The sequence below is a fragment of the Homalodisca vitripennis genome, chromosome 3 (genome assembly GCF_021130785.1).
Source record: "Homalodisca vitripennis isolate AUS2020 chromosome 3, UT_GWSS_2.1, whole genome shotgun sequence".
Classification (NCBI taxonomy): Eukaryota; Metazoa; Arthropoda; class Insecta; order Hemiptera; family Cicadellidae; genus Homalodisca; species Homalodisca vitripennis.
The window spans coordinates 71,934,854-72,056,625 of record NC_060209.1 but is presented as its reverse complement, the minus strand read 5'-3'; the positions used below and the strand labels follow the sequence as shown (position 1 = coordinate 72,056,625).

At 33.5% G+C, this 121,772-nt stretch overlaps 2 protein-coding genes across 3 annotated transcripts in view; both read right to left on the bottom strand.

Annotated features, from left to right (window-relative positions):
* Positions 1-5,373: 5,373 nt before the first annotated feature.
* LOC124357058 (PR domain zinc finger protein 15-like) lies at positions 5,374-90,019 on the bottom strand. 2 transcript variants are annotated; one of them, XM_046808459.1, is made up of 20 exons: positions 89,680-90,019; positions 83,203-83,459; positions 80,946-81,065; positions 80,521-80,688; positions 71,108-71,204; positions 69,733-69,944; positions 67,380-68,456; positions 64,815-64,928; positions 63,091-63,256; positions 61,518-61,679; positions 60,256-60,357; positions 54,587-54,681; positions 49,163-49,267; positions 43,213-43,392; positions 39,900-40,080; positions 38,386-38,496; positions 18,700-18,867; positions 17,932-18,087; positions 17,526-17,693; positions 5,374-5,921 (listed from the first exon to the last, which is right to left on the bottom strand). In XM_046808459.1, the coding sequence occupies exons 1-20, from the start codon at positions 89,735-89,737 to the stop codon at positions 5,812-5,814; spliced, it is 3,807 nt and encodes a 1,268-aa protein (XP_046664415.1). In that variant the 5' UTR covers positions 89,738-90,019; the 3' UTR covers positions 5,374-5,811. The 2 variants fall into 2 exon arrangements, with proteins under 2 accessions (XP_046664415.1, XP_046664416.1); XM_046808460.1 differs by lacking the exon at positions 83,203-83,459 and having other exon boundaries at positions 5,375-5,921.
* Positions 90,020-105,508: 15,489 nt separating this feature from the next.
* Positions 105,509-121,772, bottom strand: part of LOC124357057 (alpha-crystallin A chain-like) — a 17,444-nt gene continuing 1,180 nt past the window's right edge. Inside the window, exons 2-3 of the mRNA XM_046808458.1 lie at positions 108,031-108,195; positions 105,509-106,583 (exon numbers count right to left, since the gene is read on the bottom strand). Coding sequence (XP_046664414.1) covers positions 106,251-106,583; positions 108,031-108,192 — 495 coding nt within the window. The 5' untranslated portion in view covers positions 108,193-108,195 and the 3' untranslated portion in view covers positions 105,509-106,250. The remainder of the gene's footprint in view (positions 106,584-108,030; positions 108,196-121,772) is intronic.

Genomic DNA, 121,772 nt, shown 5'->3' with positions numbered 1-121,772 from the left:
TTATCTGTTAACTGTATAACCATACATACACTTTTCTAATTATCTTTATCATTAAATTGTTTTAGTGTATACAAATTTTCTACTCATATGCATGCAACAAAATTGAGTTGATCATTAAATACTGTAAATGATAAGTGACAACAAAAATTAGTCTTCAAATTTGTCTTAAATTTGCCTTTAGTTATGTAACAGTATATAAGAAGACAGGCAGGTAACGAAACAGGCATGTCCTTTTTAAATAGCATGATAAACAGTCTTGGAAATAAATTATGCTCACTGGAGATATTCAAATCTTCTAACTTATTTCAGAATATATGCACTTTAAGTTTAAAGAGCAATGTTTTGGCTAGATTTTGAGCCCCTAAAATTGGAGAGTGATACAGTTTTTATGAGTACCAATGAAATCTCCGACAACTTCAGTAATGAACTATTTTAGGTTAGAGTGGAGGAATAATAATTCCATAGTAATTTTAGTGGAAGCACTTCGGATCTAATACAATAGAGTCCTATGATAAATTTGTTTTGGAAGTACATGTTTATAAGGTAACCTACATATTATTTCAGAATTATTTTTAAGAGATTAAAAATATCATCCTGGTCACTCATTCTCATTTCAGGTTTAGAACGTGAAGACGCTCTTCTTGTTAAAATACAAATTATATTCCACACGCCATAGTAGAGTTTGCCTTGTTGTCACAATCAAAAAGTATATACATACTCAGTTTGAAAAGCCTGCTTTAGTCAAAAAGTGTCTACTTTATGCTTTCTATCTTCTTCAGTATAAGGTACAGGGTTTGTCCGGAAGTAATAGGACTGATTTTCTTTCGCCGCAACTGTACTTTGAAGCATACGCGCACCAACTGGATTCAGTAGAGGGCGTTCCTAGCTAACGAACAAGCGTCTCCGAGCACCTGGAGAGTCAGGACAGGCATTTTCGTGTGACGTGATTCTGTGAGTGGTGCAAGCCGAAAATGCAGTGTTCGTTAGAGCAGAGGTACGTGATTAAATTCACTGTGAAACTCAGTAAATCTGTGACAGAGACATCTGATATGATCTAGCAGGCTTACCCAGATGTTGCTTTAGAGAGGAGTGGTGTGTTTCGGTGGCACCACGCCTTTTGGAGGGCCGGGAAGAGGTCGCTGATGAAGACCGTGCTGGAAGACCTTCGACAAACACTGACAATGTGACTCATATGCGCAAAGTTCTGAACTCAGACCGTCGTCATTGTTTGACAATTATTCGTTTAATTGCCCAGATGTTAAATTTACCAAAATCTGTGGTTCATGACATTGTGACGGAGCATTTAAACATGCCCAAGGTGTGCACAAAGATGGTCCCAAAAGTGCTCACTGATGACCAGAAATTGTGGCGAGTGGAAGTGTGACAAGAAAATTTGAACATGTGTGAAAGTGACCCCCAATTTTTAAATAACGTAATCACATGTGACGAGTCGTGGATTTTTTAGTATGATCCCGAGACAAAGAGGCTATCTTCTGAGTGGCACACGCCGGCGTCTCCTAGTCCAAAAAAGGGAAGAATCGAGCAAATCCAAAGTGAAAACGATGCTCATTGTCTTTTTTGACATCAAAGGCATCGTTCACCATGAATTTGTTCATCCTGGACAAACCATCAACGCCAAGTTTTACGTGGAAGTGCTCAAGAGACTCAAAAGAAGGGTTAATCCGGTCCGACAAGACATCACAGCCGACTGGAAGTTGCACTACGACAACACCCCAGCTCACACCGCCTTTCTAGTGAACAGCTACCTGACCAAGGCCGACATCCCAACGCTTCTGCAGCCGCCCTACAGCCCAGATGTGCCCCCCCGGACTTTTTTTTGTTTCCTCGCCTGAAAAGGCCAATAAAAGGCAAGCATTTTGAGACGACAGAGGGGATCCAAGCAGCATGCACTGTGGCTCTCAAAGCTATTCCGGAAAATGCCTTCTGTGACGACGCCTTCAATGCTTGGAAATCGCGCTGGCAGCGCTGCATCGACGCAAAAGGAGCCTATTTTTAATGTTTTTGAAGAATTGTAACGATTGGCTCAATACATATTTTGAAATCGACTCAGTCCTATTACTTTCCAGACAAACCCAGTGTCCTACCGGGCTTAGCATTATTGTTCCCAAAAAAATTGTGTATACTTTGCTTTGAAGAGTGGAAAAATATTTTCCTTTTTTGTTGAGAATATGAGGCATATGTGTTTTTAATTTCATTGTTGAAAATTAAAAAAGAAAAATATAGTTCTTCTAGGGTTGCAGCTACACCTCAACGCATACAAGTGGTTTAACTTCAAGAAATTGCTTTAGTTTTTCTATTTAAGTCAAGAAGCATACGTGTGCCAAATTTCAACTTACTGAGATACGGGAAGTTGGAGAATTAGAGATAACTGAGTGAGTGAAGGTTTTGTCTTTTATATATGGAGATATGGCATCCAATACTAAAATTTGTTGCTACTTTGTAACCTTCAGGTTTCATGCTGCCTAGCAGCAAACAACAGAAACAATAATTATAAATATGTTACTGAAAAATATTAAATGTTGTATTGAGTGAACTCTGACAGTAACAAAACTGTCCAACATTCCAATTTTATTCACAAAATTAAATTGAGCTCATTATCAGAAAATATAAATGGATTACATATATAAGCAAGTTTTAGTACATTAGTGCTATCTACAAACAGCCGCATAAAACTATCTTTACTCTGCAGAGTTTCTACCAAACAACCCTCATATGATCACTAGGTCTATTCTTTTGTAAAGTCAAAGGTCTTACAAAAACTTTGAACCTGAGGGAGGATTTTGTGAAATAAAGTGATGGAGAATCAGCGACATATCAAAGCTTCAATCAAGAGAGAAATTCAATTTATGATATCCCTAATTGAAACTTAAAACCCACACACACAAGGTCTACAATGTTTATAAATGATCAATAGACTGAAATTAGATTTCGTTCACACTCAGTAATTTTCAATTATAATATATTTTTTATATGACCTAACCAATGTCTCTCTATTGTTTTACTCATTTATTTAGGATAAACCTTTTTACTACAAATATTTTTATCACAAACCCAAATTAGAATTATATATATATATATATATATATATATATATATATATATATATATATATATATATATATATATATATTTCAAAACATTATGGTTAAAAATACTCAAATGCTTTGTTAAAGTTTTTATTATAAAGAATGTTACCAAAAAAATATAAACTACGAGATTCTAAATCAGCACACACACTAAAACAAGGAACTCTTAATTTTTTTAAATTATATGCTATATATATGAAAACAAAATTAAATTTCAAATATATAATAACATAAAGATAAAATACATTTTATATTAAACCAGTACTAAAAGATAACTGGATTAACAAAAACAATTTGGTAATTTTTTCCTTAGTAAAATAATAGTATCTTTATAAAATACAATCATAATAATTACTCATAAAATCTAAGATATTTAATACATTTTAAATTTAGATTAGTATGAGTAAAAAAACTACTCTAAACATTAGTCCAATGAGATATCACAGATAGTTAAAAATGTACATGCTCAAGTAAACATAACAAATCAGAGTGCTGAATAACACATATTCATTTGTAAAATGTGAATTATACCTAACTTATTTACAGCATTGTAACACATTAACAAGTTCAATTCTGCAAATCAATTGTAAATTAGCATTCTTATTGCATTTTTTCTGTGAGAAGTTATTCACAACATCACACACATTGTTATCAACAACTTTAGAACAAATATTAACATGGTTCACATGATCGGTTTTGTTGAGGATATGGAACATTAGGGCTATGTATTGTTTCCAATTCGTGCATTTCTGGACATATTAAAATTATTAATAAAAATAGACAAGATATGCAGTTATTGATGTTACGTATTAATAATAAAGAAAAGAGAACAGAATTTTTTTAAAGAATTTATCTAAGTTTGTAAAATATAAGTAGTTGCTTATCAATCATACCATCAATTATTACTCTTTGAATAAAACTTACATTGTACATACAGTTGAAATATTGTAACATACCTTTACTGACAAAATAATTAAAAATTTTGAATACTTTTTAAATAAAGATAAATATTTTAACTAATTAAACACACAAGATACAATGTATACACAATTTCATGAAAATTAATAATAAAATTTGTTTATATTTTTAAAGTCAGATTAATAGAATATTAAAGGTGTTAGGAAAAATTAAGTTCATAATTGAAAATTAAATCGCACTTACCATGGAATAATGCAGTGAACATGTTAATATGAAATATACATACACAAGACTTTACAATGAATGTAATCTATATATTCAGTAAATAAAATTATACAATACACAAATATTTATTCTGTGATAGAAAACACCCCAGTATATAAGCAATAAGTACCCTTGGTATCAAAATCCTGTTAGTAGGACAGCTTAAAACATAACTTAGAGAATTAGGCAACTATAAACCTCGTCTAAACCAACATTTTAAAGTATATGATAAATACAAGATCAATTAAAAAAATACAAAGCGTATTTATAAAAAATATTGTTATTTAAAAAATCCACTAATAACAATCTATGATTGCACAAACTGTTTTAACAATTAGTACAATAAAGATTCAAGGAACACCAAAGTTATTATTTTAACAAACTTTTTTAATTTGTGTAAAAACATTGTTTTTTTCATGTTTTTCAGAAATATTGACATTATACTTAGCATATATAACACTTTGAAGGAAATACACCTTTAAAATGAAGTGTTCTCCGTTGTATAAGAGCATGTATATTTATAATAGATATTCATAAATATTTGTTTTCTTTGCCAGGGCATCTGATATTTATGAACAGTATATTTTAATATTTATGTAATGTGATAGCATATTATTAAAATTTACCAGCGTCTAGCAAGATCTAGCATATTTTCTTAAAAAACACAACTAACACTTTTTGTCCTATTAATTAATTACTTTTTTTTTATTAATTAAATTACTTATTATAGAAAAGTTTTAATGAATTTTTACAACCATGTATTTTATATTATATACATAAAATATAAAACATGTTATATATATAAAACATGTTATATATTTTAAAACAAAATATAAATAATGATTTTTTATTTTCAAAACAGTGTAGCAAACATAGCTATTCTGCACTAAGAAAGCAGTAAATATAACTGTAATTATGAAATATATACCAAATATATTTTTTTAAAGCTCAAAAATGTTACATAATTTTGTTAGATTTTTCACAATTTATTACAACTAAATACAAAAATAAATAAAGAAATTCCCTATAAAAAATATTTTCAGTTTTATTTTGTATAAAAAAGAAATTACATATCTTTTTTACATAAAACCATTTTTTCAGTTTTAATGTTTCCAGCCATGCCACTTACTTTTAATCAATATATATGTTTTATGAACCAATTAATATAATATAGATGCCTCTTTGTATAACAAAATACAATTTTCCCTAAGAATGTTCAAAATGACCATTGTTAGCTATAGCAATAAAATTAATGGTGTTTAAGCAGCTTTTATACCTTATTGTCAAAATATTAAAAAGAGTCTGCCATACACCTCAAACAACTTTAATATAAGTTATTGAAGTTATATAAAGAAATATTCCATTTCCTCAATGATATCAATTTTTATACACCATATTACCTATAAAATTCACTTACAACAAATTTCTTTAAAACAGAATATTAATAAATAGATATAATTATGACAGAAACGCCATATACAGAAAACAGATGAGTTGAAGTAAATTATTAACAAATGAAATGTTATAACAAATTAGATTCCGTTTCTCCAATGATGTAGAAAAGCACATTATTTTCTGTGGGCAGATTAGGCTGCACAATAGAACCATCAGTCAAGACAAAGGCACTTGTACCTGAAAAAATAATATTACCATAACATTCTGTCTAAATACATTTTACCTCAGTGCACACATTTTCTTGTTATAGATCAAGTAAAAAATTAATATTACCATAACATTCTGCCTGAATATTAACTGTGTTCTGTAAAATTATACACTGATTAACAGCCATTACCTCAGTGCACAAATTGTCTTGTGATAGATCAAGTAGAAAAATAATATTACCATAACATTCTGTCTAAATACGAGGGTTGTCCATAAAGTAACCGCCGTTTGGGCATGGCGCGATAAGTAGTGGGGGTAGCGCCGCCATTCTGACATCGGCGTGTGCAGCCGTTCAGTATGCTTCTAGCTGTGCAAGGGAGAGCATCGTGCGATCGCGCGTTCTCTAGTTACAACGTAAAAACATGAGCGTTGTGATAGAAAATCCCGCCAAGTGTGAAGTGCATGGTGTAATAAGATTTCTGTGGTCGAAAAGTTACACAGCAGCTGAATGAAATTCATCATGAATTGAGTGCGGTGTATGGCCCAAACATTATGAGCGAAGGTGTAGTCCGTCAATGGGTTCGTTTTTTTAAAAATGGAAGAACGAACGTTCACGATGAAGACCGGAGTGGTAGGCCATCTCTCGTCAGTGATGATTTGGTGAACAAAGTGGATGAGAAAATTCGTGAAAACCGTCGCTTCACAATCTCGGAACTTTCAGATCATCTTCCTGAAATTACTCGAAATCTTGTGCATGAGATAGTGACAGGTAAACTAGGCTATCACAAGTTTTGTGCTCATTGGATTCCAAAAGTGCCCACCGATGATCACAAAATGAAAAGAATGAGTTCTGCCATAGACTTTCTTACTCGGTATGACGTTGAAGGTGAAACATTTTTGAACAGAATCGTTACAGGAGATGAGACTTGGGTAGCCTCTGTGAATGCCAAAACAAAACAACAGTCAATGCAATGAGGTCATACCGCTTCGTCAAGCAAGCCAAAGAAAGCTCGCTCAGCGATAAAATTGATGGCTACAGTTTTATGGGATGCTAAGGGCATCTTGCTCGTTGAATTTATGGAGCATGGTACGACCATTACAGCTGCAGCTTACTGTGAAACCTTAAAACGGCTACAACGAGCGATTCAAAACAAGTGTCGTAGTCTTCTGACATCTGGTGTTGTGTTTGTCCATGACAACGCCCGCCCTCGTACAGCTCAAAGAACAACAGAACTTTTGGAAAAGTTCAAATGGGACGTTTTTGACCACCCCCCCTACTTGGCTCCCAGTATTTCCATCTTTTCCCATACATGAAACGGTGGCTTGCATCTCAGAGGTTTGCGAGTGATGAAGAGCTTCAAAACGCTGGGACAGGTTGGCTACGTTCTCAGGCGGCAGATTTTTTTAAAGACGGAATTTCAAAAACTGTGAAAAGATATGATAAGTGCTTGAATTTGTATGATGAATATGTAGAAAAGTAGAGAAAAGCTGTAGTTTATATAATAAACTTTTTGTATCTCAACTGGTTTATTTTCTATTTCAAAACGGAGGTTACTTTGTGGACGACCCTCGTATAAACAGTGTTCTATAACATGATACACTGATTAACAGCCATTACCTCAGTGCACAAACTTTCTTGTGATAGATCAAGTAAGAAAATAATATTACCATAACATTCTGTCTAAATATGAACAGTGTTCTGTAACATGATACACTGATTCACATCCATTACCTAAGTGCACAAATTTTCTTGTGATAGACCAAGTAGAAAAATAAAATTACCATAACAATCTATCTAATTTTAACAGTGTTCTATAACATGATACACTGATTAACAGCCATTACCTAGTACACACATTTTCTTGTGATAGAGCAAGTAGAAAAATAAAATTACCATAACAGTCTATCTAATTTTAACAGTGTTCTATAACATGATACACTGATTAACAGCCATTACCTAGTACACACATTTTCTTGTGATAGAGCAAGTAGAAAAATAAAATTACCATAACAGTCTATCTAATTTTAAACAGTGTTCTACAACATGATACACTGATTAACAGCCTTTACTTCAGTGCATAAATTTTCTCATAGAAAAATTAAATCAACTTAGATTCTTTATGCATTGTCCAATAAGCTGGAAAGTGCACATAAACAAATTAAAATATTAATTGTTGCATGCTATGACAAAAATGTATTTTCTTAAACTCATACATGTATTGAAGATGGAGTTCAGCAAGATATGCAATTTGATGTACACTCTGTTTTCCTGTGATAGATTTGAATATTTTTATAATGAATATGCTGGTACTGAACTTAGCAAACACCTAGTTCACATGATGGTTCCATGGCAGATTTGAGTCAATGAGGACACACAGGTACTTGGCTTTTACAGTTCTGTTAGGTCCAGGTATTTCAGTAATTTTAGGTTCCTTCTGTACAAAGAAAAGATGTGCACTTTTTCGTATGTTTATAGACAGATTATTAAAATGACAGTATTCAAGTGCCATGTTAAACATTATGTGTGCATTTATTTCCAGTTCTTCAGGAATATTTGTGCTTCTTATGAGGACTACATAGTCTGCATACCTAAGTTCTGAGGAGTGATTGCATTGGCTTTTTAAAATGTAATTATTTCCCTTATTTCTCAACTGATTTTCTAAAACTTGGTATCTTTGGATTTGTAATTAAATTATCTAACTAGAATACCATAACACCAACTTTTTTATTATATGTCATTTATAAGGTATTTTACATTTAAATATTAAGAAGGCACCATTTTGAAAATAAAGCCTTTAAAAATCACTATTTTTACTGTAATTAAGCTTTCAGGTTAAAATTATGTGTAACATATTAATTTATTACAGCAAGCCATTTGCAAATTAAAAATAGATAAGTGAAACTTACAAAATGGTGAATGATTGGGTAATTTATTGAGTTTTCAAAATTTTGAATATGATATTTTGGTTCGTCTATAATCCAAGAATAATACCTGAAAAGGTTGTAGAGTTCCGAGACAACTTGTATAATATATTATTTCATAAAGTATTGTAATATTAAATATTTACACTCACTAGCACTCTCAAGTAAATAACAATTGAATTCGGATGATAGTAAACTTTTCTTTATAACAGCAAATAATAGTATACACATTCAAAACCATAAAATGCAACACTAGTTGCTTTTGTAAAAACAGATGAGAAAAGAACAGATCAGTAGCGCTACATAATAGAGAGTGCATTCAGCTGATTCTTCATCTTCTACACACAACCACAATCTATAGCATATTTGCAAAAAAATTATTTGACAAAACTAAAGAAAGACCTTTCAAAATATTCAGTAAACTAGTAATGATGCTCACGCTGTCTACAAGACATTAGATTATCAAGACTAATCAGCAAGACTATTAGGGTGACTACTCAAAACTTCTTTTCAAATTCCCGGTTTTCCCGTTTGAAAATTTCCGATTTTCTAGTCTATTTTCAATCCAAATTAACAACTGTAGTACTGTACTTAACCTTTACACAGAGTGGAGAGGTGAAGATTTATCATCACCAGCTGTATTTACAGGAAATGCCATGAAGCTGCTGTGGTTAGCAAAGTAGCAATAAGCAAGACATTCTGTGACAATTCATCGCTATCACCTATTATAAACTCATTAGTTTTATCTTTGTGTCGACATAACAATGTGCATGCCTAATAACTTTCCTTCCTGACCTTTTTGTAATTAATGATACACTTAAGAATGAAATAATGACAATTTACGACTAATTTAACATAGAAGAGTCAGGAAGAAAGTTCTAAAATGCCTTCAAAATATACCTGTGGCATATGTGAAATCGGTGTAAAATTCTCTGGCATAAAATGCACTGGACCTTGCCAAACATGGTATCATAGCGGATGCGAGAAAATAAAGGAAAAAGATCTTAAAAAGTGGGCTCCACATGTAATTGAAAAATGGCAATGCACAAAGTGCAGTGAAGTTATCAATCCCTGCCTATTAGCTCAAAAAACCGACGCTATTCCCCTAACTAGCCCAGTCACCTTGAACAACTCAATTACAGAACTCGAAAGCAGCCTTATCGAAAATAATTTTCTAGAAGATTCTAATAAAGAAGAACATAAACTATTAATGGCTGCTAAAATAGGGACAGCTTTGCTAGAAGAAAATAAAATTCTAAAAGGAGAAAAATTCAAGCTTGAAACTAAATTAGCAATAGTGGAAGGGAAATTAGAGGAAATAGAAATCAATGAAGGAAAATACATTGGGAGAATCGAAATCCTGCTGCAGCAGTTTGCAGAATCACAAGAACAGCTTGGCAAGGAGAAAACACTTCGTCAAGAAGCACAGGCTATTTTTGAAGACCACGATCTTAAATTAGGACAACTCATTGACAATCATTTAAAAAAGATAGACCAACAAGAAAAGACCATTCTTATGTTGCAAAAGAAACTTGAAAGTCAAGAAGTTACATATAAAACTCACAAGGATTCTTATACACAAACTGACTCTTAGGCAACTGAAACTTCTAAACAGTCACAAAGCTCACCCCTATAGTGATTGAATTAACTGAGATAGAAACTAAACTTGACCAGGTGGAGTTAGTGATAAAATCCTTCGCAATCGAACCAAGAACAGATTCTACACTTCCCCCTCAAGTGGCACAGAATAGGTCAAGGCAGCACAGCTTACCTCTTAGGAGAAAAACAAGTACTGGGACAAAAAATAATGTTTTCAGTGTCTCACTCAATACAAAAACAGACCATCCCCAGACAAGAATGCACAGTGCTGGCTAGAGAGAGTCAAAGGCAGCTACGGGCATCTAAAACTTGCCAAGATAGGGAATACCAGAGAGAAACCGTGACCACAGTTACTTTCAATAGGCAACCTCCTTGTACAGCCCACAAACTAGAAGATGGTGAAACATTGGAAGAATTTTTTACAAAAAACATTGCCAACTGTGAAAAAATTTCAGAAACACACAAAAGAACATCCCAAAACATTCCCGCAGAGATAGGACAAATCAGTACAGAGACATTAGAAATAGATTCAAGCTCAAATAACCAACAAACCACGAACGAACCCACAAGTCCCTCCACTGCTTTCTTCCCTCATAGTTTTTTCGAGCAGACTCAGTACAAGAAACAGCGGTACAGAACCAAAATATTCCTACGCACAAGATCAAATCTCTAAAAAACTTAATAAAAATCCTTCATCAAAATGTTCGGGAAATACAGAACAAAACGGACAAGATAATTCATTTCCTTGAAACCACACAGCCGGATATAGTTATTTTTACTGAACATGGACTGAAGGATGACTTGCTAAAGAACACAATAATTCCTGGATTCGCCCTTAAGACTGATTTTAGTCGAGTACTACACAGGAAAGGGGGAGTGGCCATTTACGTAGCGGAGCAATGTGAAGGAAGTGCTATACCAGTGTATATTACACACTACTGCGCAGAATTGACTTGTGAAATAGCTATGGTAAAAATCTCTCAAGGAAAGGAACATCTCTTTGTTGTAGGTATCTACAGGCCACCCAATGGAAAACTTGAGGAAGCTCTTGATGTAATTTCCAACGTTTTAGAAGAAACAAGGGCAGAGAACTATTCCTTGATCATGATGGGTGATATAAATGTAGACAGCTTAAAGCCACACAGCCGGGACAACTTTATTTTGAATGAGAGACTAAACAGACACAATCTGTCTAGACTTTTGCTTCCTACCACAAGAGCCACAAGAATAACTCCTCAATCTTCGACCTCTACAGACTGTGTATGCACAAACCTCAAACATGACAAATTGAAAACAGCAGTTATTGAAGCGGGTATATCTGACCATACAGCCCAGGTAACCACGGCACAGTTTAAAAGATGCACCACATCGTCCAACAGTATTATACAGATACATTTCAAAGAAGAAAACTCAGTACATTAAGACCTCTGCTGGAAAATGAAGACTGGAATGGAGTGTACAATGCCTCAAATACTGATGATGCATACAACAGCTTCTCAGCAACACTTACAATGGCTTTGGATGCTACTTGTCCGCTGGTAAGAATTAAGCTCAAGAAAACCTCAAAACACAAATTTTCAGATAAAGAAGCCATTAATCTCAAGACAGAATACCTTAATTGTCTCAGTAAACATAAGCTCACAGGTAATGACCAAGATAAGACAGCAGCAGCTAAAGCTAAGAAAAATTATGACCTCCGACTGAAAATGCTAAGGCAACAAGCATCTGCAGAGTATGTAAATAAATCAGAAAACAAATCTAAAGCTATATGGCAGATAATAAATTTCCAAAGAAGTGATGATAATCAGAAGAAACCGGAACTGAAACTAGAAATTAATGGTAAAGAAAGAAGCAACCCAAACATAATTGCAGAACATTTAAATAAATTCTTTATCAACATAGCAGACAATACACTTGACATTAATAGATAGCATGGCAATAATAAAAATACATTTCAAGCATCTCCTGTAAACTGCCACCTCACACACCTGCTGGACACAAATACAGAAGAAATTCAAAGCATAATCAAGAGCTTCAAACCCAAAACATCAGCAGGAGTAGATGGCATATCATCCAAGCTAAGAAAATCAATGCAGTAATATACTTACACCACCTATGGCTTTTATAACCAATATGTCCTTAACATCAGGGGTATTCCCATCAGCCTTAAAATTAGCTAAGGTGTACCCTAAGTTAAAAAATGGAAGTCCAACGCAAGCAAGTAACTTCAGGCCTATCTCGCTACTTTCAACTTTTTCAAAGTGATTGAACGGGTTGTGCTAAAAAGACTGATGGAGTACTGTGAACAACATAAGCTACTAACAGCAAGTCAACATGGTTTCTTAAAAGGGCGATCTACTATTACTGCAATCATTGAGCTAGCAGAGTTTATAATTGACCATCTGGAGACAGGAAAGCTAGTTACAGGCATTATGCTCGACTTCAGTAAGGCGTTTGATTGCTTTGGCCACTCTCTCATTTTAAACAAACTTGAAAATCTGGGCATTAGAGGTACTGCCCTTAACTGACTCAAGAGCTACCTGGAACAACGCAGCCAACTGGTCGAAGTTAGACACACGGAAAGAGGACAGATCCATAATGTAAGATCAAAACCACTCCCTATAAGTAGAGGTGTACCACAAGGATCTGTCCTTGGCCCTGTATTGTTTATCCTTTTTACAAACAACATGTTTAAATATTTGGACAGTCTCTGTCATACGCTCATGTATGCAGATGATACAACCCTTCTCTCTTCAGAAAACTCTACTGAACAGCTAGCGGTATGCTCATACACCTCATTGAACATGGCATACCAGTACTGCCACTACAACAACTTGGTAGTTAATATGTCTAAGACTAACCAGCTAGCATTTGGTAGAAAGCGAAACCAGGTACCAGCCCTACCAGATGTTGATGTAAAGCCACACACCAAATTTCTGGGAGTAATTATCAATGAAAAAATGTCATGGACACAACATATTGACAAGCTATGTAAGAAATTAAATACCAGTCTTTATATCTTGAAGCGAATAAAAACAATCAGTAACACCCCAACAGCAAAGACTACTTACTTTGCAATATTTTTAACTCATATTCGATACTGGATAGCCGCCTGGGGAGGAACAACTCAAGAAGAGAACCTTCAACAACTACTGCGACTTCAGAAAAAAGCGATAAGGATTCTTAACTGCCTGGGCCCCAGAGACATCTGTAAAGAAGCCTTTAAGAACCTAAAAATCATGACAGTGATTGCCCTCTATATTCGGGAGGTTATACTGTATGTTGATGGGAAGAACCTACCTCGAGCTGCTGACCACCACGACTACTACACCCGACATCCTGCAAACTACTCACTACCAGCCCACCATCTTACACTGTATGAAAGAAAACCGTCATATGCTGGCAAGAAGCTGTACAACATATTACCACAAGAACTAAAAGCTCTTAAAGGAATGAAGCTGAAGGCATCGCTGAATGACTGGCTGACATCAAGACCCTTCTACACCCTAGATGAATATGTGCACTGGAAAGACATTCAAGAGTGACATTATTTTTGTATACAATTTGAATTGTATGTATCCACTGTAAACTGACGCTATACATTTCTCTAAGAAATTTTATAATAAAGAGTTTCTGATTTCTGATTTCTCTGATGTTTTGAACATGTATTCAATCTGGAAAAATAAAGAGAACAGACAATTACCAACAGAGTTCTACCGTAGGGCAGCCTGCACTTCAGAATTGCGGGTCATTACAGAGGTCTGCGGTGCACGAACTTTCGGTATGAGACAACAATTACCAACAGAGTGCTACCGTGGGGCAGCCTGCACTTCAGCATTGCGGGTCATTACAGAGGTCTGCGGTGCACGAACTTTCGGTATGAGACAACAATTACCAACAGAGTGCTACCGTGAGGCAGCCTGCACTTCAGCATTGCGGGTCATTACAGAGGTCTGCGGTGCACGAACTTTCGGTATGAGACAACAATTACCAACAGAGTGCTACCGTGGGGCAGCCTGCACTTCAGCATTGCGGGTCATTACAGAGGTCTGCGGTGCACGAACTTTCGGTATGAGACAACAATTACCAACAGAGTGCTACCGTGGGGCAGCCTGCACTTCAGCATTGCGGGTCATTACAGAGGTCTGCGGTACACGAACTTTCGGTATGAGACAACAATTACCAACAGAGTGCTACCGTGGGGCAGCCTGCACTTCAGCATTGTGGGTCATTACAGAGGTCTGCGGTGCACGAACTTTCGGTATGAGACAACAATTTTGCCGGTACACAAGGTCTGTTCAGTACAACACATAAATAAAACAAATACTCTCATCCGAAATATACTTTTAATTTTGATTTTTGGGATAAACAAGCCACGCTACTTGATAGGAATTTACAGAGATTTATGGAAATTAATATACTTTTAAAACTAAAATTCATATCCTATACCTTCTCCTTTTAAACCATAAAAATGGTAGCTTGTAAAACGAGCTTCCAGAATACATATATATTTATTTATTTATTTAAAGAGAAACTATTTATGTACAACTACAAAAAGTACAATGCATAAATAAAAATAAAATTTGCGATTGCCTGTCTACCGCGAGGAACTAGAACCAACAGACATGCTGGTGTTCTCAAATGCAGACAGAAAATACGGACTTCAAATTAAAATATTACTTACACATTGCATTATTTTGTTACTGTATGTTTCAAAATATTTTTTTTATACACAAAGAACTACAAATGCACGTTTTGGCAATCGGTAATTTGCATACTGTCATCAATCATCATATTGATCAGCTATCATCTGTAAATAGACTGATTTTAATTCAAGATTTAGCTTCTACATTTTGGGTTTCGTATCAGTATTTAAATAATAAAAGTTCAGACAACCAAGTTAATATAAAATGATATGTGTGTTGGGGTGTTAGGCTAAATGTTTTATGTTACATGTTTGTATCTATTATTAGTGTATTAAGTTTGTTTACAAATTTATTTATTCTGATATTTTTTCGCTGCCATCATGGTTACCCATAACACCAATGTAAAAATATTCACTAACGCTCAGCCAAATCTCATGGAATGACATCCACCATCATCAAACTCAGTGTTCCTCATATAGACACGAAGCTTCATGCACAATATTAAGTCTATAGGTCAGTTATTTTCGAGGTATAGTGCGGAAAGACAGACATACAGACAGAAATGGAATTATTCCACCCAGTGCGATAGGCTTCACTAACGCTCAGCCAAATCTCATGGAATGACATCCACCATCATCAAACTCAGTGTTCCTCATATAGACACGAAGCTTCATGCACAATATTAAGTCTATAGGTCAGTTATTTTCGAGGTATAGTGCGGAAAGACAGACATACAGACAGAAATGGAATTATTCCACCTAGTGCGATAGGCTTCACTAAAGCTCAGCCAATTAACCCTTCGCGCGCTGTTGACGAATATAACCGCCAATTTTTACTTTGCTACAAACGCTGTTGACAAATATACTCGCTTTTAAACATTGAGTTTATTTTTGTAAGTAAGTAGTTCCCATTTTTGCCTTTGGAATGCAGCAGCTGCTGGAGCATATATCCCTCAATAGAAAAACACAGTAATAGTGATGTCCCCGCCTCCCGGTTATTCTCCAAGCTGCAAAATGGTGGCGCACTACCAATGCCACTGCCTGTTTTGCCAAACGCTAGCGCTACTGACGAACTAACTCGCCGGTTCAGTTCGTTCGCTGACTGCGAGTGAAACTGTTGTGCGTACGTTGTCAAATTGGTTTTTTATTATTATATTATATTTTTATGAATGTGCGTTTCGTTTTTATAGTATTAGTGTATTGTTTTGGGTTAGATTTATTTGATATTTTTATCAGTGTACTTCTCTGTAAAATGGAAAACCCAGACGACCCAGATTTTCAAGACTTTGTACTCCATGCTCTAAATACTTCATTTAGCAGTAATATGAATGATGAAGCTTTTGATAGTGACTTGGACAGGGACGACATATTGATAAATAATATTGGAGAGGATAGTGATGATGAGACTGGAATGGAGGTTGATACAACAGACGTTTCACCATTCAGTGAAGATCCTCAGCCTAGTACATCAACTGCACCGACGGCGATGCGTAATCCAGTCACCGTGCCACGCCCTGACTCTGGCGCCACACCACAATGTGACCTTGACACTGCGCCGCTCCCTGCACCTGGTACACCACCACCCCCCACACCAGTCGCGCCCCGGCACACAGCAGCTGCCGCCCAGCCACTACCTATTCGATGAAGACCTGCTCGCGGCTGAGGACGCACACAACATATTCATCCAGACCAAGCTCAAAACACAGCAGGCCCTTGGGCTAATGTCTCGGTCAATGACCCAGGGCCTAGTAAGGCATTTCCAATATACAATGTAAACAAAGGGCCCGTTCTACCATCAACATTTGACTCCGAGTCTGAGCCAATTGATTATTTCAGCCTATTTTTCAACGCAGAAATAATTGATCTTATTTGCAGAGAAACAAATTTATTTGCAAATAATAAATTATCTAGTGATCATTCTCCTAATGCTCGTACCGGATACGTGTTTCAAGACGTATCACACGTTGGCGTTACCTTGATCACCGTGATGGCTAATTTTAGATCTTTTTATATCCATTAATATTTTATTTTAACTATAATATACATATAATATAATATTATACATGATAGTAAAATTTCGTTCAACATTTCGTTAAATGTTTTGTATTTATATTGTTTTATAAGTTACACGAATTAAAAAAATATACTTTTTCGTCCCCAAAAGTCTTTTTGTATGGTAACAAACCCAAAAACAACATTAGCGTTGACTTTATAGAAAAAAAGTTTTTGAGGTATACGTAGCGTTTGTGTATGGTGCGTCCCAAATTGCCGTAGCGCGGGAAGGGTTAAAACATCCAAGCCTCCTATAAATTATTGTATAAATGTTTTAAAACTTGTATTTTGAGAGAAAAACTGTGATAGTTTCAATTAAGACATAAGCTTTGTTTTTCTTTCTTTATCTTGATGACATGCTCTTATCAATGTAAGAACTGAAATATTTTGATCAATTGATTAAAATATATGCTTACTGTCAATTCCCTGAAGATCATTAACACTGATGAGGGTTGAATTCTCCTCTGGAACACCTTCATATTTCTCAGTCAAACTGTCACTCAGTGCCAATTGGAATCCCTCTGGTAATGTGAATGGAAAGTTCACTAAAGCACCATCAAGATTTGATCCCAGACCAGCACTTTCTGCAGACACCAAACTCATTATCATAAGTCGGTGAACATTATTTAGAATGGCATTTTATCTTATCCACCTTATATGTCACATTAGAGAACAATACGACTTTCAGATACTTTATGGAGGCTATCTGCTACCCCATTATTGGAGCAATGAACACATATGAGTTAATCTTTCAATGCATCTATTATTTTTAAACAACTCAATACGAATATAATAAATTGAGACATTAAATAGAGGTGATACCTGGAATCTGTTGAAGATCCAGGTTGTCAGCCATCCCAATAGGAGAAACAGGTTGGCTTGTGGTGCTCTGAGATACAATCTGTAGATCATTGATAACAGCTAATGGTAAGTTGATAAGGCCTTCAGGCACATCACTTGGTAGCAATTCTGTCCCATCTGCAAACAGTTTACAGTATTATTTGTAACCAATTTTAAACACAATGAATATTGGTAATTAATTGTAAAGTATACATTTACAGCTACCTCCTCCAATAATATTAAATTTACAATCTCTGCAGTTGGATAAGTTGTAAAATGCCATAATTTAAAATCATAATTTCATTTCCTAGTTGTTGACTTCTAAAAAAAGGTTATCTATATGATATTACTCTTTATGAATATACAGGTAAATGTGTCCACAATTACAACTATTGTTTGTACAAAGTTTAAGATGACGGATAATTTTGACTACGGTGGCAAATTATTTATCATTCACTGACATTAAACAGAGAAAATTAAAAATATTGCAGCTGCAAACACAATGTTTTACTCTTCATACTTTTGTTTTCAGTGTACATGAGAACACAGAAAAATTTTATTAATCTATTATCAAAATAACTGATTAAAGCTATACTTGTATAGGTTAAATCCATGGCCAACTGTAACAAAGTTATTATTTTATCTTATAATCACTCTTAAAACGTTGTTTTATTACTTAATTAATAAAAAAATTATCTTAATAAAGAAACATGGATTTCAAACATGTTTATATTTTTTATAGTTGATTACCACTAGTTCCTGTAACTGGACCAATATTCAGAGTCACCAACTGAAGGGAAGAAAGATTTTGATCAGGATTTTCAGTACTTGATGTTATTGTACTTTGAGTTGAACTTTGTCTAATTATGTTTGGTAATTTCCTATGTTTCTTCTTGTTTTCTACACCATCTCCATCATCTGAAAATGTGAAAATATTGTTTAAAACTTTGTATTTATCTCTTACCATGTTGGCACAAACACAAGGTGTACTGCAGCACAAAAATCAGAGATGCATAACTGTAACCCACAGACATGCAAAAAAACTTCATTGTATCAATCTAAATAAAGCTGAAAGTTTGATAATGTTAGAACTACTACTGAACAGTATGATCTTTTTTTAAATTTATTTTTAAGTTTGATACTAGATCATTGTATCTGCAATATTGTTGGGCCATATTAAATGAGATGTAGAAGTTTGTTTCCAGCTGTTCAACATCCTTTTGGGCAGATAGCAGAACAGAATCGTCTGCATACATAATAGAATTTGTGTAGTTTTCCAAGAAAGTTGGCAAGTCATTTATGAATAAAATATATAGGATTGGCCCTAGGACGGAGCCTTGGGGAACACCTCGAGTCACTGGTAGCCTTCCAGACCTAACAGTGCAGGTGTCTCCATTTCTTCTCTGTTTGACCTCCACAATTTGGTATCTTTCACTCAAGTAACTCTCAAACCATTTCAGAGCTGACTGTTGAATGCCAAGAGATTGAAGTTTGGCTAGGATTAGGTTATGGCCAAGACAGTCGAAGGCTTTACTCAGGTCTAGAAAGATACTGGTGGTGGTGTTGCCTTCTTCTAGGTTGTCTATAATAAATTCAACAAGGTCAATTATTGCAGTTAATGTAGTATTCCTTTTCTGAAACCATGCTGTTTATTGGACAGGAGATTATTAGCTTGCAGGTGAGTGAGGAGTCTAGATAGAGTTATTTTTTCTATTACTTTAGATACAGTCTATAGTTGTAGTGAGATGGGACGGTAGTTTGTGGCTTCGTCTTTATTTCCTTGTTTATATTTAGGATATATTTTGGCCAGTTTTAGGTTTTTCGGGAATCTGCCTTGCATAAAGGATGGGTTAGTGATGTGGTGTATTGGTCTTAAGAGTTTAGCCTCGCAAAATTTTATGATTTTGGAAGACATTTCGTCCAACCCAGAGGAGGTTTTACTTGGTTTTACAGTGAGTGGATTGTTTATTTAATATCCTTTGCTGTGGTAGGGGTCATCTCTGTCATTATGATTTCTATGTTGTACAGTGGATTATATACTATGTTGTTATTTGATATTTGTTGTTGTTTTAGGGTATTGTCAGCAATATTAACAAAGAAGGTGTTAAGGTGGTTAGTGATTTTATTTGGGTCTCTTTCTTGTACTTTATCAATTTTTAAATGAGTCAGGCCTGGTATTGTTTGGTTTTTAGCAGCTCTTTCTCTATTTATAATTTCCCATATTGCTTTGGTTTTATTGTTAGTTTGGTTTATAAAGTCTGCATTGGCCTCCTTCCTAAACTCTGAGTTTTAGATCATAAGCTTTCTTCTTCCGGTTTGCTTCAGTCTTATCTTCTATTCTTCCTGTGACATTGAACTTGTCCTGTGCTTTAATAAATTTCTTCCGTAAGCTCAAGGCTTCTTCATTGTGGTATGTATTCCTTTTAGAGTGATGTTGTTTCTTGGTTTTGAATGGACAGACAACATCTAAGGCCGTAGTAAAGGTGATAAGGAAATTGTCATCAGTGTCGTTTGATTGTGTCACATTTTCCCAAGTTTCTGTGGCTAAGAGATGTTTTAGGTTGTTTAGATTCTTTGAGCTTGTATCCCTATATGTTGAAAATGTTGAGTAGTCAAGTATTTTAGGAAGATCAGTTGTGCAGTATTGACCGGTATAATCTGAGAGACTAGTGTTACAGACTTCTTCATTTAGTTTACCTGGAGGGAGGTTAGTGCAGATAATGTTAAGAGAGGAGTTAGAAGTGGCTGTGACTCTCGTTGGTGGCAGAGCAAGTCTCCTAAGGTCATGTAAGTCCAACAGTTTATTTAGTGAAGCTCGTTCTCTGTTATTGGTAAGGTTATCAATATTGATATCTCCTGTGATAATGATGTAGGAGTTGTTTGTATGTACTTCTGTTATAGTGTCATCTAAACCTTGGAGTGTTGTCTCAATATTGGCATTTGGTGGTCTATAATACCCCAGTATATGTAAGTCTATTTTATTGCTTATTTTTATTGTTATTCTAGTTACTTCACATACCATTTCTACACTGTATTTTTCCAGGTTAAGAGAGGTAGTTTTGTTGGCAGGCTTATTGTGTTTATATAGCAACACCCCCTTTGATATGTTCTGTTCTACCATATGCACATACACTACTATAATTACTGAGCCTTACATGACTGATGGTTTGTTGCTTTAATCCGTGCTCAGTTAGGACCACTATGTCGGCTGGTTTTGTATGCAATAAGTTTTCTAGTCTTTCAATTTTATTGCTTACTCTGTCTATGTTTTGATGGAAGATTATAAGTCTCTGTGTTGTTTTTTTATTTGATAAGTCATGTTCCAGAATTGAATTTCTTTCCTTTTCTGTGTCGCAGGCTTAAAAAATTACATGTGTTGGTATTAGCTGTTGTTTCTGTGGCAGATGTCTCTCCATCAGTAGAGTTGTCTGTGGCATGTGCTATGTTGGGCATTAAATGTCATATCATCCGAGGATATTTGCAAATTTGATGTTTGAGTTTCCTGGTTGTTGCTCAGAGTGTAGTGTTTTGAAATATCCAAAATCGAACACGAGTTGCCTATTTCAATTAGTTGTCCCTCATAGTATTTTTTGTTTATTATTTTGTAGTGTTCTATGTGTTTGTTGAAAAACTCTTCTATGCATTCACTGGGATCTCGAAGTTTCGCAGAGATTGGCGGAGATGTGACAACTGCCGTTGTAGATGAAATTTCAGTAGTGATTTGGATTTAGTGAACCGTCCCCGTGGATTGATTGTATGACCCTTTAGTTTCTTTCTTGTCATTATGATGTGTGATTGCTTGAGCTTTTGCCACTTGCAGAGATACACTGAAACGATTTTTTCCTCGGCTTGCATTCTTTTTTGTGACTTTGGGGGAATTGTAGTAACTATAACTCAGCCTTTTTGTAGTAGCGGAGGTCACTGTCGCTGGGTTACTTTTTATATCATTCAGTTGTTCTTGAAAAGAGTTGAAAAGGTGTTCTATGTGGTCTTGGTGGACCTTCATTTTTGTCAGCTCAAGAAGAAGGGGTGTAGTCATGGGTGATAGGGTGCTTGCCTGAGGTATCGGTTTGCGTTCCTGAGTGTTTTACAGTTGTTAAGGCTTGGTTTGCATAAACTTGACCAACATAATTAGTTTTCTGTTTTTTTAGTTCATCTTGAAGGTTTTTAATTTCTTTTTCATAATTTAAAATAATTTGTTCCTTCTCCCAGTCCTGCTCATCAAAAGTTTTGACTAATTCTATTTGAAATTGTTTCCCTTTGGTGAGCTGATGTTCAATTTGGTTTCGATTTTCAGATAAGGCCAAATTTCTATTGATTAGTGTGTCTTTTTCATTTTCCAAATCTTCAATTTTCATTTCATATTTAATTTCACTATATTTTTTAGGTCTATGATCTGTTGTGATAGTTGGACATTTTTGAGTTTTAAATTATTTAGGTCTTGTTTTAGTTTTCCATTTTCGGCCAGCAAGGCATTTCCTACCTCAGCAGCTAAGAAAAGTGAAGTTTCAAGGTCATCGTTTTCTAAGGATGTGGGAAGTGCTTGATAGTTGCTTATCTGCGAGGAAGTAAGATTGATGAGTGCCTGCTTCATTGGCTGTAGTGTCAAAATTCGAGGTGTCTTGATCTAATCTTTTACAGTTACTGCATTTCCACACATTAATTTCTGTAGTAGTCCATTTTTAAGAGTTCTCTCCAGTATATTCCGACATCCAGCGGTACCACATATTGCAGGGTCGGGAGCATTTTATTCCTGAGAATTTAACTCCTACGGTTCAAGAACCACAAGGATACCTTGTTGGCATTTCAAATCTCAGTCAAGTTAAGACTGGGTTAATAAAATTATATATATTTTTATTCTTTGTAAATATATAGCACACCTTGCACAATAAAATAAAGTCAAATTATACAATTACATAAAATATCCAAACTAAAATAAAACTAGGACTACAATTAAAACTGAAATGTTAATCTTAAAAACTAGTACTTTCAAGTTCCTCTAAGCATAAAAAGATAATAATTTATGTTTGAACTCAGTAACTTCAGTTTGGAGATCAAAGGCCAAAGGTTATATTAAAATACCTTGGAAAAATTAACAAATGTTTGCTTTACTATCACTGGTAAATGAATACAAATTTTCCAATGTTAATGTTATTATTTCAAGACCTTTTGGAATCAATGATTCCATCATGAAGCACTTTACAAAATGCAAATTTTTGCTTATTTTTTTAAACCATTGGAGATATGAAAAAGTTTAAATTATGCATGTTGCTATTTAAAGATTTTTACTTATATGAATTTTTAATTTTTCAAAATTTCAGTTAGGGTATTATTTTGACACAAAAATATGGAGTCATCAGAAAAAAAACGAAGAAATTAAATATAAAACTTCTCTATATTTTGACTAATTAGACTTTTTCAAGAAAGAAACAAGGTTCTATAAATACTAACAATAATAAAAGAAAAATAATAAACAAAACAAACATCATATATTAACAAAACTAATTTTGAATATACAAAAGGTAAATAATTCTGCTTTATACAAAGAATCACTAAAATAATGTTGTATGTTGATTGTGTAATTTAATTAAATTTGAAATTTAAATTGTTAATATCATATCTATAACTACCCATATTTTAAATTTAGGCCAAAATATAAAATTGTGATTTCTTATATTTTGAAATTTATTTAAAAAACACATTATATGATAAGATATTGCACAATTATAAAAAATTCAAAAACATTCTTATCAAACACTGACTTTTAAAATAAAATAAAAAATTTATTATTGTTCCTTGACATATTCTATAAACAATGATTTATAATAAGTTATATATCTGTTGAATTTCGATAGGTATATAACAGTTTAATAAAAAGCTTCCAAATGGCTAAAAAAGTGTTTCAGTACTGAAACAGACACCGCCGCCAGTGCGAGGATTACATAATTATTATTTCTAGGCATAGTTACACTAAGTATATATTGATCTAATTTTTTAAACAGTACAGTATTTTTTCAATTATCGATTTATCATTTGTTAGTTGCTTAAATTGTAATATATAAATTAAATTATTTTTTCATTCTGCAAATATCACCTTTTTAAACATGTTTATTTTTACTTTTTCCTTGTAAAATTCTTATTTGCGCTATCATTTTTTCAGTGTCCTCACGATTTTGTTACATTTGAATCATACTCTTCCAGTTCCTTTATTTTATACTTCTATTCCAACTCTCTCTTACTTTTTGCAATTTGTAAATCATGAAGTTCTTTTTTTTAATTTCTCATTTTCCTAACCTAAGTCTTCATTTATAATTACATTACAAATTATTTTCTGTAGTTTGTCCATTTCCTATGCCACATAGAAATTGTTATACACTGACTGACATTGTGATTCAATTCAACACATTTGTAAAATTTATTATATATAGTCTATGTTTGGGATCAGTTCACACTTTGCATGATACCTCGATTGGCAAGTTCCATTACAAAATACTGCTTTAGTTTAAGCACATACTCCAGATTTTCCAGAGGAATGTTGTCATTTTGTATGTATAATATTTTACAGAAAAATAGATTATTAGCAACTTTATAAACTAAGTAATAAATATTTAATGTTAAATAATAATAAGTTCAAAAAAAAATAAATAAAAAAAAAACCATCCAAGATGGCGAACACTCATCAGTAACTGTGAAAGTGCTCCCATCAAAAGTGAAGTTTTTAGTGGTTTAAACCAACAAATAGCCTACTAACTACTCACCATTACAACATCAAGTAACTGTAAGTCTCTTCTAATTATAGACTTATAAGCTACACAACCAAAAGTAAAGAAACACTAGAAACACAATCAACACTACAAGCTAACCTACTTTCAAAGGCAGCAATATTTTACACATCACCACTACTACACAGAAGAAGAACTTGTATCTAACTCCAGAGTAAAATTTTTTATTTGGTGAAATATATGTCTTAAATGAACTTTATTATATCAAAGAGATAGACACTGACCACCTGAAAGGCAATACAAGCTGTGACGTCACACTCACTGCCAGCTCACAGCTACTCAATACATTGCTTCCAACGAAACATTCCAGCTCACAGACAGACGGCCTGATGTATGTCACAATGGTGAAGCGTTGACCTTCCATACGCTGACTGCTGACTCGCCACCCTGACCTCACACACTGGCTACTGCTTACAGTAATATTATAAAAGCTGTCAATATTCTGTTAACCTGATATCAGTACAATAGTAAAATAATTCTTTTGCCTACATTGTTATTTTTGCATTCATAGAATAATCCCCTTGAGAATATAATGTCATTAACTAAAAACCCTTGTGGTGTCTGTAGTATTGGGATCAGATACTCAGGAATTAAATGCACAGGCCTCTGCCAGCTTTGGTACCATGAGAAATGTATTAGTTTACCAAATAAACTTAATAAAATGTCTAGGTCGGATGTCAAGTCGTGGATGTGTGAAAATTGCAAACATCTAAAAATCCATCCATCAAAGAAAACTCTTTTTTATCCGAAAATAGCAATAAAATCTCAGACCTAGAGGGGATAAAGTCAAAATTACAGGTCCATGAAACTTTAGATGAATCTGACCTGGAAATCTCCTTAACTTTAGCAGTAGAAGCAGGAAATGCTCTACTACACGAGAATACTAAATTAGTTCAAGAAGTTCAAGATTTACGTACGTGTAACTCCAAACATGAAGCCAACCTAGCTAGTATGGAAGCTAAAGTAGAGGATCTTCTAGCTAATGAAGAACAGTACTTAAATAGAATCGAAGCTCTCCAAGGAAAATTGCAAGAGACACTTCTCCAATTGGAGAAAAGTAAACAGCAAGTTTATTTTTTTTTTTTTTTTTATTTAATATCTTTATTTATATTTTGCACATGAGTACAATAAATAGCGTCACTAAAAAAATAAGTTACTATAATAGTTATGAGTAAAATCATAATATTGTAATAAAATTCTTCAAATGAATAAAATGCCTTTTTGAATTAAATACTTTTTTAACATTGATTTGAACTTCTTTATGTCTCGAACACTTGATATTATTTTTGGAATTGATTTTAAAAATTTTATTCCAGCATAAGAAGTTTTTTTTTTATAATACTCCAAATTATGCTTAGGTAATACTAATTCCTTCTTCTTATTTCTAGTGTTATATGGTATGATTTTCACAGTGACTCTTGAAACTGGACTGATGAGTCTTAACATACATCACACATTCTAAAATGTATAAGGCTATGCACTGTTAAAATATTTAGTTCAGTGAAATGATTTTTAACTGATTCTTCCTTATCAATTTTTAACATTATTCGCAGCGCTTTTTTTTGCAAGATAAGAATTTTATTAAATTTTGATTTTGTGGTTCCTCCATACACACTTATTCCATATGCAATATGGGATTGAATGTGGGCATGAAAGACCATCTTTAAAGCTGATAAGCTGCATAAAATAAGACAGTCTTTTAATAGCATATATTCCAGAATTGATACGATTTATCACCTGTTCAATATGCAAATCCCAGCTAAGGTTGTTGTCTATGATTAGTCCTAGAAATTTTGTATTGCGAACTTGACCCAAACAGGAATCATTTAATAAGATATTGGGACTTGAGTGTTTTCTACTTTGTTTGGTACTGAAAGAAATAAAGTTAGTTTTCTCCGTATTTAGAACTAATTTGTTGTCAATGAAAAATGTTTGTAATTTTGAAAGTTCCAAATACACAGTTATTTCTAATTCAGCTTCTGTTTTGGCAGAAATGATTAAGTTTGAGTCATCTGCAAATAAACAGAGCTGGTTTTTGTTATTTTCAAGAATACTAAGGCACTTTGGCATTTCCCTTATGTAACAAATAAATAATAAAGGACCCAAAATAGATCCTTGAGGTACTCCATTTCTTACTATTTGGATGTTAGATTGAAAATTTTTGTAATTTGTTATTTTCTATGTGAGATATCTCAACATACTGTTTTCTATTGGAAAGATATGTTTCAAACCATCTTAGATGGATGTTATTGATTCCTAAATTTTTCAATTTCTCGAGTAAAATGTCATGAGATATGCTATCAAAGCTTTTTGACAGATCCATGAATATTCCTGTTACATTTTCGTTTTTGTCAACTGATTCTATTATAGATTCAGTGAACTCTACCAATGCTGTTATAGTAGATTTATTTTTTCGAAATCCATGTTGTGCCTTGTCTTAAAGATCATTTACCTCTAGATGTTTGACTAACTATGATACATGGTTCTTTCAAAAATTTTTGAGATTGATGGTAAAATTGAAAATTGGACGATAATTTTGAATATCTGTTGCTGAGCCTTTTTTGAAGACTGGGATAACCTTTGAAACTTTTAATTTGTCAGGAAATATGCCTGTAATGAGAGAAGAATTTATTAAATGCAATAATGGTTTACTTAAGGAATGTTTGACAAATTTTATCAATTTCACTGGAACTCCATCATATCACTAGACGATTTATTTTTGAGAGAGTCAAAAATTTGTATCAATTCTGTTTCAGTCAAGGGCGGGCATTGAAATTTTAATAAAGTGTTTACCAGGTTTGTGATTGTCACATTTTGTCATATTTTGGCTGTACTGAAGATAGATCCTTTAACAGTGCATCTGTCACATTTATAAAATAATAATCATTAAAGGAGATTGCAATAAGAGATGGATCACTAATAGATGATTCTTTAGTTTTTAGTACAAGATTGCCTTCACATTTACTTTTATTCTTTTTTTGTTTCTTTATTTATAATTTGCCATGTTGTTTTACTAATATTTTCTGTGTTTTTGATTTTGGTTATCAAAATAATTTTTCTTACATTTAGTTAGTTTTGAATTGTATTGTTTTAACTTTATTCTTAACTTCATTTTTTAAATTATCAGATTTTGTAAGCCTTGACAATTTACTAAGACAAATTATTTCATTTTTTTCATCCTTTAAATCTTGTGTAATCCAAGTGTGCTTTTTATTTTCTTTTTTTAATTTGTGTAAGTGGAAAACAAAGATTAAAATAGTATCTGAAGATACTGTCAAAACAATCATATTTTTCATTGACTGTTGAGTAAAAGACTGGGAGCCAATCTTCTTTTTCCAATAAAGATTTAAAAAAGTACCATATTATTTAATGAAAATTGTCTTCCAACAAAAGTTAATGTTTTCCCAGTTTTTATTTGGGTTTGCAGAAGTTCGAGCATTTGTGCATCATGGTCAGATAAGGCTGTTATAATTCCTGAGACTTTAACTTCATTTCTATTAATATTTGTCAAAAAATTATCTATACAGGATTTACATGTTGGTGTCACTCTAGTAGGAAAATCAATTAAGAACTCCATTCCATGGCGATTTAAAATGTTCTTAAGTTCCTTTGTCTCTTTAGATTCATTTAACATGTTAATGTTAAAATCTCCTGTAATGATTAAATATTTGTCTTTTGCTACAAGAAATTCTATAAGAGAGTCTAATCTATCTAAAAAATTCGCTATTGTTAAATTGAGGTGTTCTATAAACTCCTGCTAATATAAAACTATACTTTTCTATCTTAAATTTAGCTAAACAACATTCAAATAATTTGTCCTGACAAAGTTCAACAACAGTTGGAAAAACCAGCTGCCTCCCCTTAAACCCTCCTTTGAGAGAATTGCTACACCTCCTCCCGAAGTTGTAGTACGAGAATATTCTGATATTAAAATATAATTTTCTATGTTAAAAGCGTTCAAGTTTGATTTTTGACATATTGTGTTCTGTTAAAACACAATTATTTGAGGGTCTAATTCGGATAGTGTTATTTCTAAAGATTCAACACAAATCTGTAAATCCCTAATATTTTGGTGAAAAATTTTTATGCTTTTATTTTTATATTTTTTATTTAATTTATTTAAGTGGGGCTTTGGATTCCGAGTTATTGAGGAGTTTAAAGGCAAGGCATCCGGTCTCACATTTCTGTTTTTGCTTTAAAATTCTTACATTTTCATCAACTTTGGAGCATGAGATATTTGAAATTTTACAAGAGTTAAAGGAATAGTTACTATCTGAAACAGTTCCAGTCGTAGTTGGTAAAGGTGGAAAATTCATTCAGTGAAGTCGTCACAAGGGATATATCACATTCCTGAGGCGTCACCAGTCCAGTGTTTGCATCTGCTCCATTTCGATCTCCATTTGCAGAATGCAGGGATGTTGGTTGAACTGCTTCAGCCATCTCTAAGTTGGGATTGGCCTCCATTTGTTTTAACAGATGAGCAGAAATTGCAGTATGCAGACTTTGTTTGAAATCAATGAAAGAGAGTCCATTTCTTAATGGTCGCTTTGAGTTTTCATTAAAAATTATAATCTGCACAGAGGCTCCTGTGTGTTGCTGGAAATCAACAATATTGGCTGCAAAGTGTTCTGTTGAAATATTATCCCGGACACAACCCATGGGGGAGCAAATTAAATACTTTAAATTTTTTTATTTTAAAGTCCTCTGTGAAATGCTTAAAGGCTGTGTCGTAATCAGAAACAATTGGCTTTTTATAAAAGTCTGATTTAGTAATCAACCCGTACACATTCACTCCATCAATACTTTTTTGGTGGGGTTAAATAGTTGGTAAGGAGAGTGGTCGGTTTTACCGAACTGTTTACAGAAGACGGTTGCTAACCCAGCACTCATATGCCGTTTATGACTGAAGTCTCTTGAAATGCAGTGGGCAAATGCTAGATGCTCATTATTTTTATTTTTATTAATTATCTTTCTCATATTGGATTCAATTATTTTTATGTCACCATTCACCAGTATTTCTGTGTTATCTTTAACGTTTTGTAATTCTTGTGTGATATTGTTGTGGTCTACCGGTAGAAATGTTTCGTTTTCATATACAGAAGTTTTGCTCAGAGAGTTGATTATCATATAAGATAGTTTCTTTTTGCCTTGGTAATTTAGGTGTAGACCATGACGAGTGAAGTGATGTCTTTTAAGGTCCTCCAAGTCAATGATGCTTATCTTTTTCATTCTTAACTGCAACTTCTCTGATGTAGTTGTTAGCTAAATCTATTTCATGATGTGTTCGATCAGTGGGATTTATAATAACGATTGGGGATTGTTGTTATGTATACAGTTCTTTCTTTACTTAGACACTGCAAATTTTTTTCTAAATTTAAGTAAATTTCTTTTGTTGTCTTTTTAAGTACATTATTAGTCCCTGCAATTATCACTAGGGGACGGTGAAGAGCTCTTTCAGCCTGTCTATACACTTTCTGGGTTGTAGCCCCAGGCATAACAAGACCACTTACTCTTATCCTTCCCTTGCTAAGGGCACCGATTAATTCAGGAAGGCCCCTTCCGTGGCTGTCTGAATAGAACTCAACATCCATTATTTCTTTACCATCTTCTATCCTTCTACCTTTAATATTTTGTTTCATGTTACATTTACAATTTTGGTTATTTACATTTAGGTTGGAGTCAGCTATGTGGTTTGCAGAAGCATCGACAATGGAGCTCGCCGAAGCTGGGTACTCACTAGGAGCCAGGTTAGGGGTAGGAGTGGGTACTTGATACATCATTTCAGCAACTGTATCAGACCTGAGTGCAATAAAGTTATTATTATGCAGCAGGGAAAGCTAGTTGTGCTCGCTTAGTTATAATATCACCATGCTTTAATGTCTGGCCAGAAATCACCTTCATTATTTTTTATTTCATGGATTCTACCCTGATTTATAAGTTGGATGAGTATGTCCCCAAATATCAACATATATATACCACAGTCCACTCCATTGTTTTTGTTGCGGTACTGCTACTTTGTGTATTGGTGTGGTTTCTTCCAATCCCAGGTGCTTAGATATGTTTTTTACAAACTGTTCTGCATGTGGAAAATTTATAATCCCCAATTGAGTCAAAGTAAAAAAAGCCGTTATGTTCTCTTTCATACATCAAACAGACTCCAGTGAGAACCCCCTACTTCATCATTTACAGGTGAGTCACTAATTGGGAAGAAAATGAATGACCTATTTCTAATTTGAAGAGGCTCCACAAAAATATCAGTGTCATTTAGACATTTGACAGCTTGTGTTACTACAGGATTTTCATCAACAGTATTTCCATGTTTAACTACTTTAGATGTGAGCATATTATAGTACACCTCGATAGAGTCATCGGTAATATATTTTGATTCTATTATAGACATGCAGATTGAGAGCTTATTTGAAGTATTTGTTTCCATGTTTTGAACTGAATATAACGTTTGAGTTTTACATCTTGATATTTAGCGGTTTTATTTTTAGCTGTAAAATAAATTTACTAATTGGAGTTTCCCTGGGCGTCGGTTGTGTAAGCGGCAAAATCTAAAGTGTTTTCCCGTAGGGGAGAAAACAGTACTATTATTTAGTGAACTATTATTTAGTGAACATCTAATTATGTTGTTTTTTCTGCTTGATTTTCCAATCGGCTTCGATTTCTTTAAGTGCTAATGCATAAATTCCATTTTTCATCTTTTTTTCCTGTGAAATTTTATGTTTTTTGTTCTACATAGCTTGACAATTCGCTCAATCTACATATTCCTTTATCTTTAGAAACCATAAAACATTACACTAAAAATAAAAGAATTTCCTTTTTTTTCTACATTTTCAACCACTGCTGGCCATGCAGCATGCCCTTTTAACTTGGCTATTACAAGGTCACCCGACTGATATTTCAAATTTTCCATTTAGTTTTTTAAGTAGGATTTAAATACTCAGTGAGGGCTTTGCCTTTTATATAGATATAAAATTTGTCACTATAGAAAACATTTTTATATCAGTGTTTATTTAATATTTTACTAAGTACTTTTCCAATATAGCTGTATCAATAGATCAGTAACCACAAATTAAGACAGGTTCCATGATTGAAGGTAGTGACAAGCAATTGTAGCTGACCTTGAGCTAGTATAGTCTGCCAGTTATCACTGGAGCTACATGTAGACAGACCAGGTAAACAGCTACAGCTGACTGACAACTCAAGTTAACCTTTGCTTAATGGCAGATATTACAAACTGCCCTGTTACTACTGGTGTCATATTAGTAGTCCACTTCCTGTCAATTTTAATTCAGTTTATTAATTAATATTTTAGTTGAGCTGCAACAAATTTTCGAGGATCATGACCAAGCTCAGGGCCAACTGCTTAGGCAATATCTAAATAAAATAAGCAATTTGGAAAAAGAAATGTCTAGATTAAGCAATGAAGCTCATCATAATCTACATGACATTGCTGATGAGACAAAAAAAACAAAAATGTTTCAAGTCTACTGAGACCCAGACCTATGACGGGACTTTTTGCACTTTGACAAATACACCAATCGTCCTTGAATTAGCTTGGTTATGTAGAAGGCAAGATGAAGTGGAACTCAAGATTGACAGACTGTCAGCTCAACTCAATAATCTTAATCTTGAACCCAACAAAGACACAATAACATCATTTTTTAACCTTGCTAACTACAATCAGAAACACAAACCAAAGGGACATAACATGAACACTAGCTACAGAAAACCTAAAAATAGTGGCAATGGGGACAATGTTTTTAGTGTCTCTTTGCAAGTAGCAAAAAGTAAATCATCAATTACTTCAGGGGATTCTAGCCAGTCAACAACCCCACAGGCTTCGATATTGATGGAGGGAGTCAGTCAAACCCTGACCAAAAAACTGTCCACAATATCTTTGACAGAGGACCCCAGCCAATCGACAACCCCACAGGCTTCGGTATTGACGGAGGGAGTCAGTCAAACCCTGACCAAAAAACTGTCCACAACATCTTTGACAGAGGAACCCAGCCAGTCGACAACCCCACAGGCTTCGGTATTGACGGAGGGAGTCAGTCAAACCCTGACCAAAAAACTGTCCACAACATCTTTGACAGAGGAACCCAGCCAGTCGACAACCCCACAGGCTTCGGTATTGACGGAGGGAGTCAGTCAAACCCTGACCAAAAAACTGTCCACAACATCTTTGACAGAGTACCGCAGCCAGTTGACAACCCCACAGGCTTCGGTATTGACGGAGGGAGTCAGTCAAACCCTGACCAAAAAACTGTCCACAACATCTTTGACAGAGGAACCCAGCCAGTCGACAACCCCACAGGCTTCGGTATTGACGGAGGGAGTCAGTCAAACCCTGACCAAAAAACTGTCCACAACCTCTTTGACAGAGTACCGCAGCCAGTTGACAACCCCACAGGCTTCGGTATTGACGGAGGGAGTCAGTCAAACCCTGACCAAAAAACTGTCCACAACATCTTTGACAGAGGACCCCAGCCAGTCGACAACCCCACAGGCTACACCTACTGCATTTGCTCCAAGTAATGAGAAAGACGCCAGCATCATTGTAGGTGAGACAGATGTTCATTTTTTCAACTCTATAATTAAAACAAACAGACAAAATGATCATATTACCACATATCCTTTCAGCTGCAAACCACCCTTAAATTCAAAGAAATTTTCAGAGGGCCAAACTGTAGATGACTTTTTCGATAAAAATATAACTTTTTACAAACAACACATGGCCAAAAACTACAACATGATACCAGCCCAAAATGTTCAAAAGAGTTTTTTAGAAACAGTGCCCAGGAAAAAATCCAAATTGAAACAATTTCAAAAAACAAAAACCTTCATAAATTCTTTCCGGAAAACAAAGCAACTGGTTTAAAAAACCAACTAAGTGAACGTCCTCACAATAAGAATCCCAAGAAAAATCAAAATAGAACACATGGAGGAAAAAATTGTCAAATGACAATTCTTCACCAGAATGTAGATTCATTAGCAAGCAAGGTAAATAGATTGGGTCACATGCTTGAGAACACAAATCCTGGTCTGGTAATTCTTACTGAACACGGATTAAAAAATGAACATCTTGAAAATACCAGAATCCCAAATTATGATCTCATAGCAGGTTTTTGCAGGGACACACATAAGAAAGGAGGAGTTGCCATTTATAAGAACAATACATTTGGATATAAAATAGAACCAATCATTGCAAAACCATCAATAGAAATGGTGTGTGAAACGCAACTAGTTGCTATCTCAGAGGGACAGGAATGCACTTATGTCTTGGGAATCTACAGGCCACCTGGAGGAGATCTTGACGTAGCCCTTGACCATGTATCTGACATTTTGGACACTGTACCTGTATGGAAGTCACGTATTATAATCATGGGGGATATAAATATTGATTGTCTAAAACAAGATAGGGACAACGCAAAGCTAACTAATACTTTGGCAGCATACAATATTCACCGTTTACAACTCCCACCTACCAGAGAGACAAATACTACATCTTCATCCATAGACTGTGTATGTAGTAATATCACTCCTCAAGAAATCAATGTTTCTACATTCACTACTGGGATTTCTGATCATAAAGCACAGCTAAGCTCAATCTACAAGTGTTCAGCTCCTCTGCCCATTGTAAATTCAGAAAGAAGGCACTTAAACAAGAAAAATTTGGACCACCTAAAAGAAATTCTCCGCGATCAGGAATGGGATGAAATCATAAATACAGAAAATGTAAACACAGCGTACAAAAAACTTAGTGGCATCCTCACCTCAGCAATGAACACAGCCTGCCCTTACAAAAAATCTAGATCTAAACAAAGGCATAACTTTAGAAGCATGTCAGACCCTGTTGCTAACAGACTTCAAAAAGATTTTCTTGAGGCTCTTGAGCAAGAAAAATTAAGACCTGGGGTTGAGGCAAAAAGATTAACAGCAGAAAGGAAAAAAGCATATGATTTGAGATTGAAATTTTGTAGAAGACAAGCAACTGCCGACTTTATTAACAATGCTAATAACAAGCCTAAAGCGATCTGGGACACCATAAACAGTGAACGACAAAAAAAATGCACGGAATCAGCAATTGAACTGGAAGTTGACGGAAAGAAAACTCAGAATCCACTCCAAATAGCAGAACACCTAAATACTTATTTCACAACTGTAGCGGAGAAAACACTGAAAGAAGCCGGTCAAAATCTTGACCTCACTGACAACCAAATGGACATAATCAACAATGTTTCTGATTTTAAGTTCGAAATGACAAATCTAACCGAGGTTGAAAAAACAATTCTTTCACTGAAATCAAAACCCTCAGCTGGAATTGACGATATATCATCCACTGTATTGAAATATATAGTCGAAGAAATCAGGCTTCCATTGACAAACATAATTAACAAGTCTCTCTTACAAGGCATTTTTCCAGACGATCTTAAAGTAGCTAAGGTTATCCCGATAAATAAACAAAAGACATGCAAAGTTGCAAGCGATTATAGACCGATATCTCTTATTCCTACGATTTCTAAAATAATTGAAAAAATTGTTTTAACAAGATTGATGAGACACCTCTCTTCTAACAATCTCTTATCTGAACACCAACACGGCTTCCTACCTGGAAGATCCACCACTACAGCCATCATAAGTTTTGTTGAAGGTGTAATAGACCAGTTGGAAGAAGGAAACTTGACCACAGCTTTGTTCATAGATTTTTCTAAAGCATTTGACAGTCTGGGACATAACTTACTCATTAAAAAGCTTAAAACATTGGGAATTCATAATACAGAAGAAAGGTGGTTTTCAAGCTACTTGAAAAATAGAACTCAATTGGTTGAGATCAAATATATAGTGAACAACACAACTTACCATGCAAGATCTGATCAACTTCCTATCAGTAGAGGGGTTCCTCAAGGATCCGTCCTTGGACCAGTACTCTATATACTAATCACTAATGACTTACCCAATCATCTCAGTGAGTATGCCTCTTCTACAATGTATGCAGACGATACTGCTTTGATGTTGGCAGAAAAGCAACCTGATAATTTAGACTGTAAGGCCTTCATTGCTTTAAATGTAGCCAAACAATACTGTTATGTTAACAACTTGGCACTAAACGAAGGAAAAACAAAGCAAGTACTGTTTAGTAGAGCACAAAATGAAAATACTGGACTCCCGATGTTAGAGGTGGAGGAAGAAACTAAGTACTTGGGAATTATTGTAGACAGTGCTCTATCTTGGACACCTCATGTTGATTTGGTCTGCAACAAATTGAGTACTGCCCTGTATGTGCTCAAAAGAGTTAGAGCTGTCACAGACCTCGCAACAGCTAAAGTTGCTTATTTCTCACTATTTGAATCCCACATAAGATATGGCCTGCTTGTTTGGGGTGGATCAACTGCAGGAAATCTGAATAGAGTCCTAATAATGCAGAAAAAGGCTGTGAGAGTGCTAGCAAGCTTGGGACCAAGAGACACTTGTAGAAGTGCCTTTAAAGACCTTGGTATCCAAACTGTTACTGCCTTGTTTATCTTTCAGTCCATCAATCACATTCTTACAAGCAATGCTGAAAGATTCATTGACATCCATACCCACAACACCAGAAACGCAGTAAATTTGAACCTTCAATCTCACAGACTTGCAATGTTTGCCAAAAAAACCTTCCTATGCAGGAGCAAAATTTTTCAATCTACTGCCAAGACATCTCAAAGAAGAGAAGAGACTATTCCCATTCAGGACACGTCTCACCACCTGGCTGGCCGACAAGACATTCTACTCCGTTGAAGAATTTTCAAATTGGAGAGATTTTCAACCTAATTTATAATTACTTTTATGTATTGACACATATTCTGTACTCTATGTTCACGAATAAAGTTTGCTTTGACTTTGACTTTGAATACACATATAAAAGGACATTATACCTAGATTTATTAGTGCTTAGAGGTTAGTAAATAGAGATAAGCTACTGAAAACTACAGAGTACTAAAGAGTGGGTATCATTTTACTAAATGAACACCAATATTTTCTCTTCAATTCTATTACAACATGTCAAAGTCAAAGTCAAATCATCTTTATTTACATTAACTTTAAGTTTAGTAATTGCGTCAATAAATAAAGGTTTAGGTCTAGTTGTCTTGTTGGTCTTAGGTCCTCCTTCCGTAGAATTCGTTTGGCGAGTTAAATGGTCGATCCAGTAGTCAGTTCTTGAGGGTTTGTCTGAAGTGTTTCCGGTCCGTCATTTTCAAGTTTTCAGGAAGTTCGTCCACATCTTGGCGCCAGTATAGCTTGGACTCTTTTCAGTTGCTGTGAGCCTATGGCGAGGCAGGCAGTAATCAGATTCATGTCTTGTGTTATATTGATACATTTGTGCATAGGTCCTTGCTGCCTCTGGTGCTTTGATGTGAACATGCATCACAGCTTCTAGGATGTATAAATTTACAACAGTTAGTATTCTAAGTTGTTTGAAGGAATCCCTGCATGTTTTCCTGTATTGAAAACTTCCCAGAATTCGTATAGCTCGTTTTTGCAGCTCTAGTAACCTTTGTATGTTTCCTGCTGTGGTGCCTCCCCATACGATGATTCCATATCAGAGGTGTGTCTCCAGCAGCGCATAGTAGGCAACTTTTTCTGTAACTAAGTCACCTATGCTTTTCACTGTCCGTATTACATATAGTGCTGTACTGATTTTTTTGCACATAGAATTAATGTGTGGAGTCCATGAGACGTCATCGTCTATGGTTATAGCTAAGTATTTAGTGGAAGTGACTTCTAATTCAGTGAGCCTCCTTGTATCCTCTTTGTATTTTCCTAGTACTAACTGTTTTGCTTTTCTTTCATTGACAACCAATTCATTTTTATGGCAATATTGAATGGCCATGTTGAGTGCTATAAATGCTTTTACTTCAAGATCTTTTGGTAATTTTTTCCCCTAGTAATAAAACTGTGTCATCAGCATACATAAGTCCTTTACTGTAGTCTTGTATATAGTTAGGAAAGTCATTTTTGAAGAGGATGAATAAAACTGGACCCAATACTGATCCCTGTGGGACTCCACATGAGACAAATTTAGGTACTGATCTAATCTTTTTTATACTCCCTCTGCTTGTGTGATTTATTTCAACCACTTGGCTTCGTCCTGTCAGGTAGCTGGTGAACCATGTTTTTGAAGTACCTTGTATGCCAAGTGTTGACAGTTTCATAAAAGCAAATTTATTTCATAAAAATCATGGTAAAAAAAAACATTGATACTAAATTAGTTTAATAGTAATAATTCTAATATACTTATAACACTCCTCGCTTACTAATTTGTAAAAAAAAATGTTTAATCCTTTAAATTCCGAAATCTGTATAACCATTGAATAATTTTTCCAAAACTATTATGTTTTTCTTGGAATTATCAAGTGGCAAGTCCAACCATGCCAAACTTAAATTTGAGATTTAACACTAGGAAACTAGGCAGGCACTACCAAAAGCCATAGTAATTTGCATTTCTACAGGGATAAGGATTGATTTTCCTAAGGATTGTTTTTCTAAAACATTGAGAAACGATGCAGTATATTACCATGGACTTGATAAAAAGTAGAAGAATCAAACTTTAACAGTACAAATTAAAACTTCTCATAGCTAATCCACATAATTCAAAAGTTATTACCTGTGTCCTCATTCATGATGGAGTCTGTGACAGTCTGTAATATATCCTTTACTGAAGAGCTACCTGGATCACCACTTTCATTCCTTTCTTTGCCATGGAACAGTGATTTTTCTGTGGACATTAAACATTAAATTTAAACATTCTTTATGTATAAATGGATATATATATATATATACACACACAGGGTGTAAATTAAGTCCTGATTGCCTCGACATATTACAAATATATTAAGATATTGATGTGCTACCTTCACCATAAAATCATTTTTTTATGATAAAAAAGTTTGTCTCTCAATTTTCAAATTGCAACTCCTATCTTGTGACATATAATTTGAATGGTCTATTTAATAAATACACAATAACATGAATAAAACATCTCTACAATGTTCGTAGCAAAGGTTATGGGCAATTGACCCCTTACATCTCAGGGTGTAAATTAAGTCCTGATATGCCTGGGTGTATTCCAAACGGATTTTATATATAGTTACCTCTTCAGCTGGCTGCCAACAATCAACTAATAACAGCTGCCATTTGAAATGCTTTAATATACATGGAAATATCAGGCTTGTCAACAACAGTGCAGATTCCAAAAATTTCCTACTCTTGCATACAAATTTACCAGACTTATGTGTATGCCCTCGTGTGTGTGTGTGTGTGTGTGTGTGTGTGTGTGTGTGTGTGTGTGTGTGTGTGTGTGTGTGTGTGTGTAAATGTAAAAAATAAAATGTTATTTTTATGTGTATATACGATGTGACAGATACGGCCAAGTACAAAATAATTCAATCGTAAAAAGTAAGGGCTCTGAGGTGTTGAATATCAGGTTGATTCTTCAGCAATTATACAGATATTTATTTAATTATAAAACTCAATGCTATTTATAATTACAGCATTAAAACAGATTCATTTTAAACCTTTACCTAGCAATTGCTCTGAGTTGCTACGTGGGTAAGCCTGGTAAAAAAGAACAATTGTTTTCAATCACCAACAACTGCTTTATTATTGCGCCCTGCTTTATGTTGCCACCATATAGCTACTTTTCAAACTGCTAATGCCAATATTGACATTATGTTGTCGTCTATGAATGAATACTTTTATATCCAGGGATGCTAATTAGTAGTAATATATAAAAACATTTTACTTTTCTTACAGTAATTTAGTACTTTTTCATCACAACTCCTTCAGATTTATGCTACAATCTTACATAATTATTGAAACTGCTTGCATCTTTTTTGTAACTAATGTTTTATACTGATATGGTATTATGTTGTTTTCACAGTTATTTGTAAAAGAAATAAAAACTGTTACATTCATATGGCAATACAAACACATCTTGTATAAATGAATTTTTTAGATTTATTTTACCTCATAAGCTTCATAATTTTTCAAATACCACCATATTATACAGAATTTAATTATCTTTAAAGTGATCTATAATATATAAAAGTTTTCTTTTTCAAATATAGTTGTTAAAATTATAAAATATGCAAAACTGTTTATGTAATCTACATAACAAACCTGGTTTACGCTCCATCATGGCTTTTAAAGCCCCTGGTGAATCCCATTCTTCCGTCTTGTCCCGATGTTTAGACATCAAGTGTTTCTTGAGAGTATGGCGGTAACGGATGTTCATATTACAGTACACACACTTGTACATCTCGTTGTGTGCTCGCCTGATGTGTGTCTTCAACTGCCACACCTGACAGTGCACACATTGATCATTTACTCAGGTCATAAATAGTACAAATCATGATGATAGACATAATTAATACGTGTACTGCAAGTCGTGTGTTCAATTAAAACAATTAATACATCAGATACAACTTCTATAGTAAACCAAAAGGCACACATTAATCCTACACCCCTCAAATACAACACAACAGTACAGACCCAAGCACCAGGAGCAAAACTTAAAATCTCTTTGGAACATCAGTCACTTAGTTAGTCCTTTAAATTTCAAAACCAATATCTTAGATCTATATTAAACTAGGACAGTCAGCTGTGCAGCACAACTTTGCTTTGTATTAAATTTGTTTGCACCATTTTCACCTCTTGAAAAATTCTATTCAGGTTTCATTATTTGTCATTATGGTGCTATTTTTATTATGTTGTACATAAAAACAATATGCATTTTGTATTTGTTACAATAACTTGAAAGAGTGCTGATTTTATGGCAAATAGCAGCACTTTTACTTTGGAACTGTCTTTTCATTTGTATAGTACTACAAATTGTCCCTGGACCCAACTTAGTCCAATTTAGCTTGTCAACTGAGCCCATTTTCATTGGGCCATACTTTTTGCTAACACCTTATATCTTAAAAAAATATGATGTTATATTGTTGCTCTTTAACCCTCTAAGTGGCAAGCGCCGTCTGAGACGTATGATTCACGCCGCCGCGAAGTGGCAAGCGCCGTCACAGCCATCGCTTCACATTTAAGGCCGTTGCTCCGCAACCGTCCATTATTTTTAGGCCTAGTTTGAACTATCGTATTCTCCATGAAATTGCCTATACATATCATATAGTATAGTGTGTATTCATGTTACTAATGTTTGCTGACTTAAATGATTCCGACGGTTTTCGTATGACCTGGCGGCAGACGAGAGAACAGCTGTCTACTCGTCTCGTCACTGTTTTGTTTGGCGACTTTGCGTACTGTTATTGTCAGTATATTATTGTTTATCGCGTTGTTCGCGACCCAACCGGTAAATGTTTAGGTTATTCGTTCGTCGTGGAAAATGTTGGGGTACTTTGGGATTATACCGACTACACCAGTATGAGGAACACACAAAAATAAATTTACAGAAAAAAAAACATTATAGAACGAAAAAGCAACTCTTCAATTACAAACTTGCAATGATTATTAATTGTTAATGGGTTTCCTGTGACGCCCAGAAAGCAGCAATATCGAGGATGAGTGAGTCTAGTGGATTTCCGCCTTCAGCAGCAACTGCAGACCGCAACGCATATTTTAGAGCCCTTTTATGCATGCGTTTTTGTACGGACGATAAAAAAACGCACATTGGACCATATGAGCGACTTTATGCACTGTCGTCCGTTTTTACAGCTCTTGCGTTCGACGTCCGTTTCTAAAACATGTCGCAGTGTTTTAGAAACGGACGTCAAACGCAGGGACGGACGTTTGCTCAAAGTACACGGCAGTATATGGCCGCATTTATGCAGACGCACGTCAAACGCGCGTTCCCCACTCCAAGCCGCAGTGCAGCCAACCGCCTGCACTCATGTTGTCTGCACTGTGGTAGTTCTGCCAGGCTGTCATTTTGTCTTGTCTGACCACTTTGTCTTATGTTGCGCGTAGTTTAGTGTATAATGGAGGGAATTAATACAGAGTTATTAATTGATGAAGTTAAGAAGAGAGAAGCGATTTGGAATTCTTCTTCGGAGACTTACAAGGACCGAGTACTGAAGAAAAACCAGTGGTCACAACTATGTTCTATCTTCTGCTCTAATTTCGAAGACCAGACTCCTAAAGAAAAGGCTGCAACCTGTAAGTTCTAATATGTCAGGTGTAGACTGCAATTTTAGTGAGAATGACTTTAATTAAAATACTTGGAAGAAATTTAACTATAACTGACTTAATAGTAATATTGAATTAAATAAGAGAATAAAAATGGTAATTTTATTAATTATTGCCACCTTAAATCTCTATAAAATAATAATATTATTGTGGTAGCACTGCTACCCCCACCATCAATCTTTTGCATACGCACGACAGAAAATTCAAAACGCACGATATAAAACTGAAACGCACGTTACAAAATTTACGGTCCGTTTTTTTAACGTCCGTACGAAAACGCATGCATAAAAGGGTTCTTAGATGTAGGCAACTAGTCATGATCTTGTAAAAAACGAATGGGTAAATCCCAAATTCTCATAGTGTCATCCATCACCAATCTATTACACACACAGTAAAACACGGAAGTACAACAAAGCGACAGACACTTTGGCACGAAAAGTACAAGAATGCGGCGCACAAACTGAACGGGCGGCGAGAATCTGTAGTCACGTTATCTACTAGATCGCTCGACTTTGACCTCTGTCTAAGGATGGGGAGGGGTTTGCGATAAGACAATTCCTGTTTTATATTTACGAAATATACTGTGCTATGACAAACTAAGCCACTATTATACTATTATGGGCCCTACACTACTGGGAGGAAAAGACAAGCCCTTTCTAATGACTCGGGAGTAAAAAAAACCAGTTTATACATAGATTTAGTTTTTCCCATCTAACTTTTTTGTTCTTGTAAATAGAAAAAAATGTATAAGAAGTAATTTGTTCTGAATAAAATTGTGTATACTCTGTGAATTTGACATTATTTTGTAGCTCCAGTAGTTTCTAAGTGACGGACAGTAGAACTTAAAAATTATTTTTTCTAAAAAAATTTTTTTACACATATTACAATGATATTAATCTGAAATAATGGTAAGGCACCAAATATTATATTTATTCTTATTCTATAGTTCATAAGGAAAACAAAAATATATAATGTTGCTAGGTTATCACTCAGATAATATTTTCTAAAAATAAGTTTAACGATAACGGCAATTTACCCAAAAACGGCCTGCCACTGAGACCACAAATGACCGCCACTTATAGGGTTAATAGTGAAATGTAAAATATTTAAGGGTCATCACACTCCATCCTGAAGCTATTGTTAATAAAATATGTTCCATAACAGATTACTTGATGCAGATCAAACTTTCTAAGCATCATATCTTGACAGAAATGGAACACACAAGACTAGTTTAATGGACCTACCATAATTATATTATACTTATTGCCATTGTGGCATTAACAAGGATACTCACTGTTACAAGATTTTTATCACACAAGCTGCACTGATACAATGGTTTGTTCAAATGTGTTTTCATATGATTTTCATGGTTCTCTTTGCTTGTAAACTGTTTGTCACAGAATGTACAGGGAATCTGTGCTCTTGGTTTATGGAGCTTCACGTGCTTCAAAAGATTTCCTTTCTGGCGGAAAACCTGGAATAAGCAATTCTTACAAAGAGTCTATTCAAATGGAGTAAACCGCATATCATACAGTACACACCCTAAACATATTTAGACACTTTTTCTATTATTTTACTAAAGAAAAACTCACAATTATCCAATAATTTGTGTATTTTACCACGAGGCCTTTCGACATCATTGTTTATTCACACCTGATGATGACATCTTCGATGTCGAAAGGCCTCGTGGTAAAATACACAAATTATTGGATAATTGTGAGTTTTTCTTTAGTAAAATAATAGAAAATTTATATTCCAATAAGAAGAGCTCCTCCTACTTCATATTTAGACACATTTGAATAGGAAGTGAATTCTTCTAGAGTAGCTCATCTGAAGTTCTAGTTTACCAAAATTACACTTAAAAATAACTTCAATTATTTTTATTTAAATTATTATGTGAAATGATTATTAGGGACTTCATCTGGTTAAAATATTCTTTTTATTACTCTTTTTAACACAACTGAAATGTATTTATCTTAACAACTCTTCAGAATAAGATAAGAAATGTAACAGATGACAATGGTAGTCAACTTTGATGTAAGTGAAATGAGTATCGCGTTGTACCAATAAACATGTTTCAAATTAAAACCTCTCTCCACAGAACTTTGTTAACACTTGGCTAAGGTATGCTTGATATGATGCAATTTAAACTATGAAGACCAATACTAAACATGACCAACTTCCTGGAACTTTCTAGTAAAGTGAAAAATGTAAGGAAGTAATGTACTACTTAATGGGAGAATCTATAGATTGGCACTGATAGATTACTTTATACAGTTATACAGGATTAAAGATCTGTCATCAAAAGGTCCTACGGAGGGTTTACTATTCACATGATAAATACATTTTCAATATGGTGTAATGTTTGGGGGGACTGGTAAATGCAGTATATTTTTATAAAGTGCCCATTGTTCATACATTTTTAATATTGTCCATCATTGACAACCTTGGAGAAAAACCTTTGTATCAATTATTATGCTGAACTTCAGTAAAGCTTTTGACTGCCTGGGACATGATCTAATAATGAATAAACTAGACAAATTGGCCATAAAAGATCGAGTTGGATCTGGATTCAAGAGCTGTCTCGAGGGAAGAACACAAATTTTTGAACTGAGACAAACATAATTTGGGGCAAGGCAAGAGGTAAAGTCCAAGCCCTTCCCAACTAATCGAGGGGTATCTCAAGGCTTTGTATTGGGACTTGTTCTTATTATTTTACTGACAAATAATATTCCATAGTATCTTGAAGAAAACTATTGATGTTCGCTGTTGATTCAACCTTGCTGCTAGCCAAGAAGCAAGAAGGATTAGCAAGTTACTCATTAGTTGCACTTAACTTGGCCTATTAATTCTGCTACAAAAATGACTTAGCTGTGAATGCTATTAAAAGTAAACAACTAATATTACATTAGTTGTCTTCAAAGGCAGAAGACATGAAATTCTAAACATACTATATGTGGAGAACAAAGAAGAAACAAAATTCCTAAGAATCACAATAGATGGGACCAACATGTTGATTCTCTTTGCAGAAAACTAAACACCAATTAATATGTCTTAAAAATTTAAACATATAACCCATGAAGACACAGCTAAGGTGGCTTATTATTCACTCTTTGAATCTAATCTCCATTCTTACTTAGGAAGGGACGTCTACAGGAAATCTCTATCGAGTTCCACTGCTACAAAAGCAAACCATTCAAATCCTTTCAGGCATTAGCTTCATTAACAGCTGCAGAGATGAATTTCCAAAACTAAACATCATGATAGTACTGTAATTGTACTTTATATCCAAGAAGTGATACTGCACGTAGACCAAAACGTAATGCAATAAGGAATCGGACATACAGCTGTGACACCAGACACGCCTCCAGATGGATGCAGCTGCCTCTCCACCACAGCTCATTCTATGAGAAGAAACTCATATATAGAGCGAAAGAAACGCATCCTACTTCCAGAGAGGATCTGAAGAAAAAACGAAAAATGTCTTATAAATCATTCATTGTACTCACTGGATGAATTCTACTCTATGGAGTGAATACTTACACTTGAAGACTACAAACTTAGAACATTTTTAATTGTCGTAATATTTAAATTTGGTCACCACAAATTTTGTGCCAGGTGACTTCCGAAAATATGACACTTTCATGGCCAATGTGCATACGTTAAATAATTCGATAGATATTATTGTTATGACTGAAATATGGATTTATAAAGAGGAAGTATCACATTATAAAATTACTGGTTTTAAATCATTTTACAAAACAAACGAGCAGTATAGATCAGGAAGCGTAATTGTTTACATTAAAGATGATATTTTAGTTTGAGATAGGGGGTTAACCATTGAATCAGCTGGTATGTTTGTTTTAGAAATATTATGTTTAACTTACTTAGCTTGTACAGGTTATACAGTTTCTCTGTAAACAATGTTTTATTTGATTTAGAAAAAATCATTCCAAATTTAAGTTGTAATGTAATTTATGTAGGCGATATCAATCTAGATATTTTGGTTAATAATAACATAAGCAGCAGTTATCAGTCACTTATGAATAATAACGGATTCTTATGTTTGATTGATAAGTTTACCAGAGAAAATAATGATTCTGCTTCCTGTATTGATCACCTTTTTATACGATTCAAAAACTCCAATTTGTTTAGGGCTGCAATATTTAATGTTGACATAATGGATCATTTTTTAATAGGCCTCGTTGCAAATTTTGAGAACGAAACAAAACAATGTCCATAAGGATGTCATATTAACCAAGAAAATTCTGGATTTTGAAAGCTTAAAAAATCAACTTAGTGATTTAACGATTTGGAATAATGTATTACAAAGTACTGATGTAAATGAGGCATTGAATGAGTTTTATGAAATTCTCTATAAGCACATTGAGGACCACAGTCAGATTAAATTTTATAGACCTGGAGTGGTGAGAGCAAAAATGAGAAGTCCTTGAATAAATGAACGAATAATAAAGAAAATTCAAATAAGAAATGAACTGGCAATCATGAACAAAAGTAGGCCGTATAACACACATTTAAAAAAATATTACACATGCTTTAAAGAAAAACTAGACAATGAAATTGTGGAAATAAAAAATAATTATTATAGGCGCTTATTCGAATTGCAAGAGGGAAATATTGCTGGTCAGTGGAAGTTAATAAATAGTTTTACAGATAAGAAGGATCAACAAGTGATAGCCCAAATAACAGATGAACAGGGTAACACAGTATCTGATCCGATAACAATGGCGCAGATGTTCAATGAATACTTCGTATCTGCAACGGGCAAAGTCGAGTCAGGCCTACCTGGGGGTAATGGTCTTGATACTTCTGGTTTTTACAATTGGCACAATTCTTTATTCTTAAAGCCAGTTTTTAGCGAAGAGGTGTCAAAAATAATTAATAATTTAAAAAATGAAAAAAGTGAACTGGATGCGATTTTCTTTCTGTACAACTTATAAAAAGTGTTGGATTCGTTATAGCAGATATAGCAGGTTATAGCAGCATTAATAAATTTGAGTTTTGGCAGTGGTGTTTTCCCAAGTAAACTGAAAGAGTCAATTGTTGTGCCCATTCATAAGAAAGGCTCGAAAGACTTAATTCAACATTACAGACCAATCGCTCTTTTATCTGTAATATCCAAGATTATAGAGAAATGCATGAAAGACAGATTGATTGACTTTTTAAACAATAAACTGTTCTTTAGTCCTAATCAGTATGATCAAAGGGAAAAACACAGAAGGAGCTATATTAACATTTGTAGAACAAATTTACATTAGTTTTAATAATAACTATAAAGCAGCTGGAGTTTTTATTGATTTTTGTAAGGCATTTTATGACCTGGTTAACCATAAGATTTTATTTAAAAAATTGGAACTCTTAGGAGTAAGAGGTAACACTTTAAACTGGTTTGCAGGCTACCTTGAAAATCGAGAACAGAAAGTTAAAATATCAAATGCATTCATTGACGCAAAGATTGTTAATATAGGAGTCCCCCAAGACTCGGTTCTTGGTCCAACGTTGTTTCTAATTTTCATAAATGACTTGCTGAGATTACCATTAAATGGAAAAATCATAGGGTTTGCTGATGATATTGCGATTAGATATTCTGAAAAACAATGGGAAAACATCTGGAATCATATTAGAGAAGATTTGATAAAAGTCAGGAAGTGGTGTGAAAACAACAGAATGGTCTTGAATACCTCTAAGACTAAGTTTATAAATTTTGACTTAAAAGGATACCTATTCAATAATGTGTTAAAATTTCATAGGTTAGATTGTCAAGCCATTTCAAACAGCAATTGTGAAATTATCGATCAAGTTGAACAAATTAAATATTTAGGAATAAACATTGATGAAAAACTGAGCTGGAAACCGCATATAAACAGCATTCAAGTAGGTTTAAGAAGAAATATCAAAAGTTTTTATTTTTTAAGGAAATTTATTGATGATAAATTAATGAGAACACTTTATTTTGCACTAATTAAGTCTAAATTGAATTATGGTATAGAAAATTGGGGAGCTGCTGACAATATAACCATACAACCGTTGAATGTAACACAAAACCACTTTGTAAGAATAATTGCAAAAAGGAAAAGATATGAATCTGCATTACCTATTTATAAATATCTAAGAATATTACCACTAAAATGTTTATTTTTACTCAAAGTATTAAAAATGTTCTATGACAAAAGTGGAAACAGGAACGACAGAGTTTACCAAAGAACAAGAGGTGACATACTGGGGCTGTTCATGAGACCAAAGGTAAATAAGTCAATTTAAAAAAAAGTTTTTCTTTTTTGGGTCCAAAATTTTTTAATCTTTTGCCTTTTTAAATAAAAAATGTAAAAATAGAAACAAATTTGAGAATAAATTGAAAAGTTGGCTTTTAAATTGTATTAATATTGATAACTTTTTTCAAATTTTAGTTTAGGAATTTGTACAATTTTATATTAAAAGGTTTTAATTTGTAAATTTATAACTAAAAAATGTTATGTTTAAAATAAATGTTAACTGTGGGGTGTGCACACTGCAGATTAAGCGCACAATGTACTTGTTAAGATTCAATTGGTCATTATACAATTAAGTACAACTTTCAGTTGAGCTAGCCACGCTTACTGGATACTGTGGCTAGTAATTCCTACCAGTACTGATGTCAATTTTTGTTAATTATATTTTCTGGAATAAAATATATTCTATATTAACGGAAGTCCACAAAAAACAGAGACTTGCTGCTGTAGCACTGTCATTTTTGGAAGACTACTACAAAAATTGAAACCAAGTCATTGATTGTATCTTAACTGGCGACGAGACAAAACACATCAACTGTAAAAAAAAAGGAAGTCGATGGATGGGGCCACAGCATTCACCCAAGAAACCGACGAAGTGTCTGCAAACGCTGCCATCAAAAAAAATCATGGCTAACGTCTTTTAAAAAGCTCAAGGGGTGATTCATGTTGATTTTCTTGCACATGGCCACACTGTCAACTCAGAGAGGTATTGCCAGCTAAACACTCAGAAAATTGACGCACAATACAAGTGTCGGGGAAAAATCTGCAAGAAACTTTTGTTTCTTCATGTCCACACTCAGTACTCATGTACACTCAGCCAAATTGTACCCAAGAGCTCTTGGATGCTCTTGGAAGGGAAGTTTTAAATCATACGCTGTACATCCCAGATTTAGCCCTGAGTGACTACCACCTTACTGATGATTTTATAAATATTCAATAATCATTATTACCAACCTTGTCACAATACTGACACATGAACGTGATGTTTGAGTGCACCACTCTGAGGTGGTTCTTGTATCGCTTCTGACTGGAGAACTGCTTCTTGCATTCAGCACATTCCTTTAACAATACAACAAGTACTGTATTAACCTGACACATCAAACACAAAGAACAAGGTGATCAACTAATAGTTATGGCGATAAAATACAGGAGGTAGTGAAAGTGTATCATTGCACACGATTTATTCATCTTGCTTGAATTGTGGATTTTAAACGAGGCACATGACAATCATGTACACAATTTTTTTCTAGAACATTAAATTTTAATATGAAGGAGCATAAAAATAATTCTTTTTTAATCCCACTGATGTTCAAATAATCAACAAAAGTCTTGTAATTATTACAGTACTGTAAATTTTGTGTAAGTATTGTATGTATTATTAATCATTTTAATATTGTTGTTAGTTATTGTGTTTTATAGCAAATATAATCAACTTCACCAAATTTTCTTTAAAAAATTATCCCATCTGTAACAATTATTACAGCCACTATTGACAGTGTACTTCACATTGTTGGTACTTTCAAAGTGCTTAGCAACAAACTCAGCTTTATGTGCAGGAGTGCAGTTATCTGACAGTACCAGATATAGAATGTACAGCAGTTGATGGACCTGCACCAGACTGAAATAAATATTAATTTAACTAACAGTTTACTGACAGTCTTGTTAAGTTTCAGGATTTTAACTTTTTCCACTTATATAGAACATGTTTTACATATTTTGCCTTTTAAAACATTTTTGTTTCTTGTAAATTACCGTTTTCAACCATAATCGTTTACTAAGCTAGAAGCAAGAGTTATGTTGGTGATGATACATTTGTTGCGGCACTTCTGGCTGTCACCATATCAGCCTCCCAAGTGCTTGAGCATAGAAATACACTTCATACTTAAAAAGCGATAGAGATAGAGGGGGACGTGTCAATTTCAAAGGAACATTAACCCTCTAAGTGGCAAGCGACGTCTGAGACGTTCTATTTACGCCGCCGTGACGTGGCAAGCGACGTCTTAGAAGTCGCTTCACATTGCCGCTCATTGCTAGGCAACCGATAATTATTTTTACGCCTAGTTTGCACAGTTGCGTTCACCACTAAATTTCAAATATATTTCATATAGTATCATCAACATCACGATGAAATAATCAATGGTACTAACTGAAATAATCCGGTACTTTGGGATTATACCAACCACACCCAGACATGAATCGTTATTTGACATTTTGCTTCTACTGATTACTAGATTAGCGTAAAACAATATTTCGTCAATATAAAACAGGAATTGTCTTATCTCAAACCCCTCCCCATCCTCAGACAGAGGTCAAAGTCGAGCGGTCTAGTAGATAACGTGATTGCAGAGTCGCGTCGCTTTGTTGTACTTCCGTGTTTTACCTCTACATTTCTCCACAAAAATTCAACAAAAACAAACATTACCAAACTAAAACTAAACTCTTTATTGAAAAAACACTCAAAACTTGTTTTTATTCTTGATCACATTCCGCCACCCAAAATGGTGCTGCCCCGCGCTGATGTCAACGAAAGAAAAACATCCCTCGAGATAGTACCTATCAGTAAAATATCAAATTCTAGAGGGGCTGATCAGATATATAAATTGAATTGTAATGGAAAGGCAATTATGTACCGTGCAAATCATGTGATGCCGCACGGCCTGCCGTAATCGGGATTCTCGAGAAAGATAAGATAACAGAGACAACAATACCGATTACAATACCTGGAAATGATTGTAAGTTTTTAATTTTGTAATTAAAGAGTTGTTTTTTCGTTCTATCATGTTTGTTTCTATAAATTTATATTTTTGTGTTCTTCATACTGGTGTGGCCGGTATAATCCCAAAGTACCAATAATCCTAAGTTTTCTCCCATGGTCTGTTTTTTTACTGAGGGAAAGGGAGGAAAAGGCAAGCAACTTCTAGCGATTCTGACTAGAAAAAGTGTTTTTTCTAGATTCAGTATTTCCCATATAACTTTTACAGTGTTGTAAATAGAAAAAATGTTATTAAAGGTTTTTTGTTTAGAATTAAACTGTGAATAAAGGTTGCATTTAACATAATCTCCTAGGAATGACATTTTTAAAGTTACAGAACGTAAATATGAAAAGTTTGGTGGAGAAAAAAACGTTTTTTTGAACATTTGTGTGGATATCATAAAAAAAGGTTAAGGTATGTAAAAAAATAACTATACTATGTTATTCTGTAGTTTATTACGAAAAAATTGATATATAACAAGCATTGCTCATATTAGAATTTGCATTTTATTTTTAAATTATAAGATAGTCCTGCTTGACTCTGAAAAATAGCCCGCCATTCCAGCAACATATTACCGCCACTTAGAGGGTTAATCAACTTTTGAGTAGTGTGTTCACAAGCAATAGAATCAATAAGCATCAAAGGCATTTAGCCTCCAAGTAAAGATCAACCACTATTCTGAGTGCTATGCAATTAACAAATTGCTAATTCGTTTAAGTGAAAATCGTGAAGGAAGCCAACGCAGCTCCACATGTTGATCTCATCTATAAGTACTAATTTATTGTACACCTTACAGATCTTGTTAAATAGTTTGAATAATTCACAAACAGTAGAAAACACTAAACCTTAAAATCAATTATTTAAGTGCCATAAAATAGAGAAAATCTCAGTTTCTTTTTTTCTATTTATAACACTGACAAGAGACACATCAGTGGATAAATAATAATAAGATAGAGCAACACAATTTCTTGACTAAGCATTTCACTAGTTTTAGCATTGATTTCTATACCAGGAACTTTACTCCATTCCACTTTCATCGTTAATCACTTTTACTTGGATAACTTACTGTTCTTTGCATTCAAAAACTAGATAACAGAAATAATCTCACAGTAAGATTTTATTCATTGTTCCAAACATTGTAAGCTTACACAGTGATATTACTGTGTCAGCGAAGATTCAATGAAAAAAGGAGACTAATGCATATAAACAGAAGAGTGATATTAGTGAGTGCTACAGTTGCATCAGAAAAATGGTATTTACTTTTCAAATGCATACATTGCTGCAATTACTTATACTATCCAAACAATATACTTTAAGTTCCACAAGACTGATCTTTATGTGCTTCACTAAATGGTGTAACAGGTCAAATTACGACATTTGAATATTCGCGGGGAATTGGCAGACTGTGACGTCAGTGAATCGGCAGACTGTGACGTCAGTGAATCGGCAGACTGTGACGTCAGTGAATCACATGTTGTTGGAATTGAGATTTATTTAATTAATAACGGAGAAATATATTAAACTTTATACGGGAACAAATTTAATTAATTAAAATGAGTTAAACATAACCAAAATTCGTGTTTTACAAAAGTACTAAATAAAATTACGCAGAAAAGCCAATTGTGGGATAAAATGACTTGCATATTGATGACGTCAGAAAGCACATGTTGCTAAAAATTTAAATAAAAAGCTTTGGAAAAATAATAAAATAAAATAGAAAAACTTAAATTGATCAATTATAGTGAACGTGATAAATTTTGACAATTATAAGAAAAGAATCAAATTATATTCAATCGTGAAGACGCTGATTTGAACGGGAGAGGGGATGAACATTGTGTGAGTCGGTATGCGTGGTTTTTAGAGGGAGAATCCTTCTTCTCTTTCTAGACTTGAAGCAAGGAGGTTGTGAACTCATGTGGATCCTCCTGGTACAGTAGTGATGAAATTAATGTGAAACTGTACTATTGTGAATTGAAGTTTTAATAAGGGATGGGATGTTGTTTTGGATTCTCAAATTATCAAAGCAAAGTAGGTGGAATTGGACAGTGTAATGTGAAATAAATTGACATCAAGGTCATTTGCTTTGTCTTTTATTGAAAATCCCATCTACAGAGAAATGTGGTAAGTAAGATAACAAACTTTAAATTAAAGTATATTGCTTTTAAAAAAACTTTTTTAATTCAAAGTGATTGATAAGAACAGTGAATGTTTTGTGAATTTTGTTATGATATAGACAATCATATTGATCGGAACTTTTAATGGAGTAATATTGAGTTTTTAACCATCATTCAACCTATTTAAAAAACCTGAGACAGATATAAACCCAGTGTTGGTGATATCAACAACATTACAGACATTGAATTTTGATAGTTATTTAATATCAACTTGGAATAATATGAGTTAGCCAACACGAAACAATTTGCATAACCAATGAGGGACAGCACACTTTGAATACCGATTGTGTGAAAATTGGGACAACAAACGGGGGCCTGGAACGTAGTAAAATCGTACAGCCAACTGCAGACTGGAATGTAGCAGAAGGGCGACCAACGTAGGGATCGTAGCAAAATGACGCAGCCAACATTGGGCAGATCTTGAGCAATGGCAATGTTATATTAATGATTTACTATTATTCACAGGGTAGAAGTGCACCACACCTTCTGTCATGTAATAGTTTTAAGTGTATAGCACACTCAATTCATTCAAATAGTTAGGTTACATATCACACGTTAATATAAATATGATTGTACTCAGTTACAGAAATATATTTATTCTGTGATTTTCTTGTTGCCATCATGCTTACCCAAATGACCAATGTAAAGATTTTTGCTTCATCCAAATCCCATAGAGTGACATAAACCATTATCGAAATCGATATTGCCTACAGAGAAATGAAACTTCATAGAAAAGTTAAAGTAGGTCAGTTAGTTCCAGAGATAATGTGTGGAAAGACACAAGTAGACAGACAGAGAGAAATAACAATTTTCCAGCTTCTCGAGTGATAAGCTTTGTAAACGCTCAGCCAATTAGAAAGCAGATCAATTAACTTGGACTCACAACCAGTTGAAAGAACTTGTACAAGTTACAGATCATGTACCATCCAGCGATTCAGAAAAGCACAAGAATCGAATTTAATACCTAACTAGTAAGTAAAATAAGTATAGCAATCATATTAACTTTAAGTGAGTACCAACCATCAAGTTGATGATTTATTTCATTATGAAAATGGATGTTATGCTATAAAACGTTGTAAGTTCAAAGATCCACAATTAACAAAAACAAAGGATTATTTGATTGAACAGATTTTTTCACTAACTAAAATATTAGTCCAAAGCCAGTAAATAATCTCCCAAGCTATTGATAATAAACTGTTTGTTTAATTTTGTTTTTCACTATAGGAAAAACTATTACATATTATCTCACTAACATATCAAACCTTTTGGAAATTAATAATAATTATCAAACTATGTTTTCCTTATTTTTGTAAATTTACCATAAAAATCAATTTAAACTAATACATTTTAATAACATATTATATGATGATAAATTAATTACACAACTACAAAATATGACAAATTTGATTTTTATAACTAAAATATAAATTTTCTCTAATTGTTTGTTATACCCAGCTCTTTTGTTCATGTATAAGTTTATGCTCCAACATGATGTCACTCCTGCTGAACTTCTTGCCACAAATAGGACACTCGTGATTTTTAGTGCCTGCAAAAGATATCAATTACTTCTCTAGATAAAATAATATGAGTACAGAATAAAAGTTACTTAGTATCAGTTGCTTTAACCCTAGTGTTGACAATCGACGACTATTCGTCTGTGACCGCCCCGCGGAGGTTGGCAATCGAGGTTGTATAGTCGTCGATAGTCACAGCGTCACTATTTAACTTATTATAGTACGTAAACTTGTCATATCAACGTGATTCGGGCACCATTGCAAACATCAGAATCTATCAAGTCATCGGACAGTTTTTTCAATAGTTGTAGCAATTGAACGGATGATGCAATCAGCTGTTTATAAAGTGAAATTTATTTTCAATTCTGTTGCTACGGCCTGGCACAGTTGTCTACTGACTGTATTGGTTATTTTGTTCATTTATTACGTTTGTTAACCGTAAATATTTATTGATTATTGCATAAAACGTGTTTATTATTATCCTGTAATGTTTTTATGTGAGTAATTTTAGTAAATAATACTAACAGTGATATATTTGTTTACTAAATTTAAATGTATATCGTAGTTTTGTTTTAGCCCAAGTCAGAAATAAAACCATTACAAACAATAAACAAACCAATTACTGATTTATTTTAACATGGTAAATGTAATTTTGTTACTTTATTCTTTCTTTTAAAAAAGATTATTTTTACTATGGCTAAAAACAATTACGTTTTTGGTTACTAAATTTCAAATTGATAGTTGCTGAAAACAGTTGCTAATAAAAATTCAGTTGGTTTTAGGCAGGTTTTCAAATTTTCACACATATTTTATGTTTCTTTGTATATATTCATGACTATTGCTAATAATACTGAAGAGCTAAGTAATATATTAAATGACCCCGTTGAAGAACTTGAAAACAACACAACTTTGACTACACAGGATGTTCAGCTTTTTGAAGTCTTAAACCCAGAGATCTCTCTTATGGAGGGCATTGAAACCAAAATACAGAATAGCTGTGACGGTGATTTGGAAACATCTATAAGTCTTGCAGCAGAAGCTGGGAATGTACTCCTTGCAACAGCAGACTGAAACAAGACTTACATATGATGACTCTAAAAAATTCGCAACTGGCCAAACAAATAATGGACTCAACCCAGCTGGGAGTACTGAGTTACCAAACACAAACTGAGAAGCTGGAAAATGAAAGAGAATTATTATTACACCGAAATGCGAAACTCGTTGAAACTATAAATCAACTGGAAAATCAACTATGCAAAGAAAAGGAACTGCGGACCCAACTTCAAACAATTTTTGAAGAACAAGATCAAGAAAAGGAAAAGGCTATCTGCGAGTATGTAAAATAAATATCTCAACTTAAGCGCACTATAGCGTGTATGAATCAAAATAATAATTACCAAGAAAGCCAAGACAAAACGGTTCAAAATAGTGTGGGAACCCAAACGGATAATGCCATTTTCCAATCCGCAAACATACCCCATTCCCTCGTAACACAATTTTTGCAATTAAAACTTCGCCAAGACCAAGTAGAACAACAAATGAAAGCAATGCAAGAAAAAATGGAAAGTCAAAAACACCTGGACACATTAACTCCCACTGAGTTTGGAAATATGAATTGCTACAACCTCAGATCAGAAATTACAACACAGCCCACAGGAGAGTTAGTTAGACAACCTCATACTAAACTGCAGAACGAAGAATTATCTGGGATCATAAAAGCACTAGAAAACACAGGACCTAAAATATCACATCCTGTCAATTCCATTGTAAAGCCTAATGTAGGAAACAAGAAGAGGAAAAACACCTACAGTGTGTCCATGCAAGTAGCAAGAGGTAAAGCTCAACACACAATGAACACAACTGCAGAGCAGAAATTGTCTTCCAACCAAAATGTGGAATTAATACAAACAGGATTAAAGCTTTGTAAAACTCCCCCATCTACAGCAATACCTACAGACACAAACGAATCTGTAGAAGAATTCTTCTCAAAGCATATTGAACATTACAAAATAATAAACACAAAAATACTTACCCCTTTTGACAAGAACTTTCATGAGAACAATCCCACAGACCAAAACACCAATGAACATGTCGATGAGCAACTCTCTACAGACCACACAAAAAACTCTCCAGAAGAAAATATTTCTTTTTTAGAACAAGGCCAACTAGAAAGAAAATTGAAATAGCAAACAATAACGCCCTCAAGTTACTGCATCAGAACACGAACCCCTTGTCTAACAGAACGAAACATCTCCAGAGGCTCTCTCCAAAGAAACCCTTAGTAATCTTCCATCAGAATATAGACCGTCTAAGCAACAAGGTTGACCGTCTAAATCACTGTCTAGCCGACTTAAAACCAGATTTCCTGGTTCTTACTGAACACAGTCTTGACAAAACATCCATGGAAAATGTAAACCTCCTAAATTACATGTTGACAAGCAATTTCAGTAGGTCATCATAAAAAAGGGGGTGTTGCCATATTCGCTCAGAAAATCCATGAAAGCAAAGTGCAAATGGTCAACCTAAGAGGCACCAGCACAGAACTCACTTGCGAAATGGCAGCAGTGAAAATAAGCCTAGGATATGGAATGTGCTTATACCTTTTGGGTGTGTATCGCCCACCAAGTGCCCCATTAGGAGAAGCTCTAAATCTTCTATCAGAGGCCATGGAAGAATTTCCTTTGGGTAGTGATGCTGTCTGCATTTTGGGAGACATCAATGTGGATGGCCTATGTTGTTCAAGAGAATTCCTTGATCTCAACGAGACACTGGCCATCTTTGACATTAAAAGATTTCATTTACCAGCGACTAGAATCACTCGAAATACCTCCTCCTCAATTGATATTGTACGTCCTAATATTGAACAAGATCTAATAGAGGTTGACATACTGAATACCCATCTTTCTGATCACACAGGCCAACTGTGCACACTCGAAATACCATCAGTCATTGAACAACAAAATATTGTCTACTGCAGAAAATTCAGTAATGGAAACTTACTGAAGCTCAAACAATTAGTTGCAGAGCAAGCATGGGAGAAGGTGTACCAGGCAGTGGGTGTGGAAGAGGCCTACTCAAATTTTCTTAACATTGTGACATCAGCTCTTGACCTCACGTGTCCTCATAAGTCTTCAAGAGCCAGACCTAAAGACAAACCTGTTGTATATAATGATGAAGCCAACGAGTTAAGAGCAAAATTTATAGAGGCCAACGAACGGTCTTTCTTGTCGGGAGGGACTGAGGACAGAAAAAAAACAGCAAGAAGAAAAAAGCAGTATGATCTCCATCTAAAAGCAATTAGACGAGAAGCCAATGAAAACCTCATAGCTGAATCTTCAAACAAAAGCAAAGCAATTTGGAGGGTAGTAAACACAGAAAGGGCCTCAAAAAATAGTTCCAAAAACTCCACATGGAAACTTAACACAGCTGAAGACACGGTTGACAATATATCGATCATAGTGGAGCGATTTAACTCTTACTTTATTGATATTGCTGAGGAAACATTGCTGTCTTCAAACCCCTCTCAAAAACCACATCTGAGAAGAATACAGTATCATGTGCATACGCCACTTGCTAATCTCCCATTAACCACACAAGACGATGTGGCTAAAATCATAAGATCCACCAGACTCTCATCATCATTTGGAATTGATGAGATTCCCTCTAAAGTGCTGAAGTTCTGTGAACAAGAGCTATGTGGGCCTCTAACACATGTGGTAAATAAGTCAATGACCCAAGGAGGGTTTCCTTCTAAGATGAAAACTACCAAGGTCTACCCCTTACACAAAAAGGGCGACACTGATGACATAAAAAACTTTAGGCCAATATCATTGGTTCCAACCTTTTCTAAGGTGGTGGAAAGAGTGGTACTGAGTTCACTTATGAACCACCTGCAAATTAACAACCTACCTATCGAAGGTCAACATGGGTTCCTTCCAGGAAGATCCACCATTACAGCACTGGTGGAAATGGTGGACTTTATGATAGACGAAATTGACAGCGGAAATACTATCATAAGTACACATCTAGATCTAAGTAAGGCATTCGACAGTCTTGATCATGATCTTATCATAGCAAAGCTTGAAGACTTCGGAATTACAAGCACTGCACTTGGTTGGTTCACAAGTTACCTCAAAGATCGAACGCAAACTGTTGAAATAAAAGAAACCACCAAAGGTGTAAATAGAAGTGTGAGATCAACGTTTTAGAAAGTGAAAAGAGGCGTACCCCAGGGCTCAGTACTGGGACCAGTGCTGTTTGCTCTCTTTACGGCGGACCTTCCAGCGCAGTTGGACGGCATCAGTCATGCTGTAATGTACGCTGATGATACAGTTTTACTCACCAGCAACAAATCATCTGAGCCCTTAGAAATCTCTAGCTTCATTTCTATCAGTGTAGCCCAAGACTATTGCATAGTGAACTATCTGGTATTCAACGAGAAGACGACTCAACTCATCTTAGGAAAAAAAAAGCAGAAGTATCCGGCCCGCCCAATGTTCAGATTGTGGACTCTACCAAGCACTTGGGCATAATTCTCGACACCTGTCTCTCATGGAATCTGCATATAGACTCACTGTGCCTTAAAATTGGTTCTGCCATTTTTGCACTTAAAAGAGTGAACTCCGTCTGTACAGAGAAAGCAGTGAAAATGTCATACCACGCTTTATTTGAATCCCATCTTAGATACGGAATCATACTTTGGGGTGAATCATCATGCCAAAACATGCAACGTGTTTTTCTAATGCAAAAGCGGGCAATAAGAGTTATGACAGGACTCCCACCTAGAGAAGGCTGCAAGGAAAGATTTCGAGATCTACAGATATTCACTGTTTTCTCCCTGTACATATATGAGGTTATGCTTTATGCCTCTCAACAGAACCTGACCAGAAATATGGATATCCACAATCACCAAACAAGATTTGCCAGGAACTTCAATATCCCTGCCCACCGCACTGTACTTTACACTAAGAAACCATCCTACGCCGGCGCCAAGCTTCTCAATCTTCTTCCGGCAAGTACCACGGATGTTCCAGCAAGAACCTTTAAGAAATGGCTGCGGAATTGGTTGATGGAAGATCCAGTCTACAGTATGGAGCAATTCTTTGAACGAGCTCGCGTTCTTAGAGAAGAATGAAATTGACTTTATTGTAAAATAACAAAACATATTTTTTTGACACCATTCTATTCTTAATGATCACGAATAAAAGCGTTCTGTATTCTGTATTCCTAAAAACTTATACTGTATTTTCAAAAACTACATAATATTTGACAACTTTTGGCTATCTTGAAGTTTCAAAATTCTAAGAATAAAAATATTTACAAACCATGGTCCCACGCAATTAATGTAAAACAATTTAAACATTTGGGCAAATTATATATATAATATTATATAAGTGTTGGAATAAATAAAACTAATAATAAAAGCATTTTTTACATTATATGTTGTCACAGTAAAGGAGTGAATAATATTATTTACAATATGAATTTAGTTAGTTGAATTATCTTTAATTAATATCAAATAGGTTATGAAACACTAACAATAGCTAACTATGAGTTAAACAAATTCCTAACTATCTATCAAAAACTTCAAAGATCCAAGTACTAACCATGTGCATTTATCCTGTGTAGCCGAACTCCAGTACGTGATTTGAAGACTGCACCACAAATTTCACATATGGTAGAAAAATCTTTATGTTTGCTCTTTTTCTCTGGGAAAATAAAGATACAAGATAAGAAATTTAACTGTGATGATGGCCTTGGAAAAGTCGCAAAAAACCCCACAAGTTTATTGTGGCCAATCCTGGGCTAATCACAAACAAGGTTACACCCAATCCTGTCTTCTTATTCTTACAAAAATCAATCTGATCACTACAAATTATATGCTTGACCTTTAGAAACTTGGACACTCGTGATTTTTAGTGCCTGCAAAAGATATCAATTACTTCTCTAGATAAAGTAATATGAGTACAGATAAAAGTTACTTAGTATCAGTTGCTTTAACCCTAGTGTTGGCAATCAATGCAAATGCCATGTTCTAACATATTGGATACATTATTCAGTAATGAAGTATGTCTATATATTTAGTTATTTCTTTTACTTCTTTCTGAGCCTTTTATAAAGCAGATTTAATATTTAAGGTAGATCAACTATTTTAGGGTTTTATACATACCCTTATTTGTTATACACAAACAATATTGTCAGGTCTATTATTTTTGGACCTTAATCATCCAGTTCCATCAGATATACTTTGCTTGAACTACAAATAAATTAACTTAAATTCAATACAAACTGGGCTTGGCAAAAGAAGTTCAATCAATAAAATTTTTAACGTCTCTACGTTTTGTCAACTTTTCTACTATAAAATTTGAAATTAGCTTGGCTTACCAATAGACTTTTCACCATGTAAACAAAAAGATGCCACCACGATCTAATCTCTTCCATCAATATTCATAATAGCAGCTACTAAAATCACTTGATTTTATATGAGTCACAATTTACATTAATACTTGAATATTAAAAGAAAAAAACTAATACAATTAAGATAAAAATCTCTCATCTGCCCAAAATGTTTGGTTTATTATTCTCTTTTTAATAATATATCACAAAAGTAGAGTTACCATTTGAAAGTTTTAAATTGGTCCCATCTCTCATTATAACTTCTAATGCAGCAAAAAGTAAGTTCCATCAAATTAAAACATATTCCAAATGTTTTCTTTTTCTACATACTACAATTAAAAATACATTGGTGGGGAAGGGACTAAACCTTGTTATCACACTGTATATACACTACAACATTTTCAAATAATTGTAAATTCTAAAATTAATTAGAAGTTTAAAACAAACTCCACAACATAAGTTTATAACTTACTCATAACTATTCGGTTCTTGTGATTAACAAATTCTTCAGTTGACGAGTATGTTCTACAGCACGCTACACATTTTACGGACACAGAGCTGCGAGTACACCCATGATTCTCAATCAATGAGGGATCATCTGACACCTTTTTACATTCACACTTCCATGTTTCACCTGCAAAATACCAAAGATAGAATTGCTAAATGTAAAAGACACACAATTAATCCTACTTATATTCAACTACCCTTCTTTGTTATATGTATTAAATGTACAACACTATGTTTATCTAAAATCTGATCCTCTCCCCAGGTGAATAACTAACCTAACACATAACTACAATCTAACCAGAACTACTTGGAGTCCAGTCCAGGCATTGTCAATGCACAGGATGCAAGTCACGAACAAGAGAAGTCAAGCTCACAATCACACGTCACAACAGCATAGGCAAAAGTGGAATATTAAGAAGAAAATCATTGTTGGCGCTTTCTTCAGCATCGCGACATGTCATCTCAAACAATAAGACAGGAAGGCAATGGTCAAGAGGGAGCCGCTTCCGACCCTATGTTTTGGTCTTAGACATTAGTGTCGTCAAGGTGTGTCGTACATTGCAGATCTCGAAACATTTCTACATTGTTTTGTAACATATAACAACGGCAAATTTCCTATATCCTATTACTCTTTCAATTACCCTTGTTTGGCAGTACTGGTTACAATACAATGAAAAGCATCATCACTAAGTGAGTAGAAAGATATATATGACCATTAAAAATAAGATAATGACAGTTAATATTTCTACTTTAATAATACTCATTGTTAATTGTTTGCTCCTATGTCTACTTTTCAATTACATGGAATAAATATTTGTAGGGATGATCAGGTTCCTATACATTATTATTAACATTACAATTTTAATTGTATACTAAAATTAGTTGTGCAGTCTCAATTGTGAATTTTATTCAAATCAATCTTTTAAGTAATTTTCTTACCCTGATGAACTATAAATGGTTTTAAAAATTAATCAATCATCATTATAACAATTGTTATTAAATATTTGTTTTTGTGTTTAAAATGACAAATTAATTAATATCTTTCAATTTAGTATTTGTTCTGAGCAATTCTTTATTTTCTTTATTTAAAATTATTTTCTAACTAGCCTATTGCTTTAGTACACAATGTTTTACTGAAACATACAAATTTGCATAACAGCAAATATGGAGAAATGAACCTAAAACTCTAAAAATATGAATATGCAGAAAATTATTGCCAAGAATAAGTCTTAATTTCATACTGACATGCTTTTAATTAAAGTTCTATTCACTATAAAATGTTTCAAAGACTGCCATGGTCTATTAAATATTTACTATCCAAGAATAAATGCGAAATAAAAATATCCTTGTACATCTTGGTTATTCATGGATAAATTTTCATGAAATGTAATAGAGTTTTATAAATGTTTACACTGATTACAATTTAGCCTTTTTATTTATTTTTCTTTATCTTCAATTTTAGTAACTGTCCAATGGTAGAGGCGAGAATGCTAGATGACATTGAACCAACAATACAATATGAAGACTTTAAGTCCTACCTTGACAATAATGTGCCTCCATGTGAGCCCGTAGAGCTGCCAAAGAGTGGTAGTCTTGTCTGCAGATCTTACAATGCACCCTCGTTCGAGTCATGGCCTCTTGCGTGGGTGCCTCAGAGGAACACGAAAGTTTGTGGGTTTGTAGTGTCTCTTTACGTGCAAACACCTAATTTAATATAGGGAATGAATAAACTTTAATTATTTCTAACAGGATCTATATATAAACTTCAAGGGAAAGTTTAAGGACTACAGTCTAGGATCTTGGAAGAAAAGCAGTTGTAGGATCAACAAGCTTATCAACTTGTTAAAAAAAATTGGATAGTTACCATAAAAAAATTAATTCTATTTTTTATACTTATTAAAACAGTTAGTAATTTAACAGAATTGCCATTTTTTAACTTTCTCTATCCAATTATACAAACACAAAGAAATAAAAAGGTATTGAAATACAGTTATAAAACAGGTGGATATCAATGACAACTATGCTCCTCTATTACCTAATCTCATACCTTTATCCAATGGTAAAACACTAGTACAATAACAGTACTTTCACATTTTTTAAGTACTTTTACCTCTATTTTTAAAGTTATCACAATTGACTTTTGGCATTACTAGACAAAATAAACCATTCTCAAACAGGAGAATACATTTATTTTTCCATCTTTCTAATCTTAACAATTCCATCCAAAAAAAAAACTGTTTCATGAAATATATTGTTGTAAAACTTACTAAGGTGTGTAAGATATGGTGGCAGTAATGAAATTTAATAGCCCTCCAAAGTTAAAAAAATATATATAAATTTGCATTTTCATATAACATTGGAATTTCATATTTATTGAATTCATGTCATGCTAACCTTAATTTATAACATCAATAAAATTAAACTTAATTTATGACTTACGTTAACTCTTATTGAGAAATTTGTACTTTTTTCTCATGCTACTAGAAAAAAACAGTTAGTTTTAAAGAAAGGAATGTACAGATCAAATATCACATTGCAGTCAATTGTTCCATAAACAAAGGTTAATACAAATTTTAGAAAATGACAAAGGGGAAATTACTATTTGCATATAATTTTGATATGATATAATTTGAGCCAATCGCTGGACACTCTATACAGAAATTGTGACTAATGATACATTTGTATTTATTACAAACCTGTCTAGCCACTTCTGCCAATGTTAATAGCTTAAGTGATACTCAAAGCTTTGCCTATATAATTTTGTAGCAATAGCTTTAAACAAAATCAAGCAGTAGAATTCAGGAACTTTTTATTAATTTTTTACTATAATCATGTTTGTCCTAGAGAAAAATCAAATAAATAATATAGTTTTAAATAGTAAAAAGTTTTAAAAACTTTGCTGTGGAAAATATTAAACTTTAAAGTTGTGGAAAACAGCTTTTGAATATAACACTAGTTATAAGATATATTAGAGAGAATAACTTACAAATGCATCAGTTCTCAGCAAATGCTTTGTTTAGATATTATAGTGACATTTACGTCTAGTAAAAAAGGCCTAATTAGTACCACAATTATTTAAGTTCATTTAATATTTAACCCTTAATATACTAATGTGTTAAGTTGTAGCTTTGTACAATATTGGGAAATATGGTATTGGGAAGAGCAATCAGTAAGGGATTTTCCTTCTTCTTATTAATAAATTTTTGAATAATCACTGATTATGTAGGTGACTCATGCATGAGAAAAGTAATTCATTACTCACCATAAAACAAGCATTACATCTGAACTCTCCTGTATGTTTCCGTAGGTGTCTAAACAAATAAGTTTGCTTTCCAAAACATTTAGCGCAGATGTCACACTTAAAATGACCTTCATTCTGTAAAATTAACACGCAGTTATAAAATTTGTGTGAAATAAAATTTGTTTGCTAAGTACAAATGTATAAAATAACACACTGCAAAAAATATTCAATGGTTCTGGCCTGAAAATGTTTGTAGTAAAAATATTGCACTGATAAATAAATATTAGTGATTTTTTTATTATACTTAGTGAAGTACAGAAAAAGCACAAGTATTAATATATTTCATAACAACTGTTAATCCCATACTCTGAAATCCCTATTTTATATAATTTAAAAGGATGTGGTTTATTTCATTTTTCCTATAAGTATGGTTTACCTAACCAATTCAATGTATTTTTCAATTTTATTGATTCAATTTTTACTCAAATGAACATGAAAAAATGAATCAAAATAATCTGAACTGCATGGCCATTCTATATATGACAAAGAGAACATATACATAGTGTAAAGATTGTCCCATTTCATTTTAAATATGCACATTACTTTGTAAACATTTAATTTTACTTGTGTATAAGCCTGTATGCCAATTCCTCCTGTAACAAGCTGAGTAAAAACGTTTCAAAGAATAAAGCATTAAAAATACAAAACACATAATAAGTTTTTTTTGTAGTCCATACGGGAAATATACAATACAGAGTGCCAATAGATGGTCCTAAAAATGATGACAATTCATATTACAGGAATACAATACATTATTACAATCCTATACCTAGTTGACACAGAGTATTGAGTATTGATATTTCATTTTTATCCTGTTTATATTAATTTTTGCAGTAATAATGTAAGTATGTGTTGATGTTATACTATATTACTGAAGGTTGTTTATTACAGGATATATCATTAACATTTTTAATCTTCAAGATGACATACAATTTGTGTTTCTTTGAAAGGATAATAGAATTTAGGACATTTGCCATTGTTAGTGTGAAATACTCAAGTGGTACGGAATGATTTTCCTTTATCATTCAGCACCACAGTGTTTTTATAAAAGCTCTTGATTCTCATAGCTTTAATTTTTACTTGAGTAAAAATTGTTTTTATGAAAATATTTTTATGAACAATTCTCTAACCCTTTATGGAGTATGGACATCATACAACGTCTTCTTTCGATAGGCTAAAATAAGTAATGGATGAAGAAATCCAAAAAATTACCAAAAGGAGTAAAAAATTAAAAACCTTAAATTCTCTTAAAATGTTTCTATTTATATTTTAAACCCTAATAAAAAAGGACTACAAGTTCTACAAGTTAATATTTCAGTACTTTTTCAAAATCAAATGTCTTATTTCCTAACTACGAAGGACTCGATCAATATTGACAGCTATTTGGACAACAGTAACAAACTAGATGGTTGCTCAATAGAAGTTTTTTTAATTTAAAAATTAGGATAGTTTAACCAAATAAATTATGTATTTATTGATTATTTATTATTTATGTATTATGTAAATGACTGTACTATATAATAAATTATTAAATAGTAGGTTGTGTACCTATGTTTATTTTAGATTTTCACCTTTTTGAAACAAGTTTATCATTTAATTAAAAATATAGGAATCAAAATTGGTTATACACATAGTTTTAAGCAACAAAGTGTGATGCAATTCTGTATACATACTTGTATGAATAAAGAATATTTGAATCTTGAATCTTGAATCAACAAATATAAGTCATTCTCACAAGATAAATATGGCCACAGTACACAGTATATAAGGAATGACTAGTATAATGTGGCGGTATATTCTGACAGCAAAGCAATGCTTGCGCAACACAACCTTCATTCAGTGGCTTCTACCAGGTGGCTATTGCGATCTGGTGGTAAAATCTGATTACAAGTGAATGCGAGCACAAACATGGAAGTTAAGTATGTTGCCGATAGATGGAACCACTTTACAGACTAATCTAACTAAAGGCAATCAGTAATAGCAATGCATTTACGATAATACAACAATACAGAGGCAAAACGTCATATGACGTCCGTACTCTTTTGGGCCACTACAAGAATATATGTCGTATGACGTCCTTACTCATTATGTAGCGTTTACACGCACTCCTTAACGGGTTAAATAGTTTTAAATATATTTCCTTAAAGTTCTATTACTTATGAAGAATTCCCCATCTTTACTTAAATCATAGTATTTTTTATATAAAAACCTAAGTATGTAAGTACAATATTAAAAAATATTCAAACTTATTTAGATGTTCATTTTGCAAATTTGGTCAAAAAGCAATTCCTTTGTTTGGTCATGATACTTAAACACACACACACACACACACACACACACACAAACATAACACGTACAATTTCCAAACTTTTTTCGAGGAGGTCAAATGTGTATTTCTAATGAAAAACCAAAATTCAAGTTTTTACCATCAATTAAATTTTCTTGTAGTGTTGGTTCTTACATGTAAAACTAATAATAGTTCACATATTTATATTATTATTAAAAGAAATTATATGATAATCTTACCTTAGACTTCCCCTTGGACAATTCATCAACTGTTTGTTCCATTTCAGTTCTGTTTTCGTTGTTACATGCAGAGTCACTGACACAACCATCAGTCATTTCATAATCAAGATACTTTTCATCTGTTTCACTGAGCAAATTCTCAACAATTCTATTCCTCTCTTCATCAGTAACATCATCACATGAAGTGAAACTGGACTGCAAGAACCCACTCTTGCCCAGAGAGTAATATGGTGTAGAGTCAAGAATAGAAGGTTGTGCCATGGGAGTCTCTGGCATCAACAAACTTGGTCCTGGCATACTGCAGAAAAGCTCTGAACTTTTACTTTTAGGAAATGACAGGGGCTTATCCAGATTGCAATCCTCATTAATCATTTCTACAAAAGATTTTGAAATATTGAAGTCAAGATCATCGCTGAGATCTAGTATCAGTGACTTGGTCAATAGGTTTTCTTCCAATGATTCCAGGCCAATGTTTCTCTCAGATTCAAAAGATTTACTTTCTTTGGTCCAGTTATTCTTTTCCCCGACATTCAAACTTTCAAGGAGTTTTAAGTTCTCTAAGCTCTCGACTTTGTTTTCTAAACAAACAGAATTCCATTCACACTTATCAGTTTTGTTTTCATTTGGAAGATTTTGTGAATCTTTGTTGCCAAAAGCAGCAGGCAGTTCTTCCAATTGTGTGCTTGTCAAAGATCTTGGGTCATGCACATTTGAGTCTTTAGTTTTCTTGCTATCAAAATTAGATTGAGTAATCAGAGTATCTTGTGGATTATCTTTTATTCTAACATCCAATACATTACAAAGGGAAGGAGTGACACAGGTCAAAGCCAAACTATTACTATCTGTATGCTGTTCACTCAAGATAGCACTTGAAATATTTTCTAAACTAAGCAAACCTTCTTCTAAATTGTCTTTAGATGTTTTTGTTACATCTTTTTCTGTCTCTCTTCCAGCTAATATTTCTAAATGTAAAGATTTTTCATTACTTTTTCCACTCTCGTTTGGAGTTGTTGAACATTGTTCTAATTCTTTTTGTGTCTGCTTTTCTTTACAAATTTCAATGTGGATTCTTCGACTCTGTGAAATAAACAATTCAAGTAATGAATTATAATCTATAAAATATCATTACCACTTGATAAAGTATAAACTATTAAATAAAAATAAATTATATGAAAAATTTATGTTGTTATTAATACACAAAAATTATTATTATTATTAATGCAATGTCTGTATCTCTTCACCACCAAAGGAGAGATAACCTAGTCAACATCACCTTCTACTTTATTGGCAACGAACAGATAGGCCTAGCCAACTCGTTCACCTTTCCTGGTAAAGGAGAGATAGACCTAGCCAACTCATTCTCCTTTCCTGGTTGAGGAGAAATCGGCCTAGCTAATTTCTCTTCCTACCCTGAGAAAACACACTGGCTTAAACTTTTACTTTCACTAAAATCACTGCCTATAGAATCTTCTATAAGAAATTCTCTCATCACTCCTAACTTTTTCTCTAGGAACCATAATTTGGTTGTTTTATCCATGGTACAATAGTTTTAAGAGATACAATTGCTTTGTAAAATTTCACAAAACACAATATAAAGTCACTTAAGAGTTCTTTCTTATTAGTAATACTGTTTTTCTAAAATATCAGAAAAACACCAAAATTTGGTTTTTGGTTGTTTTGTTTGTATCAGTGGCTTTATTCCATTTGCTTACAAAAACACACAAATAGAACATAATCCACACAATTACAAAGCAGTGCAGGATATTGATATATTCTGTACTGCATATATAATCTATAATAAAAGACAAAACAACATGTTATTCTCACAATTTCATATTGGATGCAAATGACACTTCCACAAAGAGAAATGCACAGGCTAAATGAATATTTCACCTTTTTATCTTTCAAACCATAACAAAGACTTTGAAAATTGTAACAAACGACTAACTAAATAAATTGCTGAAATCTCAATCGATTCATAATGAGTCAGTGGACAATGTGGGGATATTCTCAGGCAAAAACCTCTATGGCACCATCCATTTAATGATGGTGTATGTGTTGAACTTAATTAATTAATAAGGGAATAATTACATTTCCATTTTGTTTAACTAAACAAACAACAACTAATAACATTCTTTGAAATATGAATCCTTATTGTTGACAGTCAGTTCAATGGGTTAAATTATTTACTGCTACTTTAATTTCACTTCAAGGTAAAAAGTATGATTAGTAATTAGAAATTACTGCTTAGATCCTACTCCTTCTCTTAGATTAGATATAGTAGGTGGACACTAAGAGGGTTAATGACATGCAAGTAATATTCATAAATAAATTATAGTATTAAAACACTTACATATCCATCTTTTCTGAACCGCTTAGGACAAAGGGGACAAGAGAGTGTTTTCACAGTAGAATTCCGGTAATGCTCCATGAGGTGGCGAGCGTAGGCAGCCACATTAGTCTCAACCTGCCCACACTCCTTGCAGTGCCATTCACCCTTGCGCTCAACAGCCCCCAGCAGTTCTCCAGGTAATACATCGTTCGGTGGGATCGCTCGGTAGTAGTCTACACAACATTCAATACGTAAAAGTTACACTCCATAAACACATTGAAGTCCAGACTGATATAGAGCTGTTATACTCCTTCCGGAAAAAATCCTTCCTTGAGAAATGTAATTATTCAACCTCATAGTTGCCAAATAATATTAATTTAAGAATAAGGTTTTTTTATTCACATACAAAGTACTATGACACCACTGTGGCATGAACAATAAAAATGTTGCGTTACAAAAAGTCAAACATTGGCTTAATGTTGTTGGCAAGTGATGTCATGCTTCATCCTGATGTAATATTAGTGATGAATCTATAGAGGAACAGAATAATATAGCAAGTATAACTGCTAAATATAACCACAAACTATATAAATAAACTGATTTTGTACTAGAAATTCTATGACACCACCACAGTACTAATGATGAACAATTCATGAGACTATTCAGTGAGTTAGTCTTACCATAATATACAGCACGGACTCAGTAATCTTCCTGTCAATACTGAGCAAAACATCAGAGAAACTGGCAGAAATTTGAGTCGACTGATTGTTTAAACTCTAGTAAGTAACAATAAAAAACCACATTTCTTTAAAAGTTACTTTGGTATTCTCAGAGTTCTAAATAAACAGTTTCATAACAATGGGTAGATATTATATTAAATAGCAAATAATGTAACTGCATAAACAAAGATATCTACTCGAAACTAAAGTAACGTTGTCGGTAATGGTGTCATATCAAGTTCAGGATGCCACCTGGCGTCAACTGGACTGAATGTGTAAGTATAATTTAAACATTTTTTTAAATTTCAATTAAAACTTTTTAATATTAATTTCAAATATAGTGTCTCCTGGAATTCTCTTTTTTGTGTTGTCTTATTGTGATTTGATACTGCATCTGCCTTATTTCTTGTTATGTCCCATCAAGACAATAGACACAAGGATCTTACTGTGATAAATTTGGGGGGAAACTTTTAATGAATTACCAGACAAATTCCAAATATTTATGTGTTAATTCGTGTAAATTCTGGTTATACAAGACTACATAATATTGAAAATTGATTTCTTTGGAAGAAGCTGTATTTTGGGTTTTTCAAGATGATCAAATGCTTTCTATTTCCAAATACAGATAAGCTAACCATTGGAAATAAGACGAAAATTAACTTGTCAAAAATACTTACTTTCACCTAAAATTGGTGGTTTTGGCAATTTTCTTCTTCTTTTATTCTTTAACTTTGGAATGTAAGTATGATCTTGTACTTCAGCCTCTTTTTGTAGCTGAAACCATAAAACATCAAAGCATTTACAATAAACTATGTAACTCTATTTAAACAATTTTGAAATAAAACTCTTTTTTGAAGGAAGCAGGATTTTTCCAGACATTTTCCATTGTTCAGTGATAAAATACAATCAGTAACTCTATGTTTCGAGATCTGCAATCTGATCTCTTCTTCAGGTTAATGCCTAAACTAATGCATGACTTAAATCTAGGTTAAAGTAAACAAAACACATCATAGCTTTGAAACATGGATAAGTCAGGAACAACAACAGCCATGTTGTATGTCTATTCCATACACACTAACTCTAAAACATGCACTTAATAAAAACTAAACACTACTTATTAAAACTGAACTAGACTACACGTCACAATAGGTCTGCACACACCAACCAACCATACAGAACTGACCAGAGAGGTCAATAGTAAATGGCTATCGTCACAGCAGAAACAAGATGGTGGCAAAAAAGGGAGGGACGGGAGTGGGCCTTTTTTATTATTAATTCATGCAAGATGAACTTTTTAAAACCATACCATGTCAAAAATATTGCAATTTATTAACATAAAATTGAAGATTATTATACAATTTATACATCTTAATTAGGTAGTAATAGAGCAAAATTCTTAAAATTCTTCTATACTGTAGATGGACTTCTTTACAAGCCAGTAGTTTCTTGAATGTCTCTTAATTCCCATTCTTGATGCTAGAAGGGTTGATGGTTGAGAAATCTTGCACCAGTGTAGGAGGGTGTCTTGGTATAGAGGATACTCCTGTGCGCTGGCAGGTCAAATTCATTGGTACACCTTATATAATATTGATCGTTATCCCCTCTCCTTGGAATATTGCAATTAAGAGTGAAGGATGTTGCCTCTACAATGTATAGGGATGATATGGGTAGGATTCTTTGTCTTGAAAATTTCTCTGCAGCTGTCATGGGATTAAACATCTGCCAAGATTCTCATTGCATACTTTGTAGGATTAAGGCACAATGTAAATAGTCCTTTGAGGAGCTTCCCCATAAGCTTATTCTGTAGTGAATGTGTGATTCAAATAGAGTGTGATACGTAGTTTTTGTAGCGGTTGTTGTGCCTATTCCTTAATCTTTCTCAGAGCAAAAAGAGCCATCACAGAGCATCAACATGACAATTCCAAGAAAGACGAAAGTGTTACTCCCAGGAACCTTGTAGCCTTTACTCTCCGGAGTTATGGTGGGCCTGATATTTTTTTTTTTTTTTCCTTAGGACAAGAAGCTTAAAATGTAACAGGTCAAATTACGACATTTGAATATTCGCGGGGAATTGGCAGACTGTGACGTCAGTGAATCGGCAGACTGTGACGTCAGTGAATCGGCAGACTGTGACGTCAGTGAATCACATGTTGTCGGAATTGAGATTCATTTAATTAATAACGAAGAAATATATTAAACTTTATACGGGAAAAGATTTGATTAATTAAAATGAAGTAAACATAACCAAAATTCGTGTTTAACAAAGGTGCTAAATAGAATTACGCAGAAAAGCCAATTATGGGATAAATGACTTTTAGATTGATGACGTCATAAAGCACATGTTGCTAAAAATTTAAATAAAAAGCTTTGAAAAAATAATAAAAAGAAAATAGAAAGACTAAAATTGATTAATTATAGTAAACGTGATAAATTTCGACAATTATAAGAAAAGAATCAAATTATATTTATTCGTGAAGATGCTGATTTGAACGGGAGAGGGGATGAGTATTGTTTTGAGTCGGTATCCGTAGTTTTATATGGAGATTCCGTCTTCTCTTACCAGACATGAAGCAAGGAGGTTGTGTTGATTCTCCTGGGATAGTAGTGATTTGTAATATAGTGTATTGAAATTTTAATGAAGGATGGGATATTATTTTAGACTTTTATATTATCAAAGCATTGCAAGGTGAGTGAAATTATAATATGTGTTGACAGTGTAACATGGAATAAACTAACGTCAAAGTCACCTGGTTTGACTTTTCTTTGAGTATCCCATTTATAAAAAGTGTGATGGAGTGATATTAAATTTTTTAATCACCACTCAACTTATTTAAAAACCTGAGATAGACATAGTCTTGTTGTTGGTGAGAACACCACAGACATTCAAATTTAATAGTGGCAGAGTTTTAAGCAGTACCAAGGGAATGCAGCTAGCATGGGGCAGATTTTGAGCAAGATGGCGACCAACACCATCCGGAGCAAAATGGTACAGCAACGTGGGCTGGTAACATAAAGGCGCACAACTACATGGTGAGTCAACAACACTAAAAAACTGATCCACAGCAAATTGACACAACTACGAGGGGCAGATCTCGCGACAAATTGACGCAGTCAACGTGGGGGATCCACGTCAAATTGGCGCACCAACTGGAGGGCTCCAACTTCCACAACTAATTTAAGTAGGTTAGTGGTAGCATATTTTAGACTAAGTGAAAATCACTGTTTTTATATAATTGTATTTTCAGGTGTGTGTCTAGAAGAAGTATGATAAATTAATTATTGTTAGTCTATAAGTTTGATAACTTTGAACACAACCTAGTTATAATATAAATTGGTAAAATTTTCCTGGTAGGCTAGTAAAACAAAAATTAGGCCTAAATTAATAATAGAAATTTTCAAATTAAACATAGGCTAAAAATGGAAGGCGAACAAAATAATGAAGGGCCCGTACCAATATTTAGACCAGTAGAAATAGATCTTCATAGCTCAGGAGATACAGGGTTTTTAGGTTGGTCATCCCTTAATACAGTAGAACATGAGGTATCGACAACAGATGACAGAAATTCATTAGAGAATGAGGTTAGCAGAGTCAGTAGTCCAGTAGGAGTTGATAGGGATGAAGGTCTTATTGCATTCATGAGGACTATGATGAATAGTCTGAATGAAAAGATGGATAAAAATAATGAAAAGATGGATAAAAATAATGAGGAGTTAAAGAAAATTAATGAGGAATTAAGGAAGGACTTGAATGAAAAGATGGATAAAAATAATGAGGAGTTAAAGAAAAATAATGAGGAATTAAGGGATCTGAATTATAAAATAGATCATAATAAAGAGGAACTAAAAACGGAAATTCAGAGAAGAAATGAGCAGTTAAAACGAGACATGGAACAGATGAGAGGTGAGTTAAACAATAAAATAGTAGAGACAACGGAGGTTATGAGAGTAGAGATAAATAAAGACTTAAATACTTTAAATAAAGAATTAAAAGACTTGGAGGAGGGGGTCAGACTTGAAATAAACGAACAAGCTGAGAAAAACAAGAGAGGTGAGAGGAGTGAACTTAAAAGTCAAGTTAGATGAGAGGTTACTACGGAGATAAAGAAATTAAAAGATAAAAGAGAAGAAGATATGAGGGAAATTGAAAAAAGGTTTGTACACATTGAGGATGGTAAAAAGAAAATAGATCAAAGATTAGAAAAGTTAAATAAGAGATTTAAAACAAGATTAGATGAATTAAATGGTAGGGTAGATAGGGACAGAGCTAACTCAGAACTTGACCAGGTCTTAAGTAGATTAAAAGAAGGAGGAATAACAATCAAATTAAAGAAATCACAATTTTTAAGAAAAGAGATAAATTATTTAGGATACATTATTTCAGCTGAAGGAATTAAAATGGATAAAAATAAAATAATTGAACAGATAGTGAATTTCAAACGACCTATAAACATAAAAGAACTAAAGAGGTTCATAGAATAAGAGTATGAAAACTCTTCAAGTGTGAATGACCATACTGATGCTGAATGAGACCATTTTATTTAAGAAATTTTTAAAAAACATGGTCTATAAACTGGCTTGTGTGGATGGATGAGTGTGCAGAGAAGCACATAATAAACAATACATGCTTATGAAATAAAACTTGTGACCTTCTCTTTAATGAAATGTGCCAATAAAAGAATAACCCCTCCAATTATATCAATATTTTTTTTTACCTGTCAAAATTTAACCTTGAGGGGAATAAGCCAGTTTTTATTTTAAAATATTGTAGGCTCCCATGTAGTCAGCCTATGCCCCGTCATAATAATGACAAATAAACCTTTTCTAAAAACGGGCTGATATAAAAATATCTGACCATAACGGTCAGATAAAACAATAAAAAATATCAAATTCATTTGAAGCCAAATAACTGACAATAATAGTCAGATTAGTATAAGGTTGTATAAATATTTAGAATAAGATGTAACAAGGATAATGTAATATAGTATATAGCGTGTGTAATATGTTTCCAGTAGGAGATGACAATATAAGGATATTACAATATTGTTTATCAGTAAAAATATGTTTAGGATTTTTACAAGGTATCTGTGTATTATCATAATTATTTGTGAGTGTATAATCTAATAGTGTTAACTTGTATTGAACATTATGTTATGTGAAATGGACACGTTAAACATTATATTCAAAACGTATAGAGGTTACATGTATTCAGTTTAAAAATATTTAAAACTTTAGTACTGTTCTTATATATATATATTCATTGATATTTGTATTAATTTTAATTTGTGTAATTGATTTATATGTGCACTGTAATTTGTGTAATCATTTAATATTAATTGTAATTTGTGTAGCTGATTTATATATTCATTGATATTTGTATAGTTAATTATATTCATTGAAATTTGTGTAATTGATTTATATGTACACTGTAATTTGTGTAATTATTTAATATTAATTGTAATGTGTGTAATTGTCTAATATACATTGTAATTTGTGTAATATGATTGTAAGCATTTGCTTTGCTTTGATATTTTACTTTCTTTTAAATGAATACTTTTATAGGTGTTAACAAAATTATCAAGAAATTTAAATAATAGCTTAATTGAACAAAAATTTAAAAGATTTGATTGGAGGAGAAATATAAATTGATAACAAATATGTGATCAATCTATATTTGGGGGTTGTGTAACAGGTCAAATTACGACATTTGAATATTCGCGGGGAATTGGCAGACTGTGACGTCAGTGAATCGGCAGACTGTGACGTCAGTGAATCGGCAGACTGTGACGTCAGTGAATCACATGTTGTCGGAATTGAGATTCATTTAATTAATAACGAAGAAATATATTAAACTTTATACGGGAAAAGATTTGATTAATTAAAATGAAGTAAACAGTACACAGAAAAGCCAATTATGGGATAAATGACTTGTAGATTGATGACATCATAAAGCACATGTTGCTAAAAATTTAAATAAAAAGCTTTGAAAAAATAATAAAAAGAAAATAGAAAGACTAAAATTGATTAATTATAGTAAACGTGATAAATTTCGACAATTATAAGAAAAGAATCAAATTATATTTATTCGTGAAGATGCTGATTTGAACGGGAGAGGGGATGAACATTGTGTGAGTCGGTATGCGTGGTTTTTAGAGGGAGAATCCTTCTTCTCTTTCTAGACTTGAAGCAAGGAGGTTGTGAACTCATGTGGATCCTCCTGGTACAGTAGTGATGAAATTAATGTGAAACTGTACTATTGTGAATTGAAGTTTTAATAAGGGATGGGATGTTGTTTTGGATTCTCAAATTATCAAAGCAAAGTAGGTGGAATTGGACAGTGTAATGTGAAATAAATTGACATCAAGGTCATTTGCTTTGTCTTTTATTGAAAATCCCATCTACAGAGAAATGTGGTAAGTAAGATAACAAACTTTAAATTAAAGTATATTGCTTTTAAAAAAACTTTTTTAATTCAAAGTGATTGATAAGAACAGTGAATGTTTTGTGAATTTTGTTATGATATAGACAATCATATTGATCGGAACTTTTAATGGAGTAATATTGAGTTTTTAACCATCATTCAACCTATTTAAAAAACCTGAGATAGATATAAACCCAGTGTTGGTGATATCAACAACATTACAGACATTGAATTTTGATAGTTATTTAATATCAACTTGGAATAATATGAGTTAGCCAACACGAAACAATTTGCAAAACCAATTTGCTTTGCTTTGATATTTTACTTTCTTTTAAATGAATACTTTTATAGGTGTTAACAAAATTATCAAGAAATTTAAATAATAGCTTAATTGAACAAAAATTTAAAAGATTTGATTGGAGGAGAAATATAAATTGATAACAAATATGTGATCAATCTATATTTGGGGGTTGTGTAACAGGTCAAATTACGACATTTGAATATTCGCGGGGAATTGGCAGACTGTGACGTCAGTGAATCGGCAGACTGTGACGTCAGTGAATCGGCAGACTGTGACGTCAGTGAATCGGCAGACTGTGACGTCAGTGAATCACATGTTGTCGGAATTGAGATTCATTTAATTAATAACGAAGAAATATATTAAACTTTATACGGGAAAAGATTTGATTAATTAAAATGAAGTAAACATAACCAAAATTCGTGTTTTACAAAGGTGCTAAATAGAATTACGCAGAAAAGCCAATTATGGGATAAATGACTTGTAGATTGATGACGTCATAAAGCACATGTTGCTAAAAATTGAAATAAAAAGCTTTGAAAAAATAATAAAAAGAAAATAGAAAGACTAAAATTGATTAATTATAGTAAACGTGATAAATTTCGACAATTATAAGAAAAGAATCAAATTATATTTATTCGTGAAGATGCTGATTTGAACGGGAGAGGGGATGAGTATTGTTTTGAGTCGGTATCCGTAGTTTTATACGGAGATTCCGTCTTCTCTTACCAGACGTGAAGCAAGGAGGTTGTGTTGATTCTCCTGGGATAGTAGTGATTTGTAATATAGTGTATTGAAATTTTAATGAAGGATGGGATATTATTTTAGACTTTTATATTATCAAAGCATTGCAAGGTGAGTGAAATTATAATATGTGTTGACAGTGTAACATGGAATAAACTAACGTCAAAGTCACCTGGTTTGACTTTTCTTTGAGTATCCCATTTATAAAAAGTGTGATGGAGTGATATTAAATTTTTTAATCACCACTCAATTTATTTAAAAACCTGAGATAGACATAGTCTTGTTGTTGGTGAGAACACCACAGACATTCAAATTTAATAGTGGCAGAGTTTTAAGCAGTACCAAGGGAATGCAGCTAGCATGGGGCAGATTTTGAGCAAGATGGCGACCAACACCATCCGGAGCAAAATGGTACAGCAACGTGGGCTGGTAACATAAAGGCGCACAACTACATGGTGAGTCAACAACACTAAAAACTGATCCACAGCAAATTGACACAACTACGAGGGGCAGATCTCGCGACAAATTACCGCAACCACGTGGAGGGGATCCTTTACAAATAATTGCACTTAGTCCTGAAAGAACCTTTGCGCTACTTCCGGAGTGATAGGATATTCAGGATGGGTAAGGTTAGGGAGTAGGGGCCGCCTCCTATCGAGATTCATGAGGAAGAATTGGGGCACTACATCTCAGTCATGTCTCCCCGGAAGCAGGGGAGGCCAGCTCTGAACCAGCCTCTCCAGTCAAAGTAGGCAGGGGGTGGCACACCCTGTTGAGGTTAACAAGAACCTCTGAGGTTAGGGAACAAACCCCACCAACTCCAACAGTCATCCTCCACAGTAGACTAGATCTATCGAATTGCCCATGAACCTCAGAATCTCAACATTTGCGGTTAGTGATGTGCCGCTACTGGACATCCATAAGGTTGCCCAGATTGAAGTGGCACATCGGTTTTTGCTGTGCCCAGTGGTGGGTTCAACTGGTAGGTGGTAGGTATAAACCAGAAGTGATCTCTGCTGGGTGTGGTGGGCCTGATGCTTGTTCTTTAAACTTTCCAAATGTTATGTAATTATTCTTTGTGGAGTTGAAAACGAGGTCATTATTAAGTTGTTCGAGGTGTGCTTAGTGACTTAGCTTTTCTTCAGGCTTGAGGGATTTCTGCAGAACTATTTCTATTCTGCTTGCACTCAAGTAACTTAACTGAGTGTTCCAAGCTATCCATTCTTTTTTCTAATAGTACAAAAATCAAAAATATTTTATTGTTGTCCCACATTACAATGTATGGACAAAGTTGTTTGAAAAAGTACATGTCACTATTCTAATACGAAATTGGAAGGCATTTCTTCAACTAAATAAAATGTTTTTTCTTTTAACCAATTTAGCATAACATTTTAAAGTTTTTCTGAGTAGTGTTTTTAACACTTACAGGTAGCCTATTGAAAAGTTGTACACTAATATACAGATACGTGCTGTTGTGATTTAGTTATCTTAACATATCTTAAATCTATTTAGTTACAGTATCTAGTGCTGTGATCATAAGTACACACTGTATAAACCAATGGTTTCTTTAATATACAATAAGCAATGCAAGATAAAAATACGAGGTAGAGTAAGTATACCATATTCAACAAAAAAATGGCTTAGTCTCTGAGATTTATACTAAAGATAGTCTGTATAGGTGCAGCTAGAACATAATCAGCAAGTTTGTATACTTAATTCATCTTGTGTGCATCATGTTCGTTCATACAGAGTACAAGCTCCGGCATCCTTGGTTGTAAGCTAGGAGTGGTACTGGCTAAATACAGTATGCAGTTTGTGATTCTGCATCCTTATACATTCTAAGATCAAGGTTGCAGCCATATATAACTGCTACTCCAACCTATCTACATTATTATTTCTATTATTACAATTTTGATATCTTAGTTGATCTAGTGTTTTTGAATCGGTGAGTTTGATTCATCTGAGGACTCAAAAGTTAATTCTGGAGAGAGCTATTTGGAGTATATGTGGAGATGTAACAGGTACTGTATTTCCAGCTATTTATTTTATATTTTAACAACCAATGAATGAACCATCCCGTTACCATATTCCCGAACTCCAAATTCCAGGAGTCAAGTCTGTGATTCCAGACGCTGCAACTGGAAGGAAGGTGAACTGGAGCTCACTCAACTTTTTAAGTTAGTGTCTGATTAATGCTAATTTTGGTAGGCCAGAGTGTGGGCCAATGTCAGCATGGCCATATTCAAAATTTTTAAACCATTCAAGAACCTGTGCACACAAATGCACAAATCAGAATTAAATTTTGTTCAAACATTAAAATCTGTTTAAGATTTTGTAACAGATATCACATTGAAATGTTCTGAAGGTTTGGTATTTATCTGAAGTGGTATAAAATAAAATCCCACTTTAGAATTAATAGCAGACTGAGTAATCTGGGAGGATCCAGCTCTCGAATAGAAGGTAGAGGGAAAATAACAGATCTTCGAAACTCTACTCTCAATCATCATTATAGTCGATGACAGAACAGTCCAGTTAATTTTTGTCATACACTGTATTGAGACAAGAGATTGTTTTTATTATAAGTATTATTAACTTAGTTTTTTGAAAATCCTAGAGTTTTATGTACTCACAGCTGTGTAGATTTCTTGAAACTCTTCATCGGAGGAATGTATTAGATCTGGTTGCTTGGAAAAAGATTGTACGCCCATTTTTTCTCCATAGTAAGGCGAATACCAAACTTTTAACTCCTGCCCTTTTTCAATGTCTCGTATTGTACAAAAATAAATGCTTGTTCCTATCTGAAAAATAAATAGATATTAAGACACAGTAGCAAGAAAAGTACTTGACTATTATACATATAATATCAGTTCTACTATAATTAGGGAATATATGTGGGCCGATATAATTATACATTTTAAAAATTGAGAAGGCTTTGCTGCATCCCCTACTACCTGTACAAGAATGTAAGAGTAGCAAGTGTTTTTATTAATCAGTTTATAGTAACTAATTTCTAACAATCTTTCCATAAACAGAGCACTTTTCAGAGTTACATTACCTGATAGCAGAACAAATTTTGTTCCTGGTTATTACTTGCAGGTGGGACTAGACACATCCAGTTGCAGAACAGTTCTTCATAAGATTCAAGATAGACACTATCATCTTCACTTAAAAAAACCTAAAACAAAAATAAACGATTGAAGTAATAATACAAATATTTTTAGTTTAAAATATTGACAACCATATAGTAGCTTATATAACTATCATAGCTTCAATTTTTTTTATTGAGAATAAATACCTTTTATTTCAATATTGATTAGAAATAACCAAATATAAAGTTAATAGTCTTATTTGTAGCTTTTATTGTACGTTACATAGGAGATAAATCATATATATATATATATATATATATAAAATTTTGTGTGTATAATATATGTACACACACGCGTGCGCGCACGCACATGCGCGTGCGCATGCACATACAGAGGTCTGAGAATACTACTTCTGTCAAAAGACAACTAAGATGGGTTTTATAAAACTCTTTAACTCTTCAAGCGCAGTTAGCACCTATATTTGTACCCAAACCGATCACTAAAACGCAATAGCGGTTATAAAGTATTAGCTGTTGAAATTTCCAACAGACAACAGTTAGATGTTCATCTTTAGAGTTGGACAACAAAGTGGTTTTACACTGCTGTTTATGGTGATCATTAGGCTACCTATCCACGTAAAGACAACAGTTAGATGTTCATCTCTAGAGTTAGACAACAAATTGGTTCTACACTGCTGTTTATGGTGATCATTACCTATCCACATAAAGACAACAGTTAGATGTTCATCTCTAGAGTTAGACAACAAATTGGTTCTACACTGCTGTTTATGGTGATCATTACCTATCCACATAAAGACAACAGTTAGATATCCATCTCTAGAGTTGGACAACAAAGTGGTTTTACACTGCTGTTTATGGTGATCATTACCTATCCACATAAAGACAACAGTTAGATGTTCATATCTAGGGTTAGGACAACAAAGTGGTTTTACACTACTGTTTATGGTGATCATTACCTATCCACATAAAGACAACAGTTAGATGTTCATCTCTAGAGTTAGACAACAAAGTGGTTCTACACTGCTGTTTATGGTGATCATTACCTATCCATATAAAGACAACAGTTAGATGTTCATCTCTAGAGTTGGACAACAAAGTGGTTTTACACTGCTGTTTATGGTGATCATTACCTATCCACATAAAGACAACAGTTAGATGTTCATCTCTAGAGTTAGACAACAAAGTGGTTCTACACTGCTGTTTATGGTGATCATTACCTATCCACATAAAGACAACAGTTAGATGTTCATCTCTAGAGTTAGACAACAAAGTGGTTCTACATTGCTGTTTATGGTGATCATTACCTATCCATATAAAGACAACAGTTAGATGTTCATCTCTAGAGTTAGACAACAAAGTGGTTCTACACTGCTGTTTATGGTGATCATTACCTATCCACATAAAGACAACAGTTAGATGTTCATCTCTAGAGTTAGACAACAAAGTGGTTCTACACTGCTGTTTATGTTGATCATTACCTATCCACATAAAGACAACAGTTAGATGTTCATGTCTAGAGTTAGACAACAAAGTGGTTTTACACTGCTGTTTATGGTGATCATTACCTATCCACATAAAGACAAATAGCAACAGCTGCGCTATTTCAATTGTAAGGGTTAAATTTATAGTAAAAGCATGATAGTAATTTTGTCTGCATTACAGTTCTGAACAACCACAGCATACTTAATATTTTGCTCAAATATACAGTTAAAAGTAAGTTTTTACAAAAACTCTTTAATTTTCTTATTTGGGTATTTTCTTACTCTGTGCTCAACATTGGTTCTAGAAAAGGTTAAAATTAATAAGTGTTATTACTATCAATCTTACAATCTTACTATCAATCTATGCTTTCAAGACTATAAATGTAAACACATTGAAAATAGTAGTTAAATTAATTAAACATATAGTTGGGCTATCAAAAAACAATGTTTACACAGAACAGTTGGTTACATTTAACACATTCTTTATATTAATTACATTTGTTTGCATTAATGCAACTTTAGACACTTTAGAGACCAGTGGGGCATAGCCTGGAGTGTTTTCGAAATATAAATAGCCATATATTTTAACCAGGGACTCTAAGGATGTCCATGTAAGATGTCAATACAATTGTTCCAGTAGTTTTTATGTAATGGAGTAACACACAGAGCGAGAGATACCATTAGATTTTTATATAATAGTATAAATTAGTAGGCCTACTTACTTTTATAGGAAATTCTATCCTGACATCCATTAGACCTGAAGTTTTGGCAATAAATGGTCCAAATTGTACTCCTTTCCTGAACGGTTTTGTTGTGACTACATTTGTGGTTCCATCCAATAGCTCCCTCACTTCAAGGCCATCTGGTAACGTTAGGCGAGCATAAGAAGGAGTACAAGTATCTTTTACTTGTTCAATAGAGCACTTTAAAAGGTCACATTTTTCTATCTCGTGAGGTTTCCCACATATCTCACATTCATCTGAAATTTATAATTTATTTATTAATTTATTTATTCTTTTATATTTTTAATTACATTTAAGTCTAATATTCAAAATATTGTTTATAATGCTTTCTGGAAAAAGCAAAAGCACACCTGTTATTACTATTAACACTTTTTGTAAATGTTTGATTAAAATCTGATATTTTCTGCAAAAACCGAACAATATTTTCCCACACTAATGTTCAAATCCTGTGTCCCTCAGTTAGGTAATTTCCTCTAGATCCTGTCTCATATGAATGAATATCATTTCCGTTGGTCAAAGTATATTCAAACAAACAATACAAAGTTGTTTTTAAGATAGAGAGGCATGCCAGAGCCAATAGTTTGCTGGCCTCTGTAGCACTTCTAAATTTTAACTTTGCACTAATGTGATTTGCTCGTTTTATCAGTTTGAATGCTCTCAAAAACTGGTCACCTGTACATGCCCCCAATAGCATCAGTGGATAAGATGATGATAAATCGACTCCTAATAAGTTGTTATCAGAACCTGAATAAGGCAGTATTTGGCCAGGGAATTCAAAAGAAAATTGCCTGCAATTAACTTAAAGCAATCAATATGAAAATTTCCTGTCAAATCTTAATCAAATTAAATTCTAAGGAATTTGGAGGGAGATCTCTTCTAGTATAATACTTGTATCATCCAACATGATGGCTGAACCATACTCCAAGTCTACTGAATACAGTGATAAAATTGAATGTTAGATAATGCTAATGATAGAGAAGCTGAGTGATAAACCAAACATAAGAGTGAAATTGCAATTACAACTCACAGATAAGAATTTTATATTAAAAATTATCTTGTGCAGGAACAAAGTTTTGGGATAACCTGCTTTCTATAAAATCATAAGTTTTTATTATAATGTACCTATAATTTAAGTTTTATAGCGGAACCATTCAATGTACTACACTGAATAAATTTATTTTCAATTCAATTCAATTAAACCTTTAATATCCTATATTAACACTACTAAAGTCAGCTGATACACAAATATTTTTACAGTGGTGTAATGTATAATACTAATTCTTTTTTCGTGTATTTTTCAATAATGATTTTTAGTTATTTTCTTGAGTATGAAATTTTCTTTGTACACATAAAAATACCTATTTTATGCAGAAATTAATGTTAGAAATCGTTTAAATCTGAAATGGACAGAACTAACAGTTGATGTAGATAGATGATACTATAAAATTATTATGTTATTAACTCCACTTATAGGGTTATCTATTTATATTAATGTAATGAAAATAACTAAAACCCTTTAAATTAAAACTTTTTATTACAATACACGTGTTTCGGTTTTTAACCATCTTCAGTGTACATTAACCTCTAAAAATTACATTGATACTATAAAAATATCTAAAAGTGAATAGGAGAATAGTTCTAAATGAAATAAGATAAATGTATATCTTGATGAAGTAAATGAATTATCACATATAAGTATGAATGACACTTTGTTAAAAGAACAGATAAAAATCTCTGATTCTCTTACTAAAACTATAACTGATGCCCTTTAAAAAGCACAGGAAGAAATTTAAAATATACAAGGACGGAAAAATTTACTTAAAATCTCTTTTATTCTTAAAATAGAGAAATTATTAATCTTGAAAATATAATTACAAAAATTGAAAACAAATCCCAAAAAATTTATGTTACAATTGTGAGGAAACATCTCCTGGGACAGAGACTTGGGAAGTTTTTCTTCCAATTACAAAAAGGTAGGAATATGCCACACCATGTGTTGTGTAACAGGCTTTGCTGAGGTTCAATACAAAATCTCAAGTCTGTAGATAATTCCATTGATAGAATGACAGATAATCAATCATATGGAAAAGAAATTTTTGCATCTTGTTGCAAACAAATGAGAAATTGAGTCAGCCTACCAAGTGACATGTTTCAATGACACTCAGCAAAATTCCACGATTAGACATGCACCATCATAGAAATCATTCTTGTCTATGTAGAAATAAAGTTTTATGCAAAATTTCAAATTTATGGATGAAATCTTTCTCAAGATAACTTGTCACTAATGCACTCAAATTTTATTCATCAAGTATGCTTTCATATCAGTGTTCAGTGTACACACCAAGCTACCATATAATGATGTTGTATGTGTTGAGATAGTTAGATTACATATGTTAATATACCACATGTTAAAATCTTTTGAAGTGGTAACCAAGGCAAAAGTGTGAAAATTATCATTTTATACTAGATAATATTGCCTTCTCATTGCATGTGAAACGTAATTCATTCCGGTATTGTGCCCCGAGGATAGATTTAGTTTGAGTTCTCTCACCAGCTTGAATGAAAAGATTAATATGGATAATGATTGGTTAATAGTATAATAAATTCTATTTTATACTGTTATGATGATAATAAGAATAAAACCTGCAATAATCTGGTCAAACCCACACTTATTAGCACGTTCGCGCGTTATTGGCTAATTTCCAGACATTTTATATTCTGTTGAATTTTCCAATAATAAAGGGTGTAACCCATCAAACGCACGATGCACTTTACGAAATCCCGATGTGTACTCGATGGCAGTTGTGAAAGATAAGGTGCACCCTATGGAGTACACCTCATCGTGAACGTGTTAAACAAACCAAAAGAAGGATCATGTTGATAAACCCTAACCCCAGAAAACTGCATGGTTTACTTAATTAATACATATGTACAACCAAGCGAAATATCAAAATACTATAGCCTAACTAATTAAGGTAAATTGTATTTCCTCTGAATAGCTACTACGGCCCGGCCAGAAATCTTCCTTGACTTCCTTACCACCACCTTAGATATGTCTGCAACCAACTTGTGTCTCATCATGATACTCATACAACAAGCTTAGTGGCGTATATATGGTTGTACTGTCTTACTCACAGCTCAATTTATGGCATTGGGGAGGAATAATAGCTGAACTATGGGACAGTGAAAAGTCAACAACCAAGGCAAATTTCAATTTTGTTTGTGGCACTATGCCACTTACTTACTACATACTTATTAAAAATATAGAAAGTTATTGTGCGATCATGTGATCTCAGCTTGAATGGTACTATCTTGAGGAATTCTTTTCTTTTCTTTACAAGAAGTGCGGGGTGACTGGCCATCAAAGCCCTCACTGATAAAAAGGGGCATTTTCGATTTGTACTTTCCTGCCTCAGATCACGTGCCAGATCATCCAGTGTATTCCATCTTCGATTGGTACTTTCCCGCCTAGATCACATGGCAGATCATCCAGCGTAATCTAATGTCGAAAAAGTTTGGTACTACTAGTGATAACCAAATCTACTTATATAGCCAAATAACAAATAATAGACAATGACAGACAATAAAGTGATTCGCTGTACCATATTTAACTGTAAAAAACTTTTTGTACATATTAGAAGTGTATGTTCATATACAGATGAATATGAAAACACTAACCACTGCTACAAACACCAGATTTAAAAATACTAAATTTAAATCAGACTCAAATCTTTTACAACAAAACCTTGGCTAATTACATAGGACTTTAGATCTATTAACCCTTTGACCGCCAAGCAAATAACAGCTGCAAGTGTCACAGTACCAGCCATTCCAGTGCCACGTGTCGGCTACAAGCTGGCCTTATAATGCTGCCAGCGCGCTATAATTCCAAGCATTTTTCACAGTTTATGTACCTTTACACATAAACTAATGCTATTCTCTTATTTTTTTATCATAGAACATTGTTTTTGGTGCCATCTGTTTTGTGATGTGATGAGAGCGGTAACATTGAGAAGCATGAAAAATAAAAACTTTCTTATAAAATAATCACATAAACCTCAATAAAGAAAAAAGAATTTAAAAAATGTATTTTTAAGTTTGAACTGCATAAATATAAACGGAAGTAATTTTATGCTACTAAGCTATATTATTACTTTATTCTACATTTAATTTCAAACAAAAATGGGGTAGGATAAGATTAATGGAGCCATTTTTTTATATCAATATTGACAAACAATATTACTTAATTATAACTTTCGATATAACTAACCGATACTGATATTTGAACAATAACTAACTTGTATAAACTATAAACACTTTTTCATATAGTAAAAGTATTTTCTTATAAATAATAACAGACAGCCGAAAACTCGTGGAGGGCCATAAAACGAAGTTTAAAAAGTGATATATCAGCCGATCTGCTTGCAGATGATGAGTATTTGTGCAGAAGAGAAGTACGGTTTTTTAGAAAAGATGCTTCAAGAAATACTCGAAAACGGTTAATAATTGCTACACAGGAGAAAACACAAATAATTATTGTTATTTTCTGTTATACATATTTTAATGTTATCATTTCATTATTATTTATGAGTTTTTCCTATTTCCAGTTCTAATTGTTTGTTTGATCGTTAGAGCTCATTTATTATTTATAACATTATCACTATGTGCATTTTATTAGTTATTTTAATTTAAAATATGATTGTGTTTATGGCTATATGTTGATATAATTAATAAACGCGTATTCGATAAATGAATATTAAGTATCGATGATTGTACTAATATCGATATAAAAAACCGTGTCTGCTTATCGTACTCTACCCCAAAATTAGTTGTATTTGAAAATAACAGTTCTTATTTATTTATGACTTTTTACATTTAAACAACTGTTTGCCCATTTTGTACCAAGTACATATTTTGTTAGTTTAAATGTTTTTGGTAGTTTTATTCACAGCAATTGACATAACATATTAGGCATATATTTCACTATTATTACTGTTAGATCAAACATAATAATTAAAATAAATACTTTATTGAACTAAAAACGAGATTTTTTTATTTAAACACACCTAGACTTTTTCCTAGAAGTTGTGAGATAGTTTGGTAATTAAAAGTCCTTTTGTATTGCACACAAATATAAAAAATATTAGGCACTATAAAAAAATGTTAGTAATTGTTTATATAAAAATAATAAAAACTATTTACAACAATAGACATAAGTCTATTGTCCATGGCAAGTATGTATGTGATAACACTGAGAGTGCACGTGTGTACCTACTTAGCGGTTAATACAAATTATGCTAGAACTTTTTCGTTTACCCTCAGGATTTTTTCCTGAACATGTTGAACAGTGCTTTGTTTCCCTTCCGGAAGCTTTGCAAAGACGAATTTTCCACCAGGAGCATCCCCACCACCTTAATTTCCTGGCTTCAGCAGCCAATGCATCCTCCATGAATCCATACTGACTATTTTATTACTAAATTTTTACAGTACATAACCATTCAACATCATTCGGCTAATGACATTTTTTTAATTTTCACCATGGCTTTAAGCACTTGCACTCGTCAAGATAAGTGTAGAGCATCTGATCTGTTTTATCTAGAACCCTCCCATTCCACAGTTGTACTGATGAACTATAGAGTTTCTGTTTTTTAATTAATTTTTGTTATAATTAACCAACAACTAACAGTGTAAACAAATGACACACTGTGTAAGACAGACCATCATTCATGATGTGTTGGCCACTACTTACAAATATCGTGAGTTATGAGAACTTGTATACTAAAATAAAAATTGAAACAGACCAAAGAAATTTTTTGAAGCATGAGGTTTATCGAAATCTAATAGAAAATAACTTTATAATAAACAAAATAGGCACAAGCCTATTTTTAGGCTCTCAGCATTCAATGCTCCTTCAGAGCTTGGCTATATATTGGCTCTTGGTGGTCAATGCAATATTGTCCAAAACCTATATTTAGGATTCTCGAAGTAAAAAGGTTAAGCTCTCCTAATAGTAATGATACCAGAAAACTGAGAAATTCAAAACTGAATAGGTTTCCTAATTAATTAGAATTTTTATCCATTAGAAGTACATTCTGAAATAAAAATCAATCTACTTACCATGACTTCTCCCCTGACAAATGTACACTTTAAAATATTTTTTTAATTGTTAAATCTGTTAATATGTCCCATTGATAGGCATATTTTGTCATTACAACACCTAAGAGCCAATTGGAATAAACACAAAATACCAAGTAGGGCCTAATAACCTCATTTAACTAATGAGGTTAATCTCAGTGTTTTGATTCTATATGGTAATAGAATATAAAACAAAGCCATGTCCAGAGCAGACAGTGACAACAGAAAGAAAATGAACATAGAATATTGGCTAGGCCAATACCTATGTATGATATTTAATTGAACCTGATAAGAAAATTGAAAACATTTTTTTAACTTTACCTGACTTGGTTTCATATAAGAATGGAGAACACCAATTATCTTCAGATTCTGTTCCCATCTTAGGTTTTAATAACCTACCCTAACCTTTATTAAATTAAGCACAAAATAGCCTATTATTATTTATATAAAACCACAAGTCTTTTAAAATTGTGATAATTTTGCATCTGAAATAAAAACAGAACCTTAACACTCTTCATTCCAACGTGTTCTACTACAAAGATAATTAATAAGGAAATTGTCAAGGTTAGTTTTAGATAACAGTTTTCATTTTCAGTTTTTTCTCTTGACAATACAACGCAAACGTTGGTTGACCCAGTAGAACTAGCTTCTGCTGCCGTCTGCCGAGTGCCGACTCTGCTTTACACAGGATCATGTGGGATTAGCCAATGGGATTAATTGAAATGTAGTAGCTCCGATTGGCTTATGTAATTGGAAAGAGAATAGCATAGAGGAAAGGATTATATAAAATCCACTGGTATTAATATATTTATTCATTGAAATAACTTGTATTTATTATTTTTACATTCTACTCTATAATAAACAATAAGCGAATAAATGATACATTAAAATGGAACATCAAAATGGAACAATGTTCTAAAGCAGAACGAATATTTAGTACCCGAATAGTGTACAATTCTAACTTTGAATCGAAAACATGGACTAATTCTGAGGCAAATTATAATTTTTTAGAACGGGACAGGTTACGGAGCAAGAGAAAATGACATTAGTCTTTCCCTCTGCGACAGGTGTCGGTTACAAAAAGGGAGCTTTCACTATTTTCCACCAGAAACATCTGTGGGATTCGAACAAACAAAGACCTCCTAGAAATACACCTAGAGAGCGACCACCCTGAAATAATTTGTTTATCTGAGCACAATCTATCGGAAATACAGTTCGAGTCCTTCTCTCTATTGGAGTATAACAATGTGTCGGCCTTTTTGTTGCCAATCTCGGCAAAAGGGTGGAGTATGTATCCTGGCAAATAGTAATGTGGTTTGTGAACGTGTTTGATGTATCCCAGTTTTGTTCCGAGAGTTCTTGTCAATTATCTGCTGCAAAAGTTTCAGCTTTGGAACGGTGAGAGTATTATAATTATTGCTGTCTACAGAATTCCTGGATATAACTGTGAAGAATTCTTTCCGTTGTTTGGTGACTGTCTTGCTAGAGTTGTTCGGCGGAGTCATAGACTTGTTGTTATTGGAGAACTTCAACATAGATCTATTGAGTAATCAAGGCATCCAGTAGACATTTCATTCATATCATGAAAACATTTGGTCTAAGACATACCATAACCTCTTACACCAGGGAGTTTAAGGGTTCAAAAAACTGCAATTGACAATATCTTTACTAACATTGATCCTAGCTTGATAAATAGCAATGTGGTGATAACTGCGTTATCAGATCATCATGGTCAGGAAGCTGTTATCGTCCTCCCAGCTAAGACCATACCTTTGCCTAAGTTTAGAATGTCGCGAAGGATAACGTCCCGCAATATCCAAAACATTCAGGCATTTTCTAAAAAATGAAACATGGAGTAGTGTGTTTAAATCAGGGGACTTCAATGATAGATTTAATGAATTTACAAAATCTAATTTCTTATACTTTGAAGCAACTTTTCCTCTGACAAAGACAAGAATACACCCTCTTAATTCTTCTAACAGGATCGTCACGGAGAGTCCCGAAATTCTAAGACTCAAGGATCAGCTACAGTTTTTGCTATTTCCTTTACGAAGGGACCTAGAATCCTCACATCCCTCCAGATTGGCATACAGAAAATTAAGGCGTTCCTATAAAAGTGCAATAAAGGAAGTCTAAGTCGGATCAACTCCTGAGTAGGATCTCTGAATCAGCAAATAAGACAAAAACCATTTGGACTCTCATTAATGACAGCAAGCCCTTCCAGAAAAAATAATACTGTTTTCCCCACTTTGCTTGATTCTGATGACAATGAAGTTAGGGATCCTGTCAGGGTTGCCAATATGTTTAACAACTTCTTCTCGACTATTGGTCAATACCATGACACCAGTGGAAATATTTCTCATGGGGGGCCTAAGCGAGTCAACACAAACTACTACACCACAATCTGTAACCAAGTCGTTGTTCTTGTCCCCCCACCACAGAGCAAGAAGTATCGCGTGTGATACTTGCTTTAAAAAAAACCTAAGCCATCTTGTGGAAATGATGGACTATCGTCTAAGCTTTTCAGGCAGATCCATGATTTTAATTTCTTCCCCACTTGCTTATTTAATTAATTTATCTTTTTCAGTGGGTGAATTTCCTAATTCACAAAAAACACGCTATAGTCCACCCTCTCTACAAGAGAGGAGCTAGGAACGTTTGTAGTAACTTCAGACCTATTTCGCTGGTTTAAAACCTTTTCTAAGATATTTGAAAGAATATTTCTGGATAGATTGTTGTCTTTTCTGGCGAGAAAAACGGAGTTCTCTCTGCAAAGTCAGTTTTGGTTTCATTATAAATGAAAATCAACCACTGACGCAGTTGACTCTGTTATTTCATTTTTGACACAGGCTCTGGACTCGGGCAATTCAGCTATGGGATTGTTTTTCGACTTGACCAAGGCCTTTGATATGGTTAATCATAAAATTTTGCTAAAAAAAACTTCACTTACTTGGCATTAGAGGTGTATCGTACTGTTGGATTTCATCTTACCTGCGTGGGAGGACGCAATCAGTTCAGCTTCCTTTTTTTGGGACAGCTATAGCTGTCAAAGAACAGCCTCGTCAAAACCATGTGAGGTAATAAGAGGAGTCCCGCAGGGTTCAGTACTGGGACCAATCTTGTTCCTCTTGTTTGTGAATGACCTCCCCAAATTGCATTTCTGGTCCCAATGCCAAAATTTGTCTTTTTGCAGACGATACATCCCTCACAGTGAAAGCCCCCAAACCACTTGGACCTCATGACTCTAGCTTCTGAAGAAGCACAAAAAATATCCCAGTGGTTTCAGCATAACCAGCTCGTAGTAAATAACGAGAAAACTCAAATGATCCATTTTTTTCTATCAGAAGTTCTCAGGATTTGGAGCAAATTCCATTCCACTTGGGGGGATGAAAGATTTCATCTGGTAAGTCGCTAAAGTTTCTAGGCGTTCAGATAGACAATAAATTAAGCTTCCACGATCATATTGAGCTCGTTTGTAGGAAACTAAGCTCGGGGATTTTTGTTATTAGAAACCTGTCAAAGTTTGCTGATACCAGAGTGACCTTGGCTGCTTACTATGGGCTTATCTACCCCTTTCTCACATATGCTGTAGTCATTTGGGGATGTGAAAGTGTACGTACAAAATTCGTTTTTAAACTCCAGAAAAGGGCGTTGAGAGCGGTTTTTGGGAAACCGTGTAGAACTTCTTGTAGGTCGCTTTTTAGGGAGGCAAAGGTTCTAACATTCCCATCGATTTATATCTTGTACTTGCGTGACATTTGTTCACAAAAACCTCCACCTTTTCAAATCTCAAAATCCCCTACATCGTCACAATCTATGTCACTCTAATATGATTACCATTCCTGCCCATAGAACAAGTTTTTTTGAAAGACATTTATTAACCAGCGGCATTAAAACTATATAATGCACTCACAGACTCTATGAAAACAAAAACAAGTCCTTCTTTTGAGAGGGAGGTCAAGCGGCATTTGGTACAGCGGGCTTACTACAGTGTCAGGGACTTTGTCGAGTGCTCTGGTCAGACTAGCTTATATTAAGCTTTATGTTAAGACTAGCCACCTATGTAAGCTTTAGTTTGATTTATTTTAGCATTGACAAAAACTTTAGTGCTGTTTAAATTAATCTGACGTTTTTATATTTAATTTTATTGGGTTATTCTGAAAATAACTTAGTGTAATTAACTATTACATAATATTGTTGACGCTATTTTGCAGTGTTCTACTGTCTGACAATAAAGAATTTCTGATTTCTGATTTAAATAAACAATAGTTTATTGACGTCCAAAGACCTTAACTAACATTAAGAACTTAAAAACAATCCGTTGAATCATGGAAGTCGTTCAGGTGTTTCTGTATACAATATTTACTTATTGTTCTTCTCAAGTTGAACAGGTTGTAAATAAATATAATGTTTTCAAAAATGTTAAACTATAACAGTAGAAAATACGTTTAATTTTTCTTAAAAATTAGATTAACTTGTTCTGGTAACCGAACACACAACCCGAAACGAACTCTAAACAACTGTGTACTTCCTATAATATATTCTCATGAGTTAATGTAAATGGATTAAGTCACATTCCATAATCGTAGTAACGAAGTTATCTGTCTGAACATTTAAGAAATAGTGGTTTCTGCCTTTCATGTCATTTTATTTAATTGATTATATTTAAAAAGAAAAATATTCGAAGATATTTGCACAAGTTTGTTATAAGAATTTATATACATATTACAACTAGCTACATTGGAGCTTTATGTCAAAATCGATTAATGATACTGGTTTTTAAAAATTTATTGTGGCAGACACTGTTTTGATACTTAGTACTATTTTATACGCATTTAAATATTAAATTATTTCTCGTGCGTCGTTGCATCTCTAGGGTTTCCAGTATTATTGCGAATCATTACTTTTTTGTGGATGAAGAATAATTTTTAAATTGTTATTCAGTATTTGTCAAAACAGTGTTCTTAAAATCAATACATTACCAAAATTTCATTTTGTGTTATTCCTAAATTCAAGTGTTTTATTTGTATTTAACGCAAAGTTGCTGATTAACTTAAGATTTATTAAACAATTTTTAATTTGTAATTTGCTGAAAACTAACACTTATCATTTTAATTATATAAATACAGCTGAACTTGATAATATATGGAGGAAGTATTAGTAGTTAAAAGGAGTCAACCATCATTGAGGGGGACCATTGAGAAGAGTTCTGCCATTGTAGACATTGGTTGATAAAATAGTTTTAGAGTCAACATAAAGGTCGATCGTTTCGAAACGGATTACAGGTGATAGTGATCATTAAGCTGAAGAGGTTAAGCATATTTAGAATTCTTATCTAAAGTATTATGAATAAATAAACAATCTGCCTTTGGATTAGATCATATTTTAATTAGTTAAATTAACATGAGCTCCGCAAATGAGGGTCTTAATTTGTGGTTACTTTTAAGTAATAAAAACTGATTTCGTTTCAGTATCACAAACCCGGCTGATATTTCTGTTTGATCAATATGACAGGATTTTACACACAACAAATAAAGAAAATTATTTTACTCTGAACTTTGACCCGGCTAGTTTCGAGTCCACTATCACACGTTTCTTAAATGCCAGTTCCAAAGCCATATTCTAATTAGATGACATCCTGAGTGAGTCATAAGACTATGAAATATTAGCTTCCCAAGACGAATCTAGTTCATATTTTCCTGTTGGTAAGGGACCTCAACTTTTTCTCCAAAGTTAGCTCAACGAACTATTAAGAGAGTTAGTTCTCTAAAACGATGTAGCGAATCTCTAGTATTAAGGCTAGAAAGCAAAAACCACCTACCACACGGGACCTCATTTTTGTGGTATATTGTAAAGATATTAATAGGTTTATGAAGTAGGTACTTGATAATTAGTATGATTCGTCAGAGAATTAAATCAAAGATTAGTTTTAAACTAGCTTCAAAATCACTTTTGCTGCACAATACAAATGTATTTCTATCTCTTCCTAGATGATACTCGGTGAATAAGAAAGACAATTATTATAGTAACTTGGCTACAATTCTTGAGCATACGAATACAAAGAGCCATGATACGAAATTCAAGAATTGTGGAGATTTCACAACAATAACCATGTTGTTGAACAGTAGATAGTTCACACAAAACATCTTTGCTGCTTTATGTTTCTTATGTTATGTTATGGGATAAAAGAGTTCCACCTGAGAAAACTAACTGGCCTCATTGAAACATTAACTTTCGACGTGAAAATCTCATCAACATAACCTTTGTTATGTCATAAAAGTGTTATTATTACCTGTTCATATTGAATTGCGAGTTATAAAGCAGATTGTCAAATCACTGTCAAACTATGGAAATTGTTACAATTATATGTATTCCAAGTTCCCGAAAAAATCTAAAGCCAAGAATTGTCTCTGGTCCCGTCATAAGAACATTTCGAACTGATCCTCTCTTTTCGGAAACATGGGATACAAGAAAAAAGAAACATATAACTCTTTTACAAATGCAGTACATACGTTTTTGGAGAACACTAAGGACTCTAAATATAAAATCAGAGTATAACGTGTGCTGGCAGCATGTGAAGCTCAAAGATGCAGGTTGGATTAAAAGTCCACTTTTACACTCTCATATTGACACTTTACTGAAAACTTGAGAGGAGCCTTCCTAAAGAACCGGATCAAAGATTCACACCAATATGTTTCATTCTAGTAACCAAAGAATGATATCAAAAACTCTTAGATTTAAATAAACACTGAAAGTGGAAGAGTAAATTATCAATAGTAGGTATGTAAAATAAATGTTTACTTGCATTAAATACAAAATTTTCATTCCAGGCTGACCACACAATCTCAAAAAGCAGAATGGTACAATAAATAAATAAATGTAGCAGAAAAATAAACTGAAAGAAATTTAAACTGTTGTAGATGATTTAAGTATAAGAAACTTGAAGAAAATTTTGGTTAAAGGTGAATGAAACAGTTCTACAAACCAAACAGGTGTGACCAGGAATGATAACCATAATCATTTTATAAATCATCACAAATAGGCTCAGCCCTACCAATAATTTAATAATAAGCATAGCCAGTATAATATCTCAAAATTTTTAAACTAATAAATGAAGCAGATTTTGGAAGTTTCTCAAAATTCAATCCAAAATGTTCGTGTGCTCGTTTGCTGTTGTGTCGCGTTGCTAAGAGTGGATGATTGAGTGATGTTCAAGAACATCTTCATTCTAGTTCGAGACGGCAATTTGTGTGGTTGTAGCTCAAATCTTGAGATATTATACTTGTGGCTGCCTGTTTAAAACTGGCCTTGATTGTATTTTCCATTTGATTAACCTCGAACAATTATAGTTATGTATGTGGTGTATCTGTGCCACTCTAGGCTAAGTTAGATATGTATAAGCCTTCAAATTTCTATACTTTATATTTTTGTTTAAAAATACACAACATTTACACACTTTAAATATCACGGTAGGCTAGTCCTGACAAAATGTTAGGTTCAGCAAACTTCCCTCCTGGGGATATTGAGTCCCAGAATTTGGAAATGGAAACTCAACTGGCGGTTGCTTCTACTATATGTGTAGAAATATAAAATACCAACGTCAATCATGATGTTGCAGAAAATGTTACAGTATAATCAGACAATAACACTAATAATGCAGGCCAACAGAAAAGAAAGCTCAATGAAGGTGATAATTCTGTTAATCCCTTAGAACAAAATCCTAGACCTAATACCTCCAATTTCGACTCAAATAATATGGCAAAAAACCTAACACAAGACGGCTGAGGCTATGCACCGAATCGAACAAAGGGCCATATGAAGTAATCATACAGAGTAGAGACGAAAAAAGGTTAACCTATTTATGGTAGGGAAATTATTTTAAGATGGAGACTGCAAGATTGGCCATATTAAATGAGTAGGCAGAAATCTAACTGTGACTTATGAAGATGCGTTTTCGGCAAATGAGTTAGTATAAGTTGTGTACATTTAAAGAATTTTAATGTTTTTATACCAAACCAGTAAGGTGAAAATCATTGGGATTGCGGATATCCAAACTGAAATTACTGAACAAGAAGTGATGAGTGAGAGTAAGTCCCCTACTCCATAGTTCATGCCAAAAAAGAATTATTAAGTACGTAAACCGAGAAGTAACAGACACACATTTCATGACTTTAACATTTGAACCCGATTTTGTTTATCTGGTGTTTGTAATAGCTTCCAGATTTGATGTATATAAATTATGTGCGAATACTCATTGAACTGTATATGTTGCCTACCAAGCAATGTTATAACCGCTTTCGATATGGCCATGTAGCTAAGTTACCTTGCAAATGTTAAAAAAATATGCACAGACTACGGACTGAAGTTTCATAATAATAAATGTACACAATAAAAAAAATTGTCATATGCCATGGCAACCACAGTAAATCGTGCACAGAATTTGAGACAAAAATCATTATGCGAAGTATGTCTGTCCATAGAGAAGATTTTTTACGGTAAGTAAACACTTCCCAACAACTGGCCTGAATAATAATCCATACAGCATCCAGAGGAAATCATATGTAACCATAGCAAAGCAGACTGCATTCTACAGTCAAACTCCATCAGTTACCGAGAGCAATCAGTCCCTTTTGTTCTCAAGTAATAGATTTCTATATCTCAGTGATGCAATAGAACCCAGCATTACAACCCTTGACAAACTATCAACAGCAAACCAAGATTCGTCAAATCCAAGGAAAACCTGTCAGAAAAATCCTATAGTATGGCCACCAGTTCAAGTATTGACAATACAACTTACCACCCTGCAAACAACAATCCAGAAATAGAACGCTCAACACCTGCAAACAGCGGATAGTTCGAACAATTACTAAATGACAAAATAAAAAAATTGAGAACTAAAATTCAAAGTGAAGGGATTATTAATAAACAAAAGGTAGATGGCTTACTAGCACAACTGCTTAAAGATTTATTGGTCTCAAACCCTGGAAATACAATCCAGATGTAATAAAAACATGTCAAATAAAGTATGTAACAAACAAATATAATCCACGAAACTTCTGCTATGAACAGAAAAGAAAATAATCAATTAAATTTGATTCAATGAAACTTAAGATCTATATCAAACAAAATTCTACAGAACTTATTAATATATGACAAAAACAAAATTCATATGGCAATCCTACAAGAAATACGGCTTAGTCCACAGGATACGTTCAGAGATAACAATTTCAAAGTATTTCGACTTGATAGAGAAGGTGGTTATGGAGGTGTAGCCTTCGTTATTCATAACGCTTTGATCACCAAAATAATCAAAGAACATAATACGAATAATATCCATGCCCTAGGAATAACAATACGAACTCTCTTATATTTAAATTATTGAAAACATTGAATATATGCAACGCGTGTTGTACTAGTAAACCAATAAATTGATCCTTCTGACAAGAGTACAGTTTTAGCTTAGATCAGGGTAATACTCTGATTTGTGAAGATTTTAATGCTTACCATCATTTCTGGAACTGCAAAAACCTGACAAAAGAGGTTCTGACATCTTCAGGAATTTCAGTAACTTAAATGTTATATTGGCTAACAACTATTCATTCACTACCATTCCGACCTTATTTCGTAATAGGTCAACATTCTTAATCCCTGAACTTTACACACACCTTGATTACTGGGAAGTTATATCTGATGCGACGGGGAGCAACCACTTTCCAATCGTAATGACCCTAAATTCCATTAAAAATTCACCATCCAAGGTAGAAACACCAAGAAGAAACTTTCAGAAAGCAGGTAGGCACAAATATGCAAAATTAGTTCAAATTCAAATTATTCTTTATTTACAGTTTCATCAAGAAATTGCAATGGCGTCATATAATAATAAACCTAAAGCTAGATAAAATAGTTTGTCTGAACTCAAGATATAGCTATTACGTCAAATGATGTAAAACTAGTAGGAGTGTTTTTCATAGTAAAATTGATAAAAATGTTATTTAGGATAAAAACTTGTAAAATTGTTATTATGTAAAAAGTGATAAGTAAAAATATTATAACATTCTGAAAGTTATTGATGTAGTTCAAGTTCGAGGAATTCTTTCAAAGAGTAAGCTGGTCTGTCTATCAGCCACTTATGTAATTTTGTTTTCAGTTGCTTTCTCTTCAGTGACTTCAGTAATTGTGGTAGACCGTTGTGGAGTTTCCGGCCGATGTAAGATGGTTTTCTAGTGTACTGGGTAGTGTGGTATGCTGGCAGAATGAAGTCGCTTCCTCGTCCAGTGTTGTAGGTGTAGGTACTTGTACCTTTTGGTAGATCTGTCTTGTTTACCCTCAGAATTACTGCTTTAATGTAGAGGTTTACGACAGTCAAAATCCCAAGCGATCTGAAAGCTTCCCTGCAACTGTTAAGGGTTTAAGGTTGGCAAATATCGTATAGCTCTTTTTTGCAACATCAATATTTGGTGTAGGTTGCTTTCAGAAGTCCCTCCCCAAACGACAAGACCATACTGTATATGCAACTCCATTAAAGCATGGTATGCTGTTTTAGCTGATAATATATATCCATTCCATCTAATTCTTCCCACAACATAAACACCAGTGCTAAGTTTCTTACGGAGGCCATTGATGTGGTTGTTCCATGTTAGGCCTGTGTCTAGTGTAATCCCTAGTAGCTTGAATTCTTGTAATGTTGTCACATTTGTTAGGTCTGCTTTTGGCTCTGTTTTGCGGCTGAAGTTGAAACGGGTTTTTGCATGGTTGAGGGCCATATCATTTTGGTTGCAGTATTCTTTTGTTCTGGTTAGTAAGGCGAGGGAATTTTTGTTAAGTTGCTCTGCGCTGTCATTGTGTAAAAGTAGACTAGTGTCGTCTGTATACATAATGCATTCAGACTTTGTTAATCATGCTAGGGAAGTCATTTGTGAATAAAACATAGAAAACCTAACCAAGCACTGACCCCTGGTGTACTCCTCTCTTGACCAGCTGAGGCTCTGATGTGTATGTGTTCTTCATCCCATTGGTTATTTCCTGAGTTTCTACAATTTGAGTGTGTCCTCGAAGATAACTAGCAAACCATGCATTTGCCCTGCCTTTAACTCCAAGTGAAGATAATTTTCGTAGAATAAGACTGTGGCCCAGACAATCGAATGCCTTGCTGTAGTCAAACAACACTGCCGAGGCATGTTTGCGTTCTTCTAGTAGGCCAATGATTAACTCAACAATGTCTGTAACTGCACTTGATGTTGACCTTCCCTTTATGAATCTGTGTTGGTGTTGGCTGATAAGGTCTTCTTTTTGAAATGCGATTGAGTTAGAACATTTTCAATGATTTTGGAGAAGACGGATATCAGTGATATAGGGCGGTAGTTTTAACACCTGTAACTGAGCCTTTTTTGTGTTTGGGATATATTTTTGAGATCTTAATAAGGTTGGGAACTGGTTGAAAGTGAAAGATTTGTTGATGATAGTTGTTAATGGACTTACAAGTTGATTTACGCAGTTTTTTATAGTCTTATCTGGAATTTCATCAATTCCATATGATAGCTTGGGTTTTAAAGTTGCTATGGAATCGTTTACATCTCTGATCGTAACAGGTTGAAGCTGGAATTGACATGGGTATAATCTGATTGTAGGTTCGTGGTTAAAGTTTTTCCAGCTATCTGAGAGAAGTAGAGATTAATATGGTTTGATATGGTTGTAGGATTTTTTGTCACCTTTCCTTCTATTTTTAGTTGAAGTTTGTGTTCGTGTGGTTGTTTGATTCTGCGTTCAGAGTTTACTATGTTCCACAGAGCTTTTGATTTATTTTGTGACAGAGCTATGTGGTTAATTGTAGCATATCGTTTAAGATTCCTCAATTTGAGGTCATAATCTTTCTTCCTGGCAGTCATGGTGGCTTTATCGCCATTGGACCCTGAGTTTTTATATGTAAGGAGTTTAGATACTGTTTTTTTAAATAATTTACTTGTTTGTCACAGTATGTATTTGGTTTGGTCTTTGTCCTAGACCAAGGAACTACTGATTGGGAAATTCGGTACTTTGGGATTATACCGACCACACCAGTATGAAGAACACAAAAATGTAAATTTATAGAAACAAACATGATAGAACGAAAAAACAACTCTTTAATTACAAAATTACATCAATAAACAAGCATTTCCAGGTATTGTGATCGGTATTGTTATCGCTGTTATCTTATCTTTCTCGAGAATCCCGATTACGGCAGGCCGCGCGGCATCACATGATTATTTAAGTTTTTTGCACGGTATATAATTGCCTTTCCATTACAATTCAATTTATATTTCTGATCAGCCCCTCTAGAATTTGATATTTTACTGATAGGTACTATCTCGAGGGATGTTTTTCTGTCGTTGACATCAGCGCGGGGCAGCACCTGCCGAAGCCCGTGCTGATGGCCGGAGGCACTCGCATTTTGGGTGGCGGAGTGTGATCAAGAATAAAAACAAGTGTTGTGTGTTTTTTCAATAAAGAGTTTAGTTTTTGTTTGGTAATGTTTGTTTTTGTTGAATTTTTGTGTTTAGAGAAATGTAGGAGACTCTGCAATCACGTTATCTACTAGACCGCTCGATTTTGACCTCTGTCTAAGGATGGGGAGGGGTTTGCGATAAGACAATTCCTGTTTTATATTGACGAAATATTGTTCTACGCTAATCTAGTAATCAGTAGAAGCAAAATGTCAAATAACGATTCATGTCTGGGTGTGGTCGGTATAATCCCAAAGTACCGGAAATTCCCCCTCAGCTAGCAAACATTTCAATAAAGATTAATAATACAATAGATGACAAAATGATAACTAAGAAAGATAATTCCCCAGAAGTTTTCCAACAGATAATTAACCAAATGATCAACTTAACCTATAGAGACATTATAAAAATATTTACAGACTGGTCAAAAACAGGAAAAGGCACAGACAGCAATTTTGATACCACAAATGAATGTGGAAAAGAAATATAAACTTTCAACAAATGCATAGATTTATATATTGAGCGTTTTACTCTGTACAAGTCCTTTTAGCTTATGAATAACCTCCCCCCAACTGTCACAAATTAATCTGCAGTGATTCTATTTCTGCCACCAAATCGCTACAAAGTACATGTGATGGCATAATAAAAGATAAAATTTACCTAGAAATAATCAAAAACTGTATAAATTCCAAGAACAGAATAACCTTTCAGTGGATACCTAGACATGTAGGTTTGAAATATAATGAAATTGTTGACAAGCTCGCAAAAGAAGCACTAGTGAATGGAATATCTGTTCAAGATATGGTCCTTCCATTATCTGACCTCAAATTGTTCCTAAAAATGAATATCCTTCAAGAAAAAAAACAACTTGGTACTAAATACAACAAAGGCCACGTGGTATAAAAGTATACAACCTATCAATCCTTCGTGCCATGGTACCAAGATATGAGACTTAGTAGATGGGAAATAGTAAATAAAATCAGATTAAGAATAGGACATGTGAGAGTGAACAAGACCCTTCATCTAATGAAACTTGATTAAATTTCACTCCTCTGAGCATATATTGCACTGCAGGCATGAATGAGACTGCGGAGCATCTACTAATAAAATGTCCACAATTTAAATATGCAAGGAACTCATGCTTCCAACAAAATTACGAGAATACCGGAAGATGATACCTCAGACAAACTAAAAAATGTATCCAGTTTTGACGTAACGTTATATAAGGAAATAAGTCAATTTCTGACAACCATAAAACAACATAATATAGCCTAATCGAGGAAGAATAATCGAAGGCAATTGCAAAGGAAACAGTTTAAAAGTTTTATTAAGTGAAAATTGACTTAATAGTATAATTCCAAGTCAGCTGTAAGGCATTTATAAAATAAAAACGACCCATCTGCTGAGAGATTTTAAGCGAGCACAAAACGGTAGGTAAAAATCCTGTAACACATAAAGGATTAAATTGTCTTGCTTTCTTTGAAGAAAATTTCCCAATAAACTTATCAAAGTTCATGTAAGATAACTAACAGCAACAGTATGTAAGATTGTTGAAGCTGGTCAGAAATTATAATTTGTTTTTACTTTCAAGTGTACGGTCCAGGCCTTGGAATACTTTATTATGGCTAAAACTTTATGCTTCCAACACATAAAATGATTTGACGTCATCATATACTCTTATATTTCTGCTGTTATCGTATAACTTCTCAAAATTGTTATGGCCACTATATCGAAGCCTTCTAAGTTATAAACTTTTAAAAACAAATATTATTCTAAATAAACTTATAATCCTTAAACATTTTTAAGTTTTTCGCTGAAATACTATTTACAACAATTTCTTTATGAAAATTTTAAAGCAATAATTTTCAAGTCTTAATATTTAACAGAAAACGTGCAAAAGTAAATTTGTGTAATCTTGATATTTAAAAAAAGATTCACACAAATCTTGGGAAATAGTTTAGATACAATTTTTTAACCATTGCAGCAAATGTCCATTACCTTAAATAAATCAAACACTCTTATCAATGTTAACTCTGTATCAAGTTTAGTGTGAATCTGTTAGAAATTATGGCCATTACTGTGTTCATTCCTATTTATATACTTCCTAGTTTGCCATTTTGAAACCTTATAATAAGAAAATTAAATCCTGTCATGAGGGTGATTGTAATATGTGTCATCTATGAAATTGAAATAAAATGTGTTCCCAGGCTTGCACAACTAAACTTCAGGTTCGTATTTCTTCCTCTCCCTAAAAATTCAACTTTGGCATCAAATTATCGATTCTCTTAAATACATTTATATTTCAGTAATACTTAACACCGGTTTATATAGTTATGTAACCTTCCACCCTCCTATTTTTAAACATAAAACAGCACATAAAGCAACAGCTAATTCAAAATCCTTTGCAAAAATGGTGATGTACCCACCATGCTGGATCAAGCATTTAACTGTGGACGACACTTAACTTGTGAGGATCGAGGTTGTGTTGGACACATTAAATAAACTAGGCGGCTGCCTAGTGTGGCAAAAAGAAGAAAGATGACAACATTTTGAAAGTTAGACAAAACGGCTTTGTACCACTTTAAAACTCGACTTAAGTCAAATCAAACATTAATGAATGTCAGCATAAAATCTGGATATATTACACTTTAAATTGATTAAAGTATAAGAGACCTATTTAAATACACTCTGTGTGACAGTGACGACTGCGAGTGTCAATGCTGTTCGTAGGTGAGTGCAAAGATACTGTGATTGATTGTGGGCTTAAAGGGTGTCATATTGCTGTATCATTTCTATGTATACATCCCTACTAATCGTCTAATTCATTACTAATGTTAATGGATCACCAATCCATGATCTAGTTTTGACGTGTTTCGCTTAACACTGTATAGTTTTCATTATTAGATCTAATGTCTCATTGGCAAGCATCCTGTGCTTAAATAATGCTGGTCAGCTACCATCCGCGCAACTAAGGCTCCACTTTTAACATGGGACAAGCTAAAACTGTTATAAATAACAACTTGTCTCAAACACAAAAATGTTGTTCACTCCAGAAAATTAAGACTTTAGTGTCTCAGTGTTAATGAATTATAGTGTAAAAATGACAGTTGGTACTAATTGTTTTTAATTTATATTTAGTAACTTTCCTTATAAGAAACTATTGCATCGGTACAAATCAGAGCCTCATATGTACAACTAGCAGTTACTAATGTGCCTTTAAAAGCTTGGCCAAGTATTCAGATTATATATGTCTGGGATAATATACACCAACAAGAATAGATTGTGTTTGCCATGGGTTGAACTTCACATGTCAGGTTGCCTGGTCAACATGTTAGTTAATGTTTGAGTTGCTTAAGTCTTTTCAGAGCTGAGGTAATACACTGACTGCAGCAGAAACCTACATTTAAGAATGAAATACAATACATGATTTATTTATTAATTTATTTAATAAATAAATCATAACGGACAACCATTTTTAAATGATAAATTCAAAAGCTCCTCAAAAATCAATTGTTTTAAAATTGTTATGCAAATATGGGTGTTGTTCATATTTTGGCATGTAAAAACACAAAAACCTAACCTCGTAGTTTTGGATTCTAAGAAATTGTATTTTATAGATGAAAAGGTAGGTACTAACATTATGGTGCTCTGAAGGTTAAAAAATGACAAAATTAATGTTTTAAGGAAATTATATTATTAATATGAGGATACTCACGGTGTACAAACATAACAAATGCCTTAACTTTATACAAACTCATTTAAGTACTAGATTAAAACTACTTTTAAAATCATTCACAGCAGCAATTACAGCTCACTTAACAATAAAAACATCTTATAACTATCAGTCTTAAAACAGTCTTTTTTATTAGCTCTATTACAAAATGGTTTCTGTTCATTACTTAAAAATTTAAGTTTATCTTGTATATAGCTATAAAAAATTCAACTATCATGAAAATAATACTTTATACTACTGAATGTGATCTTCGATACTTTTTTTGCAATAGACAAAGTGCAGTCACTCAAAAATAAGAGAGTAAGTATGGTCTCAGATGATTAGACTCTAATGCAATAGCATCTTATACATACCTGTATCAATTAACATGAGACTCAACTACAATAAAGCTAGGATTTATTAATTATTATCAGATAAACATTAAATGTTATACAATGCTTCTCTTCTTTTACATCTATAGATTTAACTTGTTCATTGTTTTATATTAAATTTTAGAAACAACTTTTAATTGTGTTAACTGGTGAAGCATAAATATACCTACTTACTAATTTACTAAAACTTGAAATCTCACACACAATTTCAAATATTATTTGATATTGGAGGACACCAAATGCCATTATGAAACTACTAATGAAATTTCTTTTGGAAAGAATTAAAGGATCAGCAATGTTAAGTTAGTTCTAATTTTGAATTTTAGCCTTCTTCTCAGGTTGAAGAGGACTTGACAATGGAGTAGATGGTTTCCTAGTAGCAACAATAGGAACAATACGTTCCGATCCCTGCACAGGAGGCTTCTTGGGAGCTTCTACCTGAAGGACTCCATCTGAGGACAGAGAGGACTGAAGAGCTTCAGCATCAACATCAGGAGGCAGCCTGTAACGCCGGGTGAATTGGCGTGAAACTAAACCATAATCATCAGTTTGCTCTCCATGCTTACCTTCGATGACCACAAAGTCATCTACTACTTTCACGCTCAGTTCATTTGGTTTAAACTGTTGCACATCCAAACTGATCTGTAAAAAAATAATAATCATCTTTATTTGAAACAAACTAGTAGTATAATATAATCATTGTGACAAATTAATAGCTTGTTGTATTGTGCTACATACTGTATGTTATTAGTTTAAAACTAATATAAATGAAACCACCATATAATTGTCCTTTCACCACATTTCTGTACGACTGTGTACGTCTTAACAACTCATTAATTTTATGTTCAAAATTTATAAGCAACTGTAATTTAAAAAATGGGTTAGTTTATGCCCTGATTAGCAATACTTATTTTTAATGTTTCAATTTACCATACATCATTCATTCATTTCAATGAATTAATTTACAAGTAGTTCTTTAAGTGTATCCTTTTTGAATGTTTAAATGATAAAGTAGGCTGCAAAATAGGTCGAGATATTTTTCTGAATAACTCATATAAACATAAAAAACTACAAAGAGTTTGGATGCATATTAATTATATCTTTAAAATGAGACATCTTCCATACTTGTTCCATAAATAGGATCATGAAAGTGCAGAAGGTTTAACATTGTTCCAGTAGGTACAGCTAGCTCTTGAGATCTTGGTTTATGAAGATTCTAAGAAAAAAATTCACATCGTCTAAAATTCTATCATCAATAATAATAATTGCCCTGCTCACGTCATGTGATGGTCATTTGAAGAAATAAATGTGACAGAAATTGCATTTGTTTTAAGATTGTGTTGAACAAATAATGAAATAGAGACAATGAGTTGAAATCGATGAATGCTTTGATTAAAAGTGATTATACATATCTTCTGCACTGTAACTTAAGTTTTTACAATGACTTAATTGATCTTTATTGTTAATGATCCTTGGGGGACTTCACAACTAAGAGCCACATTGCTTGATAATGTGATGATATTTGTACTTGCTGGCTCCTACTGGTAAAATAAGAAGCTATTAATTGAAGAATTACATCACAAATGCCAAAGCTACTGAGATTCTAGAAGTAAAGTGATCAATACTAGCAAATGCTTTGGATAAACCAAAGGAAACATAGACTGTAGATTGTGTCAAGACCATCCATTACCAATATCACAAGACAGTTGACTGCATCCTGTTGTGTTTCCTTGTCTACAAATTTAAAAGTGCTCATTAAACTTTGGATTTAATAGAAGCAAACCCCAGAAAGTTAACAGAATTTTGATGTAGTCTGCACATTTTAACGGGCACTGAATGTGAGAGTGCACAAAATACATAGCAATATTGGTTACATTTGTAAATAAAAATTGTTTGACTGAAGAACAAAATGTATGGTTTTGAGGTATCTTATAATTTAACATAAGTAAATATTTTAAACTGGTTTTAGCAGTGAACTTATTTATTTTGAAAACATTAAAAATTAATCGTATAACCACAATAAGTTTACACATGAATATTTGAGATGAGTAGTTTATTTATCTACTATGGACATACACTAGTAACTTACTCTGAAATTATTTTTGTCAGTTAGAATTTTGGATGTGCCACTCTGCTCAGGACTGACAAGACGATGAGGTCTTGAATAGAAGAATGGAGAGGAAATTAAACTCCCAAAATTACGATCAAGGAAGATAGGTTTATTCATCATGTGAAGAATATCTTGCATCATGACCTGTAAAAATATTCACTGATTTACAATTCAAGTTATACAAACAACATATTTTTATAGTTGAGGTGATAAATCTAGCCTGGTTTAATGTTCTGTCGACTGTATTATACTAAAGAAACATGATAATAGAATTTGGGGAATCTAAGTGCTATTTTGATCACAAGATACCATGGCAATATTTTGTTGACACAATGACTGCTAAATTGTGATAACCATACATCCATTTTTGGGAAAAAAGTTCCAATTTTTAAGATCATACTCCAATTAAAGGTAAATATGTCCCAATTCCTATTTATTTTTTCCAGTCGAACAAATTCCTACAAAAATGAAACTCTTAAAACCATTAAAATTAATGTTTACTTCAATAATTGGATCAGTTTCTTTGGAAAATAAATCAATTTCATAAAACCTTAATGGAACAAGTAAGATGTTTGACAGTATAATGGCTCAGACTGCTACCTGCTTTGGAGCAAGTTCAACCAGTTATGGAGATATATGATTAAACTATTTTCTATGCAAAGAAATTTCCCCGTACCCTTAAAATCGTTTTTAAGATCCTAAAGGGAAAATGTTCTTGAACAATGCATCTCCAGTTCACAATAAAACTGAGATTTAAAGAACCTCAAATGAACTTTGTTGTAGGTCAAGGATGTGGATTACAATTCATGAAGGATAAAATTAATTATTTTGATAGTCACTGTAAATTATTTTAAAAACAAATATTTAGAAAGCATAATCCAACCATCTTATTCATTAGTAAATTTAAGTAAACAATTAAATGGAGAAAATTTAGATGAAAGTTGGATTCTGTTTCAAGAAAAAATGCCATCGGTGATGATTTCATTTGAACTGAATTACTGAACTCATGGCCATCAGAGTACTTTGTCAAAACGGACAAAACATAAGAATTGAACACAGTAAGGTGGCTGATATCGTTCAAAGACTTGACAAAATGAAAGAAATGTTTCTAATTTTAAAAAGGTTACCTATTGAGTTTATCCTTCCCCTATCTGGAATAGACATTAATTATATAAACTCTTAATAAGATGAATGTTCATAAATTTAATGTAAAGAAATGTAAGAAGAACATTGAGAAAATCAAGTAGTATCAATTAAAAGCTTTAGTAACATTATATGAGTATGGTTGGAGTATTCTTAATAGTCTATTCATAAACTGTGATAATTTTGACTAATACATAATACATTTATTAATAGCACTAGAAACTGCAATACACAAAAACACTTTTAAAATAACCAAGCATAAAATATAAATCTATGTTTTGTTTTCCACTTAAATGGTTCAATATGTGTACTAAAGTTTTAATCTGGAAACTGTCCACTAAAAAATGTGTAGGATGAAAACAATGACATGGAGTGGAATTTAAATTTGCTGTTTGTACTTTAAATAACTTAACGCTTCAGTAATGAATTCAATTCAAAATATCATTATTCAAATTTTTATATAGGTACTCTTGTACAGGAGTAAAGTCAACTGTAAACTAATATTATTACATAATTAGACTATTGTTTTGTGCTAGACAAGGCATTGAAACATGACTAAGTCTCATGTAGTATCATGGTATATGGATACTCGTCTTAGTATCAATTCTGCAAAAGTCTCATTCAAGAAATCTCTCACATTGTTCCCGTAGTGAGGAGGTGCACCATCTGGCTGCCAAATTAATTTTTCACGAATAGGTTTTAGTTGTTCAAATGCAGGACCGTTTTCCAATTCAACTGTTATCTCATGTAACATATCATGGTAATTAACAGCATTAACCGGTTGTTTAAAAAGGAATGGTTCAATAAGCCCACCAGCAAAGATTCCAGCCCACACACATACTCCACGGCCATTTAATTCAGTCTGTATGACTAAATGTTGGTTTTCAAAATCCCAGTACACGCAATTATTTCTGTTTACTCGACCATTAAGTTTGAACGTTGCCTCATCGCTCCACAAAATGTATTGTCAGCTTCTTGTCTTATTACGTTCCACTCACAAAATTCCATTCGCCTGTCATAATCATCTTCATTCAGACCTTACAGTAAAGTAGGCCGATATGGTTTCAGCCCTAACGTTTTTAACATTCTTTTAATGCTATTTGTAGATATACCATGCTCACTTGACGCTCTTCGGGTTGATTTTAATGGCGATTGGACAAGACTTTGCGCTAACAGTCATGACGTTTTCTTCTGTTGTAACAGATTTAGGCCTACCTGATCGTGGAAGATCAGCTATAGACCCAGTCACTTCAAACCTTTTATTTAGGTCATGAATGGATTGTCGTGATAATGGTTTACTGTTTGGGAATTGATTTACAAATGACTCTACTACGTCATTGTAATTATGATCATGTAACCACCATTGCTGATGAATAAAAACACGTTCTCTTATTATTCATGGTTAACTTAATTATTTAGAAAACCTAATCTACCAAAACCACTTCTAACAAGATGCTAATTTCAACATAATTTAAACACAACCTAATACTGTTGTCACGTTGCAACAGCTGACATGTTACAACTAGATTTAAATGGATACTGAGTGACTGATGGACCACCTTGTATTTATTGCTTGAATTGCTGTTAATACATTAATGGAATTGCTGTTGATAATGGATATGACGCATATTTCTTAATACTTATTTATTGGATTTTTAGATTTTGTTGGTATGTATTGTTGTTGGATATTTGTTTAATTATTGATTTTATTAACCATTACAAAATTTATATTATAAATGTATTTATTTATTGTCACGTTAATATCTTTATAGTTTTTTTGTTGCCATGTTGGATTATATAAATCACTTAGTTATTTATTTATTATTCTGTTTATATAAGTATAGATATATTACCAACCTGTAACCATATGAATGTGTAGGTGAAAGTGTATGTTTGTCTTTTACACAAGTCATATATTGAAGACAGAAAGTAAAACCACAGCCAGCTGAATGACTCTGATATAAATATAAATGTGTGTAAAATTGATTTTTTTTAAATTTCGCACGTGCCATGTTGGCATATGAAATGTAATAATATATGTAAATTCTTAATTAAATAAAGATTTTTTGAACTTGAACAGCATGTGAGTTTTACAGAACGCACGACACGTCTGACGTACGCGTAAAGATAGGCTGTCATTATTGGCTGAGCGTCAGCGAAGTCTGTCTTTCGAGATGCTCGAAAATACAAATTCTTTCTTTGCATCAGCATCCATGGGATTTGGCTAAGTGTCATTGAAGCCTATCACTTAGTAAGCTAGGCAGGTTCAATTTTCCATTCGTCTGCCAAGGGTACGTAAAAATCTGTATCTGAATCATCTCAAGAAAGAAATGAGCTGTAGTCTTGGAATTTTGCGAAACCTGGTGCTTGATAAGTGGTGTGGCGTATTTTATCTTGTTATATTCAGCCATCATTTCAAAATATGCTTTGGAGCAATATCCTTTTTGTTACACTACCCAGAAATGCAATAATTTATAACCATGTTTCATGTTTGGAAAAGTGTTGAATCTATCGCATCCGCAGAGAAAAGTGTAATCTAATGGTACAAGGCCGTGGAAAAATACATGACGTCATAATCTATAAATGAATAAACGAATATTTTCTGAGAAAGAATTGGTGGTGGTCGAAAAGGAAGGGTATTAAAAGGGTTAATATTGTAAAATTACAATATTTGTCTCAGATTATATATTACCTATCGTGATACTCATAAAACCAACCTTCAGACACAAATAATAGTTATATAATTACTATAGCCAAACTTACAGACAAACATGAACAATGAGTATGTAAGTCACCACTATAAGAGTCTGAATAATATAGTTCGTTGGCACCTAATTAACATTTATTTACTTCTTTGACGGTTAGTTTTAAGTGTGTGAAGCTAAGAAAAGTAACTGAGAAACATTTATAATTTCACATTTTAACCCTTTTGGTGCACTCCGATTTCGACATCCTCCTGACGACTGATTTCTTAGAGCAAACTTCTCTATTGATTTCAAGCCAAATCAAGTTGTGTGGTTACATAATGTAAATTGGCTCTTATCTGCTGGACTTGAGGTTTCTATCTCGTTGCCCAGTGAAACAGCTGATCATCTCTTGTTTGGGCCTCAATTATTGTCATTAGTGAAAATTAAATTTTACCAGTACTGTTTTCTTTTCAGTTTTCTTAAAAGCACAGTTAGTGACGTGGCGGAGTAAATAACAATTTACTCGTGGCTTTTGGGGTAGGCACAAAATCTTTGTCAAAATTTGTTGAAAAAGGCTGAAGACTTGCTACCGAATTTTTGTAACCCTTAACTGGCATCATGTCCAAAAGTATTTTACAATAAACAACACAACATAGTTAATTTTAGTTCATAGTCTGTTACGTAAAAACCATACAAGTATTAATGTCTGTAGAAATCATGTACAACGGCAAAGGACTGCTGTAAGATTTTGTTTCAAAAATCCAAGCCGTATCTGGTTTTAGCAGAATTATAACCATTATAAAAACAGTTGTTTCAAAACCAGAACTTATCTATGAACTAAACAAGACCATTGTATGTTGCATATTTATACTTTATACTAATTTGTGTCCTGTTTCTGGTACTATACAATGGTTACGACTTCTGAGAAATATTTAGGATGTAAAATAAGAAAAGATTCAAAACTTTTCAAAGTTAGAAAGGAGTAGTACTTCAATCAAACTAATGCTCATTTTAGATTACATTGAACTTGGCACGAAATGTAAGATTATACTTGGTAGTATTACAGCAAATCTAGTCCTCAACCAATCTTACACTGAGCTATAAAATTGAAGATCGTACTGGGCAGAATATTCACCAATCTCGTAGTTAAGTAACAATCTTTATCTGTTTCTAACATCATATAGATCCTGATCCTGTACAGTAGAGTAAGATATTTTAGCGACAATTGACCTATGACTATTTCCCTGTGTTGGAATCAGGCACCGAGTAGTGTCTTGTGTCGGAATTGGCTGGGTCGGAACCGTAGCTGATCCAAGCGAACAAAAACTGCTTGTTTCCCCGGCGCAATTTTTACATTTTGGCTTTTTTAATATTGACTGTTTAAAATATAGAATTCTTGAATCATTTTTACAATTTTTATAAATTAGAGATTGTTGACATATTTTTATATTTGCTGCTATTTGCAGAAGCATTTAATTTTGGATTTCGATTAATTTAAATTTTAATATTCAATCATTTTAGAGTAAAGTTAAACAGTAATTACAGTTTTCGATCAAGATTGAAAAGTATTCTGTTAACGAATTTTTAGCTGAATTTTAGAATAAGAAATTTAATTTTGGAATGGCTAATCAGACTCTTTATTTAGTTTTTGTGTGTGAGTCAATGAATTTTATTTTGAAAACAAAAAGAATTGTAAGAACTGTATGCACTGTCTTTGGTTTTCAAATACACATGTGTTCTCAAATAAGTTTAATTTTCAAATCAATTTCTCCTTTGAATTAACACGTTCATTAAATTCAAATTAATGTGTGTTGTAATTAACTAAGAAAACAGTACAACCCAATAAATCCATTGCTCATAGCATCCTATTTTAATTTATAAAAAATGTATTTATAGGGCAGCGTTTTAATCTATCTGATGATAATCAAACACTCTAGTCCTGTATCGTTTCCTGTAACGATTCAATAAGTCCAACATTCTCATCGTTCTCAATGCTAAATTGATTTTGTTGACATCAAAATCTGAACCAGATCCATGATTTTAAGTTAGGACTTAGAAATGTGTAATATCTAAATCAATAATGATACACAAGGATCAATAAACCAATAACCAGTGAATAGAGCCAAATCACAAAACAACCAATGATATTACACTGCAACTTTCCTTGTTCTAAATAATCCTCATCATTAATCACGATGTGACAAATTGTTCCAGAATTGTAATAGTTTCCTCATATTCCGCGCTCAAAAGCCGGGAAACAAAAGAAGCTAAATCCACTTGTGAAACTTTATCAATGGAAAACAAATTGAAACTAATTTCCATTGGAATTTTCTTTTCTTTTCATTAGCCAGTTGCGAGGCTTCCCGTAAGCCGCAGAAGCAGCGATGAATTCAATTAAAACTACGCGAAAACTGCGGCAGCGGGCGAAGTTGGGGCGTGATTCTGCGGGGCTTGCGAGCTAATCTTTTTACCTCTTCCCTTGTACCTAATTACGAGTGAGAGGTGCAGATCCTTGTCATCGAGGCTCGGGACTCATCACAGCCAACTGTCATTTCAGTTCTCGCTGGGAACTGGCGCTGTGATGTTTTACATAAGCTCCTTTACAGAGCTGGCCATTCCGCATGGACATAGCGCTTGGGGAAGATTGGTCAGCTGTGCCAATATTCCTGATCGGAACTTGGATGTAAACAGTTTTTATTGAGCACCAACGTAGTGATGGCAGGATCGAGTAGTATTCAAATACCTGAAATGAATTCGAATACTTTTGAAATGGATAAAATTTCTCTGGAAGAATCCAATTCAAACTTACACTATTCATTAATTTGGACTAATAGTATTAAAAAATATTCAAAAGCTGTATTCGTATCTATATACAAGTATTCATTGAAGGATGAAGATGAAATATATACTTATTCAAACTCTTATTTTATACATTGCATGTATTGGATTGCATGGGCCAGTTACATTAATATTTTTATTAATATTTTATTTTAGATTAAATATAGTAATGTAAATGGATAACAGGTCTTCGTGCTCATGGAGTTGATGTCATGAAGAAATAAATTAATTTGGAGTTGTTTCTTTGAAGACTAAATTCACGAAATGTCTAAACTCCGCTACTATTTCGCTATAAATAAGTGCAGTATGAAATAATCTTATATTAAAAAGTGTTTCCACGAAAAGTAATAACATGATATGACAGCAAATTCTTCTATGTTACCTATAAACTAGCAAGTTTTCTTGGATAAAATGAGATCCACATATGATATAACCAGTGGTAATAGAGAAAAACGTCCATTTTATCGTCAGGGCATCAATTGATTAGTTTACTGAGTATTGACATAAATAATATACATGGTTTACGCATTGATGCTAGCTGTAAAATACTGGTCACATTGATGTAAAACATACTACTTAAGTCAGTGAAGCTTACTTGACTAAACTAATAGTTGTTCTGCAATTTTATATAAATAAATAAAAAATAAAATGTTGTTCTTTGGTACCAATGGCTGGACCGACGTGGTTATTTTTATTGAAAATTGTAGCAATAGCCATATTATTTTCTTTTTTAGGAGCAAAAAGGAAAATAGGTATAGATCCTAAAGTTTCCAATGGAACAGGATATTCAAAGAATTATAGTAAAGTAAATAGCAATAGCAATGTATAGTGTTATCTGAATTTTAGTGCACTTAGTGTATTAAGTATATTATTTAAACATTGTTATCAAATAAAATTTAACGAACAAAATTGTGAATATATGCACGTGAGGTACCCATAATAGGTAATTCTGGGCACTATGGCACGGAATATTTACAGTGGCTATAGGGAATAAAAAACGTGAAGCCGGGCTATCTATTGACTGTCCGCGATATCGCCATCGTTGCGTTCTGACAGGTTTTTTGATACTTGGTCTGTTTGTAGAGTTTTGTAAACTGTGGCTATACTAAATGTGTATACGATTCCTCCAACAGCTGTTACTATTGAGTTACTGTCTGTAGACGTCTAGACTCACTCTAGAGTATTCAGTCGATGTTAGGCAACCTTAGAATTAAAGCAACCATAAAAATATCAGTAGAGACAAGGTCTATGGAACGGACAACCAAAGTTACAGCGCGATAAGATAACGTGTTTCAAGAAAGTTCTCTAATACAGGGATATAAATCCGAGCTATGATGTTTTACTGATACCACACATTAAAGTGTTCTATTTATAAGTTTTCGAGTTCGTTTTCACCCATGAATACATAATGGTGGGTCTCCATTACAGAAATTTTGTATGAAAAACAATTTGACTGCATAAACGTCATCTAATAATACCATAATGGCCACTAATATTATTGAGTTATTGGATCTAAATAGTTTTGGGAGGCATAAACATTGACTAATATAATTTTCTTTCTGTAACAAATTTAAATAAAATATCAATTAATTATTCTAAACAATGATATTTGCTTGTTTTCATGGATACCAAATAAATTTAAAATTCTGTATTATTAATTATTTCCGTGGTAACTAGGTGTCTTTTATTTGAAGGCTTGAGCTTGCTGCACGTGTTTTAAGAGCTCTTGTACTTTAAACAAATCGAGGTTCAATCTAGTTGAAAGGTCTAAAGAGGGGTCGAAAGCAAGTTCAGGAGGTACACTAAGAGGAGTTTATCCACCCAGTTGAAAGAGAGTTCTAACGAAGAAGGAGAGAAAACTCCGCAGCAGTCGTCCACTCTTTTGCTAGAGACAGCTTCGTCTTCAGGAAGATAAGAGGAAGTCAACCAAAGTCCCAACCACCAGGACTTTTTTGAAGAGCCCAGCGGAGTAGACAACAAGAGGTTTCAACTTCCGAAAGGTTCCGAAAAGGCTTCGAAAGAGCTCCTTCTTTGAACTCCTGAATCAGCAGAGGAGTCCTCCACATCCACCTTTGTGAACTCCAACAGGACAGGCGCCCAGAGAGTCTAAGGGAGATCTTCACGCTTTCTTCTACTTGAAAGCAAACTTCGGGAAAAAACTCCAAGGTTCTCCAGTCTAACTCCCGCGTCCTAAAAGAAAAGCGTCCGGAGAGTTTCCTGGGACGATCTTCACTTCTTGCATCCTGACGATTCTCTTTGGAATCATCTGCAGCCAATCTATCTTTGAGAATACTATTGAAATGTGGGGCAGCGTGTTGGTATAACCATACTGGGAGCGGTATTGAACGGACAAAACAGATGGATGACCGCTACACTACGTCGCGATGGTCGGGGCGGCGTAGACATGGGGGGTAGGACACCCCCCTCAACACTACCCCCAACTTTGAGACACACACACCAACACCATACCCACCAATACTTGTATGAAAATGAAGACATTGGCGAAGATTTTACGACCTCTAAATTATTGTTCCTGTAAGCGATTTAAATTTGTGTAATAAAACGCTTATTTCTATTTTTTGCTGTTATAAATTTTGAGGGAATCTAGAATATAACACTGGGTAAATAGTGCATATTATTGCAACTAATATTGAAATTTATGAATCTTAAGTGCGATCAACCTTATAGATTATCGTCAAAAAAAATTCAAATACTTAGAATGTTTAAAGAAAATTGTTAAAAAACAAAAACATACACATCAAACTATATGATTTTAATCTTTAAAACATTTAGTGACAAATATTTAAAGGGCCAACTAAGGTTATTTCTGGTGTGCCACAAAAAGCATTGGGCAATTCAATTATGTTCCAAACAGCAATTTGTAACTGAATCTGTCATTTCAAAAACAACACGTGACATTTTTTTCAAATTTCACTTTTTTATATTTTCTTGTTCTATTTGAGTAGGGGCACAATTCCATGTAGAAATGACACATGTGCTATGATGCTCTTTCTGTTAAATTTGGATTAGAATATTTCGTTCCGTGCAGAAATGACACAAGTGTATGCACATATGTTGTTTCTGTACTGAATGACGATTTTCTCTGCCTCTTGTTGCTAATTTAACTGTGTATATAAAACTTCATCAGTGTTATAAAAAGGGTGACTTGTAAGATATTTGTTTAGATTATTTAAAGAAATATTTACATATTATCTTCTTTTTTGATAATATTTGGTAATTTTAATAAAAAGTACTATCCAATTATCCAATATAGGTTGATTTCTAATAAAATTCCAAATTAGGTCCGTTTGTTATAACCAGCAAAACAATTTTGAGTGTTGTAATGATGATGATTTGTGTTTACTGCTGTAGTTGACTCTTCGATTGTCCTGAAATCTAATATAGTTTGATAAATATACAAGCCATAATTGATCACGGTGCCATGTTCAACAAAAGCGTCTCTCACAGAATCATCCGACTAAGTTTGAGCATAATACGAATTGCTTTCTTTGCAATATTAAAATTTTATCTAGGTTTGTTTTAGTAGTAGTTCCATAGACAGCAACACCATAGGCTATACGTGACTGTATTAGAGAGAAATATGTTTTCATTGCAAACATCAGAACTCTCCTAAAAACACTCAGGAGATTAAGAACTAAAAAAATCACACACACAAGTTTGATAAGGTACATTATAATACTGTACAAGTGTCATTGCCAAAATGAAATTCTTGAACGTAGTAAACTTTTCATTAATTTGTAACATTCATTTTAAGATAATTCTCAATCTGGCACATAAACTGTAATGGCACAAGTTTTAAAAACAACCATTTATGTAACATAGCTGTGGTGGGAAGGGTTCCTATTCAATGTGAATGTTAACTATACCTACATTCACCTTCTGCTAAATGCAGTATCTGATCTGATCTGACACTATCACAGACTAAACTCCTGGAATCTAGAGCCCACGTCCATCTGGAGGTCCAACAAAACTTTGTGGCTTCTAGATTCCAGGAAGCCATGTAACAGTATCAGATTTCAGAAGCTGCACTATGCGGAAGGTGAACTGCAGCTAGCTATAGTCAACATTTGCAACCATTTATGTGTTTTCAAAAGTATATTACAGCCATGACCAATACTCTAAATGCAGAATGTTACACATAATTTTACTCGTACTTATAAAAGAATATTTTGTGAATTTTTATATGTTTTCTGTACTGTTTCAAAATACTTTTTACTGTATGTAGTACCTATATTGTTTAAAAAATATATTTAAAACTTAAAAAATTTGAAGTAAATTTATGATTTACAGTGAATTTAAGTAATGCTTGTCAGTAATGTCACAACCCTTAAACAATACACATTCTCGGTTAAGTATTATGTATAGTTTCGTTAAGATTAGACTTGTCATGTTTTAGTAATCACAAACTGATAGTAGGTAGTACACGTAATTTAAATCATTGATTGTCTTTCATTGTAAACCCAGTAGTCAACATTTTTTAAGTGTCTTATATTATATTATATATACTCAACTCACAGACTTTAGCACCGAGTTATTATTTTATAGTTCTAATTTGCTTATTAGAGGAAATGTTACACACATCTTCAACAAGAGGACACAACGATTTCAATACTAATGGACACAACGATTTCAATACTAACTATTTAATGTAAATAAGCTGAGCAATGGTGCAGCCTTCAACTCAGGGACTAGAAATATTTTATGTCGGTCCATCTATCTGTCTGCTAATCGCAAGGTATCTCAAGAAACGAACTTACCAACAAAATTGAAATTTTGCTTGAAGCTTCATTTCTATAAGCAACACTGGGTTTGATGACAGTGCATGTCACTCGTTAACGCTGTGACTGAGCGTTATCGAATATATTTACATTGGTCTTATGGGTAACCATGATGGCAATGAGAAAATAGCAGAATAAATAAATTTGTAATCAAACTGAATACAATCATATGAGATTCTTATTCATCAAAGTAAAAAGAAAAAATAAAAGAGTGAAAAGTCCATGTTAAACCTTGAACTGGCAGTCATTTTTTTCCTCAGATGCAGGCTATTTTTTAGTGTTTTGTATCTGGACGTTGATTTCCACTCATAAATCAATTCAGATTGACAAAATAATGCCAGTTTTTGCCAGATTTGATTTGCCAGTTCTAGGGTTATGTGTGTGATTTCAGTGCACTCTTGGGTTGTAGTACTCTCCATACAAGAACTTTTATTATATTTGCACTGGTATGAAATTTAATAAACAATAACATGAATGTATCATGTGGCAAGATATTTCAAGAAAAATTTCATCTGTTACTTTAAATTTTGCATGAAACTTAATTTGGTTCTACATAGACAAGAATGAGTTCAATGAAGGTAATATCCGTGGAATTTGGATCAGCATCACTGAAGCCTATCACTCAATACGCTAACCAATTTCTCTTTTGCCTTCAAGTGGATGGAAATATTCCTCTCGTGTATGATTGTCTATCCGTCTATATGTCCACAGGACGAATCAAGAATAAAATGAGCTATACATTTGAAATTTTGCATGCAAACTCAACAAAGCCTGTTACATGACACTTGCTATAGTGTACACCTGCCTTAAATAGTTTAGGGACACCAATTTTTTACATTAACAATCGTTCAGAGCTCCTCCTATAGTGTACACTAATGTAAAAAGAGAAAATTTAGGGTGAGGAAACATCAAATAAGGAAGTTATGACAGACAGTTGGCTCAGGTAGACAGATTGGCTTTTTGTTATGCCGGTTGGCTCTCAGATAGATCGATCAGTCCTTGGCGAAGCTGGTCGGCCCTCATGTAGGTTCAACAGGTAATTAAGTTAGATGAGTTTTCATTAGTTTAAAAACTCCAGTAACAACAGTAAAACTATAAACAATACTCTCAGATAGGCTGGTTGAGGTAAATTCTGACATCCAATTAGTTATGTTAGGCGAGTTTATATTACTGTATTTTTTGTGTTGACAGCCCTCATCTCATGGTGGTAATCATGATACCTCTACTTCTACCTCCGGGTAGGGTACGATATGCGGACCCGGTTTTTATATCGGAATTGGCAAACGATATTACTTAATCATAACCATCGATATAACCAATCGATACTGATTAATTATTTGAACTATTAACTTAAATAATCGGTACTTTGGGATTATACCGACCACACCCAGACATGAATCGTTATTTCACATTTCGTTTCTACTGATTACTAGATTAGCGTAGAACAATATTTCGTCAATATAAAACAGGAATTGTCTTATCGCAAACACCTCCCCATCCTCAGACAGAGGTCAAAGTCGAGCGTCTAGTAGATAACGTGATTGCAGAGTCTCGCCGCCCGTTCAGCTGGTGCATCGCTTTGTTGTACTTCCGTGTTTTACCTCTACATTTCTCCAAACACAAAAATTCAACAAAAACAAACATTTACCAAACTAAACTTTTTATTAAAAAAAACACTCAAAACTTGTTTTTATTCTTGATCACATTCCGCCACCCAAAATGCGAGTGCCTCCGGCCATCAGCGCGGGCTTCGGCAGCACCTTCGGTGCTGCCCCGCGCTGATGTCGACGAAAGAAAAACATCCCTCGAGATAGTACCTATCAGTAAAATATCAAATTCTAGAGGGGCTAATCAGAAATATAAATTGAATTGTAATGGAAAGGCAATGATGTACCGTGCAAATCACGTGATGCCGCGCGGCCTGCCGTAATCAGGATTCTCGAGAAAGATAAGATAACAGCGACAACAATACCGATCACAATACCTGGAAATGCTTGTAAGTTTGTAATTTTGTAATTGAAGAGTTGTTTTTTCGTTCTATCATGTTTGTTTCTATAAATTTCTATTTTTGTGTTCTTCATACTGGTGTGGTCGGTATAATCCCAAAGTACCAAATAATCTATATCAACAGCTGTAAACACTTCCAAATAATACACGTAGGGTAATATTTAAATTTTACATAAGCAATTTTGATTATTAAAAATGGCAATCAATTTTAGAAAACTACACGACATTGCTTTGAAAGATAAGACAT

Excerpts from the sequence above, each read along its gene's own strand:
- LOC124357058 (XM_046808459.1), bottom strand. The coding sequence starts at position 89,737 with ATGGGAACAGAATCTGAAGATAATTGGTGTTCTCCATTCTTATATGAA. Across the intron at positions 63,257-64,814 it reads GATGTAATGCTTGTTTTATG|GTGTTTGCACGTAAAGAGAC; the intron begins GTGAGTAATGAA and ends ATATTAAATTAG. Across the intron at positions 61,680-63,090 it reads GGAGGCACATTATTGTCAAG|GTGAAACATGGAAGTGTGAA; the intron begins GTAGGACTTAAA and ends GGTATTTTGCAG.